The sequence below is a fragment of the Ammodytes marinus genome (genome assembly GCF_949987685.1).
Source record: "Ammodytes marinus genome assembly, chromosome: 14".
In the NCBI taxonomy this organism is placed as follows: Eukaryota; Metazoa; Chordata; class Actinopteri; order Uranoscopiformes; family Ammodytidae; genus Ammodytes; species Ammodytes marinus.
In genome coordinates, this window is record NC_137218.1 from 18,312,159 (window position 1) to 18,434,054 (window position 121,896).

At 40.5% G+C, this 121,896-nt stretch overlaps 10 protein-coding genes and 1 long non-coding RNA gene across 12 annotated transcripts in view; 5 read left to right on the forward strand and 6 right to left on the reverse strand.

The window, feature by feature from the left end:
• Nucleotides 1–1,338, forward strand: part of taf6 (TAF6 RNA polymerase II, TATA box binding protein (TBP)-associated factor) — a 5,409-nt gene extending 4,071 nt beyond the window's left edge. The window contains exons 13-15 of the mRNA XM_080041728.1: nucleotides 1–21; nucleotides 188–379; nucleotides 768–1,338. The exon at nucleotides 1–21 is cut by the window's left edge and continues 153 nt beyond it. Coding sequence (XP_079897854.1) covers nucleotides 1–21; nucleotides 188–379; nucleotides 768–1,058 — 504 coding nt within the window. The 3' untranslated portion in view covers nucleotides 1,059–1,338. The remainder of the gene's footprint in view (nucleotides 22–187; nucleotides 380–767) is intronic.
• Nucleotides 1,339–2,045: 707 nt separating this feature from the next.
• sat2b (spermidine/spermine N1-acetyltransferase family member 2b) lies at nucleotides 2,046–4,869 on the forward strand. The gene is made up of 6 exons (XM_080040494.1): nucleotides 2,046–2,192; nucleotides 2,372–2,423; nucleotides 3,637–3,720; nucleotides 3,940–4,041; nucleotides 4,140–4,180; nucleotides 4,401–4,869. Exons 1-6 carry the CDS (start codon nucleotides 2,130–2,132, stop codon nucleotides 4,578–4,580), a joined length of 522 nt encoding a protein of 173 aa, XP_079896620.1. The 5' UTR covers nucleotides 2,046–2,129; the 3' UTR covers nucleotides 4,581–4,869.
• A 1,223-nt stretch (nucleotides 4,870–6,092) lies between these two features.
• LOC307261158 (claudin-15-like) lies at nucleotides 6,093–9,232 on the reverse strand (the record flags this gene model as incomplete). The annotated part of the gene is made up of 5 exons (XM_080041621.1): nucleotides 6,093–6,192; nucleotides 6,293–6,403; nucleotides 6,566–6,647; nucleotides 7,687–7,851; nucleotides 9,016–9,232. 5 exons carry the CDS (start codon nucleotides 9,230–9,232, stop codon nucleotides 6,093–6,095), a joined length of 675 nt encoding a protein of 224 aa, XP_079897747.1.
• A 20,197-nt stretch (nucleotides 9,233–29,429) lies between these two features.
• On the reverse strand, nucleotides 29,430–32,733 carry grk1b (G protein-coupled receptor kinase 1 b; the record flags this gene model as incomplete). Its single annotated transcript, XM_080040489.1, has 7 exons — nucleotides 29,430–29,716; nucleotides 29,997–30,198; nucleotides 30,324–30,448; nucleotides 30,610–30,693; nucleotides 30,844–31,001; nucleotides 31,313–31,440; nucleotides 32,035–32,733. The coding sequence occupies 7 exons, from the start codon at nucleotides 32,731–32,733 to the stop codon at nucleotides 29,430–29,432; spliced, it is 1,683 nt and encodes a 560-aa protein (XP_079896615.1).
• Nucleotides 32,734–47,665: 14,932 nt separating this feature from the next.
• slc25a35 (solute carrier family 25 member 35) lies at nucleotides 47,666–53,948 on the forward strand. The gene is made up of 5 exons (XM_080041089.1): nucleotides 47,666–48,226; nucleotides 48,400–48,465; nucleotides 48,562–48,714; nucleotides 50,040–50,174; nucleotides 51,341–53,948. Exons 1-5 carry the CDS (start codon nucleotides 47,855–47,857, stop codon nucleotides 51,509–51,511), a joined length of 897 nt encoding a protein of 298 aa, XP_079897215.1. The 5' UTR covers nucleotides 47,666–47,854; the 3' UTR covers nucleotides 51,512–53,948.
• A 178-nt stretch (nucleotides 53,949–54,126) lies between these two features.
• On the reverse strand, nucleotides 54,127–60,853 carry LOC307260775 (mannose-P-dolichol utilization defect 1 protein-like). The gene is made up of 7 exons (XM_080041090.1): nucleotides 60,740–60,853; nucleotides 60,388–60,453; nucleotides 59,191–59,323; nucleotides 58,498–58,583; nucleotides 56,965–57,080; nucleotides 56,697–56,807; nucleotides 54,127–56,235 (listed from the first exon to the last, which is right to left on the reverse strand). Exons 1-7 carry the CDS (start codon nucleotides 60,828–60,830, stop codon nucleotides 56,113–56,115), a joined length of 726 nt encoding a protein of 241 aa, XP_079897216.1. The 5' UTR covers nucleotides 60,831–60,853; the 3' UTR covers nucleotides 54,127–56,112.
• A 1,722-nt stretch (nucleotides 60,854–62,575) lies between these two features.
• Nucleotides 62,576–70,402, forward strand: LOC307261021 (uncharacterized protein; the record flags this gene model as incomplete). Its single annotated transcript, XM_080041458.1, has 9 exons — nucleotides 62,576–62,752; nucleotides 64,016–64,081; nucleotides 64,623–64,759; nucleotides 64,851–65,023; nucleotides 66,044–66,109; nucleotides 68,241–68,488; nucleotides 68,867–68,932; nucleotides 69,673–69,806; nucleotides 69,891–70,402. 9 exons carry the CDS (start codon nucleotides 62,576–62,578, stop codon nucleotides 70,084–70,086), a joined length of 1,263 nt encoding a protein of 420 aa, XP_079897584.1. The 3' UTR covers nucleotides 70,087–70,402.
• A 265-nt stretch (nucleotides 70,403–70,667) lies between these two features.
• On the reverse strand, nucleotides 70,668–76,350 carry slc25a15b (solute carrier family 25 member 15b). Of its 2 annotated transcripts, none has more exons than XM_080041088.1 (7): nucleotides 76,099–76,350; nucleotides 74,881–74,982; nucleotides 74,361–74,619; nucleotides 73,954–74,091; nucleotides 73,027–73,202; nucleotides 72,748–72,906; nucleotides 70,668–71,791 (listed from the first exon to the last, which is right to left on the reverse strand). In XM_080041088.1, exons 2-7 carry the CDS (start codon nucleotides 74,933–74,935, stop codon nucleotides 71,673–71,675), a joined length of 906 nt encoding a protein of 301 aa, XP_079897214.1. In that variant the 5' UTR covers nucleotides 74,936–74,982; nucleotides 76,099–76,350; the 3' UTR covers nucleotides 70,668–71,672. The 2 variants fall into 2 exon arrangements, with proteins under 2 accessions (XP_079897214.1, XP_079897213.1); XM_080041087.1 differs by having other exon boundaries at nucleotides 76,094–76,350.
• Nucleotides 76,351–86,201: 9,851 nt separating this feature from the next.
• On the reverse strand, nucleotides 86,202–91,386 carry LOC307261022 (insulin receptor substrate 1-B; the record flags this gene model as incomplete). Its single annotated transcript, XM_080041459.1, has 2 exons — nucleotides 86,202–89,362; nucleotides 91,038–91,386. The coding sequence occupies 2 exons, from the start codon at nucleotides 91,384–91,386 to the stop codon at nucleotides 86,202–86,204; spliced, it is 3,510 nt and encodes a 1,169-aa protein (XP_079897585.1).
• An 8,995-nt stretch (nucleotides 91,387–100,381) lies between these two features.
• On the reverse strand, nucleotides 100,382–118,905 carry gucy2d (guanylate cyclase 2D, retinal; the record flags this gene model as incomplete). Its single annotated transcript, XM_080041460.1, has 18 exons — nucleotides 100,382–100,469; nucleotides 100,624–100,706; nucleotides 100,811–100,905; nucleotides 101,565–101,663; nucleotides 104,439–104,613; nucleotides 105,430–105,622; nucleotides 114,143–114,306; nucleotides 114,434–114,582; nucleotides 114,987–115,136; nucleotides 115,238–115,394; nucleotides 115,487–115,663; nucleotides 116,263–116,343; nucleotides 116,458–116,577; nucleotides 116,711–116,828; nucleotides 116,941–117,025; nucleotides 117,133–117,508; nucleotides 117,612–117,913; nucleotides 118,047–118,905. The coding sequence occupies 18 exons, from the start codon at nucleotides 118,903–118,905 to the stop codon at nucleotides 100,382–100,384; spliced, it is 3,471 nt and encodes a 1,156-aa protein (XP_079897586.1).
• On the forward strand, nucleotides 107,934–113,015 carry LOC307260514. The gene is made up of 5 exons (XR_013845187.1): nucleotides 107,934–107,996; nucleotides 109,015–109,045; nucleotides 109,546–109,663; nucleotides 110,795–110,887; nucleotides 111,585–113,015. It is a non-coding gene; the product is annotated as an uncharacterized lncRNA (long non-coding RNA).
• Nucleotides 118,906–121,896: the final 2,991 nt, after the last annotated feature.

The window sequence follows — 121,896 nt, forward strand, 5'->3', positions numbered from 1 at the left end:
ACCACATTAACAATCACCCAGGTACAGTACAACCTGATGAAAATATAACTGATGTATAAATGCCATTCAAAATGTATCTCTTATGTATCATTTAGACGTCACTCTTACAGTCCAGAGGTAAACACTGCAGGATGACATGTAGGTGAACAAGCTGTGTAATAATGATCAATGACTCTTGTCCCTGCAGCCTCGTCCCACCCTCACAGTCTCACAAAGTGGGTTAAGTGGGTCGGGAGGGCCTCGCACTCCCAGCATCATTAAGGTTCCAAGCTCCCTCACCCTGATGTCCCCTCGACCAGGGACCCCATCACAGCCGTCTCCCCCGGCAACAAAGTACATCGTTATGTCAACCAGTGCAGGCTCATCATCCACTCAGCAGGTACTTTACATTTTTCATTTTACTACTCATCATCGCGTTGCTCCACAGTGTCACCGCTAAAGGATATCCCTATTGGGCAACTTCACGTATCTAAATAAGATAAGATGATAGGATTTTATTTTTCATCTTAATAAAGCAGCTATAATAATACATAATCATTGATGACATTTTAAGGACTAATCTAATCTTGTAATTACAATATGAAAATAACAAATAAATAGTTATTTTTTTCAAACATTTCTATTATTCATTTTAAAAGATACATTTTATATTTGAGTAAAACTTCACAGATCTCAAATTGAACTTTTATGGAGTTCTCACAAACCCTTAAAAATAAAATCCACAAGTCCTTGCATTTATGTTTTAACATCTGCCTTTTTGTCTCTAGGTTATCACCATCAGCTCTTCTCAGTCTGCCTCACCAGTCACTAGCACTGTCCCCAGCGCCACTTCCACCTTGCAGCCTTTGGTCAAACTGGAGTCTGGCAGTGGACCTGGACTCACAGGTTCCCGACCAATGCAGAAATACATAGTGGTGTCTTTGCCCTCGTCTGCCTCGTCCTCTTTGGAGAACAAGAGCTCTGTGCTACCAACCTCATTTTCCTCCACCCAACTAGAATCGGGGATAAAGCTAGACCGCTCTGAATCTCCTGCAGCGAACACACAGTCGCCACACTGAGACTTTGTATAGCTAGTGGATGATTTTTTTTTACCATGTTGGTGCAGCTGAACACACAAGGAGGTTTGTTTGGGCTGAACTAAAAAGGGGGTAAACTCTGAAGTGGTATGAAGGGGAGGATCTGAACTCTTGACTGATAAAGAGCAAATGTGACCAGACAATGTAAATATGTTAATGCCCAATGAAAACTGAGGTCCATCTGTGAGATTTGCTATGTTTCAGCTTATATTCTAATTGATTTCATGTTCTTTTTTACTCAAAAAATAAATCAGATTTTGTATGAAAATTCTTTATCTGAATGTGGTGTTTTTTATATTTCTTTATCATTTTAAAGGGAAAGAAAAGTATTATTCTGTACCACATGCTAATTAAAACTGCACGAGTGATGTAAAAGCCACAACAATTGTGAATAAAAACACAATTACTAACTTCCTGAATGTAGTGGAAGAAATACCCATAACATTTACTTTCGACAATTATTCAAAGCAGTAGGCTACTATAGTGTACAAGTCCTGAATGCAAGAGTTTACTGAAGGAAACATATAAAGTAGGCCTACTGTCATAAGTTTCAATTATTGTGTGTACGGAGAGGACTTGTGAATTCAAAGTAACAATTAAATTACTCTTTCACTCTCAATACAATTCTACACAACAAATACTGCTACCCCTGAACATTGTGGTCAGAAACGGAAGTATGCGACTCGAGTTCCAAAATGTATCACGTGCTGTTCTAGTCTCCTCTTTTAAAATAGGTCCATGCTGCTCAGTCCTTATAATGGGCTAGTACTTCCGTTTGTAAGTCTTTAACACAATGCATACGGTTAAATCAATATCAGGGCAATAGTGTAATATATTTACACACTTGCAGGTTGTAATTGAATTATCTTTTATTTTGAAGACTTAATTTCAGTACATTGTGACAACACCGGAACCACTTCTAGTCTTCGTCTTCAGCACGGTTCTGATTTGTAGTCATTTTACGTGGATGTGGATGGAACAGAAGGCAGGCAGTGTTCATTGTGTAGTACTGTCGTAGGTAGGTGAAACCCTGTTTCTGTTGCTGCCGTAGACATGAATTTCAAAATACGGGCTGGAAAAAGAGAAGACTGCAAGGAAATATCGAGAATGATATTGGTGAGTTGTTGCAATGAACCTGCCTGGCTGCCCTCCAAACATGGTGATCTGCTTTACAAAGCGGAATGTTATACACACTTGACCTTAATGTTGTTTGTTGATAGATTGTTACAAGTGTATCCTGTATTGATTGATAGGCCTACTTTTGTAAAATATCATAACGTTATATTTTTTCTCAGGAGCTGGCGGTTTATGAAAAAATGCCCGACCAAGTGAAGATATCTCATGAAGGTACTTTCTGCACTCCATAAGCGAAAGAAAAGCAAATTGCAAGAATTAAAAATAAAGAGTTGCCTTTATAATTCCAATGTGTATTAGTTGTATGACTTGGCATCAGGCAGTGTGAACAATACCCAAGTGTCCCAGAAAGTCATAGCCTACTAAAAAGTTAACATGCACATAAACAGCTAACTAGGCTATATAATAGGTTGACGCCATTAATAAAGCTGACCATGATTAACCTGTGTTTCCTGCTGCTGTGGCAAAGGTCTGTTTGCACCAGGGCCACCACAGAGATGGAGCTGGATGTGCATGATTGGGACTCTCTGAAGCATGCAATGTTCAGTCAGTGTGAGATGAGTTATTATATAGCAGACTTTACTTTGCAGGTAAATAATCAAATGAGTGCCCTTAACTGTGACTGGAAGAAGATCACGGTCAGTTTTAATAAGAGGAGTGTGACTTCAGCTGGGTTGATTCTTCTTTAGGAGAGGGTCAGATCACCTTTTGATAAAATGTTTAAAAGTGTGATTTTGTGAGTGAGCAGGTGCAATGTCAGTTTTCTCCCAGCTCTTTTCTTTACAATTTGTCATACCTTGTTTACTTAACTCAATTCCCAACCTCAGGGTTTAACCACACTAACCACATTTAAGCTAAATTTAAGCCTCTCCTCGATCTGCGAGCTGCAGTCAGGGCTTACTCACACGACAGAGCAATGTTCTCACACGACAATTGTTGGCATCTCGTTATCTACCAGCACACATGTATGCCACACACGGATGGAATAGCCTACTTATGCACGAATAACGTGGTAGACATTTCTGCTGACTGAAGAAAATACTATATCAACAAGTGGTGGTCGTGTAGTACAATATACTTTAGATAGTAGATTGCAAGCCGATGCAGTTTTAAAACATTCACTACGTGATGAATTGTTTCGCGTTCAACATGTTTACAAGTAATCAGATCATTCAGGAATATAAAAAAATCTGATTTAGACCTTTTTGTTTTTGTATCCACAGCTGGATTAATATCAGTCTTGTACCACCTGTTGCCTGCCAATGCATTTTTAGATTTCAACTGTTATACTTTAAATAAGTTCAAATTGACAAAGTATTTATGTTTTTGATGTGTCTCTTGAGTGCTGCTTAATACTAATATTACCTCCTTTTGCAAAGATGAAATCTTTCTATTTGGTTAAACGATCTGTCTTGTTTTAATGAAGAGCTCGAGCGTGATGGTTTCAGCCAGAATCCTTTCTTTGAATGCCTCGTTGCAGAAGTACCAGAGGAGCATAAATCTAAAGAAGGTAACGTGTTCATCAAGGCCTTTTAGATACGATTTCTAAAAATGAAGGGGGACTACCAAAGTGCCACTTTAACCAGGCCCCACTGATCCAAACAGGCTTAAAGTCAATTCACCATTTTCTAATGCACGACAGTACTACTTATTCATCTGTATTTGTCGTGATTTGTATTCTTTTGGTGCTCTTTCTGCCTGTCCCTTTGATTGCTTGTTGTCCACACAGGATTCACAATTGTCGGATACGCCCTTTACTTTTACACGTACAGCACATGGAAGGGGCCAACAGTGTTTTTGGAGGACCTGTATGTGATGCCAGAATTCAGAGGTAAATACTGTATGTGTTGAGAATGTATTGTATCTATGAATTGTATGTACCTTTTTTTATTGCCTCTATTTGTATGTAAACATATTTTCCCTTGACAGGAAATGGCCTTGGCAAGGGTTTACTGAGCAAAGTGGCTGAGGTGAGAATGATCTGTTTGTTGACCACCAGAGCTTTGTTTTCCAAGATATAATGTAGCCTATGTTTAATATAATTTGTGGAAGTGTTGGAATCTTCGAGATAAAAAAATAAAAAGATGGCAGATATAGGCCTACACAGTTTGAATGTATTGTTGATCTTTGTGAGAGACCAGCTGATGAAGAAGAGAGAGAGTGTGATTTAAGAGTAATTGCTTTGCTCAGGTGGGGAAGGAGAAGCAGTGTGTGCGGCTGCAGCTGTCCGTGTTGGACTGGAATACTCCCTCTCGAGACTTCTATGCTGCTAAAGGAGCTCAGGACCTCACCGCCAGTGAAGGCTGGCACTTTATACGATTTGATGGACAAAGCCTGGACAATTTAGCAAACGAGGCACCCAAAGATTAGAAGTTTGGAAAATGTAATCTTGTTGTGAAATAAATGTTTTTTCGATTTTTTTTAAAATATAGGCTATATGAAATAATTGGAAAAAAAATCTTTCAAATCAGGGGACTTTTTCTCACATTTTGAACAGTGTCATAATACATTATTTTCATAAAACGGCACTAATAAACCTTGTTCCAGTTTTGAATCATTAGTTCTACCTTCACTGCAGTGATGGCTTGTGGTGCATACCTACTTTTTGGGAACATGAGTACTGGTAGGATTTTTTTTAAATAAATGATAGTCAAATTGCTCAAAAGGTCTTAAATTCATTGGTATTCTCTTGGTTTGGTGCAATCTGTCATATTTATTTATGTATAAAATGTAAAAACAAAATGTACAGGAATACATGCAGAATCCCCCAGAAGAAAAACAATGTGACATTACATTTAAAATATGCACACGCCAGAGATGCACTGCAAATGCTGTTTTCATTGGTTTCAACGGTGTTCCTCAAGTGTTCTGGTTAAGAGGTGAGTGTAAAAAAATTAATCATTGGGTCAAGGCATCAGACATCAATGGTTTCAGTTGCTAAAATGACAAATTTCCTTCATGATTTATGCACAAATCCAAAAGTCACAATATTAGATGTACATGGAGTGCCAGGATTATTGAGCATATAAAGTACAGCCACAAGACATTGTGTTTTCATGGATGGGGTAAACTTTCATCTTTTCAACCAGCAGTTTGAGGATACATAGGTATAACAAATGATTACATAAACATTTTCTTAAACAAACTGCATAAACCAGAACTTTTAAAGTAATCTAATGATTAAATATGTCTGATTATCATGTAATCTTAGTCAGATTTGAGTTAAAGAAAGTCATAAGAAAGATTAACCTTTTAATTTTAGATTTAAAACAATGTTGTCAAAGTAGTGCATCCCTCAAAGCCAGAGGATCAGATTTTTCATGGCATATTAATATGCTCATGTTGTATTTTTGCAATCAGTACAATAAAGTAAAGGCAAAGTAATACACTGAAAATATTTGTCTGGATAGAAATGGTCCCTATATTGGGATTGCCACCAAATTCTGGACTCGTTAAATGTGAGCATGCAATTTTATTTGTAAGCATGCAATATGTTCAATGTAATCTTCAGACTAATTATAAATGATAGCAGTGATCACCAATCCTTACACTGCTACCAATCCTTACATTTCTACTGTTGTGGTTTTCACTGTGGTGTCTCTTAAGCCCAGAGCAGGTATACAGTATGCTGGAATGGTGACAAGAATGTCACAGTACATAAACATTACAAAGTAATGTACAGCAGTTAGGCCTAACACAAAAAGCTTCACATTGGATGAAGCCAATAAATCCCCAAATCAAATCAGCTATTATTCTACAAATACTATGCAGGGATTTGGAGCCTTTAGATGTTTTCCACTGTGAATGCTGCCTTCTCACAGTGCATAAAGAATAATAAACTGACTCCAGCCCAGCTGGCTTTCCCTCCCACAAAATCCGCTCTCAGACATACGCATTTCTTCCATAGTTGCTTGGGGCAGTCTGAGACGGTGCCACAGTTGACAGCACATATCCTCTGGCATGTGGTTGGTGTGGATATTGCCTGAAACACATAAAAAAGTTTGTGTTCAGTCAGGAGAACATGCTCATGTTCCACTACACCAAGTGAATTAATGTCAAATGTGTTAGCAGCAGACACTTACATTTTTTCACTGTCCGTTTGGAGCTTGCATGCACACAACAGGCAAGCACCTCCACACATGGAAAGTACGGCTGAAGACCAGCCGATGTACAAGCCCTCCCCAATCTCATACCTGTAATACAATTAAACAATAGTTCACAACAGGCTGTGGAATGTGCTCATTATACCACAGTTAAAGGGCGTTGTTCGGCCCTTTAACTGTGGTACAACCTCACATTGTGCCAATTTGCTATTTCCCCGCTTCTTTAAATTAATGCAGAAAGTTATGACTTACTTAGTCCCTGGATAAAACTGGTCAAAGAACTCCCGTGTGATGTTGGCTGCATACCAAGATATAGCGATCATGGTGCAAATCCCTGAAAGAAACCATGTTTACTTTAGACAAGGGGTATGTTCCTTCTCAGTGCAAACAGTGCAGGAAGACAACAGATAACATGAACAAGATCTAAACCAGCGACTGGAATAAAGCTTTTAGACAGTAAACTGATAACCACGTTGGAGGGGAAAACTGATTGTCCTTATGGGGTCATCCAATATCATAAGATGATTTATGAGGTATTATGAATGCAAAGATACCTGCAAACAGTTGCATACATGGGCTTGTTTCAAGTGACTTCCCCTTTACAACCACCCTGTAAGTTCTTAAAGGGGCTACAAGGAACTTTTAAATATTTCTGAAACAGTCTAGTTTTTCCTCTGATGATCATACATTACATGTAACTGCTAACGAGACCATCAGTGCAAAGAATTCTAATTTCATATAGTTTTTCTTAATGCCTTTGTCATGGGTACTCACCCAGGAACAACAGCTGGCAAAGTTAAAACACTACCACTTTTGTCCAAAGGGAGTGCAAGAATGAACACATTTAAAATATATATATATATATGTATAGTCGGAGCATTTATTTAATTCTGCTCAATTTGACCTATTCCAAATAGTCCAAATACCTTTGGCTTTTGTGCATCAGATGGTTTGTTATCGTATTGACAGCCGTTTGAACTGCTGACCCATTTTCTGATAGCTTGTCTTCTGTACACAGAGAATAGTACTCTCTGTGTACAAAAGAAAACCTATCAGAAAGGTAAACAATGTCCGGTACTCTCAGAGTACCAGACATGGTTTACCTTTCTGGCTCTTTTGTGTTAAGAGGAGGTTAGGCTCTTAATCTTAAATCAATTCCTTGTAACTCTTAATACAGAGACTGTATCTCCTATAAACAAGCCTTATCAACAAGCCTCCAACAAGGCACTGGATATTTTCCAAAGTCATTATAAAGTATTATAAGCGCAGGGACCTTTCTTCATTGAGCATGACACATTTGAAGAAACCTCTGACCAAAGACCAGTATGCTTCTCTTTTTGATATATCCATTCCATCCATCACCAAGTCATTACCCTGAAGTAAAAAGAACACTCCTCCGATTGCGGCGATCCTTCCCTTCAGGACGTAATTTTCTCCTCCTATTTTGGAGCACTGCATTCCTACGAGGGTCGCCACGATCCCAAACGTTCCAAACACAATGGCAGCGATCATGAGTGCCCGGGAGGCCTGGATGTACCCTGTGTGCAAAGATGCAGAAATATGCCTATCTTTATTTCTTAAAACATATTCAATGTACACGTAAACAAATGTAATTGCAGTATAAGCATTTAAACATAGTCTGCATCACATTTACTTATTGTGTTAAAAACATTTAACAGAGATACATTCAGCTTCAAAACAAGTCCAGACCTTGGTTCGATGCAGGTGTGAGCCCCCTAGAGAATCACTAATAGTAAACCTGGTTCAAACGTATTATGACATGGTGAGATGGACTACCACAGGCCAGGTCCACCAAGTTGAATACTTTTTGTATTTCTCTCAGTTGAAGTGGAAAGATTTGAGCCGCAATATTTTCTTCAATCCATCCCAAATAGCCAGCAGATAAAATAAAGCCATGATTGTAGATACCTCCTTAGTGTTAGTGAGAACATTCCCTGTTATCAGAAGGAGAGTCCACACTCCACAGGTTTGATTTGTGACACACCCACCATTAACAAAAACAACAAAACAGAGATGTGTATGTGTGAACTGGAGAGTTTCGGCCTGAGGTGAAACAAGGGCCTGACAGAAACTTCTCCTCAGGGCACAAGACTATAGGTGTGATTCACGCCTTACACAGCCCTTTTCTAGTGAAAACCTTGGGTAAATGTTTACATTTCTGTATATCTTAACTTAAGTATTTAGCAGGCTCCAGTACATTGGTATATTGTGGATAAATTCGTTCATAGAAATACGTTTAAAAATTGTTTCTATTCAGAGTATTGTTTGTCTGGGTTCACTGTGGTTGTTCTTGTTTATCCTTCCACATATCACCATATCTTATATTGCCCCTAATTACAACAGCTTTTAGCCAGTACAGTAGAAGTTCCTGATAGGCTTTAAAAGGTACAGTAAGATCGATATCTAGATCACGCAGCCCAATTCAATGTGCATCTCTTAGGTTCCAACAGTTTTATTCTAAACCAACGATATCACTCCTGGAAGTGAACTTAAACTTTTTCTTTGTAAAGTGGTCCTTTAAAAAAGCTATCTTTCTGCTATACCGAGTTGTTCAAAAATTAAAGTCTGTCTTGTTTTCTAAGTCACAGTGGTTAGGATTCCTTTAACCGTCAGATTTGTACTGAAGCCGGAGAAGAAGTCCATAACCCGTAAAAAAAACTATTTTTGTCTTGGCCACATACCACTTAGTGCGAGCAATGATGGAAAATCCCGACAGTTGTGAACCCCAGTAGAGTCAGTTGCACAGGACATCCATAGGTTTTCATAGATGGTTGATGTGGTTATAACGTTACCGTCCACGCTGGAGACCTTCCAGTATCGATTTGGAAGGGCGACCCCAACCATTAGCCAGCCCAGAAAGCCCAGGAAGAAGGCCATCGCTTCCACTATCGCATTCATATTTCCCTGTGTTGTCCGTCTGACCCGTGTAGAGTTATCCAGAGAGAGAACCACTTTATTACAAATGTTGACTGTCCAAGCTATCTTCTTGCACCAGCGTGTGGATTTGTCGGCCCCAAAGTCTCTGTGTGTCAGACCAGCTCCCAACAACCCCCAGAGCTAAGATGCTATACAGAAAAGTACAGATCAATGATTAATTCCAAATAGCCACTTATGATTTCTCCTATTATTCCCAACTCTTTTGAACCCATTCAAAGACTCCAAATATTTACCAAACTTAGCGGACAACAGAGAGGCGAAATCCCAACTTCAAACATGATCGCCAACATCTATAGACTTAAAGCTATTTGTCACCTTTTGACGTTGACTTCGAACACTGTGTCAATAAAATCAACCCGTTATTGATGGGCTTCAAGTCGGATCGTGGCTCATCACTTCGCAGTTTTTGCAAGGGATCATGGGAGAGTTTGCAAGCAGTGACGGTTGAGGGTGCATCACCACATGCCAACGCTAAGATGAGTGGGCTGCTGACCTTCAGATAACCATGTTTGTTTGTTTGACAACTCAGCCCAAAAGGCCCATCTTTGTTGGTTCAACAAATGTAGCGCTGTTCGCTATCAGGCCTTTATCAACCACGCAGTTAAGGGCCACCGCAGCCCTTTTGTTCACACGTGAAAGAAACATTTCACTTAATATTTCATTCTATTCCAAATGATTTACACCTAAACACTAAGAACTGCTCCTCTGAGGATGCCTTCAGCCACAACACTGCACACAGTTCTCTCACACCTGGACAATAGCAACACTTACACCATAATCCTGTACATTGACTTCAGTTCAGCGTTCAATACAGTCATCCTTGTCTGGGAACACCACTAGGATGGTGAATCGGGCCCAGCAGAGACTGTTCTTTCTGAGGAAACTTATGTGAACATCACAAGTATCCTAAAAATATTTGTGTGATTACTGATTGAGACTGCCCTGACTTTCTGTATCACCACCTTCCAATGTACCAGATACTTTGACACTTTTACAGTTGTTCTGATTTACTTTTTACAGCGCTGTATGTCACTGTCAGAATTGCACTGCCCTGGAGAAACGCTATCTCATTCCGCACTGTACAGTCAATTTGGACTTCACTTTACTGCTTATTAAATACAGTATGCAAATACCACATATGCACTGGCAGTGTCTCAGTAAGGCCCAACATTCTGCATTGTATTTATTAAAAATTTTACAAATACAGATTCAGTTTAAAAAAGGGCATGTACAATTTAACTGTGATCTTAGAGCAATGTAATAATGTTACAGTAGTGGGATATGAGGTTATTACTTTTTATTGAGAAAATGTACACCTAATAATATAACATTATTCAGTATCACATTTGTCTTTAGAAATGTACATTAAATGGATTTGAACTCCTCATACAACTTTATCAAGAATAAACAGACTTTACCAGTGTACTGGATTGCACCCCTGCTGCTTTTTGTCACTTGTGGCTTACATCAATGGCATTGAATTACATTTATATAAGTAAAATGTTGTTATTTTTTATAGGAAATGGCTGATTCTGTATGAATAGTGCATTATAATTATTACTAAGAGAAAAAGTAAATGCCTCAATCATTTAAAGGCTGTAAATCCGTATTTCACTCAGTATGACATTGTAGATTAGAAAATGCATGGTCAGCTAATAGATAAAGCTGAATCATCAGGAAAAAAATAAGCATAAATGATAATGTGAAAAATATTCAAAGGAGCCCAAGCAAATTGTTATTATTTGCCAGTAAAAGTAAAATTTTTAACCACAATTAAATGCATTGAGCTAATAGATTTCTAACCACAGTTAGTGACTTTCTGGGATCTTTCAATGTGCACCTTCATGATTATATATAAGCTATAAGGCAATAACTAATTCTACTTTTACTTACCTGGGAGAGCAAAAAGGGATGGAAAGTCACGACAGTTGTAGATCCCTGTTGAATCACTTGCACAAGACATCCAGAGGTTCTCATAAATTGTGGAGGTTGTAATCACGCTGCCTTCTGTTGTGGATTCTTTCCAATACTGATCTTGTAGTGATATGGAAATCGATATCCAGCCAACAAAACCTAGGAAAAGTGCTGTAACCTCGATGATCTCCTTCATCATGAAAGTTATTTTCTATTAATAATTAGCATAGATATTGCCTCTCTGCGAGGAGCTCTATTCGCAGCATCTGTATCTCATAAACATTTTGGGAGTGTGAGAACTGACTCAGGACTGTTTTTTATCATGCCCTCAAACCTGGACTAATTGTAACATTGATCTGTCAGCTGTAGCCACATTATAACTTTGCTATTCCCGCCCAAAACATTGATGACATTTTACGTGCCTGGCACGTTACCATAGAAATGTAGGTATACAATGGGTTTTTTCCTCTCTCTCTCTCTCTCTCTCTCTCTCTTTCTCCCTCTCCTTTGATTGGCACTGGAGGTTAAGATAATGTCTTGTAAAACAGTTATCACAGCTTTGTAATCACCAGCCAAGAGTTTAATAGACTAGGATCACTTGGCCCTGATTAATTGTTTTGAAGCTTTTTTAGTAATTTACATTCACTTTGTGGAAATCTTTTATTTTTTTAATTGTTTGATTGCTCACATTATCTTGTCCTCCTGCTTGTCAATTGGAATTGGTAGCTTGTGATTTTAGGGAGGTCATTTCAAGTTCCATAAGCAAATATTAATACTGAATCGAGGGCAGAGCAAGCACTGAATGCTGGATAAGGTAGGTGATTTATTGATGGCAGAAAGTCTCTATTTTAGTACTGGTTAAGCATTAACGAGTCTGCTGCAGGACAAAAGATGGGTTGAAGTTCTTGCTCTTTGTAATTGCTTTTTTCTTTTTTTTTTTGCTGTGGAGCAAGCATATACATTCAACACTGCTTGACTGTCTAGTTCTTTTGAAATGTTGTGTTGACAAAGTACAGAGCTGTCACCTGAAGGAAGTTGGCAAAAGACCAGATTTATGATGAATTGCTTGTCTTTATACGTACATTAAGTATATGGAGATGTGCAAAAAAAATTAAATAATTTAGAAGCACTGGTGTTCACACCTGTACTGTGCTGCAAACGTTTCCCCTAAACTTCTCTGGTAAAAAAACAAAACAAGAATCTTTATCCTTTCTTTAAGTCAAGAAATTCCTTGTTCATGAGAAAATGAACACTCACCATTAACAGTCAGTATCTTATCAAATGTAATTTCTCATTTGATGACTCACTAATCATAAGCGGAGTTCAAAGTACTATCATACACTTACAGTATTGAATAGTGCCTAAGGCTTAAACTCATAATCTTATGTGTGTTAATATTTTATTTCCCTGCCCTTCCCTTTCAGTCGACTGACATATTTATTCAGTTGTGTCCGCGTTGACCTCGCTTAAAGGGAGAGTTCACTTTAAAAAGGGTATTTTTTCTCCCCCTGGTTCCTCTGACACCAGCTGTGACCTAGATGTCAGCACTGACACTAAGGTCACGTCAACTTCTTAACAAAGAGCAAATGTTTCAATCCCAAAAATTTCAATTTTTTGAGTAAACTTTTAAAGCTATAGTGCGTAACTTCGGTCAACCCCCATGAGGTATTCTGAGTAATTACTTTGCCCCTGATATCCAGATTGTCCAATCACAGTGCAGCATATCGCAGTGTTGGGAATAACGCCGTTCTTTTTTCAGTAACGGGGTAATCTAACTAATTACTTTTTCCGTCATTACAACGCCGTTATCGTTACTGAACGTTAAATGCGGTGCGTTACTATGAATTGATTGAATAAACTATGTAATCCGAACGCACCCCTGGCTCCATACTACACAAACTGCTAGTGAGGAGACCGGTGTGTTTTAAGTTGTGTTTTATTCATTGTGGATGACATTATAACTGTCAGTTAGCGCCATCACGTCAGTCAGCCGGAGCGCCTGTTTCTTTTTCTTTCTCTCTCTGTTGTGTGAGCGTGCACGTTGCCGCAGTAACCACCTATCAATCCACGGTTGAAACGTGCTTTCCCTGAGTTTGTTTGCATCGCTCTTGTGAGTTAGTGCATGGAGTTTCCCGATCTCTATAAATTATAATTTATGCACGTTATTAAACGGCCGCGATTCGCCGGTTGCAACAGTTGTTTTGCGTGTCATCACAAGCCAAATATTGCTATTGTACTTTTCCTGGGAATGGGATCTGTATGCTGCTGTGCATGTTAAAGAAGGAAATAAACATAGGATAAATCCTTACTCCTCCTCTCATCGTCTCATGCTTCATAGTCTGACGTTTTTGGCCTTAAGTGGTGTTTTAGCCGGAACCCCTGAAGTGAATCCAGTGATATAGCAGATCAACACGGTAGGCTATATTCAGCAGTTTCCTCTACTACTTTTGTTGAGAACAAAATACTTGAAGTGCAGGATAAACCTCTTGCTGTCTCTTGATGTGCAATAAATATTGAAGGTTATGTAGCCTACAAGTAGGCCTACCTGTGTTCTACTCATTTCAACTGACTTGTGAAAAATCCAAATTTGTTGACATAGGCTATAGCAACTTTTTTTTTACAGTAGGCTAACGCAAATAGTTACTTCTACTATAAAGTAATTCAGTTACTAACTCAGTTACTTTTTGGAACAAGTAGTGCGTAACTATAACTAATTACTTTTTAAAGTAACGTTCCCAACACTGAGCATATGACTCTGATAGAATTCGTAGACTTTCTTGGCGACGCTTCATTGAATCCTTTGTTTCTTACTTTTCTGGCTTTTTTTGTTGACTTATTGGTACTGTACAAGGGTTCAAACGCTGTGCATTGAGCACTTGTTTTAGTGACATTCTTTACCCGGAGAGGTTGGAAGGAGTTTTATTCATTTTCCCCTGACCAAAACTTAAGTCAAACCCTGAGAAATGTAGGATTTTTATAAAGTTAACTTATGTGGACATCCTCATACCCAATTGAACCACACAAAAATCGACAGGCACAGCTTTGTCTGCTCCAAGGTAAATTATTACTTTTAGTAACTATAAAGTGTGATAATGCTTTTTTTAGCAGATGTTAGCTGGTTAAAGGTTCAGTAAGCAGAATTGTCAGTTTAGCTAACTTCCTGTCAGTTACTGCAGTTAGCAGTCCCCTCCCTCGTCCCCACGTCACCACATTAATGCACTGCGGCCTTCAAGCAGCGAGTGATCTAGCATCATCTCAGATCCATAAGTGTGATAAAACATGATAAAAACCATCAAAACAGACATTGGGAAGGATTTTTACCTGCTCCGCCATTGTAGGCGCATATACATTCACCCATCTGTCGCTCTGCACGTCACGTGCACCGTCAGTGAGACGGGTTCCGGTTTGTAGCGTTTTCTCTTCTGATTAGTTATTAGTAATGCGATCCCCGAAAAGTTTATTTGCCGATTACATGCAGAATGAGTGACTGAGAGATCGGCTTTATAAAACGTGCACACTATATAAGTGATCACTATACGAATAAAGAGCAATTTAACACTTATATTAAAGGTGCTGTTTAAGCGGAATGGTTCTTTTAGCTAACTTCCTGTCAGTTACTGCAGTTAGCAGTCATTGGGAAGGATTTTTACCTGCTCCGCCATTGTAGGCGCACACACATTCACCCATCTGTTGCTCTGGCGTGCACCGGCAGTGAGACCATGGAGTGTATAGTATATATGAGTGAGACGAGTGTCGGTTTGTAGCAATCTCTCTTCTGATTGGATAAACATTTCGGGATACTACAATAAGTTTATTTGCCGATTACATGCAAAGCAGCTGACTGAGAGATCGGCTTTATGAAACGCGCACATTATGTAAGTGATCACTGTATGAATAAAGAGCGATTTTACACTTATATTAACATAAATAAACCGCTTACTTCACCTTTAACACAAATAAATCGCTTACTTCACCTTTAACCTAAATTACCATTAGCTCCGCCAGCTAAGCTAATGTGGCTACGGTCTGGATAAACAGCTCCAGGTTTAAACGGTTGCAACGTTGATGAAGTAAGAATTCATGTTAAATTTGACATTTGTGATCCAGCCAGCATGTTAACGTTAAGATTGTACTGTCATGCTCCTGCAAACAAAGTGGATTGAGTAATCTTGATGTGACCACTATCAGGTAATGCGGTGGATATTATTTTGTTGCTGAGTTAGTTCGATATTCTGATTATACCCTTCAAATGCAGATTGTAAACCCTTCTGTCTGAAATTGCGTTTTAGTTTTTCCAAAAATGTGGCAAATTCTCTCCAGGGAGAAGAAGTTCAGGTTTTTCTTAGCAGTAGAATCAACCACTGAAACATTTTGTGGTTGCTTAATAGGTTCCTGCGCCAGTCTCTTTTCTTGCTTTTTGAGTTTGATTGTGTGTCAGGCAGAGACAGAGAACACACACATTTTAGCCAAGCACAGAAACACATGGCTGTTCTTGAACACTGCGCTACATGTCAGCGACAATAACCGCAGCAGTCAGACAGAACATGATGCCGATCAGTAAATTAATCTTCCTTATCCATTAAAATTACTTTTATCATTTAAAATGTAACCGGGTGGTACAGTTAACATCTTTATGAATATAACACTTTCAGTTGCAGTACTTGGGAATGGAATTGCGGGTGGTTTGCAATGGGTAGTGTGGCCGTCTGGTCACAGGGTGGCAGTATTGAGTCTTACTATATAGTGCTGCGCCCAATGCATCCTGGTCCCTTCTTCCGTTGTTTACCTCTGGACAGCGTTGGTCTTTTCCGTGAAGACGAGGTATCTCCATTGTTTGCGTTTATAGAGTGGCTTATGGACATATGCTGCCGGTTGTTGCTGTATGGAACAGTTTTATAGCGATACCAAGATAACGACTCAAGAAATAAGTCCGCTGGAAACTTCGGGAAGGGCTTGTCTTAGTTCAAGTTGCTGAAATTCATGCCACTGCCGTATTTTATAGGCTAGTATTTTATAAGCTAGTCTTTAGCTGTATTTTTCTATTGAAGCCTTTTTCTATATTAGTATTTACTTTATTCATTTCTTTTATGATTCGGTCTCCTTGTGTTAAATTGAAGTGCAACTGTTGAGCACTGAAGAATAAATAAAGTATTTTAAATTGAATCATTACACTCTTGTCACCATAATTGAAATGTGTTCTATAATAAATTAATGCTACAAAAACCCGAATTCATTGTGTCCTGTGTGGCAACCAATTCCACGGGCTACATAATTTGGTACCAGGAGTGGGGTGTAGCAAGAACAAATCTATTTTTTTAATTGGCAACAGAGTGATTTAGTTTTAGTTTTAGTTTAGAAAATACGGTAGTGGTGAAGATTCCAGGGGCCTCATTTATCAACAGTGCGTAGAAAAGGTTCTAAATTCACTCTTACGAATGAAATTTAGTATGTGCTTAAGTACAAAAAAATCGGTATTTATCAAACGTGCGCTGGCCTATCGTACGCACACCAGTAAGTCATCAATCTTGATAAATCCCACATGTTCTTAAGTGTCATGCTCGTTCACGCTCAGCCCATTTGCATTCAGAAACGCCTCCAATTAACCATATATGGTCACAACACATCCCTTTATCAACCATCTGAATGTGTTTTACCCCTCTCCGCCACAATGGTAAAGAGCCGAGGGTAACGAAAAGAAACTTCTCCAACACAGAAATGGAAACCCTTGTAAACGAGGTTGAATCGAAGCAAAACATATTTTGTTGGCGCACTTAGTGCAGGCATTAAAACAAAAGAAAGCTTGCTGCATGGGAAAATGTGATATTTTCGAGCAAGTTGTAAGGCAACGGCATTGTTTGCCGCGATCTGACAACTTTACGTGCAGTCATTCATAAACTCTTTCAATAAAAAAGAGATGAAGATAAGCTCCTAACAACAATAGAGTTAGCCTACTAAGTGAAATGAGTGATTGGCGAGTCTGGCGAGTCACCGCGGCTCGTCCAGCTCACAGCTGAGTGCTGAGACGCACAGATAGGCCTTTCACACCAAAATGAACCAAGAGTCAGTTCCAGGCTGGTGTTGGGGTCAGTTCAAAACTGGTTACAGCCTTATCCCAGTTATGAACCGGTTGGTTTCACATCGACCGGAGACAGCCATGGAGAGCAACGTCATGACGTCACTGTAAACGTGTGTGTACGTCACCCGACGCCGCTGCTCTTGTGGCTAACGCTAAAGCTACCGCTAGCTTTAAGCACAACAACAGCGGCGAATACGTCTTATTTTTACACTTGTTGGCTCTCGCTTTGCTTTCTTAAGCAAACAGGACCCATACAGCGTATTCTCGTCGGTCAATTTGATCGGTACGTTCGGTAATTATGTTATGTTTACGTCTCGTAGTAGCGGTGTTTTTAAATATGGCGGGCATGAGGTTTGAGTTGCTCTGGTTGGTCAGGATAATCCCTCCCCCAACCGTTCGCGCAAGCAGTTCTTATCAAACCCTGCTCAATCCTGGGGTATGAGTTCCCCCGGTTTTTACGGCCCGGAGCAGGCTCTCTGGCGGTGTGAAACCAAAACACTGGCTCTAACTCCGAACAAGCCCAGAACTAGCTCCGATTTTGCGGCGGTGTGAAAGGCCTAACAGAGCATCGGAGGGATCCTCCGCTTCAAAACATGTAAACGTGACACATTTAATGAATAATCAATTAGAGCTTACCTAAAAATAAGTGTGCCATATAACTATTTATTGCATTTAGGATGTTAGCTCATTTGGACGCTGTTTTGACCATCTGTTTTCATTGATGTATTGGCGATATTATATCTACTTCAGTTTCATTACTGAGTCGTGATCAGTGTTCTTAAAGAAACTTAGATTATAAAACAAGAGGTCCAAAACACAGATGATGATTAAACAAACAAATGTATGACTTTATATTACCCTAGAAATGCACAGGTGGATTTGACGCGTGGCGATTATAGATATAAAGAGAACGCTGGCGGTTCTAGTGTTAATGCAGACGTTGAAACTCTTAAATGCTTTGCTTTGTGCTTGTAATATCGCTATTCTACCACTAGATTCTGTTCGTAAGCATGGTCAGAGTTGTGCTTACATTTACACACATTCATAAGTCTAAGTACATTTTGGTAAATGCCATACTTTGCGTGGCAATGTTCTTACGCCCTACTTACGCACAGATTTGTGCGTAAGTACGGTTGATAAATGAGGCCCCAGGTCCTTTGGTGATTGAGTCGGTGAGGCCAGCCTGCGGTGGAGGTGTTGAGCAGCGGGAGACGTGCTGAGGTGCTCCAAGGTTTGCTGCTTCCTGGAGAGACGACTCATCGGTACCAGAGCATCTGTGCAGAGGATTCAGGGACTCAAATTTCAGCTGCGAAGAAAAGAAACCTTCAGCAGGACATCAAGTTAAAGACTGTCTTCATAGTATCCTTAACTCACATTTTGGACTGGTGTTTCACATTGTAACTGGACTGTGCATAGACTTAAAGGTCTCATCATGAGTGATTCGGAAGATGAGGGTACTGTTATTGATAAAAATGTCCAGCCAAGCCAGGTTCCAGGTACAAGTAGCAAGGCTACAGGGGAAATGCAGGGTCATTTGCAAGAGCTCGCCAGATTGCGAGATGAGCTTTCCCGGTTAAATGCTGAAACAAGGGCTCAGAGGGAAAATAGTAACCCCGCACCAGCACGTTCATACATCTATGTTCCAAGAGAACGTCACATCACACCATTCAGTGGGGAGGGTGGTACAGATGGGAGATCAGTTGAAGAGTTTATTGAAGAGGTTGAAAGGGTCTTGAGGTCCAGAGAGCAGACACCATCAGAACAGTGTGACTACATAGTATCTCTTCTACGTGGTCCTGCCTTAGAAGAAGTTAGACTATGCATGAGGGGCCAGTCTGTGTTTCCTAGTGATTTGTTTTCCTTCTTGAGAAATGCTTTTGGGGAGAAACGCAGCGCCACACAGCTTTTGCAGACCTTTTACAACCGTAGACAAGCTGACGGGGAAGACCTCCGTGATTACTCCCATGCATTGTCCCAGCTTTTGAGCTCTGTAATGAAGCAGTCCACAGATGCAGTAGCTAATGAGGAAGCTGTTCTCAGGGATCAGTTCATTGAGGGTCTTAGAGATGCCGCGCTACGGCGTGAACTCCGGAAGATGGTAAGGGACAGACCGGGCTCCTGTCTTCTAGATGTGAGGGATGAAGCCCTCCGGTGGGATATGGAGGACAGCAGGTCCCATAAGCCCAGAGTTGTAAAGAGCAGCCATGTTAAGTCTGAAGTCTCGGAAACGCAGAGTTCCGCTACTAAAACAAACAATGTCCAATGCACAGTGTTAGACGATGTCCAAAAAACAGTAGCCCATCAGGAAAAACAACTAGCAGAGTTAGCTAAAACACTCGCTCAGCTAACTAGCGCTGTAAGTGAACTGAGTAGGCGCAGCACTCAACCGACATACCGAGAGCCTCAGCATCAAGCTAGAGCCCAGCCTAAGTTCACACCCGATGGTCAGCCGATCTGTTTCAAGTGTGAAGGCGTGGGCCACATCGCGAGAAAATGCCCACATGCTAGAAGGGGCCAAAGTGTTATGACACCTGATCTTTCTGTAGCGCAGGAAAACCCTTACCCTCGGTTGTCATGAGCCACACAACACGGGGGGAAGCAGTTGGCTCACGTAAAGACATGACAGACAGATGTAAAATCTTAGAGAACGCAGTTGGGGAATGCAAGACTGTTGAGTTGAAACTCCGGGGTGTTACAGTACCGTGCCTGCTTGACACGGGGAGCCAAGTCAGCACAATTTCTGAAGGTTTCTTTAGAGAGCACTTGGCAGTAAAGGGTGAAGATGTGCATTTGGCCTTCGAGTGGCTTAAAATCACTGCAGCAAATGGTTTAGACATACCATAGGCTATGTGGAGTTTGATGTAGAGGCAATGGGTTTGACTATCCCGGAATAAGGTTTTCTTATAGTCAAAGATTCTGCACACTCTTCCTCTGTTCCAGGTCTCGTGGGGATGAACATCGTCAAAAAATGCCAGGAGTTAGTGCACACAGAGTTTGACACCACACTACAGGGTAAACTTGACTCACACTGGAGGGAGGCTTTTCATCGTGTCCATGCTGTAAATGTAACAGACAAGCTCTCTTTCGCTAGAGTAGCTGGTAAGGGTGTAGTCCATGTGCCCGCTTCATCTGCCGCCACAGTCATGGCTAGGGGACTCAGAACTGTGAGTGAGAATGGTCCTTTGTTGTTGCTGGAGCCTGTGGGTACAGCTGTGCCTGATGATTTGGTTGTTGTTCCAACCTTGGTTTCTTCTGAGAGTCACATTTTCCCTGTGCAGGTAATGAACATGTCTGATGAAGATATCTGGCTAAGGCCAAGAACCCGGTTAGGTGTCTTGACTCATGTAGATAGTGTGAAAAGCGATGAGTCTTGTGAAGTACAGTTTCAAAGAATCTCAGCAGATACTGAACAAGTGAGTATCGACAAACGTCCTGAAGCTTCTATAGATGTACAGTCTATCTTAGCCGAGCTCAATGTAGGCGGTAGCCCAGAACAGCAAGCACAGTTGGCTTTGTTGTTGGAGAAATACTCTTTTGTGTTTGCGAAAGAAGATGAAGACTTGGGTTACACTGATAAAGTACACCATGAGGTCCATCTGACAGACGACATTCCAGTGACACAGCCATACAGACGTATCCCACCCACACCGTACAGTGAAGTCAGAGAACATATTGGCAAACTGTTAAAAAAGGGAGTCATTCAAGAAAGCTCCAGTGCTTATGCTTCACCAATAGTGCTTGTGAGGAAGGCAGATGGTAGTCTAAAGGTGCGAACACACTAGGCATTTTACACGCGTAAGATATACGTGCGTAACGCAGCTAAAATGTTGCTTGATCATATTGTGTCAAAAATGGTTATACGCGCGTAACGTGCCTAGTCTCCCTCCCGATATTGTATTTCCCTTATCAACCATGGCTGATCAGACCCGACACAACAGCGTGCATGTCCGCACAAAAACAAGAACAACACGGCCAACAACTGTGCCAAAAGACAAACTGAACAGCACAAATAGCCTAGCATTAAAACAGCATTGCATATTCACGGCAGCTACATAACAAACACAGTTACAGCAGCATCAGTGCACGGCGGCACAACATAAAGGCAAGTAGCCAAAATTACCCTACCTGGCTGTGACAAGGGACCGTGGCTGGCGTAGATCAACACCGGTGCTTCGCTCTACTTGTCGTGAAAGTCCCGCGGACAGTCGTCATGTTTGGGTTCATAATATGAGGCGCTAGCCGCCCGCACACAACAGGGTGAGTTAACTAATGCTATACGGCGCTAACTTTGTTTATCGGCTAAAGCACAGCCGCACATATTCACTGAATTAACCAGGAAGTCCATTCTCCTGGTTTACTTTCCCCACGTGTTCTAACCCCGAGCGGCTTCATACAGCACCGGCCGCCCGCAATACATTTTTCTCCTCGGTGTCTCTCATCAGCCTCTGTGTACAGTACACTGTTCTCCGACCCTGCCAATGTATGTGACGTCGCGGGTCAAGCTCAACGCTGATTGGCCAACGCGGCTAATCGTCTCGCGTAGGAGCAACAAAAGTTAAATTTTTTGAACTCCTCGCGTAGCTATACGCGCGTAATATATACGCATGTAATATATACGCGCGTAAACATGTTGCTTTAGCGCGAGTGAAAATGTTGCTTTAGCGCGAGTGACGCATTTACGCGCCATGTACGCGCGTAAACCAATGGTTCCCTATGGAAAAGGGGCGGATTTCATACGCGTCTGTACGCGTGTAAAGTGCCTAGTGTGTTCGCACCTTAAGGTTATGTGTCGATTACCGAAAACTCAACTCAAAGACAAGACGTGATGCATTTCCTCTCCCGAGGATTGACGAGAGTTTTGATACACTAAGGGGTGCACAGTTCTTTTCCACCATTGATCTAGCGAGTGGATACCACCAGGTGGCCATGCATGAGAGAGATAGGGCTAAAACTGCTTTTACTACACCATTTGGTCTCTACGAGTACGTGAGAATGCCCTTCGGTGTTTGTAACGGGCCAGCTACTTTCCAGAGACTTATGCAAGTCACAATGAATGATCTCATTTTTCAGACACTTCTGGTTTATCTTGACGACATTCTTGTTTTTTCTGAGACATTTGAACAGCACCTGCAAAGACTTGAGACAGTGTTAAAGAGACTAGCAGAGACAGGTCTTAAGGTAAAACCACAAAAGTGTGCATTTTTACAACAGTCAGTGAAGTTTTTGGGCCACCAGGTGTCAGCAGAGGGTGTGGGAACTGACTCTTCCAAGGTCTCCGCTGTTAAGAACTGGAAAGTTCCAGCCACTGTTAAAGAGTTGCAGTCGTTTATTGGGTTCTGCAGTTACTACCGGAGATTCATCAAAGGTTTCTCACAAGTTGCTGGTCCACTACATGACTTAGTAAACAAATGTTCAGGTGTGAAGAAAACAGGAAAAGTAAGTCACCAGGTTGGTACAAAGTGGTCACCTGAGTGTGAGGCTTCTTTTGAGCAGTTAAAGGAAAAACTTACGTCAGCCCCCATTTTGGGCTTTGCAGATTTCACACAGCCTTTTGTAGTTGAGACAGATGCCAGCCTAAACGGATTGGGAGCTGTGTTGTGTCAACAGCAGGGGGACAAAAAACGGGTCATAGCATACGCTAGCCGCAGACTACGTCAGGCTGAGAAAAATGACCGGAATTACAGTAGCATGAAGTTGGAGTTACTTGCACTTAAATGGGCGGTTACTGAGAAATTCCGGGGTTACTTGCTCGGTGCAAAGTTTGTTATCCTGACTGACAACAACCCGCTCTGCTACCTCCAGACGGCCAAGTTGGGTGCTATAGAGCAGAGGTGGGTAGCACAACTGTCTGTTTTTGATTTTGAGGTTAAGTATCGTCCTGGTTCTAGCAATGCAGCTGCAGATGCACTCTCTAGGCAGGAGTTTGCAGGGGAGCCTGAAACTGACCATGATGCAGAGTTTGACAATTGTGTTGCAGTTTGTAACCCTATTTGGAGAGGAACAGTTTTGGATCCTGGCCTTGCCACTAAAGGTCTTGAGTGCTTCAAAGTGAGACAGATCCGGGTTGCCGAGTCGGTTTCTGGTGAGGATAGTGTGGGGCAAGGCAACACACCCACGCTGCCGGGTTACACTAAGGACGAGCTCATAGGTTTTCAGACCAGTGATTCCACTCTAAAGGGGTTTAGAGCGTTTTGGGATCGGGGGAGGAGGCCAGGGCCTAAAGAGAGGAAAGCCCTGTCAAGTCAGGTGAAAAGACTGTTGAAACAGTGGAGTAAAATACAACAAAGGGACGGGTTGCTATACAGGGTTATTCATGACGCACGTCATGGTGAAGTGTGGCAGTTACTTGTGCCTAGTTGTTTGAAGGACCAAGTCTTACAGAATGTACACAACAACATGGGACATCAGGGCATAGAGCGCACTATAAACCTGTTAAGAGAGAGGTGTTTCTGGGTGGGGCTATGTGTCGATGTTGAAAACTGGGTTAAAAACTGTGAGAGGTGCATTCTTACCAAGATGCCGCAGCCAAAAATCCATGCACCAGTTAAAGCCTTTCTGGCCTCTCGACCACTAGAAGTAGTGGCGGTTGATTTTACAGTGTTGGAGCAAGCCTCAGACGGGCGTGAAAATGTCCTGGTTGTGACAGATGTATTCACAAAGTTTACCCAAGCATATCCTACTAAGGATCAGAAAGCTGACACAACAGCTAAAGTTTTGCTGAAGGAGTGGTTCATGAAATATGGGGTTCCAGAAAGACTTCATTCAGACCAAGGTAGAAATTTTGAGAGTGAAGTTATAGCAGAGCTTTGCAGACTCTATGGGGTTAAAAAGACACGGACAACTCCTTACAGGCCACAAGGAAACGGTCAGTGCGAAAGATATAACAGAACACTGCATGATTTGTTGAGGATGCTTCCTCCAGAGAAAAAAAGGCGTTGGCCAGAGCACCTTCCTGAACTAGTGTACGCCTACAATGTCACTCCTCATTCCTCTACGGGGTACTCGCCATATTTTCTGCTTTTTGGGGTGCAGCCACATCTCCCTGTAGATGCATTAATAGGACGTGAGTGTGTTTCAAACAGGAAACAGGACTGGTTGACTGTTCATCAGGAGAGACTTAGACAGGCACATGAGAAAGCGAGAGTGTACTCGGAGCAGAAAGCAGCAGAGAGAATCACACTGCAAAATGAAAAAGTGTATTGTCCTCCTGTCGACATTGGTCAGTTGGTTTTTCTGCGTCATCGCCCTTTAGGTAGACACAAGATTCAAGACGCATGGGGTCCAACAGTTTACAAGGTAGTTCACGTCTACGGTACCACACACACAGTTGAGCCTGTTGAGGGAGGTCCTGTTAAGAGGGTTCATAGGTCAGAGTTGCGTCCTTGTCCCAGACCAGTTCCAAAACCAAGAACTAAAGCTAGGTTGCAGACTAGAACACAGCCTGTAGCCAAGGACATGCCAGAGTCACTTGGACCTGATTTTGTTGTTGTTGAAGAAGTGTTTCCTTCTCAGCTTGTGCAACCACCAAACCTGTTTCATGTTGCAGAAAGAGAGAGAGTTGATGTATCAGTATCTTCAGATGAGAGTGACTTTGAGGAATCTAAAGAAAGTTATCCAGATGTGCAAAATGTTGACACCGAAACAGAACATGTGGATAGTGATGTGTATCCAAAGAACAGTGATGACAGTGATGGTGACAGCACCTCAATTGGGGACGACGGGTATACATTTCCAGTCAATGATTGTGCACAAAGTAAAGCCTATACACCTAGAGCTGCCGCTAGAAAAAGCAAAAGGGCAACAGCTGGGTCTCATTCTAACCCATTTCACCTTCCGAAGTCATCTTGTAATGCTGTTTCAGTCAGCGCAGACAACGAGGTTTGGACGAACGTCTGTACTTCTCTATTCACATTTCTCTTCACAGCCGTTTTGTATGGACTTTTTCGGTGAGAAATAGTGGTTGGGAGGGTACAAAGAGGAACACTTAGAACACTTCATTGTTGAGCAAATACAAGCATTGTTGGTGTTTTATGTTAGAAATGATCAGATTAAAGCTGAAGCTGGATTTGAGCTTCTTAAAGTTCTGTAGTCACCGAGGACGTTGACTTGCTGCAGGGGAGTATGTAACCGGGTGGTACAGTTAATATCTTTATGAATATAACACTTTCAGTTGCAGTACTTGGGAATGGAATTGCGGGTGGTTTGCCATGGGTAGTGTGGCCGTCTGGTCACAGGGTGGCAGTATTGAGTCTTACTATATAGTGCTGCGCCCAATGCATCCTGGTCCCTTCTTCCGTTGTTTACCTCTGGACAGCGTTGGTCTTTTCCGTGAAGACGAGGTATCTCCATTGTTTGCGTTTATAGAGTGGCTTATGGACATATGCTGCCGGTTGTTGCTGTATGGAACAGTTTTATAGCGATACCAAGATAACGACTCAAGAAATAAGTCCGCTGGAAACTTCGGGAAGGGCTTGTCTTAGTTCAAGTTGCTGAAATTCATGCCACTGCCGTATTTTATAGGCTAGTATTTTATAAGCTAGTCTTTAGCTGTATTTTTCTATTGAAGCCTTTTTCTATATTAGTATTTACTTTATTCATTTCTTTTATGATTCGGTCTCCTTGTGTTAAATTGAAGTGCAACTGTTGAGCACTGAAGAATAAATAAAGTATTTTAAATTGAATCATTACACTCTTGTCACCATAATTGAAATGTGTTCTATAATAAATGAATGCTACAAAAACCCCGAATTCATTGTGTCCTGTGTGGCAACCAATTCCACGGGCTACAAAAATGTAAAACGTGATCAAACAAAACAATTGTGCAGTTCTCCACTCGGATACATAAAATTATGATTCATGTGTAGGTTATGAAATGCTTATTCAGTAAAAGCTGTTTAAATAATGTGTCATGTGTTTACTTTTGAACAATCAGTATTTGTGTACTCTGTTACAGAGTTTCGGTGAAGTCAGTTCTTCAATAAATGGTCATATCAATCCATATGATTCATAGCTACAAGGCTAGCTAGCTAGCTCTCTGTCTTTTATGTCTCAAACACACAGACACTTATTTTAACTCTATGAAAGGCAATGTTGGTCTGTCTGTTTGTCAATCCACCGCTTTGGTTCAGAGTGAAAAAATCAACAACTATAAAATGGATTGTTGTTAAATTCCATACAGGCATTTGTGCTCCCCAGAGTTTCCCCACTTTAAAGGTTCAGTAAGCGAAATTGTCAGTTTAGCTAACTTCCTGTCAGTTACTACAGTTAGCGGTCCGCTCCCTCGTCCCTACGTCACCACATTAATGCAATGCGGTCTTCAAGCAGCGAGTTATCTAGCATCATCTCAGATCCATAAGTGTGATAACACATGATAAAAACCATTAAAACAGACATTGGGAAGGATTTTTTACCTGCTCAGCCATTGTAGGCGCATACATTAACCCATCTGTTGCTCTGCACGTGCACCGTCAGTGAGACGGGTGCCGGTTTGTAGCGTTCTCTCTTGTGATTGCATACCAGTTTTGAGATCCCCGAAAAGTTTATTTGCCGTTTACATGCAGAGTGAGTGACTGAGAGATCGGCTTTATGAAACGCGCACACTATATAAGTGATCACTGTACGAATAAAGAGCGATTTCACACTTATATTAACATACAGTAAATAAATCGCTTACTTCATCTTTAAAGCACCACCTGTCAGTTATATATGTGTGTGTGTGTGTGTGTGTGTGTGTGTGTTTTTGTGTGTGTGTGTGTGTGTGTGTGTGTGTGTTTATGGACAAATATCTGCAAAGCTAATGGCAATAACGTCATGCACTTTGTGTTTAGGGCTACATATCAATTGTAAGCATGATAACATGATAACACTAATATGGTGACCCTGGTAAATGTTATTTCCTACAGCACGTTAGCATTGTCAGTGTGCACCATGTAAATGTCAACATGCTGACATTAAGGTGCGAACACACTGCACTGGCCGCGCGGCGAGATTACATACAAAGTCAATGTACTAGCGCGTGGCCGCGCGTCCACCCAAGAATCGGCGTTCGGCGGGCTTTTCCGCGGCGCGTGGCCGCGCAACATTGAAGGCGCATGAATCGAAGGCGCGACCATTTGCAGCGCGGCGAACATATGAGGCGAACGCAGAAGATGAAAATATTGATCTTTTCGACGTCGCCGCGATAGCCAATCAGCGTTGAGATTGCCCGGTGGTCTGCAAGCCGAGGTGGGCGTGCAGGACATTGGGCTTCCAATACATTCTGCAAACGTGTATTTTGCATCTGTTTAGCTGTTGGTTGTACTTTAGCCAAGGTAGCGCCGGTTAGTATAGTGAAACTCACCCAGCTGTGTGCTGTTACGGAGGGTAATATCCCGACTAGTTTTTAGTGCTTTAGTGTTTTCTATTTTGTTACTGTACATAGGCTGTGCATTTGTACATCCGTTTTATATTTGTCTAAGTGAGTCATGCTTGTGTATTTGTTATTTATACCTGTACTCCTAGTGGGGCCTCTTGGACCAGATCAATATTGTAAATAAGAAACTGTTCTTAATGTTTTATCTGGAAAAATAAAGGTTAAATAAAAAATAAATAAAAAATATGAACCCAAATTTGACGGCAGTGTCCGTGTGGAATTCCAATATAGTACAGCGAAGCACCGGTGTTGTCCTCCGCCAGACCCGGCACACTTTCACTTTCAGGCAGTCTGCCTTTATGTTTGCCGCTGAGCACACACTGCTGTTGTTAATGTGTTTAGTATGGTTGCTGAATGCTGTTTAATGTGTGTGTATTTGCGATCGTGGTGCGTCTTATTGCTGTTTTAATGCTATTTGTGACATGACTGCCGCTGGTTACACAGTGTACCTACATCTGTCTTTTTTGGCACAGCTGGACCATGTTGTTGTTGTTGTTGCACCGCAAGTGTGACGGGTCTGATCTCAGAGACGGCGTCGGCGTCAGGCATATGTGGCCCAATATGATCAAGCGGCGAGCAATTTGCGTTCACGCGGCCAACCATCGCAGGCGGCGAGTACAGTGTGTTCGCAGCTTTAGCTTTTTGCTCAACGCACTGCTATGCCTTGTTAGGCAACATTTTCTTGTGTTTTGATAATTCACCTGAACCCTATAACCAAAAATATTAAATTTACATTAAAAGGTGTCCTGGTGATTTCAGGTATTGTTTAACCAAATAGAAAAATTGTAGTGTGACCTCCATCATGGATACAAATAAAACCAAAGGCCTTTTCATTTCTGTTTTGTTGTCCATTTACACTTATACAATTCCTTATTTTCAAGTTGGTGTGTTTATTTAATTCCTTAGAGACGGATTTTTCCCTCACTGCTATCCAATTATTTTTTAATTGCAGGTGTATCTTAGCCTGGTGCTACCAGACCATCGTACTTCATTTTTACAGAAGGTCTGTAATGGCTCAATTGACAAATGTTAACTCACTTGAAGGCGGGTGTCTGTTGAGGTTTTAAACTATTGGATCTGTCCAGTGCCACTCTGGATCTGCCAACCAATCGCATAACGTTTGGTCGAGGCTATTGACATTTGCTGCCGAATGCTATTGTGACAAATCCCTCAGGTGACAAAGGAGAAAAAAACTTTCAAAATGTTTTGTGAGTCATTATTTTATGCAACATCTTAACTTCACTAGCTCAGTGAGAACAATCCCACCTTCTGGGTCAGAGAGAAGCAGAAAAATATCATAATTAATTTTCCTTCTCCTGTCTCTATTCTTGTTTTCATTCATTTATCACAGTCACACCACATGGAAAGGCAAATCAACACACATTTGTTTGTTTTTTTCAAGATTTTATTGATTGCTTTAAACTCTTCTATTTAAGATGGTTGCCATTTTGATAACTTAAATATTTTTCTGATATAATAAATAAATAAATGACGACACTTAAACATTACAATGTCAATACAGTGTATTTCCTGTGGTCCATTTAATTTACATTATATAAACATTGCATGTGGTTAATACATTATAAATCGTATTATAAATGTTAAAATATAGGGTCATTATAAGTTTTATATGAAAATGTAAGTACACAAATAGTTATTCCCTACAGCAAATAGCAGGTTATCGTACACATTACAGAGTAAGTGGCAGCAAATGAGCACATTTTGAATTTTTGCGCTCTGTTCCTGTTTGCTGCTACTCAAAGGAGCACACATCCCCCACTACTTTGGGGTTCCACAAAGTTGGGGTCGAGGTCATTGGGTAGCTTGCCGTTCTCTCCCCAGATGTTCATCTCCCCAAACACACCTGTCTCGATCATCTCCTCCTGCCAGGGGATTGGGATGTTGCCAGAAGAGAAGTCATTGTAGAACTCGGTGTCCTTGTCATCTATAACCACACCTCTGACTCCACTGAAGACGCCCACATCGTCAATGTTTTTAGCATAGACCATCCTAGGATCAGGGACAAATGGCGGCAGCAGCATTCCTTTTGAAGGATCACAGAGAACATAAATAAAATTAAAATGTTGCCTATTGCAAATAACTATTACTTTAGTATTTTCACCCCTTTCAGTACCATCCATGCCTTGAGTTTCTTTATGCGTAGAATGATCTCTTTCATCTGTCTCTCCAATAGGAGAAAAAGACTATTGTCGATGCAGGTGAGAGCACAGTGTCCTTATGTTTAAAACTAATTCAGCTACTTACTTCAGCTAAAATGATTTATTGGTGATTCATTTTTGGAAAGTTTTGTGGTCGTGGCATACCTGCTTCCAGACGGCCCCAGTTAATCTCTTTGAAGAAAGGTTGGTTCTTTAGCTCCTGGCAGTCATTATTCTTGAACCCAAGACGTGTAGCTGGGTCCTTCTTCAGCAAGCCTTCACATATATCTATGCAATCTTTGCTGAATTTTGGTGTATACGCAACTGGATCTTTCAAGATCCGGCGGGCCACCTCGTCATTCTCCACCTGAAGGGAGAGAGAACATTTTGTGCGTCTGATTTTGCCGCAGAGTGTCGGCACTGGACAAGACCAACAGGCTAACTGAGGATATTCAAGTCACCTGATCTGCCTGTACTACACATGTTTAGTACCTGCTCTCCTCGGAATCGAAAAGGTCCTTTGGCAGCCATCATCTCATACAGGGTGACTCCCAGAGTAAAATAGTCCACTGTGTAGTCGTACATCTTCTTCTCGAGCAGCTCTGGAGCCATGAAACCTGCATTCAAAGACGGCATGATTTAAAAAAAAACAATAGTCTACATAGTGATGGTTTTTTATTTGATTTTTTATTATTTAGTTTACACATTATAGCATTTCCTCTCCTCTTGGCCAGGTTTGTTGAGCTTCATCTTTCAAATGTTGGACGCATTTACATACCTGGAGTTCCTGCATATCCATTTGTTTTGTCTTTTCCTGGAGGGAGTTCAATAGCTAGGCCCAAATCTGACAGACGGACGTGTCCTGTGGAGAAAAAGGCTTTGAATACCACAATGGCTTCGAACAGCATGTCTTTATTAATTTTTTTCTGACTTTCTTTCATATCTGATATATCTTGGACTTTGTGGAGTGGGTTGATGTGATACATGGAATGCTGCAGAGGAAATCTCGCACCTGCATCATCCAGCAGTACGTTCTCTGGTTTCAGGTCTCTGTAGATGATCCTGTGCTGGTGAAGATGCTCCAGCCCACAGATGATCTGAGCTGTGTAGAAACAGGCTCTCTTCTCATCAAAACCAGGATTTTTTTCATCCACATTATATACATGGTACCTGTGAAACATAGGGTTTAGGATGTCGTAGTATTTTCTGGTCCCAGAGCAATCAACACAAGTAGCACAGAGAGGGAAAGCTACTAAGGACTCCTTAAGTTATTCTCTGACTTACAGCTTGATACACCCAAAGGGCGCCTTGCAGTGAGGTTTATCTACCTAAGGCTGATTAGTAGAGATGAGCTGTGTGGAGTGAAACAGACTGTTCCAATGTTTTAAAGTACAGAAACCAGTATGTTCCATGTCTTTTAAAGTCATAATAGTATTTAGGTCAGCATAGTGATATCAGTATGTGGTGTTTATAGAGAGCACCTGAGGTCTCCACCATTCATGATGGTCATCACTAGACAGAGTTCCGTCTTGGTCTGGAAGGCGTAGGACAGCGTCACAATGAAACGACTGTGAACTTTTTCAAGGATGCGCTTCTCTACAATCGCTCCCTAAAAACACATATGAAACATCAGAACATGATTGGTCCAACAAAAGCAAGAATGTGCCATGTCCAATGTCAGCAACTGCAAAGAATCAAAACGCAGACACACCCACTGTCTAGCCACACAGCTAAGTTGCCTGATTTGGACCTCTTCTAAGGACTTCAAACACAGGTCCTCATTTCAAATACGTATGGTGTGACAGATCTACAGTATGGCAGCCCATGAGATTCAGGTTAGCCAAATGACACGGGATGGGTAAATTAAGTATACATATTTAATATATGATGATATGAAGTGAGGCCTACATTCCTATGGTATTCTTTTTATAATCACATACATGGATCCATTGGCTGTGCCAGGTTACTGCCATTATTCCTTTTCTAGTAAGTATGAGCTTTAGCTGTCTTTATATCCCAAAATCAAAATTGATGCCCTTGTCTTTGTGAGGTCTTTAAGGAAGCCTTTGTGCCAAAAACTAAACCTTCCTCAAAGCCTTTTCTTTCTTATTTCATCATGGGTAGTCCAATAAAATGAGTTCACTTTATGTGGGTCCTTTGAACGGCTATGGGCGAGCCCTTTGATGCTACACCAGTGCTTTACCTCGTAGCCGTTGCGTTTCTTCAGCCTCTTTTTGTCCAGCTTCTTGTTGGCGTACAATTTGCCCGTTGCCTTTGCCTGAACAGCAAACACTTCCCCAAAACCTCCTTTACCCAGAACCCTGAACTCCGTGAACCACTCCTCACCAGCAGGCTGGCTCTCCAGCCATTTGAACTGAATGAAACGCAGGAAGTACACGCTGTCCTTGAAGCCTGCAAGGGCGTTCTTCTCCAGGTGTTTGCTCAGCTGCTGCTCGCTCTCCTTGAACAGGTCACCGCGGACGTTCTTGAAGTCTTCCTTCACGCGAGAGACTGCCTTCTCCTCCAGGAAGCTGCAGGTGTTCTTGGATGTGGACTCATAGTATTTGTTGACAATTTTTTGGGCCTTTTGAACTCTGTCCTTCTCTTGGCATACATTGTAGTCTTCGATGTCTTTCCAGAGATCTCCTGCATTTTTGTGGGTCGGGTCACTCTCCAGAAACTGCTGAAACAGGCGCCTTCCGATGGGCTGTTTGACACACATGCTGTCGAAGGTTGCGTCCACAGTCGCCTTCATGTGTTCACAATCTCGGATGTGTGGGATCCTCAGCCTGGCGCGCATCTTCTTGTCACGCATGCTGGCCGCTGCGGCTCCGTCAACACTGCCACGGGCTGAAACATAGGCAGAGTTGGCCACCACCGTCTCCATGGCACCGAGGTCCATGGCTGCACCTTTGTCTGGCACACACAAAGCAAGCGAGAAACTTAACAAGAGGACAGAAAAGGCGTATATTTTGCATTGACGGTTGTTGTGACAATTGTTGCCACTTATTATTTCCTTCTCTTTCCATGTTACAGTTAGCATGATCTTATCCAACACCAGTATGGGAACTCACATTACACTCTTTAAAGGAGACTCTTCTATAATTATGTCCCCATATTACAGTCCCCAGTGATCAGTATTCATTACATTCCTTTGTTTGATCATGTACACTTCTTTTCCAGTACACAAATGGTCCACTCACATCCAAAGCCCCTTCCTCTGTTTATGTCTTTCTGCTCCAGAGAATGGTTAGTGTATCGACTTTTTCAAGGTGAGAAAATATTGAAAGTGGAGAATTTTATATTATATAATGTTGTGAAATGCTGCTCCCTGCTGTTCAAAAGACAATAGGGCTACAGTCAGGACATGAAATGAGGCTTGTGTGCACTCGCATGTGCACACTCATGCAAGGCGGGGGATTTGACGAGCCGCCTCTAGGCAGACAAAAAGGTTATTTCCTGTATTTTCAATTCTGCAGAAGACCTCATTTGAATTACAAAGTGTGCATTCCACGTGAAGACATGTTTAAACATTGGCCTGCTTTATTGGCATGCTTTTGTTGTATTCTTCTTGTTTATTTCAGTTTGAGGAGTTCTCTGCATTCTTTTGCACACTGTTGCAAAAAGGCAATTCACATGAAATAAACATTTGCCTGTTTTACCAAGAGACTGAAACCAAGAACATTCATCAAGGATCGTGTCTGTAATCGGGTGCGGATAATTAGACCTCCCCTGCAACAATATGGGACAGGACATGCTAAGTGGATTGCTGTATTAAGTACTGCTGGGTTTATATTTCATGTGCTAATGCAGTCTGACCTGGTACACGTTGTGCTGAAAGTGACATATGACATGTGACATACAGTCATATGAAAAAGTTTGGGAACCCCTCTCAGCCGGCATTATAATTGACTCTGCTTTCACAAAAAAAAGATAAAAGTGGTATGTCTTTAATTTACCAGGAACAGCTAAGTACTGGGATGTTTTCCAAACAAAGATTTTTTGAAAAGCAGTATTTGGTTGTGTGAAATAAAATAAAATGTGAAAAACTGGCTGTGCAAAAATATGGGTACCCTTGTGGTTTTGTTGATTTTAATGCCTGTAACAGCATGTAAAACTGATGACTTTAAACACAAAGTTGGTTGGATTATGTTGTTAAGCCTTGAACCTCATAGAAATGTCTGTTTAATCATGAGAAAATGTATTTTAGGTGCCTAAATGCAAGTTGCACTTCTCTTTGACTCTCTGCTGAAGTGAGACAGAATGGGACCATCAAAACTGCTCCCAAAAGATCTTAAAAACAAAGATTATTCATTATCATGGTTTAGGGGAAGGCTACAAGAAGCTTTCCCAAAGGTTTCAATTGTCAATTTCTACTGTAAGGAACGTTGTCAGGGAATGGAAGGACACAGGCACAGTTGCAGTTAAACCCAGGTCTAGCAGACCAAGAAAAGTACAAGAGCGGCATATGCGGCGGATTGTGAGAATGGTTGCACACAACCCAAAGATCACCTCCAAAGACCTGCAAGAACATCTGGCTGCAGATTGTGTATCTGTACATGGTTCAACAAATCAGTGCAATGTTGCCGGCTGAGAGGGGTTCCCAAACTTTTTCATATGACTGTATACGGCTGCAGGTGCTCTCCTGATTCTGCATAATGCAATTAACCCTGACTCTTGGAGATTAACATATGGATGATTGACCGGCTACTGCGACTTTATTAGATTAACTTCTGTTATTGGTTTAAACACTTAAACAGAAGTAATTAATGATTTTTTTTTCATCACAGATCACAAATGTTAGTGTTGGTCCATGCAGATTTAATTGCAGATTCTACTCAACCAAATGATTAAATTTGTATGAACTGTTACTACAAAGAGAATATTTCTAAAGTAGATTGAAAATGTGTCATTCTGACTTTTTTTTCAGAACAACAGTATGTTATATCAAGCGTAATGCCATCTACAATTTGTATTGATACAGCAGCACTCACCGTACTTTCTTTCTTTTGCAGGGAGTCAAATGAGGATGTGAATGCAATCAGTTAAATCCCCTCTCCTCTTTTTCACTCCTTGTTCTCCCATCAACCAAATCAAACAGAAATCATCTTTTTCCTGCCAGTGTCTTACTATATCTGTCGCTGACGCTCCTGGCTCTTGTCCATACAATGTGGTGTGTTAGAAAATGTTGGAGCATCAGGTAGAGGTTTACCCTGCTCCTAATTGGCCATCCATTAGCTGGTGGGGATTACCCCATAATGTTATTGGGGGGAGTAACTGGACAGAAGCCAAAAGTTTAACTGTGTTACTTAAAGGCCTACTTCACCGGTTGGAATATGAATGTGTATTGAACTCGGAGATTCTATGAAGTTTAAACCCTACATTTCTCTTTCTGTGATGTCACAGAAAGAGAAATGTAGGGTTAGACAGTGAGACCATAAAAGACTCTTTCTGCCTTTTCTCAGGCTAAGATGATCCGATTTCATTTTTTTTTGCACATTTATACTTCATAGGATCTCCGAGTTCAATACACCTTCATATTCCAACCGGTGAAGTAGGCCTTTAAGCAGCAGGAGTGATTACTGATGAGGGGTCAATTGTTCAACAAAGAATTCACGCTCGGTTTCAAGAATGTACATTTCCTATGTAGGGGGCACAAATTATTCTTATTCGTATGTTATTAAATCATACATGTTGAGAGATAATGGAGTTTGAGATACATAGAAATCTCAAGTAACAACCATTTTGTATACCCTTTGTCACACAATCTGTCGAGGGAGTGTCCGGCTCAGATTGAAATTGGATTGTCTTCTGTCGGTGTATAAGGGCATGGCACTGCTGTAAGCCTTTACATAATCTACAAACATCTGTTTTTTGTCTCTATGAGCCTGACTATTTGAGAGAATTATTATAAAAATATTAAAAGAAAATGTCATATCCACTGAACTTGTTTCAAAAGTGTTCATAAATGCACGTGCTGGGTAGACAGAGGATTGGCTGCATTTCAGGTGAGAGGATCAGGAGGGGGTTGAGGAAACAGAGAAGGGGGATTTAGATCATGATGCTAAAGGAGACAGAAACTGAGTCAAAGAGCATGAAGAGAACCTGTTTCCGATGAAATATTGACACACACATGCACACTTACAGTGTAAAATGTGTTGACTTGTGCATGACGGTTAAAGTAAATAATGAACTTTTGACATTTCTGTCTCAGTGTTACCTTGCGTGTTGGATGGTTAAGGTGTCCCCCACTACTAGGTTGGGTCTACCAGACCAACCATTCAGACAAAAGTTCTCAGTAACACAGTTGGCGGTTATACAGGAGGCCGGAATAAACAACGGATACTTATTAAAGAACGAATAAAATAATTCATTATTTTAAAAACTAAATATGGAAAACTTTCTTCAACTGCATTTTTTGAATCATTTATTTGAAATCACACCTTGACATTTTCAATTTTATCGACAACAACTATTCAAGATGATCAGATGTTGATGAAAAATGTAATCTGGGTCACAAGAGCTTTAAGTTTTGGCACTCTCTTAAAAATTGTTTTACATCTGACATTTATAAAACTGCTGGGAAATTTTGAAGTTCGTTATCTGATATTTATCCTCAATCTTTGGCTGAGTTTCCGTGAAATTTTTGCACTATGTGCACTTAAAATTACATATGGACTGAACTAAAGCGAGGCCTTACAAAACAAATAGGTGGCTCTTGAACCGAAGCATACCATTTAGTTTAGGCCTGTTTAACCCAATTTCCTGCTGTCCAGAGGACCCTGCGCACAAATCCAATTTAAAGAGGGTAGAGGTGAAACAGATTTTACTTTCCAGTCTAATCCAGCTCAGTGATTACAAACAAGCCCACCCAACCAGACTCAGAGACAATGTAACTACACCTTGGAAGGCATCAATATCCATGGTCTGGGTTAACACAATTCTGCCAGCATTGCACTTCAACAAGTTTATCATGCACTAATGGCTTACATGGCTGTTTTCCTGTGCTTTCAGCCAAGTAGATGAGCTTTTCCTGTTTCTGTTTTATTGAGTATAAAGTAAAAATCCTATTACATTTGCATTCACATTGGAGCTGGCAATATGTCTGTTATCCTCTAGCCCATGGGTGTCCAAACTACGGCCCGCGGGCCGCCGATTTTAAAAATATAATGTAATATGGCCCTTTGAATTTTTTATTTTTTTTGCATTTCTTAGTTGACCCACTAGTGCAGGGGTGTCAAAACTGATTGATTGGCCCGTGGCACATTTAAAAAATATAATGTAATATGGCCCTTTTAATTTTTAAATAATTTAAATGCACTCATTATATTACAGAGAAATATGTCCCATAAAAGAAAAAGAGCACCAAGCCCATCCAATATTTCATTTTAAGTTAAATTTATTATGGAAAATCCATGTGTCCTTCTCCAATAGCTTCTAATTCATCTGACAGTGTCTCCATTTTTTTTCATACAAAATTCTTCAGATTTAGCCTCATAATTTCCCTCTCAAAGTGCACAAGATTCATGCATTTCACTTTAAAAAATTAAAGTGAAATGCATACCCCCGGGGGTATGCAGGAGGGTCGGGATCTCGGTTGGATACTATTTTCACCCAGCTGGACAGTGGCCGCAAAAGCAGAAAAAACACTGGGTGTATCAATGGCATTTAACAAGAGGGGAATGTGTCTGTTGTGTCTGTTTAATATGCAAGTAAAGTGTTGCCGTGAAGAAGGATAACAATTTACGAAGACACTATGACACTAAACATCAGAGCAGCTACATGTCCTGATAAATGTGTTATTTTTGCAAAGTGGCCCGGCCCCTCGTAGATTTTTCTGTATGTGGCCCTCAGTGAAAAAAGTTTGGTTTGTTTTGACAGTTTCTCCATAAGACAATCTTTCTGTTACTGGAGAAACAACAACTTCATTGCTGACAATATACCTACATCTTTGCAAGCAGGTGACAAATTAATTGGTACCTTTCACTGCTTTGGCAAAGACAGCTGCACTGGCAACATCAACTAAGCACATCAACACTTATACACTACATGTTCAAGCATGTGCACAAATACAGATAAATACAGTCATTGGCTTGGGGTATTCAATTATATTCAATTGAATTCCATTTGCACATAGCCTACTCATCAAGAAATGGTGTGCTTGTGGGGCAGAGATCACCATGCCATGGAAAGGTTATTGTTCATCATTTGTCTTTTTGTTTGCACTCAGTCAACCAGGCTCCACGCTTTAAACAAATGGTGAAGGGTTTGTTTTTATCAGCATTTTTCTTTATTTAACAGCGTTTGTATAAATGATATGATCAGTAACAGAGGCATGTCACTCAGTGGCATGCACAGACATTTTGGGGGGCAGGTGCTCATTGCAAAAAAAAGCGCACAATATATTCTATCGATGAATGACCAAATCATTTTAAGGGCACTTGTACAAAATCCCCCCCTGGCCTAATGACTTTTAATACCCGGCCACACATAGTGTTTCTCAAAGGAATTTGGGAGACTGTGTTTGGGACCCTGGACCTTCTAGGGGGGTCAGGGTGCTCCCCCGGAAGAAAAATGTGAACCTTTTAAAGTAAAATTCATCAATCAGGTGCACTTTGAGAAGAAAGCTAAGGCTAAATCACCTGTGTCAATGTGGGCTATTTAGTACTATTTTCTGGAATAATTTGGAGACACAGAATTACCAAAAAGCAGAAAGAAAAAATGTAATTAAAAAAAAAAAAAAACAGTCAGTTTCGGATTTTTTTAAATAATCCCTTATCCCGAATTATCTCTTTGAAGTCTTCCTTAGGCCCCTGATCTCCGTACTAATAATATCCTACTAAGGTAAATACAAGATTACTGCAAGTCTGGTAACATAGAAATAACTTATGGTTGGGACAAAATAATATAATTAGCTTATATAGCTTCATGATTTAGTACCACCAACCCACTTTGAGTAGTTAAAAAAAATGTGTGGACAGCTTTTAAAGCTCACATATTATGCACTTTGCTGTCAATTTTATATGGTCTAAGTAGTCCCTAATACTTATTTTTTTAGATGTTTGCTGAAAAACCCGTTCAGATCATTTATTGTAGCAAGCCTCTATACCCTGATTGTCCTCTGGTCTCAGGATGACCTATATTTGTGCGATCTGGCTGGCCCCTCCCGCCTCTCTGCCGGGCTTTCTTTATATGTCCATGGGGCTCTCCCACCGTCTCTGCCGTGCTCTCGCGATACTAGAGAGACACTGCGTGACTGCGAACACAGTGTTTACCCGGCCGGAGCTAAGCAATACTTTGAACAGTTTGACATGACCTGACATGATTAAAACCAGTGAAAACAGTAGCTTCAAAGTTTGATTTCTTCAGGAATATCTTCCCATCCTTTGTCATGTTAAAAACGAGTCATTTTCAGACTGCTGTGGGGAATATAAACAGTGTGTTATGCGCAAAACTTGGTGCTACAACCGAAGCTACATGGGCGCTAACGCTAAAAATAAGACTCAGACGATAAAATAAACTAAAAATACCACACAAATCAGTGAAAAAAATATCTTCAAATTTGACTTCCACACTATTAAGTTCCAATCCTTTGTCCTGTTAAAAACGAGGCATTTCCAGACTGGTGTGGGTAATATAATTATGTTTTTATGAGCAAAAGCTGATTGCTTGTCTCGAAGCTAGCTCGGAAGCTACTGGCTAAAAATACCACACAAATCAGTGAAAAAAATATCTTCAAAGTTGACTTCCACACTATTAAAGGCCTACTTCACCGGTTTGAATATGAAGGTGTATTGAATTCTGAGATCCTATGTAGTATAAATGTGTGAAAAAAATTGAAATCGGTTCATCCTAGCCTGAGAAAAGGCAGAAAGAGTGTTTTTTTTAACCCTATATTTCTCTTTCTCGTGACATCACAGAAAGAGAAATATAGGGTTAAAAAAAACACTCCTTCTGCCTTTTCTCAGGCTAGGATGAACCGATTTAAAAAAAGAAATTTGCACATTTATACTACATAGGATCTCAGAATTCAATACACCTTCATATTCAAACCGGTGAAGTAGGCCTTTAAGTTCCAATCCTTTGTCCTGTTAAAAACGAGGCATTTCCAGACTGGTGTGGGTAATAGAATTATGTTTTTATGAGCAAAAGCTGAATGCTTGTCCCAAAGCTAAATAGCTATACACCAGTCAGGCAAAAATACCAATAAAAACATTTTTTTCAGTTTCACTGTTTGAAAAAACCCACAAGTAGCTTCCTATCCGTTGTGTTATTAAAAACGAGGCATAGACTGCTGTGGTTAAGATGAATTAGTGGAGTATGAGCAAAAGCATTCTGTGTTGGTGTATGTAACATTCAGGCTGTAGGCTACTATGGGCATCTTGTCGCTTAGCGGGGAAAGCAACATGGCTGTCGCTCGGAAAATTTCCTAGAGGATCTCGGGGCCGTGGACCAATAAGAAATGGGGGGGTGGGGTTATCATAGACTAGTGCACGGTGGACGTTTCTGGGGGGGAAGCATGGACATATAAAGAAAATATGGGGATGTGGCTGTGCCGACTGTGACGTAATAGTCGGCGAGAATTCTGACTGGAGTATATTGGGGGGGAGGGGTGGGGGTTTCAGAAGGGGGGAGAGTGAGAAAAGGAGAGATTGTTATTTTTTTGATATTTTGGCAGTCTCTAGGCACACCGTGGACCCATGGATATGTTGGAACACATTTAAAAAGTGCATTTAGCATAATATGTGACCTTTAAGATATTTCAATAACATTTGAGGAACAGTTCAACATTAAAATCTGAGCTTTAAAAGCCCCTGGTGGAACCGGCCCCCACCAACTGGTCTTAACTAAGCCTGGTTGTAACTGCTAAGTAGGGCGTAGTTAAGACCAGGCTTAAGAATGGGCGTAGTTAAGACCAGGCTTAAGAATGGACAGTTAACATGACTCTGGTCTTGACTCTGACCCTTCATCTTCATCTTCCTCCTTGCTGCTGGTGGATGCTTTCATCCAGGAGAGCAGAGAGCTGCTCCCCTGGGCTGCCTACTGTAGCTCCCTTTCTTTTGCCTTTTTAACCTCTCCTTTCTAGGCATTATACTGCAATTTGTAAATAAAGAGAGACCAACCATATAAAATAAGACTGCTTGGTTACATTACAACCAGGCACAAGGCTACTTTATCTGCAGGCAATTGGGAATTACCTGTTTGTCATTTAGCAAATAAATTACTGCATGTGTTAATTATATAGCCTAAAGTAAACCTAAACAACACTAAATATTCAGCATACTGATAGATTCACATGCTGTACCAGTGACAAACTCCGCCGACATTAGTTGTGTTCATCACGTCATATCTATTTTTTTTTTTTTTGGGCTAGCTTGTTAAGCAGGACAGTCGGCTAATTTATGCTCAGCTGTGTGGCGCTGCATGATAGAGGCTACTTTAAAACAGAGACAAATAAATGCAAGTTATAGCTTGGCAACTGAGGCTTAGGGGGCAAACAATACACTCTTGACTCCATTCAATGTACAGGTCCTTCTAATTTCTAATTCCATATAATTAGCATATTGTGATAAAGTTGATTATTTTCCATAATGTAATGATAATAATTGAACTTTCATATATTTTAGATTCATTGCACACCAACTGAAATATTTCAGGTCTTTTGTTGTTTTAATACTGATGATTTTGGCATACAGCTCATGAAAACCCCAAATTCCTATCTCAAAAAATTAGCATATCATGAAAAGGTACTCTAAACGAGCTCTTAACCTAATCATCTGAATCAACTAATTAACTCTAAACACCTGCAAAAGATTCCTGAGGCTTTTAAAAACTCCCAGCCTGGTTCATTACTCAAAACCGCAATCATGGGTAAGACTGCCGACCTGACTGCTGTCCAGAAGGCCATCATTGACACCCTCAAGCAAGAGGGTAAGACACAGAAAGAAATTTCTGAGCGAATAGGCTGTTCCCAGAGTGCTGTATCAAGGCAACTCAGTGGGAAGTCTGTGAGAAGGAAAAAGTGTGGCAGAAAACGCTGCACAACCAGAAGAGGTGACCGGACCCTGAGGAGGATTGTGGAGAAGGGCCGATTTCAGACCTTGGGGGACCTGCGGAAGCAGTGGACTGAGTCTGGAGTAGAAACATCCAGAGCCACCGTGCACAGGCGTGTGCAGGAAATGGGCTACAGGTGCCGCATTCCCCAGGTCAAGCCACTTTTGAACCAGAAACAGCGGCAGAAGCGCCTGACCTGGGCTACAGAGAAGCAGCACTGGACTGTTGCTCAGTGGTTCAAAGTACTTTTTTCGGATGAAAGCAAATTTTGCATGTCATTCGGAAATCAAGGTGCCAGAGTCTGGAGGAAGACTGGGGAGTAGGAAATGCCAAAATGCCTGAAGTCCAGTGTCAAGTACCCACAGTCAGTGATGGTCTGGGGTGCCATGTCAGCTGCTGGTGTTGGTCCACTGTGTTTTATCAAAGGCAGGGTCAATGCAGCTAGCTATCAGGAGATTTTGGAGCACTTCATGCTTCCATCTGCTAAAAAGCTTTATGGAGATGAAGATTTCATTTTTCAACAAGACCTGGCACCTGCTCACAGTGCCAAAACCACTGGTAAATGGTTTACTGACCATGGTATTACTGTGCTCAATTGGCCTGCCAACTCTCCTGACCTGAACCCCATAGAGAATCTGTGGGATATTGTGAAGAGGAAGTTGAGAGACACCAGACCCAACACTGTGGATGAGCTTAAGGCCGCTATCGAAGCATCCTGGGCCTCCATAACACCTCAGCAGTGCCACAGGCTGATTGCCTCCATGCCACGCCGCATTGAAGCAGTAATTTCTGCGAAAGGATTCCCGACCAAGTATTGAGTGCATAACTGAACATAATTATTTGAAGGTTGACTTTTTTGTATTAACCCTTTGGTGCTCTTGGGGACGTTTTTGTCCTTTCGCACTTTTTTTACGCTCTTTTTTGTGTATAACTTTGGCTGTGCTTATGTTAGCTGAAATATTTTTGGCCAGGGATTTTTTTTTTTAAATATTTTGTTTATTTCTACTCAGCAACTTTGTACCATCTATTATAAAGGCTGTACACTTTTTTGTTCCTCTCAGCTCCCTAAGGACGTTTTTGTCCCCTATTGACTCCCATTCAAAATGGCCTTTTTTCACCAATTTGATCCTGCTGTCATTACAGCATAAAATATTTTTTTCAATGATTTTATGCTTTCATCCAAGACACAAAGCATCAAAATTGATCATTTTCAACACCATCAAAATTTTGAGCCATTTCCCTATATTTGGCATAGGGTTGAATTACAAGCATTTTCCAGGTTGTCGGTCCTGCCCCCCACAGTGCAATAGAAAAAATAAATTCAACCTAAATGGTGTGAGTGTGATGGTAGGGATGCTAGTGTGTGGTGCATATGTGTGTATTGAGAAAATATAGTGTGTGTGTTTGTGTACACACAGCCAAACTTTACAAACTCAAACGTTTATGGAAAAAATGGCCCAATTTAAACTTTATTTTTTCAAACCATAGCCATGATGACAAACACATGTAAATGTGATGATATTAGGCAATAATCCAACACTTAAGACACCAAAATTGCTTTTTTAGCCCTATCTAGCTCAATCATTTATTTTCTCCAGTTTTTTTTGAGGATCAAATATGCTCCCTAAAACCATTTTTGTACTTTTTTGTAATTTTTTAGAGTTGCAGGCCCAAACATAAGAAATATGAGAAATTAATGGAAAGTGTGGATCCATATGGATACCTTAGGGTTGTGTCTGTGTGTGTGTTGTGAAATTACTGTGTGTGTATGTGTGTGTGTCTTTGTGCGTATGCATATGTGTGCAGCTGTAATGTGCAATTTGTGGGTTTTCAGGTGGCTGCAGGTTTACTTTGTTACTTTGTTGACATCATCAAAGAAACTGGAATTAAAAGGTCAAAAGCAACTAACAATGAATTAATATTTGATATGTATGCAAAGAGGTCAAGTGGGATAAAAGGTTTTAAAAAAAAAAGTAGAAAAAAATATTACTGTATAATGTTTTTAGGGCAGTTTATAGGGAGAGGACGAGTGTGAGTATTTATTTGCATCTGTGACTGCACAAATACTAAACATGTATCAAAAGCAGTTTTATTGCAAATCATTAACATATCCTAGAGTCTAATTATCCCACTCAAAAAAATCCACTTTGCATCTATTATATGAGAAATTTTTCAATTATTGTGTTTTTTTTAAATAAAAATGGCTCACGTCATCACATAAGCTTGCATGTAAAGGGTTAAAAGCAATTACAAATGAATGAATATTTGATATGTATGTAAAGAGGTCAAGTGGGATAAAAGGTTTGTAAAAAAAAAAGTAGAAAAAAATATTAATGTATAATGTTTTTATGGCAGTTTATAGGGAGAGGACGTTTTTGTCCTCTAAGGTCATGAGAGGGAGTATTTATTTGCATCTGTGACTGCACAAATACTAAACATATATCAAAAGCAGTTTTATTGCAAATCATTAACATATCCTAGAGTCTAATTATCCCACTCAAAAAAATCCACTTTGCATCTATTATATGAGAAATTTTTCAATTATTGTGTTTTTTAAAAATAAAAATGGCTCACGTCATCACATAAGCTTGCATGTAAAGGGTTAAAAGCAATTACAAATGAATGAATATTTGATATGTATGTGAAGAGGTCAAGTGGGATAAAAGGTTTGTAAAAAAAAAAGTAGAAAAAAATATTAATGTATAATGTTTTTATGGCAGTTTATAGGGAGAGGACGTTTTTGTCCTCTAAGGTAACCAAGGCGTAGTAAAAGTTAAGGATACCCAAGGGTTAAAAACACTTTTCTTTTATTGGTCGGATGAAATATGCTAATTTTTTGAAATAGGGATTTTTGGTTTTTCTTTACTTTTTTGCCAAAATCATCAATATTAAAACAATAAAAGGCTTGAACTACTTCAGTTGTGTGTAATGAATCTAAAATATATGAAAGTCTAATGTTTATCAGTACATTACAGAAAATATTGAACTTTATCACAATATGCTAATTATATGAGAAGGACCTGTAGGAGACCCTATTTAAGGTAAAAGATTCAAATCTAAAAATAAATCACCTATTATACACTAAATTAAACGTACTTATGGATATTATAATTACAGGGTTCTCAACCCTCACGCAATGAGAGTGAGACACACGCATTTCAGGCAATTCACACGCTCCACGCCACACCTTGCATTTCTCACGCAAATTATAACTCTGCCAAACAATTTTTTTTATATATAGCCTATAGCTTCGATAAATCCTGGCCTTCACCACCATCACCTAGTGTTGCCACCTTATTTATACTATCTATGGTTGCCACCCGTCCCGTTTTTCCCGAAATTGTTCTCTTTTTTCACCAGCTGTCCCGAGGAAAGAAAAATCTCTCCCGGGACACAATTTGTCCCGTTTTTTGGGGAAAAACTCATTCGTTTTTTTGGGGGAAAACTAATTTGATTTCCTTCGTTCAGTAGTTAAGGCCGTTTCACACGGGCCGTGGCGTTTGTTGCGCCCACTAATGCATTCTGCGAGAGCCGAGCGGGCAGAGAGAAGGCGCAGCGTTTCGTCAGGCTACACGACAAGCCTGCAGGGGCGGTCCTAACGATCTCGGGGCCCGTTTCAAGACCCTGTGTGGGGCCCCCCACATTTATTTTTTATTTTCTTCTATGAATAATGCTTGTACATGCTCCCCGCAAAAATAAAAAAGATTGTGGAAACTAGTTGGTTCATAGACGGATTATGAGATAATAGGCCCAGACTCTTAAAGCCCCCCCGCCCCCCTCCCTATCCAGTCAGTTACATTGACTTTTCCGCAAAGATACATACGTTTACTGGCATAAACATATTAAGGGAGTCAGTGTTTCCCACAGGATGTTGGGATACTGTGGGAGATATCCTGTACCTTGTTGGGGGGTCCGGGGGCATGCCCCCCTGGAAGAAAATTGGTACAGTTTTAAAGTAAAATGCATCAATCTGAAAAATCAATCTGGAAAATTTAGATTTAAATCAAATCTTGAGCTGCAGAAGGAACATTATTTTTCTTAAACAGGCAGCACTCTTTACTCTGCAACTGTAAAAACATTTCAGAAGATTGGTCTGCAGACCCATGTTATATGATGGAGGGGCCCATTGCAACAGATACAGGGTGGAAAGCTACTTTTTATGAACAGTATATAATTTACATGTAGAAAGTTTATTCCTGTATGTGTGTGGGGGCCTTAGAGGCCCCTCATGAAGCCCATAAGACATAGCTAATAATGCTTTTGTTTTGCACTTGCTTTTAGATTTTTCACCTACTAGTTGAGGGGCCAAGTTGGTTTTAGTGCTCCCACATTCAAATGCGGACGCCGAAAGAGTCTTCTCCATGGTTGGTCTTCACCAGCACCAGAAACAGACTAGCCCTAGAAGGAACATTGTCCTCCATTATGATGGTCTAAATGGCTGGTGTGGAGCCACAGTGCTTCAAGTGGGAGCCAGAAAACCCCTATCCTGAAGGCCTCAAAATCTGCCACTCGAAGCTACAACAGCGAGCATCAGTAATATCCAGTATCCATATTTGCTGAACTGAACTAAGAGTTTTACTGAAATAACTACCCCGAACAACTACCCTAGGCCCAACACCCATCTCACTAGTCTGGCATTTGGTATTAATCCAGTTATACTTTCATCATAAAATTACTACAATAGGCTATATTTTAACTAAAACAAAGAAATTATATTGAACTGAACTTGTGTTAAAAACCATTATTATGCTTTAAATTAATAAATTTACACAATAAAAATTCGCTCGCTCGCTCGCATCGCGCGCTCGCATGGGAAATCCGCTTCTGTCTCACTCTAAACAATTTCCAAAAGTTGAGAACCCTGTAATTATGTTCTACCAAGTCTGCTATGGAAAAATTCCCTAAATTCTACACACTGCAGATTTAACTGGAAACATGAGGTAGGCTATGACCTTTCTTTACAGGTCCATGGGCTTGAACATGAGTTTGACCCATAGATTTGACCTGACGTGCCAGTAACGTGACTCATGATTCGATGTGGGGGGTCTTATGTTATAATAGGTCCATGGGAGTGAGTCTGGTCGATTCTGGTGTCTGAGAGCCGTAGGCCGTATTATGACGGCCATAAAGTGTCTCTATATGCTGATAAGTGTATTTGTGGTAGTGTAATAGTGATATTTATCCACATATGGGACGATACAATTTCCCGCAGATGCAGCATAGACTGTAGGGATGCAGGCTACGAGAACTCGATGTGGGGGAAAAACCCCGTTTCTATTGGCTGAGAGGACGAGCGTCAAACCTATACGTAGACACGCAGCGTTACCTAATATCCAAGATGAGATGTTCAGGGGCCGGATAGAGTGTAGGGTAGGACTCTAGAAGTGTATACTCTGAAAAACGATTAAAATAATATTAAAAATTGATATTTCCATAATTTTCACAGTTACGCCGTAAGTGATTAACTTAATAGGCTAAGTAAAAGAAGCCCAACAAGTTTTAGTTGATGTGATTTCTTGGCAATTACCAACAGAACTGAGTAGGGATCAAATAAGTTGAAATTTCTTCAAAGGATGATAATAAAATAAAAATAAAAAAGTGAGACTTTAAATGCTCTCCGTAAATCATAGAAAAACAACTAGGCCTAATCAAAACAAAGCAAGCATGATTCTGAATCGGGCTACAACGGAAAGTTGTGGGGAAACTGGGCGGAACAGATATTTGATAATCCTGAATTAGAACGTGCCCTTGAAGAGCTCCCATGTCTGCCCAACGATGTAGCTACTTTACTGTACTGTAGTGAGCGTACGTGACTGTAATATTCTACTCTCTGTGGGAGGAGGTAGCCTAACCCCACGGCTGTAGAAAGCCCCCTGACATGAAGGACAGGTCGGACACTATACAGTCTATGGTCGGACAGTTAGCAGGACTCAGCTCCCTATACATCTTGCTTCCACCGGACGCTCGCGATGGATTTCGTGCTGAGCGGAGTGGCTGCGTGCGGCGCGTGCCTCTTCACCAACCCGCTGGAGGTGGTCAAAACGCGGATGCAGCTGCAGGGAGAGCTCAAGAGCCGGGGCTCGTACCAGGTTTACTACCGCAACGTCTTCCACGCCTTTTACACCATCGGCAAAGTGGACGGGCTGGCCGGTTTACAGAAGGGCCTGGCTCCAGGGCTGTTCTATCAGTTTTTTATGAATGGAGTCAGACTCGGCTCGTACGCGGTCATCGAGTCCTCCGGTTACATCCACACAAACGGCAGGGTCAGCGCGGCCAAGACCACGGTGGCAGGGGCGGTCGCTGGAGTGGTGGGAGCCGTGATGGGCAGCCCCATGTACTTGGTCAGTAGTTTGGCTTTGTTTTAGCCCGAGCAGGATTGACTTTTCTTAACTTTTTTGGTGCTCCTTTAAGGCTGACCAGCTGTGACACTTCAAGGTGAGCTGTCACTTGTAGCCTAACTGTGCACAATTAAATTGTATAGCAAGGCTAACCACACCATTGTCCCTGTTGACAGGTAAAGACTCACATGCAGAGCCAGTCCACCTCCTCTATTGCAGTTGGACATCAGCACCAACACCAGGTAACAGTTATAATCCACTCTGATGTTAGACATGAGAGTGAAAGGCATCAACAGTTCTCTCACTGCCCCTTCTTGTTTTCTTTTTTATTTCTCCAGGGGATGATCCATGCTCTGAAAGTGATCTATAGGAACCATGGCATTCTGGGACTGTGGAGGGGCTCCAGTGCTGCTGTGCCAAGGGTCAGCGTGGGGTCAGCTGCACAACTCTCTACCTTCTCCTCCTCCAAGGAGCTTGTGATTGACCTTGAGGTAAGAACATTTCAATGCTATCCCCAAAGTGGGCCTGCGCTCGCTAACTTAGGTTTGACAATCTAAATTCAGGTCAGATGTTTGGGATCAGGCTGTTGCGTGCATGTCTTCTGTATGACTGCACTGTCCAAGAATAAACATGGCTTTGTTTTTGGGAGTCTGGCTGAATGCACCTAAGGCTGCTAGGAGTTTCTGTTTTTCTTTGACTTATGTAGGCTTATGCTAATAGTTGGTTTAGTACTGTTGGTCCGGTAAAACAAGCAGTGTTTGAAGATATCCCATTTGGCTCTGGCAGCCTGATTTGTGCATTTGCTGACATCAAATAGTGTTTGGTTTAGATTCTGTACAAAGCGATTGATTGCTTTTATTGATAAAACCATCATCAGATTCTTTGATCATGGACACAATCATAAGTTGAAGCCCCCAAACTCAGAGATGCGAGCTTGAGAAGTGATCAGTTATGGTCAGTTAGCTATGTGCAGATTACAAAAGCACTACAGTCATTGTATCGTTTACAAAGCGCTGTGTGTTTCACTCTTCTGGAACAGAAATTTGACGCCTTTTATAGGCCCCCTCTGGTGAAAGGCACAGGGCTTGCACAACCAGTGTTCTTGCTGCTGACCCAGTTGTAGTAACAAAGCTTTATTTTTTAATATACCCCAAAAAACGTACAGTCATTAAACATTGTGGTAACACTTTACAATAAGGGTACATTAATTAACTGTGAGTTAATGCTAAGATAATGCTATTAATGGTTAGTTAATGCGTAGTAAATGCCTATTAAGCATTAAGTAAGTGTTAATGCTTAGTTATTTACAGTTAGTTAATGCTTAGTTAACTAATGCTTAGTTAAGCATAAACTAAGCGTAACAGTTAGTAAATGCTTAGTTTATGTTTATTAAGCATTTACTAACTGTTTATTAACAGTTAGGTAATGCTTAGTAAATGCTTATTAAGCCATTCACTAACAGTAAATGAATGTATCCTGACATGATTCTGTTTAGGTGGCTAGTAGCAGTTTTTTTTTATTTCCTTGACATCCAAATTTCCTCTACTATGCATATTTTTAAGTTGTCTTTATATTCCTTTGTGTTGGAAAACCACATTTTCAGGTTTGACTGTAGTTGCTGGAGAATGTGTGTGTAACATTGGTTCTAATTAGAGTATACATAGACCATTCTTCCATTTCACTGCATGTGGAATATCATGAACAGTTACATTTAGCAGTAGCTGCATACAGTACATGGTGGTAGCCTATGGTGACATCATGGTCTGGTCTCAAGGGTTGTTGCCTCACCACATTCTTTTATTTCCTTCTCCCCAAGGTGTTTCCACAGAACAGCTGGTTGGTGCCCCTGACAGCCGGCATGATCAGCAGTGTGGTGGTGGTGCTGGCCATGACACCTTTTGATGTTGTGAGCACACGCCTCTACAACCAGCCCGTGGATCATTTGGGCAAGGTTAGCGATTTTTTTTTATACATTTTGGTATTTATTTTGGCAATAGCTTTTCAATCCGCTTGCATCCTGAAATTGCATCTGTGTGGTAGTTTGCCCCTTAAATGGCAGGATCCACCATTCCTACGCTACAGAAAACCAGTGCAATGCACACGCACATTTTACAGAAATGCAGAAGAGAATGTATGATTTCTTGTAATTCCGCCATCATCCAAAGCATCTATCCAAACATAGTGATGCGATTTTTATTTGCCTGCATTCTGAAACAGTAGTTGCTCAATTTCTGAAGTCTACCCTAAATTGGTAAAATGCACTTGTCGTAACCACCTTTAACCACAGGGGCCCCCAAATTAACTATGACTAAAATGAAAAGTCTATTTAAAGGTATTTGGCAATACTACTGCATAGGTAAAAAAATGTGTATTGAAACTTAAATTTGAAAACTACTACTTTCAAAACTGAAAAATAAGGACTTGCGTTGGAAAGAAGTGAGCCTACTCTGCTTGAGGCTCACGAGCCAAGGCTACATTGGCTGCTACTAGCATGGCACACTAAATCTACGAATTAACTATCTGAGTTGAAATGTGGGTAATGTAGACGCGCTGTTTTGGGGCGACTGTGGCTCAGGTGGTTAAGCTGGTTGGCCAACGATCCTAGGGTTGGCGGTTCGATCCCCGCCCGGCCGTTCATGGTCGTTGTGTCCCTGGGCAAGACACTTCACCCACCTTGCCTCGTGAGAATGTGTATGACTGCTGTATGTTTGAGGTGGTGGTCGGAGGGGCCGATGGCACGGAATGGCAGCCTCGCTTCTGTCAGTCTGCCCCAGGGCAACTGTGGCTACTATCGTAGTTTACCACCACCGGTATGGCTTTGTGTGAACAAATTGAACCTGGAACCCAGTAAAGCGCTTTGAGTACCTTGAAAAGCGCTATATAAATCCAATCAATTATTATTTTGACAAAGAAGAACAACGGTGTCTCTGATTCTGATGCATCTACTGTATATTGATGCATCTTCACTGCCCATTGTGACCCTGCTATAAATATGTAATGCTAAACCACTGGAGTACTTTTTTAAGGATTACAAATTGTCAGTAGGGACTGATCATTACAAACACTTATCACATCCAGCTGGGACACTTTACTGACTTTAATGCTCTCATCTTCTAGGGGCAGATTTATAAAGGATTCCTCGACTGCTGTTCGAAGACGCTGAAGAAGGAGGGCGTGTTAGGACTCTACAAAGGCTTGGGAGCCTCTTATTTCAGGATCGGTCCGCACACCATCCTGTCTTTGTTTCTCTGGGATGAACTGCGCAAACTCTACCGGCCGTTCAGATAATAGCGGAGACGAGGGAAGTGGAAAATGGGTAACTCATTATGCTCTGAGTGCATAGGTTAAATGAGTCCTCATTTAATGAGTGTGTCAATATGAGGTCAAAGAAAAAGTTAGGAGGTGCTCTCCTTTCTTCATGAGAAAGAGAAAGAGCAAAGGCAACGTTAAACACTCCAATAGTAAAACACAGTGTGTATGGAATGAATGGATTGTGCCAACACTCAACAGTGATTTAAAAACTCTCAATGTGAAATGATTGGTGGAAAATTGGCCAGGTTGTAGCTGCTCTGTACTGTGCAGAAGCAGCTGTTCTTCTTAACACGGGTTATAGGCTAAAGCAGTGTATTCAAAGGGAAACATATAGTATGATGACAAAGGTAAAAGTAAGTTCTGCTTTTGGAACTATACAGATAGCATTTATGAAAATGCATTAGCGTTATATTAGTCGAAGTTGACACAGAGTATAATACAGCAACAGAAAAAACTATTCTGGAGATATATATATATATATATATACTATATATATACTGTATATATTCACATATGAGACATACACATGAGACTGTATGTAATAAATAGTTTTTTTCTGCCTTAAATGGAAAAGACTGTATATCAGCTCTTGGAAAAAGTCTTCCTTTCCTCTTCTGTTTCCAAAACAGAGCAAGTAAAAGGGAAACTCTGTAATTACGAAATAGTTTGGAACTCCAGTGATTTCCAGTAAACAGCTAAAACAGCTTGCGAACGCCTATAAAGTTTTACTAAGGTGTTTAAATAGGTTGCTTGTCTCATTTAAGGGAGTGAAATAGCGATGAGTTAGACCTTTTAAAACAGGTTCATGCTCCTAGCAACCAACTGCAGATGACTCATTCCTCAAAAATGTTCACGTGTTTAGAGAATCTTGCTTCCTTTCCCCTAGATGATTTTAATACATTCATTGCAGCCTTTAAGTATATTGAGATCATCCTGTTTTAACAGCCTTTATGTCAAATACTTAAACGAATCATCATTGACACTGATCTGATGGTACTTAGATATAAATGTAAATGAATACTCAATATCCACCAGAACACAGACTTTTTATTCAGAGGTTTGGGGGATTATAAGTTAGCATTCGCATCTTCACAAATGCTGTTTTTGCTCCAAGTTGTCATGAGCATCAGCATCTTTAACAGCAGTTTTACTTAAGCAGCGTGAAAGTAGATGAGATGATGACCCTGTTGGTAACACACTGGTATCTTAGGTAAGAGACAGATTTGGTGTTTTGTTTCTCATAAAGTGCACTAAACTTTGCAAAATAGTCATAAATATAAATTAATTAATAAAACATTATTAGTTATAAGTGATTTAGTTCAATAGTGAATGAACAGTTTCAACATAACACAATGTGTTTTTCATGACACATTTAATCAACCAACAATAGCTTTAAGAACACATTTAACTGACAGAATATAACACATGAGAATGTTACTTTAGTTAATTTTATTTTGTCATATGAAGTTGGTGGTTTGGGCTCCTAACATTGCCATTGTCATCTTTTTTCTTCTTTTTTTTAAGAAACTTTTTGTCTTCTTGATGTAAAGACACTCCTTTTTTCTATAAACAATGCATGTGCTTCATTATGGAGCATTCTTAACGTTCATTCACCTATTTTCTTTTTAAATGTATCTCAATGGGTCAAAATAATCCAAGTGGGCTAGGATTCTGTACCTTTTAGCTGTATCAGCTGTGCTGCAAATTCTGTATATTAGTGAACGTCTATCAAACAGACTACGTAGTGTTTCCCAGACCACATTATTTTTCGTTTGACCAGAGGCCAACTGTGTGCCAAACCTTGTGCCATTTGTTAGTTCACATCAAGTCAGCTGAACAATATTTTAGTGGTTCAGATACTGAAAATTACAAAATAAATGGCAAATGTTGAAAAAGTAACTGCCTAGAAAGAATGGAAACCTGTTAACAGTTGTCTATGATGACTAAAAACTGAAAAGTTACTGGTTAGTTAATAGAATTTAGGAGTCTGAGGACTTAAAAATTCAGAAATTAAAGAGGTGCTGATGAAGATGTCCAACACATGCGCCAATTTCTGAATATAGTTGTTATACTTCTTGTTTGGAAATTTGCAGACGGCTTCAGTGTAATTTATCTGGTAATTTGTGTGTCATAAAAACCTGATGACAGGCACTGGATTTATGAATGTTTAATGTAGCAGGTTTTGTTATGTCTCATGAATAAGTTACAAAATGATTTCCTTTCATGGACAGACAGTATTTCTGTACAATGGGCTTGTAAAACAATTCAACTACCACACTTTTAATTGACGGACATTTTGACTTCAATTATTTTGTTTCATGTGGGCTGAAGTAAATATGAGAAAACATGTATTTTCTGTCATACTTTTCTTGTGTTACAACTATTATCTTAGAAACCAATAATAAGTAAAACTAAGTGACTACGTTTCTAAATGTGTCTTTAAACTTTAACTTGTATATATCGAGAGAGAGAGAGAGAGAGAGAGAGAGAGAGAGAGAGAGAGAGAGAGAGTGTGGTTGTGACTGTACTTAGAAACAGTTTTGCTTTTAGCTAAATGCTAACATGAGCATACAAACATGCTGATACCTACACAGGCACATTATTTACCATGCTAACCACTTTAGTTAAGCATGTTAACATGAGCTAAATAGCACCAAACTCAAAGTGCAGCCGAGGATTATGGGAATGGCATTAAAAAAAAATCTATGAAAAGCTTTGATTTTGACCTGCATTTTGAGTAAAACCATATGCTAAAAGAAACAAGTCTATAAATCAAATCTCATTCACCTTTGGATAGCTGACAGGGTCATTTAGAATTTGAGCCAATGCAAACATGCAAACAACATACAGATACAATTAGGGGGCAGATATTTGCATGTATACACACTGTAATGTTTGACTGTTCTTTTTACATTCCTGACATAAAGGTGACTGAAAGTGACAGTTTTTTACTATATGCTCTTACTTACAAAAACATGTACAGTGTCGCAAGGTTTTTATTACTGAATGATCAGAGAGAATAATTCACATCATTGAATCAAGTTCACAGGACAGTTATACAGGTATAAAATTAAATGAACAGTAAAAAACCATAAAGAAATTGTTTATTGTAGCTGGTGAGCCATCACTAGCATTTTTGTCAGTTTGAGTGGGAGTAAACGGGTAACTACCCAGTTATGTTACTAAACAGGAAGGTTAATGTGTCATTGTCATGTGCTGCCTGCCACAATGACTTCAGTGTGTCTTGGCAGAGCTCCTGCAAATGTCTGAAGTGTTGCTAAGTAACACAGGACATTTTGTTCATGGTGACTGGCTTTGATTGAATCTCAGGTCCTTATGTACACAGCTGGTGCCTTGAAGGATATCTAAAAACACCAACAGCTTCCAGTAGCCTATATTCTAATTCCTATATGTAGTTAAAATTGATTATTTTAATAACCGTCTTTGACATGAATTAGGCTACTAGAGCTAGAGTGTATATTAGGGTCTCCCTTATTGTGACCTCCAAGTTTGAGTGAATTACAAGCAGAGAAATGATTGACTATCTAACCAAATAGACGGAGGGATACCCAATTCCTTCTTCCAGCTCTCAGGCAAAAACACCTCATTTCAAGCTGCAGCAGTGATCTACTTACAGTATTAGCTGTATTAAGGCAAAACTGTGTGTGTAAAGGCCTGTGGGAGTAAAAAACAGGGTTCAGAGTAACAATAGGCCTAGTTCAATAATGGTAAGAATGAATAAAGTGCATAGCCACGTGTAGTCACAACAAATAGTTTAAAAAGGGTTATAAGAGAATCAAGAAACATATATTGTATTGCCAAATGGAAAAACCAGGGGCTCTAGAATTCCTATCACGGGACATGAACATCTTCCCAGCCAGCAGTGCAAACAATACATTTGCCCTGCGTTCCAATACCCATACTATCTACTATTTAGTGTAGAAAAAAGATTTAGGATATCCTGATTCTTGTGGCCAGATTTAGGATGGTTAGAAAGACCCGGATGTCTACTACATCCGGCGGAGATTTTTAGTGTTGAAAACAGAATCCTATTTGGGCAATTCTGATCCATAATCCAGTGCGCACCTGAAGTGACGTCACATCAACGGAGCCGCCACATGAAAACAAACGGGGATGGGACCGATATAAAAGTAAGAGGCAAGATCAAAGCGCAATGTTATGATGAAATAAATAAGTAAAAGTATGTCCCATGCCTACTGCATCCTAACTAGATTATTTTTATCGGCAGATCTAGTATGTAGAATAGAAAAAAGAAAGAGTATGTGATTCGGAACGCAGGGTTGATGTGAGCCAAATGCATCAAGAGCAAAGTAATTCTCATACACATCACTAGAGGGCGACACCATTTAAAAAAGTATTAAATAGCATGACAATGAATGTTCTCCCGTGACCTGTACAGCACACAGTCATAAAGCCCCATGTAAACAATTCCTGGCGCTTATTAAGAGACCTACTGATATGCCAATACCTGGCACAGAGGCACAACACATTTACTTTAAATGGCAAGAGGGATTTGCATTGGATGTGACTGCTCATTTGAGACCATCCTCCACGATCTAATCGGTCTTCTTCTTAGCGGTGGCGGTGATGCTCCCGTAGGACAGGACCTGGGTCAGGAGGACACAGCTGATACAGGCAGACAGCATGTGTGACAGCGTCTCAAAAGAGCTCCCGGTCTCCTGCAAGTAAACAGTGAAGAGTTAAGTTAGTTTGTGTACACATTGTCTGTCTACGAAAAGAGACTACGAAGTTCTATGCTGTCAAAAGCAATTAGTTTTATTAAACATGACTCTTTAAAAAAAAAATTATTATGTCTTTGTTTTGATTTTCTTGATTGTTTTGCATTGTATTTTTTAAATTGTTTTTTATCTATGCATATATTGTGTTGTGTGTGTGTGTGTGTGTGTGTGTGTGTGTTTTGTATTCTAATATGCTAATTTAATTGGGTGTGGTTTCCATGTAAGCCTGTACAGGTTTCTGCCGCACCCACACATGTACTTATATGTTTTAGCACTACGTGTTTAACATTGTTTGTATGTGAAATTAAATAAAAAATAAGATAAAGACGTCGTTGGTAGATTGGAGTGGTGTGAAATGTGCAGTTGTGCAGATACTGTGTGTGTAATTTCTGACTGTATACCTGCAGAGACAAGAAGGCATTGCCCAGAGAGCCCGCCCATGTCAGTAACACAGACACAGTGGACAGGAAGCCTGTGTGGCCATTACGGTAGTTAGTTCCGGCCTGGAGACCCTGGAACCAACAAAAAAAACAGAAAGTAAATTCCCTCTCTGATATGTCTGCACTGTGCATAGTGACTTTACAGTACACAGGTCTTATTATTCACAGAGCAGCTCTGGAATGGAGCTGGATCAGATAAGATAAGCCATTGAGTTGTTATATACAGTACCTTGCTTGCAATTAAAGCTGCCAAACTGGATGTATGCATCACCGAGGCGACGGATACAGTTGCGTAGGAACCCAGAAGGAACATTGCACCACTGTAAGCCAGGAGGAGCAGCATCCCTGCCACACAAACATCAAACAAGATTATTTATACAATAGAAGAATCATGCATTAGAACAAATGCTTCACGAGAAGCATTCAAACGTTTGTTTCTGAGTATTTCAAACCAAATGGTCACTTACCAAATCAATACTTATCTGACAAAACTTAAAATGGATTATTCAAATGATTATCTCAACCAATAAAATAAAAAAAACAGCTCTCGGCCAAAGTGTTTTAATACAGGCGTTGTAATAGATCTTTTGAACATAAAGCCCCTCTGGAAAGTTTATGAGTCGAGTGGTAACACCACAAGGTGGCGCTCCAGGAGAGCACAGACCAGAAAATGAAACAGAAAAACAGTCATGTGAGAGATCCTCAGCTGAGACATTACGGTTCATTCGTCACATTCACCATAATAATTATATTTGAATGGGACGGCACACAAGCATTTAATTAACATGTTTCCAAAACCTTTAGATTGTCTACATCTGTGATCTATCAACAGTTACTCAGATGTAATATGCTCCATACAGGATATTCTGGGATGCTTAAAATTCAGTTGAACATAGAGGTGATTTATAAAACGTACATCTATAGTATGGCCAGTGTATGCTAAGTTGAATCCTTTCGTAATATCTGATCCTGGACGATTATTTCCTTCTCACAAAAGTCCCATTCTGAGCAACAAGTTGGTTTCTATTTTATGACTACAAGGTTTCTTAATTGTTTTCCTTTGTAAAACCTTGTCATAGTTCAGGCCTGTTGCAGCATATTAAGAACTCAGTGCTGACTAAATTTAATTACAGTGCTGATGACATGCAAATACATAGCCAACATGGCTGGAATCTAGCAGTCACTTTTAAGTAGTAGATTGTAAGTGTTGCCAAAAAGAAATCATTATCTGCCTGATTTATCTGAATCCACCCACCATTTAGTAATAGTGCAGAGTTGTTTGTCTAGCTTTATAGAGGACATTAAAAACTACACATGGGGACCTGACTGATTCGCAGAGATAAAAAATACGATGTGATAAATACACAAAGATAATAATGAACAATGATATTAGTCAATCCTAGAGATGCTGTTGTGCACCTATATAGAACCGAATGTGTATTAATCCGCCACTGAAAATAATCCTCAAAAGTTTACCTTTTAATGTTATTTGGGTATTGCTGATAAACACTACACTGCCCAGCTGTTTTACTACATAGTGACTGAACCTTTTTTGAAAAAGAATGTTGTTTTCTACATCCTCTGTAAAAATGAATAGGCTTGCTTGGGCTTGAGAGGTAGGGCGGGGGGAGGAACTTAAAGTATTTAGAGAGTTGGCTGTGGTATTTTAATTGGGATTTTAGGACAAAACGTTAAAATATAGAATAATACCAGACTAATCCCTGAGTGTATATACTGTACAATACGTAAAATGTGTTCTAACCTTTGATGGTGTCACTGCGATAATGCAGGATGAGGAAGACAATCGCTGCTGCCTGGGCCAACGTGAAGAGCCTCTCACCCCAGGCACTGTAAAGCATTTCAGGTAAAGCACATGTACTTTAGGCACACATATACAGTATGACTTTAGATACAAATTGCCAGCTGAAAGAAATACACTCAAGATAATAAAGGACACACATATGGGCTTGTGCAAAAGCCCCACCAAACCCACAGCTAGTGAGTCACACATTCATAAACCATGAGAAAGCACTGGGTAAGACATGCACTTCAGCCTTGAAAGTGCTATTGACAGTGGTCTATAGTCTCCACTCTCTAGCAGATAAAAAGAGTTGAGATAATTGAGTAATAAACAAAAGTAATTCAGCTGCTGCCATGAGAGAGCAAAACACTTTGCTGATAAGGGATGTCAGAGAAAAAGTGTCAAGACATCTCCCAGCAATTAGATGGATAAGTAACAGCTCGGCTGAGGTAAATACAGTAGATGGCACAGTTGTCAAAACAGTGCTTTGTTTTCGCCGTTATACATCTCGAATCAAAAGGGACTGGGAGGTTTGCCAATATCAAACAAAACCTGGAAATGTGATGGAAATGAGTCAGATTGGTCTGGATTCTATGAATCACCATAAAAGAGCTCTTTGACTTTTCAATTTATTTATTTTGTTGGAATACGTACAAGAGCGGGAAGCTGTAGGCCATGGCGTACACAACAGGACATGAGAAGGCATAGAGTTGCAGCAGGGCGGAAGACAGACTCAGGCCCTCTGCACTTCCTCTCCACAGTATCTTCAGCAGCTGAGACGGTGGTGCTGCAGGGGAGATGAGAGAGAGAGAGAGAGAGAGAGAGAGAGAGAGAGAAAGAGAGAAGAGTAGAGTAGGTACAACATCACTTAGTAGCTGTCCAGATTAGCAATCGATATGCTTCAAACAAAGAGTCAGACCTTGCAGTTAATAAAACTATTTGGATCCATGCAAATCAATTTGAAACTTAAATCAGCTATAGCTTCTTGTTCAAAAGGTATCCAAAACACACCATGTGGGAAATAATGTAGGCTATCAGTGATTCAAATATTGCATTGTATGTTACTTCATTGCACTGTGGCATAATTAAAGATGCTGTAAACGGAATGGTTCTCTTAGCTATAACTTCATGTCAGTTACTGCAGTTAGCAGTCCCCTCGCTCGTCCCTATGTCACCACATTAATGCACTGCGGTCTCCAAGCAGCAAGTTATCTAGCATCATCTCAGATCCACAAGTGTGATAAAACATGATAAAAACCATCAAAACAGATATTGGGAAGGATTTGTACCTGCTCCGCCATTGTAGGCGCATAAACATTCACCCATGTGAAGACGGGTGCGGGCGGGTGTCGGTTTGTAGCGTTCTCTCTTATGATTGGTTAAAATTTCGGGATACTACATAAAGTTTAGTTGCTTATTACATGCAGAGCAGCTGACCAAGAGATTGGCTTTATGAAACGCGCACATCATGTAGGCTAAGTGATTACTGTATGAATAAAGAGCGATTTAACACTTATATTAATATAAATAAACCGCTTACTTCACCTTTAAGTAACTTGTACAGACATTTATTTGCCTCTGATGCTGATGTTGAAGCAGTGGTTTTGTGATATCATCTTGAGGCCTAATGTTGTCATGGTTATCTGAGGTGTGGTTTGGTTAGAGCACTTAAAGGCTTATCACAAATTTCAATCCTAATCCAATTATTGTGTGAAGATGCAATCATTAATGATTAATCATTATAGTCAGAAGATCATTATTAGTTAATATTGCTTTTATTTAATCATGTCTGTCAGTCGTGCTTGTGTGTGATGTTTGCCATAGACCTGTTGAGCTGAGGAGAGGCCTTACCCAGGAAATTCTCCAGTAAGATCCAAAATCCGAACGTTTTGTTCAGTAGAAACTTCAGGCAAGGCACTGGGAGATGAAGGAGACATATTACAAACACGCATAAGCCGATGGCTACTCACAGTGACAATCCCCTTTTCTCCGAAAACATTTATTTTAAAGTAAAAGTAGGCAAAGTCAAACGGAAAAATAACATCCCACACATATAAAACTAGCCAACTTTTGGGTTACTAACTTTGAACTGTTTATTGGGACAGGCGAACCACCGCGGGCCCCGCCTCCCCGCACATCTGGCAATATTTTCCGCCCTCGCTTCACACCGAAATGTAGCCTAACCAACAACATCGAGCCTCACCGTGCAAGCGAAAGTTGACGAAAAGCTCCTCGTAGCATTTTGATGGCATCAAATAGGTAACCAGGAAGTGTTTGAGGGGAGACGTGGCCATGGCGGATCAGCTGCAGTCAGAACTAACTGACTCCTCTGGACTGGGGGAGTGGTTCAAAAGGTACCCCGGTATTTACATGGGAGGGGGACGAGGACCACACTGACCCCGGGCAGTTTTGTTGATATGACGTCATCAGAAAACAGTCGTCCACCGTCTTAATACTCTGTTGGCGAAATGAATGGAATTTTAAAGGAAATAATCCTATAGCCTACATTGATGGTTGATTAATTATATAGCCTAGAACAGGGGTGCCCACACCTTTTCAGCTTGTGAGCTACTTTAAAAAGTCAAGAAGTACCTACTGTAAAAATGGAAAACCTATATTTATTTAAACATATATTGATCATTCTTTATATGTACATGAACCCATATTGCCAGGCCCGCCTCAACCTGCCATTAGGCCCTGGGGCTGAGAGGTTTCATAGGCTCCCTGAGTGGCCGTCTTACAACAAAAAATGTGCAATATTTATTTGATTAATAAACAAATAATTTTAAGTTAATACAGTATTTCTCATAGGAATTTGGGAGACTGTGGTGGGGACTTGGGACCTTAGGTCCGGGGGCATGCCCCCCCCCCCCCCCCCCCCCCCCCCCCCCCCGGAAGAAAAATGTTAACCTGTCAAAGTAAAATGTATCAATCTGGTGCATTTTGAGAAGAAAATTAAGGCTAAATCAGCTGTGTCCTATGTGAGCTATTTAGTACTATTTTCTGGAATGATTTGGAGACACAGAATCACCAAAGATTAGGAGCCTATATTGAACCATTAAAAAAAAAATCTACATTTAAAACATTTTTTTTTTGAAAGACTGCCATGCGATCTACCCACAATGCCTTCGCGATCGACCAGTAGATCGCGATCGACGTAATGGGCACCCCTGGCCTAGAATTTGGGAAGTCCACTCTGCTGGTATTTAATATTTATATTTAAAGGTCCCATCCAGACAGGTTTCATGCAGGCTAAAAAAATAAATAGTAGGCTCAGCCAGACCTAATTCTGATACTTATTTCTTCTTCAAAGATCTTCGATTGCCTTGTTGAAGACCCTATAAATGACATCTACTCCATGTCCCTCATCGAAAAATACTGAATATGCAAACATATTTTTATTTAATAAGTTTAACTGGAGACGACAAGAGGTCTTAATATAAGGTGCACATGGATAAATGCAGCACATAGATGGTGAAGCATCCATGTCAAGTAACCATGCAAACTCAATTTTCCCAGAGGAGCCCTATCTGTGCCCTTCACAAAAATACACTTTTAAACTTTACAATTACATTTTAAAAATACACTTTTAAACTTTACAATTACATTTTATTGGGGTTGAATCCCTATACTGTAGTAATTTAAGTCAGTTGTGTTCTTCCTTAACTCCTTGCTGGTTTGATGAAATGTAAATGTAGACACCTTGGTTAGAAAGCAAGTCAATTTAAGGGTTTATGTTTTTGTAAGACAACATGATGAGGGTATATTCAAAAACAACCACCAATTATGCCTACTCTACTGTCTATGAGTTAACCGAGGTGTATTGATTTTCTCCCTACTCAACAAGTTAACCAAATAAGTGACTAAAGTACACACAATTTCACCATCACTGCCCGTACAAATATACCTTCCTTTCTTTTGATGAAGTTCAAGTGGGACGTCTCTTCTGATCTCTAGCAAACAGGAAGGCTTCATGCAAAACTACTCATGAACCAGAAGTTTTACAACAGTTAGTCCGTTTTGACGGTGAGGAGAGAACATGTGTACTGGAAAATGTTCCCGTTTTATTTCTTTTACTCTGTTCCCATTGGTGCTCCTGTCCATCATATGTAACATAGTGTTGTTCTTTCCCGGCTGGGACGTCAAGTATGCCCAAGATGGACACATTACTGAAGAGGTCAAGTACATGGGGGGACTTGTTGGAGGTGGTATATTGGTGAGTAAGAGCTGTTTTTTCTCTGGCCTGTGTAACGATTATGACTCAAGAAGAGTACAAGTTAATGTATATGGGGAACTTGGGCGGTACCCACTTTGTGTTACAGTTAAAAAAAGAATAATTGGATATTGGGGGAGACTGTTAGAAAGTAAAGAAAGTAAACTTAGTAAAATCATGTACAATCAGCTACACAGCTTGCATAGCAGCGGTGTGTATGCTTCAACCTGGGTATCACAGGTGAAACAGATACTGGATGACTGCGGGTTGTCATACATCTGGATAACACAAAAATACAACAACATTAACTGGCTGAAAAGAACTGTCGAGCAGAGGTTAAAAGATCAATTCATGCAGAGGTGGCAGAGCGAGCTTACAAGCATGACTTCCTGTGACTTATACATAGAATTTAAACAAGAGTTTAATTTAGAAAAATATCTGTTGTATGAAAATCAAAAGTCCAGACAGGCTATATGCAATTTTAGAACCAATAACACCCGAATACCTAAAGTCACAGGAAGATACAAAGGGCTGGAAAGAAATCAAAGAATATGCAACCTCTGTGATTCTAATTGTGTTGGAGATCAATACCATGTACTTTTTGAGTGTGAAAATGTGGACGTAATGTATTATAGAAAAAAGTACCTGCCAAATTATTATGTTTATTTTCCATCCATGACCAAACTGATTTTGCTTTTGAGGGCAAGTAGGCCAGGGGTTATTGTTAAAACAGGTGCCTTTTTGAGAAATGTTTTGCCATTGTTTAAATGATGTTTTTGTTTTGTTTTTCCTTGCCGTGCACCATTGTTTTGTTTTGTAATGATTTCAGTTGAATTGTGTGCTCCATGTCATGTGCTATGGCCGTGAGCCGTAATAAATAAATAAATGAATGAACTTCTTTCTGAAAATACTTTCTGGCTTTATACTATATTTACATTTTATTTTGCAGTGTTTATCTCATCCATGAGTCACTTAATCGAGGAATACCTCAAATCAACTGCAATATTCTTTAGATTCAACCCCTGTCGCCTATAGGATATACTCTCCCAAGCCACATTTGGGTCCTGACTGAAGAAAAACATTTCTAAAAAAATAATGACCAGTTTGGCACCAATTCCTCAAAACCTAACTGAGGATTGACCTCCGTAAAGTGCTGGATTGTGTTTTAACATTGTTTGTTGTTGTTGTTGTTGCTCTGTTGAATACGTTGTAAGCAAATGCTGCATCTACAGCAAGTCACTGTGGACTAATGGCTATCCCCAACAGGTGTTGATCCCCGCACTTTACATCAGCTTGACTGGAGAAGACGGATGCTGTGGCAATCGCTGTGGGGTGAGTCATAAAGAAGTAGATGGTGGCTGTGGTCAGTGAAAGATACTGGAAAAAGTAACAACGCAAGCACAAGCACAATACATTTTTATTATTTTGTCAAATGATTATTTAATGGGTTTTTGCACTCAACTAAATGCAAGTGTTTACGGGAGGTCTGTAGAGCTGAAAATTACTCAAAAGTAATATGTATTACAAAGAGAAAATGTGCTGTGTAGGCCAAGGTTTTACTGTGTTTTTACTGTGTCATATCGTTGTTGTCTACTGGTTAAGCAAAATGTAGCACAATGCCCAAGACAAATTTCCTTAACAGGACAATAAAGTTTACCCTGACCCTGACCTGACCCTGTATGATGCTGCATCACCGTTGCACAACTTGAGATCAAGATCAAGCAAAATTATCTGATAACAGCAGCTCAGTGCATTTCTCCTTTTCCGTTTCAGTGCATTTCTCCTTTTCTGTTTCAACAGACCAAACACTACTGATATATAAGTGCCATGTGAAAATAATATATTTCAACACCTTATCATTTAATTTCTGCAGATGTTCTTATCAATTGCATTCGCTGCAGTGGGCGTGGCTGGCGGCCTCTACAGTTTCGTCGTGGCAGCGCTCGGCTTGCAGAATGGGCCCCTCTGCAAAGATGCTGATGGTTTATGGACCACACCTTTCAAAGACAGGTGACAAACAGAAGTTACTTTTTCTGATGCCATTCTAAACATTATGACATTGTGGTGGTTATTTGTAAGCGTCTTCTTTTTTTTTGCACAGCAATGGAACCTACCTGAATGACCGGATGTCCTGGGCAGATTGCACAGAGCCTAAGGACGTGGTGCAGTTCAACATTGGATTGTTCTGCACTCTGTTGGCGGCCAGCTGTCTGCAGTTGTTGCTCTGTGCCGCTCAGATGATCAACGGCCTCTTCGGCTGCCTGTGTGGGATCTGCAAAGAATAGAAGGGCCAAAGACAGAAGAGGTCTTCACACTTCCCTTTTTGCATGTTGTTCAGTGTATTTGCATCCAGATAATTCTCTTCTCACATAGTTTGTGTAACTTGAGAGAACTTCAACTTCAGTTTGATGTGTTGATTGTTTTGTTGTGTGTGCTTGTGTTTTCACTTACAGCAACTAGCCTACAAGTTTCCTGATCAGCTGGTGTCCCATCATTTGGATTCGTTACACAGCTGAAGACTGAGAACATCACTTCTCACTTTAAAACTGTTGCCTCTAAAAAAACTTTTTTTTTAAAACTCGTATGTGTATGTCTTTGCACTGCTGTAATGTTTTAGGGTACATTACATATAATGCAATAATTCATGATAATTATACGGTACATTTGAAATAAATTGGATTTAAAATATAAGCTGATGATCTCCTGTGTTGTTTTGTTCCATGTTATGCAACATTTTATGATATTTACCTTTTGGCTAATTGTAGCTTTAAAACTAAATAATACCGGGTTCCCCTATGATTTTACTTTTAATTTAGTTTTTTTTCGTAACTACAATAAACATAACTATGCTGCAGAAGCATTTATCCATGCAAATGTTCTGCTGTTATCTCACATGGTAAGACATTTGGCTGAGTTTGGCTAAGTTTAATTTATTTACCAGACAATCATTTTAGACCCAATAGGCCAGGACAGAGAGAAGTATAAGTTATATTGTTGTTACAACAACGATGATCATCACTGTGTACTTCCTAATAATGGGGCCACTTGCAGGGGCAGGTGATGTCCCTGCTACAGAATGACCTGGCTTTATGATAGTAAAGTAAAAACATTTCTAAAAAAATAATGACCAGTTTGGCACCAATTCCTCAAAACCTAACTGAGGATTGACCTCCGTAAAGTGCTGGATTGTGTTTTAACATTGTTTGTTGTTGTTGTTGTTGCTCTGTTGAATACGTTGTAAGCAACTGCTGCATCTACAGCAAGTCACTGTGGACTAATGGGTATCCCCAACAGGTGTTGATCCCCGCACTTTACATCAGCTTGACTGGAGAAGACGGATGCTGTGGCAATCGCTGTGGGGTGAGTCATAAAGAAGTAGATGGTGGCTGTGGTCAGTGAAAGATACTGGAAAAAGTAACAACGCAAGCACAAGCACAATACATTTTTATTATTTTGTCAAATGATTATTTATTGGGTTTTTGCACTCAACTAAATGCAAGTGTTTACGGGAGGTCTGTAGAGCTGAAAATTACTCAAAAGTAATATGTATTACAAAGAGAAAATATGCTGTATGATGCTGCATCACCGTTGCACAACTTGAGATCAAGATCAAGCAAAATTATCTGATAACAGCAGCTCAGTGCATTTCTCCTTTTCTGTTTCAACAGACCAAACACTACTGATATATAAGTGCCATGTGAAAATAATATATTTCAACACCTTATCATTTAATTTCTGCAGATGTTCTTATCAATTGCATTCGCTGCAGTGGGCGTGGCTGGCGGCCTCTACAGTTTCGTCGTGGCAGCGCTCTGCTTGCAGAATGGGCCCCTCTGCAGAGGGGCCATTTGAGCTGAAAATTACTCAAAAGTAATATGTATTACAAAGAGGCTTTATGATAGTAAAGTAAAGAGAAAGAATGAAGAGACTAAAGTGTATAGGGCACACTTTCTCTAACGACGCAGCAGAGATCCACCAGGAAGTAACAAGAGTGAGTAAACAACTGAGGTAATACATCAATATAAAGACTAATCATTTACTATGCCAGGTCCTGCCAGTGACACATTATGATACAGGTTAATCATCAGTGAAATGATGGAAATAGTCTTGAAGTCGCCTACAGATTGATCCTTTTTCATACCGTAGTCAATATAAATTCATCCACAGCTTACATATCCTGTATTGTCTCTATCACTACATGTTTTCAATGAATGTGTAACATGGCATAAAAAAGGTATAATCTCTAAATTACAATGGTTGTGATACTTTTGTTAGTGATGGTGTATTGAATCAAATAAGGGTCCAATTCTTATTCTTCAGAAAGAGACTCCCAATTCATGAGTCATATTTACAACATGATGGCTAACAGTGCCTCTCCCTTGGGAAGAATGGCCCCTCCTCTCGTTTTCTTTCAAATCTCACATTCTTCCTTTCATTCACACAATGTGGAAAAGGCTTCCCTCAACAGCTATAGCAAGTGAAACTAGAGGGAACATAGCCTGCCAGGGGAGTGTTTCACCTTTCACCACTGCGGCCATCTATCAATGTTTTGCAGTCAATGTCAATGACACATTGTTCTTGCTATTTTGAGCATGCCGCCACAGGTCCAAAGTCCACCGTGTCATGGTCCGGCAGTTACAATGTCAATACATTACATAGATACAGTGAAGGTGGAGTTAAAACCCCATTAGGACCTTCCGGTAGCACTTTATATTAATGTATTAATAATTATAGCAACTAATAACAAATTGAGATTTAACAACAGTGTGGGTTTTTGGAGGGCTGATGACTAAACTTAAAGGTGTACCTTGCAGTTTCAGGGCGAGAGGGATTTGTTTACATTGGCAGAGCCTGCAGTTAGTTAACAAAACACATGTACTCTACATGTAATTCTTAGTATTGAATAATTATATCATCCTAAATCAAACACTGAATTATATTGGGAACCTGGAACCAAACGTAAGACTATAATATGTGTGTAGACAAATGTGTGTGCCCTGCTTATGTAAACAACAACAGTGAAACAGTAACTCTTAAGGTATTTTTCTAACTTCAAACTGTGAGCAAAGTGATTTTATTGAGTTAAAAGTGTTTACCTTAGAAAATGTTCACTTCTCTGACACACTCAACGTTACATAGTGCACATTTAACACAGGTGAGTAATAGGTGACCCTCAGTTGACTGCCTGACTCAGATGACCTGGATCAATTAATATCCTTAACCAAAAAATGTGCAACTGGACCTGCTCAAGCTCAATAATACAAACGCTGTCTCTCAAAGTAGTTACCATGGGGATGAGTCACAAGTACTTGCAGCCTATCCCTGGCTGTGTTTGCCCATCTTATCTCCATGTCACTCCACCTCCCACACCCTAACAGTACTCACAGTACATACTTCCTGGCTCCAGCGACAAAATACAGTTCCCTCTTTTGAGGCAGTTTCAAAGTGGAACTTGAAAACAAGAAAAGGAGTTGAGCTATAAAGCGTACAGAAGGAACATTTTTTTTTTCACTTATTTTCCCCTGCAGCTGTCAGTTGTTTTTTTCTCTCGGAGGGGAAAAGATGTGTACTGGAAAATGCTCCCGCTTCGTTGCCGTGACTCTGTACCCGTTAGCCCTCATATCCATCATCTGTAACATAGTGTTGTTCTTTCCCGGTGGTGAAATCAAGTATGCCCAAGATGGACATATTACGGAGGAGGTGAAGTACATGGGGGGACTCATTGGAGGAGGTTTAATGGTGAGTGGTCTTCCTCTCTTCTCTCTTTAGCCTGTGAAGGGTGTGACTCTCCCCTGCAAGCTGCTGTGAACTTTGGATTGAAGTATAGAACTGAAAAATACTGGATTTATAGGCCTACTGTATATAGTATTTTGAACACTTCCATGTTGTGCTGTATGATACTCTCATGAGACACATTTTACTCTGACACGGTTTCAAACTTCCGATAGAGTTAAATAAGGGTTAAAGAGGCACTCCACCCTCTTCTGCAATGTCGCTTTAAAAATGTTCTACAAGCTTTGAGTTATAAACATAAAAGGTGCAAATACTGAATTGCTCTGATTGAATCGAATTGAAATTAATTATTAGCCTCATGTCAACACTTCTCTCTTGCCCTAGGTTTTGCTCCCAGCACTTTGGATCCACCTAACTGGGAAAGATGGGTGCTGTGGAAACCGCTGTGGGGTGAGTCACAGTCAGAGCCACAACATTGTTTCCAGGCAGGCGCTAAGGGGAAAGATATTAGGGGCTGGCCTACATTTGAAATGATTTACAATATCAAAGTACACAGTAAATTCAACATTAACACAAACATACACTTCTCCAGCTAAAGTAAAAGTTTGAACTTTGTACATTTTTTAGAAAGTGATTTAAGAATCTGTGGAAATAGAAATGGTTAATCCATATAAAAAGATAAATATGTGGCATTGTGCTGCATCAGTAAACCCACCTTCCTCGCTTTTAGATAACACAGGACAACAGCACATCTCTCCGTCTTGATCCATAAAGAAAATCCTAAGTGTTGAAGACCATAAAGGCAAGAGGCTCATTGAAATGTGCTTAAAGCTCTCATTGCAACTCATTAAAAAGTATTGCATCACTTCAAAGAAATACTAAGGAAAACCTATTAAGGAACAGAATGGTTTCCCCTGTGGTTGTTGAGGAGTTGATGATGAGAAGTGATATCACACGTTTGTGCTGAACCACAATGACACATGTTTCAGCATGTTGAGTTTAGCCTGCAGTTCCCCTAGTCACTGTGGGGTGGGAAAAACACACAGATTTTCAGAATAAAATGTGAGGAATGCGAAAGGAGAGGCAAAGTGGACAGCTGACAGTCTGTTCCTCCATACGCATATAAATACTTCATTCATTCACTCAACTCAATTACTTCTGACCTTTGCTTTTCAATTCCCTTTCTGCAGATGTTCTTATCAATCGCATTCGCTGCAGTGGGTGTGGCCGGCGCACTCTACAGTTTGATTGTGGCGGTGCTGGGTTTGCAGAATGGGCCCCTCTGCAAAACTGTCATCTTTTGGAGCACACCTTTCAAAGACAAGTGAGTAACATTCCAAATATGCTTGTGTGGAGTTTCTGAAAAGCTGAGATCATTGATCAAATCTCCCCTTTTTTGATAATATAGTGACCATAAATACCTGACTGACGACACACTCTGGGGATTATGCACAGAGCCCAAGAACATTGTGCAGTTCAACATCGGATTGTTTGCCACTCTGCTGGCCACGAGCTGTCTGCAGGTGGTCCTCTGTGCCATTCAGATGATCAATGGGCTCTTTGGATGCCTGTGTGGAACCTGCGGCAACAAAGGGGTTATCTAAACCGAAGCCAGAGTCTGAGCTAGAAATTAAAAGAGTTAGTTGTCTTTGTTGCTGGAACATCTTTATTCAGACACTTCTCAGATAAGCTCCAGACAATATAACCTTCACATTTCCCTCCCCTTTTTTATACTCACAGTGGCTTTGAGTTCCTGACAGTTAGTTGACTGGCACCCCCTGCTGGAAGACTTAAGAGTAGCGTTCCTGGCTGCATTTGCATAAAATATTTACTTTATTATTCGACTACAGATTTTTTATTCTTTCTAATGTGTATTTCTTGATGCTTGCTACTGAATTATAATAAAAAAACATAAAAGTTTGCAAAGTTATTCAGGTATGTTGTGAAAATGGCACAGAATGCTTTTTAAATGGTTAATTTTAAGTAAATAGTTAAAAGAAAATCACAAGCTGCTGATCCATTGCTACAGCTCTGTGTTGTGTTGCTTGATATCTATTTTTTTCACCAGAATATGAACTTTTTGGTTTGTTGTTCTTTAAAAAAAATAAAATAAAAACAGGACACAGTTCTTCGTCTATGACATATTTAATGTAGGTTGTTGCATTGTTACATTGAATATAACGATATCTTTATAAAACATTTCAGTGTCATCTCAAAACGTTGTGTTCTAAAATACTAGATCGAAAACTAAAATCTATATTAAAAGGATAATGACTGCGGTTTCTGAATTGGCAACTACAAATCACAGGAAAAACCCTGCACTTGGAATGCAGCGTGCAAATCTGAGGCAGTTGAGATGGGACTTTTTTTTACTGACTTAGATATATAAAGGCAAAACGTAGAGATTTAAAAAGGCAACGGCTGGGTCCCAAAAGACAGTCAGTATGATTACAAACAATACTAAGCTCAAATTTGAAGCAACTGCTGGCTGTGTTGGATGTTTCTTTCGAGGCAGATGAAATCAGTTGAGACTTCAGTCACAGCACCTTTGGAAAGTCAACCTGCTCAATGTGAATAAGCAAGCAAATGTTTTGGCATATATATATTTTTTTAACCAGATATTTATTTATTTATTTTTTGCTGAGAATGATTCTATTATTAAAAACCAGTAATCACAACACATTTTAGGCAGTGCAATGACCAAAAGTAAAGTGTTAAAATGAACGGAGTGGTGTTCCTACCCATACCTGCATCAGGTAAAGAACGATATTGAAATGACTGGCAGAGAAATGTATTTCTGTGTGGATACAACTTTGTTGAGGTAGAGGTAAAAACTAATTAACTGGAGTGTTCACAGTTCCTTATAAAAGTCAAGTTTGCTCAATACTGTGCTTGATATATATTTTCTCATATACAGTATTATATGTTTGTCGGTTACATGTCAGCGACAGCATTTTCTGAGTGTTTAAATCTAAAAAACACATTAATATTAGGATTGAAATGATTTATACATTATCAAATGTTTTTTTTGTCATTTGAAAATAAATGGAGTGTGGCAGTTTTAAGTTAGCTTCCAAAATAACAGGAACTGACCAAAAAAAACAGAAAGATCCCACACATAATACACGTCACTGGAGGTTACATGGATATTCTACTTCACTTTCAGTCCAGCGCTCCTTCAAATCCTAGCTCAGTCAAACTGCTTCATCATGAGCTTCCGGCTGACCTCATAACCCAGGAACAGTGCTCCGTTAGCAGGGAAGGTGCGGATCATGGTGGGGGTAAGACCGGAGTAGAGTGCCCTCACACCTAAACAAAAAAACAAAGCGCTTTAATGACATTCAGATTGATTAAGAATTCTCACCCTGTAGGGAAGTGGAAGCTTCGAAATGATGACCAGGAAGCGTCATATATAGGCTGTGTTCGAAAAGCCATACTGACGTCCTCCCTCCTACATACTCAGCATGTACACTCCATACTGTCTACTTAACGATCAATTGTGTATACAGAAGCAATACATTATTAAAAAAAAAATTCCATGCCGCTTGAATAGACATTCATGCATTGTGGGGCGGTTGAGTAGGAAAAGTATCCTATCGATCCATACACAAAATCTTCACGGAAGTTAGTACTCATCCGGGCATTTCTCGTCAACACAAACTCGCATACACAACCGTCACATACTCAAATTGACATCAAAATGAGTATGAGTAGGACGTGAGTATGGCTTTTCAAACACAGCCATACTCTTTTTCAGGTCTAAGCTTGCGGCTTAACAGTGCACAACTTCCTCTGGTGCACTTTAAAAAAAAAGCACTTCTTGTTAAAAGTGGCGTAGCGGATAGAGCGCATACCGTATTGGCTCACGCCTTCGTTGCAGTGGTCGCGGGTTCAAATCCGACCCGTGGAACTTTACTGCATGTCATTCCCCCTCTCTCTCTCTGTCTCACCATTTCAACTCTGTGCTGTCTAATAAAGCTTGAAAATGCCAAAAAATTATCTTAAAAAAAAAATGATCCAGAGCAATGAATTACTGTTATCAACAAATCACGTTTTGAATACTTTAGCTTTACATTTCTCAGTAACTGATAATAATGTCAATAACAGGCTTTAAAATTAAACTTTATTTTTAAGGTCTTTTTTTATCTGCCTTTTGAAAGTTTACATAATTTCAACATGAAATGCATTATTTATATGTTTTCAACCAAACATTTTACAACACACCCCAAAACAACGCAAACATCAAACCCCCCACTATTAACTACCTTCAGTACGAGCGATGGTCATGAAGGTTTTTAAAAAGCCTTCCTGTTTGCCCATCATAGACATGACCTGGATCCGAGACTTGACACAGTCCATGGGATAGACCACCAGCCACAGGCACGCCCCCCCCAGACCTCCACTGAACATGGTTGGAGCCACACCTTCAACAAACACAGGGGAAACCCAAAACATTTGAGGTTAACAGTTTCAATAAATACAGTTAATGGGGAAAATGTTGTGCTTTGTGTCGGTGCGGGTGAAACATTTTATTTTCCCGCTACCTATATCATCTTTTTCACACTTCATGTGCTCTGCAAAGTGGGTGCGGCAGAGCTCGTAGGCGCCGAAGAAGCAGAAGTAACCGGGGAGTTCTCTGGCTATAGTGGGAGTCAGGCCCTGGAAGAAGCCCTGCGCTCCCTCATTCCTCATAATGGATTTAATGACCGACCACACTGTGCTGCAGGCGGAGGAGAGGGACGTATGGCTCAGTCAACGTTACACACGTTACATTAGCATATGCAGATTTATAGGTCAAAAACTATTTTTTTTATGCATGACTACAGTAATGAACTAGAACTACTGCGTGGTGTTTATATGCCTCCGCGAGGTTAACAATTGCTGAACAGTGAAAGTACAGTGGTGGTAAGCAGTGATTTAAAAGGCACATGAGAAGGTCACTGCAACCGGCCAGGCCGCAGTAACATTTAGATAACGTTAGATACGATAAGTAAACGTTATTGTCCACATGCAATGGAAATTTCTCTTTGGCATTCTGGGACATAAAAACACAACGAGAAAAATATAAATATATATTCCAGAATGGTTGACTACATGGGTTAGCTAAGTCACAGTGACCTTGACCTATGACCTCTAACATATAATCAGTTCATCCTTGAGTAAGAGTGGAAGTTTGTGCAAAGTACATGAGATTCAAAGATAAATATTGCGGTCATAACAATTGCGATCACAACAATGGACAAACGTACGTGCGTTCGTACATACGGACAACTCAAAAACATAATGCCTCAGGCCTTCGGCTTTGGCAAGCAACACAATATTTTATATTTCATTAACTATAGACACTGTTGCTTTGGGCTGCATGTGAAATATTAAGTGTATATGTTATATATATATATATATATATATATATATACTCTTCATATTCGTATATATAAATATCAAAGTTTGAATGTTTAATAACCACCTACTTTTGGCCCTTGCCGATCATCCCTGATGCCTCCATTTCATACATGGCTTGCAGCCGACACTTGACAAGCTCCGTAGGGCAGAGTACTAACGAGGAGAAGATGGATGCTATAGAGCCAGCGCAGGCTTTCTGCATGTCACTAAAACAGAGGACAGAGGGTAAAACAGACAGTTGGTGATCTCAAATGTATTCTCAAGGTAAAGCCTCCTTTCCACTGAGCGGTGCGGCTCGGCCCGCTTTTATTTGCGTTTCCACGGTCAAAAGTATGGTAGGGTCCCAAAACAAGAGAGCCGGAAACACAGGCCAGATCTAGCCTAACGTTGCTGACTCGAACCGTGCTGTGCCGACCAGAATTGCACCGCTCAGTGGAAAGGTGGCATAAGGACAGCCTGGTTAACATCACGCTACCTCAGCACGGCTTCATTGTGCAGTCCGGCTGTGAAGCGGATGACCTGCTGGCAGAAACCGTAGCTCATGAAGAGCACGGAGTTCTCTGCGATGTTGGCCATCAGTGCGGGCGTGGTGCCCTGGTAGAGGCCACGCAGGCCCACTTGTCTGTAGGTGGTGGTGAAGCAGTCGATGAAGCCCCGGTACAGCGTAGGAAAGGTCTGCATCTTGACCTTTGCTGTGTCTAGAGGCTGCCCGCTGAATACACATGCAGCTCCCCCTTGGAGGAAGACAGCGGGAAAAAAAAGTGTCAGCAACAGAGCATGACTGTTACTAAAAACTACGGCACAGTCAAACGATTACTCACAACATGTGTGCAGTTGAGGAGAGTGATAAGAATCACAGAGGGATTAACTCCACTGAGCAGTTTAAACAGACAATGGAAACAGAAAGAGAAACGAGCCGGAAAAACACAGGAGTCATCGAAATCTCCAGCTACGTGACGTCACACATAGCATGTAGACACATTAGCCAACATTACCGATGGCTCCTGCAGACAGGTCAATGACAGCCTGGACCGCCGGGTGGGGGGCCATGATGTCTGTCAAATTGTCGCAAGAGGTTTTCTCTTTCTCACAGTTACCTGGGTAAACAAAGAATACAAAAAATAAATGACACTAGAGCCTACTACCTTAACTCACAACATACACTGCTACACCTAACGAGAGCAGGCAGCTGGGTTTTAAAGTTCACTACAATAAAACCTGACCTAAGTTAGGTAGTTATTAATTGCAGGGAGGTCAGAATGAACTGTCATGTGTAATGAAATGCAACTGTAGAAGTAACTTTACAATAGGCATTAGACACATTTGCATCAACAGAAACTGGAACAATGTTGAATTGTCTTCTTTTCCATTTTTACCTTCATATGTATCCAGTGTATTAAAAGGTGCACTATGTAGGCCTAACTGAGGGTGTTTCAAATAAGTGAAAAACATCTAAGGCATATTCTCATTCCTGAAAAAAAAAACTTTCCTCACAGGAAAATGGGATACCTTATACCACTGTTATAAGTTAGAAAGCTGTCTGAAAAGTTTAATTTTTATGAAATTGTTGTTTACAGCAGCAGGGCCCACAGTTTTGTTCTGGTCTTGCATTTGGTTCCAGCTGCCGGAAAAATAACTAGTATTCAATACTAAGAATTATATGTAGGCCTAGAAGTGTTTTTTGTAATAACATGTTGTTATGTAAACAAATCCCCCTCCCCTGAGGCTAGTGCACCTTTAAACGTCACTCCAGTCTCACTTCATACTCTAATTATTCACAATAATTAAATGTCAGTTTTCTTTTCCAATGAGGAGCAGTATAACTTTTACTGCTGATGCAATAGTTACTTTCTTACTGTACATTTGGCTGTGGGTAACACAAGGTAAAGCCTACCAGGTGACTGACAAAAAAGTCCATTCTTTGTCAAATATTTAAAAAATAAAATGCATAAGCTTTAAAACACTGTATCTACTGAATGACACGGTTAGAGACCTACATTAACGGAAAATGGTTAAACGAAATCTCACTTTAACAGATAACGTAGCCGACCGACCATGCGACGTAGCAACATCAACCCTTGGAAACGGTCAGAGCCCTTTGACAAGTAGCGTAAGTTTAAAAAATAAAACATTTAAGTAACGTTAACGTTAAAGGTCTTAAAGCTTAATAGATAATTGGATAGTAATAATACTTTTAAGAAAACGCACCTTACAGGAGAGCTTCGACGAGTTCGGCTGGTAGCATCAGAGTGTAGCCTCCGGTGGGTCAACGCTGTCAAACATAGCGTCGTCTCAAAACTAACACAATGAGCTGATAAACGCAAGCATTCCCAGACACGGGACCTACTTGACACAATCTTGATTGGACAGTCAAAGACAATTTCAGTGTGATCACATTTGTAACCCCGCTATGTGGCTGTTGTCAATGAATGGATCGGGCCATCAGCGATAAATAGATGAGGAGTAAAAGCCAATCAAGCCAGAGGTTGTTTCATGCCAACAGAGATGAGTACAGGCACACAGAGCTCCCACTCTGCTCCAAATTCCAGGGATCCAATCCGCCTTTGCGTTACCAGTCCTCTCCATTTCACGTATTTGTTCTCTGATTAAATGTAGGCCTACGTTTACGAATACTGAAAGTCATTTTCAGGACTTTCGCCCCGGATAGAGGTTTTGTCACACACCCCACGTTGTTCACTGGGGTCATATTAGTCTATAACAGTTGAGATATTATCCGCTAAATGAAGCGCATACAAAACTTTCCCAACACCTAGACTACATTGTGTTACCTAAAATGTAACCTACAGAAACAACATGCACAGTAATGTTATACAGAAACAATCAGTAAGTAATCTTCACAATTTAAGATCTCTGATATGAGGCACGAGCGTTAAAGCTTCCGGTTCACATTATTTTTGTTTTTCAAAATAAACTCTGCTCAGAAGATAGTGTGATACAGCACCCCCTGCTGGTTTTGTACTGTCTTCCAAAAATATCTAGTTATTCAGTAGGCCCTGTAACCAACCAAGGACATTATGTTGAAAGTCAAGGCCTACTGTATGGTGGTTGACTTTAGCTGCTGCTCAATAGGCTAATGAAATAATAATAATAATAATAATAATAATAATAATAATAATAATAATAATAATAATAATAATAATAATAATAATAATAATAATAATAATAATAATAATAATAATAATAATAATAATAATAATAATAATAATATCTGGTTCTTAGTTTAGCTATGTGGATGCTCCTATATACTCAGCATGATTGGCCATCATTAGCATTGAGTTAAAAATAATATAATTAGTTCAAATTAATTATAATTTTAGAGCATTGTGTTTCTCTGCCCTTCTTTGTCTAGCAAAAGATTGCCCTGAAAACAGAACCTGAATTTTGGTTGATTCAAACTCTCAAAAGCAGCAACAACTAATTAAAAGTGAAAGTAAAAGTTTATTCCAAACGGCATGTAACAATTTAGTGCTAACCTGATTCCAAATATAAATTACATTACTGTAATGAAATGAATGGGCATATTATTTGTGTGATTATAAACTCATCTTCACAACATGAAATATGATCCAGCCCTGTAGGGATCACTCGACTTACACTATGTTCTCTCTCTCTCTCTCTCTCTCTCTCTCTCTTTATCTCTTTATTTCTCTTTCTCTCTCTCTCTCTGTCTTATTTTGATCCTCCTGTCTTAACTCCTAAGTGTGAAGTGCCGATGTGATGAAGTTACTCTTTCACAACCAGGCTAAAATATCACACCAAGCCCCTCTTTAGTATTTACAAAAACCCTGCCTGAAGCACTTCTGAAATATTTAGCCAAAAAGGTACATAAGATATAGGCCAGTAAAACATCTCATTTGCCAAATATAGAAGAACATCTCAGAATGGCCTGTTCTATATCAGAGCCGCCCTTCTGGGAGTTTTGCACTCTCATATTCACATACAGCTTAGTGCATTATTACCCAGCTATCACCAGGAGTTTCTGAAGGTACTTTCCTTTCGTTCCCTCCTGCAGAACAGCACAGACCCTCCATCAAACTCAGCACTGTGTTTTCTTAGCCGGTCAAAGTGGCGACTCTCGTTCCAAACTCTTCTGCAACAGTGCAGTATAAGCCCCCCGTAATATGAGGAGTTTCTGGAATCTTCATGCAGGAGCTCACTTTGTCATTTACTCAACAAAGAAATGTAACACAATCTAGGATGTTTTTGCATGTGATGCCAGATATCCCAGTTATTCCAGGGTGCCATAAATGACCTTGTAGCAGACATTTTGACATGTCAATATAGAAGAAACACAGGTGTTTCTAAAAACATTTACAATGGCTCTGTTCTATTCAAGTGTCCCACCACAACAAGCTATGACCTGGTGACACTGACCCGGCATGCACGACACAAGCACCTTGAAACTGAGAAGCTGCTAAATAGAATGCGGCCATCGTTCATTTTATGATCTACACCTGTGATTCTTCCTACTGTGTCATGTAAAAATGTCTGGGGCGCCCTTAGCTCAGTTGGTAGGGCATCCCCCCCCCCCCGGGCTGGGCCCAGCAGCAGACCCGGGTTCGATTCCTGCCCGCGGTCGTTCTCTGCATGTCACTCCCCTCTCTGCCCCATTTCACCTCTGTCTCTTAAACACTATCAATAAAGCATGAAAAATGCCAAAAAATATATTTAAAAAAATAATGTCTTCCATAAACAACTATTGAAGTGAACACAATTATTAAACACATTTTCATAGCTATATTCAGAAGCAGATATATTGTGTCGACCCACACTTCAAATTTGAACATGTCGTTGTTGTTTAATAATCTTATCAATTTCAGAGAGGGAACTGCTGGATTGAGAACCTTTAAAAAACAAACTTGTGTAATACGGATGATGAGCACTATACCGTAACTAAAGCCTTTTCCCTCTGTGTATACCTCTGCTGTAACTCTTTGAATCTCCCACATTATTGACATTAACAACCAATAGAGTTCTGACATGTTTATACAAACTACACATATTTGTATTTTTGACTAGTCGGCATAGTTAAATCAAATTTCGAGATTTGTAAAGTTAATACCTTTTTTGGTTTATTCGCTCTATTAACTAACTCCCAGGACAAACTTATACGTTTGAATGTGATTTCCTTATTTGACTAATTAAATTTTTTTAATCTGTAAAAATGAGAAAGCAAATGAAGCAGGGAAGACTGTCGAGCTTCAGAAAAACAGTAATTATACTCTCACATTATTGTGATTCCTTATATCAATGATGTAATGTTTAATATTTCAAGTATTACCGTCCTACGATCTTCTCTTGTACAGTATATTGTTGATTGAATTTAAAATAGGCTTGTCAGACAACAGAATACCTCACACGTTGTTGTTATTCACCTATCAAATCTGCCACAATACCATCTGTTTAAACAGAGTAGCCTGGGATTACATGCATGTGCCCTCTGTTCAGAGGTTTATCCTTAAACTCAGACCAGTGGCTTACAACAGTCTAGACTCATGTGTCCACATGTTGGAACATTTCAACTTTGGACCTTTTAACTTCAACAGACAATGCAGTCAATACAATACACACAGTACTCCTTTTTTTCATATCACTTTGCCTTTTTATAAAAAAAAAAGAAAACAAAAAAACATTGACGTTGTCTACATCACAGACAAGAATCATCAATATTCTGTTTTAAGCAGTTTTTCAATGAACAGAATGAACCCCCATGCCCGTCCCTCCCCTGGAGCAAACTCCTCTATACACAGTATACTTTACATACCTATAGATCCTGTTCAGTCTTTTTGCTTTTACATCATTATCAAAGTAGTAGCAATAGCTCTAAAATGCATACAATGCTCTTTCCATTGTAATTATAACTGCTATCCTGATTGTACATACAGTATCATTTCCCACAGTTAGAGTCTGATGAGCGATTTGTGTGCCTCGTTTTCAACCAAGTTGTTACAAAATAATCTGGAGGAGACAACACGAGTCTCCACATTTCAATCAACCAAAATATTTCTGATGATTCGTAGAGATGAGAAGCATTGTTCACACGGGCCGCTGTGAGTCATGGGAAGGGAAAACCCTGCAGGGAGCCTTACGCTGTTAAAGTAGTTTTGATGGCACAATACATCTAAAATGATATTTACCTTCAACTATTATTTATGCGCTCTTCCTATTTGACGTCAGTAATATCCCTTCTCAGACTCTCCAAAGGGGCTTTACTACCAACTGTTGCGTCTGCTCCGACTTGAGATAATGAGGTACAGTCAGAGAATCGTGGTAATCCCCAATTAGAAAAATTGCAAAGATGGAATAACAAAGAGATTAGAAGATCACTTCGACAAGAGTAATACAAGTTATAAAAGTGGAACTAGAATGGATTTTGGCAATAAAGTCCTCAGTAGTATTGAGCACCGACTGTTGGCAGTAGTGGGCTGCGCTCAATTAAAATGCTTTTTTTCCCTTCTTTTTTTACTTAATAGGATTAAAAATCAGTGTCTAATAAGTGCCTGACAAATTTGTAAAAATACCGATTTTCTATACGTTTCAGTTTGGTGCCCGAGGTCTGCATAGTCACAGCAGGTCTGTCAGTGTGAGACACAGACACAGTAATTTGCAAAGGAATTATAGGCCAGGTGTTGCGCACATCTGCAACTGAATACTAAAGAAGTGTTTGGAAGACTTTCCAGTTGCTGGTTTTTAACTTCCATCTATGCTTTGAGATAACCCCAACATATGTAACTGAATAATGGCCAGACACCAGTAATCACAGCCAGGCACTTGAGTGTCCCTTCAGATATGAATGGAGGGCTGGACTGAGCAGAATGAATAAGTGCACCCTTTTTACCTCTAGAACTAAAACACTCAATATTTGTTGTTATGCGTAACAGCGTAGTTAAGCTTATTATTATAATTTTTGCATCTGCAGCAGGGTCAAAATTATGTTGTTAGTGAGCTCAGCGAGAAAAAACAAAAAATAAAAAAAATGTATCTAAGTGTGGGAAAAGCTACCAGTGTCAAAAATACATCAAGAAAGCCTTCTTCATTTGTAGCCTACCCTGTATACACACAGCCAGAGTCCTGGGCTGAAATGTTTGGCATCACAACACCATGTCCAGTAGACAGTTTTTATATGAACACGTTCTGATTCAATGTACAGCATCACTAATGTCACATCGTGGCCAAACTCTCCAACAGCGGCACTGGATACAGTATGCAACCAGTCATACACTATGAGTCACACTACCTCATGAAAAACACTGCCTTTAAAAAAGCTTGACTCCATTTAAGTTTGAACCACTTATTAATTGTCAGGCTAAAGAATTAAACATTTTTTTGGTTTTGGTTTGTTTTTGCTTTAAAATCAAATCTATGTCTGATTGTGAGCGTATTCTCCTTTCAAATCATCTTAACAGTAGACATTTGACAATTCTTTTGGGCAAAATGTGATAGTGTGTTACAAAGTAATGAGTGTGTGCAGTAATGGCCCTGTCTTATAGTTGTGTCCCATGTTTTAGCACAGAGAGGGGAAAAAAGATATCGGCGGGTGAGAGAAAAAGCAGCACTATTCACACCTTCTAGGAACTGGATCCACGTCCAGATAATCCAGATAATAAGATCAATACACAAGTATTTTAATACCGTTTAGGCTCAGATAAGAATCCAGTCACCAGACTGCTCTGAGGAGCTACAATCACCTCTTTTCATGTTAATTCCGGGGTTCAAAGTATGCTGCAAAATTGCAAGAAAATGAGTGCACATTATTTACTTTGCACTGATTAAGATCCTGTTTCCTTATTGTATGTACAAGACTGTGTTCTTCTCCGTGGTAAAACCATAGACTGTATATGGTTAAAACAGGAAAAGTTCAAACACAGGAAGTCGTTTAAAATAGGATTTGACATTAAAATCTATACAAACGTAGAATCCTCATGTACAAGATGTATAAGTCATTTAAAAAAGTCTTTATCTGTTCCATCTGCAACAGGCCCTCAGCTCTGACTCTGAACAAATGGCTGGTTGAGAGTAAAGAAACAGTAAGAAGATTTACTGTATAGGGCCTGAAGTGGATACGTCCCAGGGTGTGAGAGAAATAGAAAGAGATTATCTTTTTTTCCCTTTCTGTCTTTCTTTTCTTTCTTTGTTTTGTTTGTGTTTCTTTTTCATTTTTTTTTATTGATTTGTTTTGTTTTTTTGGCCAACCTCAGCTTGACAGAGCCAAAACAAAAGAGCGAGGGAGTGCTTACATTGTGGCTGAAGTGTTAGGCACTGCAACAACAAAATAAATCATATAGAAAATTAGATTTCTTAATCATGTTTCTATTAAACAGAGTAAGGCAATTTGATTATGGCTGATTGATAGCAATATAAGTTTCCAGTCTGTCTTCTGTAAAGTTCAACATACTCACAATTTAGACTCAGGAGAGAAACGACACCTTCTTTTTTTCTCATTTTCACAACCCATTTTAAGATTACCTGTGTAAAAACAGCTACAATCAAAAATGAGGCACTTTATAAAAGAGTATATAGATATCTAGGCTATATAGAATGAATCATTATATGTATACTGTATATTTCATATACCATTGTAATGTGTCACTTTATATTAGAATAGTGTTGACTGAAAACAAACTTCAGTAAGTTCTATAGTTTCTTCTTGTTTACTGTAGAATACTATCGTATAATTACAGTTAGAATAGAAAAGCTCAGTTGCCAAAAACATATTTACACTTTGATTCTTTCCAAATAGCTTGTGCCCCATGTTGGTTCAAAATGCATTAATATGATATTATATATATATTTATAAAATTAAAAATTTAAATTGTAAAATTCAGCTTCCCTCTCTAACAAGTCTGTTAGTAGGTCCCCTCAGTACATCTCAGTGAGGACATTTGACGTACACACATGTACAATCTAATTATTATCCTTACTGCCTGTTAATAATTGATTAAGCTGTTTACATACACAGCAGAACAATGTTATGTTAATGTGGCCATTTATATGCAATGTTGCAAACCGTGTTTATTTAATACGTAAATGCATTGTTGTGTACTGTATATGCTCCTGCTTTTCTACAGGATCTAAGTGAAGTCCATTAGTTATCTAAATCTTTTCCTGTGGCACTTCAACTGCAGCTTAAAAACAACATACTGAATGAGTCCAATGAAATGGATTTTTGTATGTTTGTTAGCTGCAGATACTGATGGTTTGAAGTAAATGTGGTTTCTTGTATATATGGCAGTTCTCAAATCTTGAACACTACACTACCACTGAGAGCCTTTGACTACTTTCATACTGGCAGCATTTCAGAGTCAGACACAAAACATGAAGGGACATGTTTAGTTTATGCATAATCAAAGCTGGGGCTGTATAAACATGTGTTCTGTGTGAGTACACATTCGAGCTTAAGGGGTTGAAACTGAATTCTGTGTAGGAAAACACAGAAATAAACAATGACCATTTCCCAAAGGATAAAATAAGTCCATTGTTCTCATCATTAAAACTACAACCTACAGATCACCTCTGTGTAGTGATTTCAACTGCAATGTGAAAATGAAGTTCTAATCCCATATCCAATTTAATGAAGCTAACTCTCCTGTGGATTTCACAGGAATCATAATGCATAACAATTTACGGTAACATGATTTTCTTATTGAGTGATACTGAAATTTTAAAATATTGGGTATAATTTAATTTGTATAACATCATTTCATTGTCAATTTCAGAAGATGTACTTTATAACACCTCAATAATTAAGTGCATTTTGAAGCCCTACAGTAGCACAAGATAATTGGTTAAGAAGTATAAAGGCTTTTTTGGCAGCTGTATATTAAGAAATCAAATGTTTACAGTGACAGCGCGTATGAGTGTGTGAAACCTCTGCCAAGCAGTAGCTCCTTGATATTTTGACTCAGAATGACACCTGATGATCACTTAACCTTGAGGATTCTATGGGATCCAATAAATAAAAGTGTCAGCTGAGATGGTGTCAGCTCCACTCTTTAAGCCTTGATTTACGAGAGTTCGAAAAATTGCGTTTTAAATGAAGATAAATAGACAGGCATTATTTTATGATTCCCTGAACGCCTTGGTAATTTACTAATGAATTTAGCCAAATGATTTTTGAATGTCCTCTGATCAGGTGGATCAAGCTAAACGAAGACAGGGTGCGACAAAGCCACCACGATCAACATAATAGCCACCAGTCTCGTATTAAATTGTCATACTTCATCTATATTATGTTAAATGATGATCAAATGTCATTTTCATTCAAAACAAGGCAGAAAATGAAATATTTTCCTTACCCTGTATCTGTGTGTGTGTGTGTGTGTGTGTGTGTGTGTGTGTGTGTGTGTGTGTGTGTGTGTGTGTGTTTGGCACACATTTGGTTGACAGAAAATAGTAGACAGGATGGGGATGACTTTTCCAGGGGTTTTTCAGACTGCAGTGTATAGTTCTGTTTTGGCAACAGATCGGACCGCCGTCCAGACAGAGATCAACAATCTGGAAGAAAAGGAAAAGGAAAAAAGCTGTCATGAGTTTAAATCCTAAATTTTCATAGTATGCTTTTCTTTAACACGTTTTATTTTTTTGATTTTTTTTTTGGTTTACATAATTCACATTCAATCCAACTGTTGATCCCCCGTATGTACATAATGTTACAGAAGGTGAGTGGTTTAGACCAAGTGATATACTGTATCCTCCAAAGCATATTGCTTTTATTGAATCTAGAGCTTCTGCTGGCTGCTTGGGTAAATATCACATGATGCATCATATCTTTCTTAAAGGATTTTCTGATTGGACTTCCATACGCATTACACACTGTTGCAGATGTCAATATTATGTGTCTTGTCTTTGCAACAGACTTATCAGTTCCTGGAATTTTTAACCGTTTGTTCCTTTTTCAATGAGCCACATAAAGAACACAAAGAGCTCTCTGCTACTGAGATTATTACTCTCTCTCTCTCTACAGAAGAGAAGAATTACATCATAAAGTTGTTATATTTTACAATGAATACAGGTTGCACACGTGAAGGGAAGCTCAGACAAATGTGCGGATAAATCAACCTGGGGTTTGAGAAGGTCTGAGTCAATTGATCCATCCACTTTCTGGGTCAAATGATGTCTGAGCACATTCATCCCAGTGATCTTTGCACTTTTGAGATCCAAGGTTATATACACTGCAGTGCAGCCCCCATCCTCCCTATATCCAGGCTTCATATATGGAGCTCCATTATTAGAATATGGCAGCAGTTAATGACAGCAGAATAAACACTCTTTGTGGCTCACATTCAATCATTAACCGCAGTGTGAAAGATTACATTAAAAAAGTAATTTACAGAAGATTGCGGGGCCTTCCTTCCCTTGCTATGCATGTTAAATGCATACATAAACACTCTTCAATTAAAATAATTAGGCAATCATTAAGATTGTACATGTACAGGTATAGAGGTTGAATAGCATTAGATGAATCAATCATGCAAATGCTGTCCCTGCTCCGAATTCATAAGGTGCACAAGTTGTTTGTTACATTTAGTCCTCTGATTAGAACTTTTAACTGTTTACTTACATTCTCACATACTGCTTTGTGCAAACAACATGGATTATGCATTTCATAGTGCATACATACATCAAAGATGTATGTCAGCCTTTAACCATTAAATATTTTTGCAACGAATCGGTGGAATGTGAGGGAAATCTCGAGGCAGCCAATAGCACACCCACACATGAACATTTAAACAACTGGCTCCTGTTCTGTCCCCTCTACCTCCATATATGTGAAATGGCTCATTACCAGCAGACAAATCAATTGGCTCTGCTCTCTGAACACCCACTTCTGATAATAAGAGACTCTACAGACAGCCTACAGCCTGGAACCACGGTGCTAACCTCCAGCTTGATGCAAAGGTTAAAGAAAAGGATGAAAAGAGGAGGGAGAATGAGTGACTAAGACCCAGACAGAGTTTTGTCTGTGGATTATGCACATCCTTGTTTATCTAGAGTGTTAGTGCACATCACATAAAAAAGCATACATCCAGCTAGACAACTTGTTTTTACTGTTAGGGCTACAACTAACAATAGTTATTCTTATATATTCAAAAGCATATTATCTTATTGATTCAGCTAGTGATTGTTTGATCTATTAATGAAGGTTTCACTGTCCACTGCAACATTATGCATGATGTCTCAACTATATCATAAATGGGGATTTTTAAGAATACCTTTACTGAGCACAAAATGTCCCTAATCCAGATCTCAGATGTGAAGAAAATGTTCTTTACCCACTCAGTGTTCAACAGACAATTTAAGAGGGGATGGGTCCGCAGTCCCTGTAGGGCTTACCTTGACCGTCCTTTCTAATGTTCTGGTGTGTTCTCAGTTCTTCTGACTTATAGAAATCAATACTGGCATAAGTGTTGAGGCTGGAGCCAACAGTGCTGCTGCCCATAGCGCTCCCTTCAACGTTGTAGGCAGCAGACGCACACTCCACTCCGGTTTGAGGACTCTCCTTAACGGCCAAGTCAAGGTCAATATAGTTAAGGCCTGGTCCAGCAGATGAGGTGGAGGCTTGTAGTGGAGGTGTGGCAGGTAAACTAGCTGCCTGCCTGTTCTCCCACGGTAAGCAATCCAAAGAGTGCAGATGGCCCGCTGCCTGGCTGCCCTCCTGGAAGAGATAGGTGGAAGAGGGTGGTGGGTGGCGCGGTAGAGAGGGTGGTGAGCCGAAAGTCTCTGAATGGTGGCTCTGCCGTCTCTGAGGGTCCCCTCGGACCAATCGGCTGCCTCGCTCGGGAGACTGGAAGGACTTGACAGGAGAAAAGCCCAAGCCTGTCTCCTGGCTGGCAGGTCTTGCTGAAATGCCGGGATCAGAACCTTTGCGTCGGTCCATAAATGGAGTAGTAGGGGCTGTTGACATTGCCGACAACTTGACTTTTGTCCTGTACCCGGCATTGTCCTCAGCAGCCAAAGGAGAGGACGTGCTAGTGTGTTCATGTCGGGCCTTTGGGGTAACGGCTGGCAGGTTGGCCTGTGAAGTGTTGAATGTGGATCTAACAGGAGTCAGGGGAGTTGGGGACTTCCCTAAGTCCATGCTGACATATTCGGCAGAGGTGGACAACGGAGCGGAGAAGCTGCGTGGAAGGACAGCTGGATTGTCGTGGCAGAGGAGTGGTTGGTTCACGGGCCGGAGGGTCCTGTGGATCACAGGCCGTCCGTGTTTTGACCCCGTGCACTGTCCTCCGTCGAACTTATTGTCCTCCTTGTACACAATACTGACATACTCGCCAGTGTTTTGAGATACTGGCTGCAGGTTCTCCTTAACCCTGGGCAGGGTGTTTGCTTTAGTAATATCTGAAGACATGCTGAGGGGACGACCCCGCCTTTGCTGCTTTGGGCTCTTAGTACTTGACCCACGTTTTTGATGGGGATGGCCATCTTTCGTGCACGCTCCCCCACTCTTGTGCTCTGCTCCAGTTCTTAGAACACTCAACCCTCGGCCTGCCGATAGGGACTTGTCTTCAAGGCTCTCGCTGCTGGCCGAGCTAGAGGAGAAGGAGGAGGAAGACATGGAGAGCTGACAGCCGCCCGCAGAGCCCACTGCCATCTTGTTCCTCTTGCTGTATCCCAATCCCCCTGCCCTTCCAGCACCATCATGCCCGCTGTTGTCCTTTTTGCCTTCCCCGTTATTCAAATCTTCCTCAAAACGCGTATAAAGAGTGTGTTGATAGGCCCGCGGCAGGGAGAAGTAGGAATTGAACATCTTGGGTTGCAGTTGGTGCTGCTCAGGGTGGGAGGGCGGTGTGCTGCAGGCGGAGCGGCTGCAGACGGGCGAGATGTTCATGTAGTCGCTAATGCCTCTGCTCTCCATCCCTCCTCCTCTGCCGTCCCACATGCCAAGTCCATGCAAGTCTGTGGAGCTACTGCTGTTTGGAGACATGACCATGTAGCCTTCTGAACTGGGCTGGTGGATGTGCTGAGGGGGGGACACGCTGTTGTTGGGGGTCATGGCCATATACTCGTCGTCCGCCCCAGGTTTAGCGCTGGCTTCGGACATACCTATCGATAGAGAGAGCGAGGCGGGAGGAGACGTCACTCCTCCAGGCAACATTGACATGTAGCCACTATCTAGCCCTGCTCCTGAATCCATGCCTCCCCTGCTTTTATCTGCCCTCTTCCTATGTTCATCCCCACCCGCCAGAGCCCCCGGGTCATGGCGCGAACCAGCTCTCTCTATGTTAGAACTCCGCGACATGATGGCATATTCTTCATCATCCTCATCGTCTTCATCTTTCCTATGCGGGACGAGTCGCTCGTGGGCAGCTAAAGGCAGGGAAGCCCTCTTACTGAGTAGTCTGCGTTCTGCCTCGGATTCTCGGCTGGACGCGCGTCTCAGGATCCGCCTGCCTTTCGAGCGATGGTGTGATCCCAGGAGCCCCTCTCGCTGTCCCATCACTATATAGCTGGAGGAACCGTCTCCGTGTACGTAATGTCCAGACAGACTGGGCACCAGCAGAGAGTGTTCCCCAGGACTGGAGCCGTATTCATCCGAGGAGCCGTAGTCGCTGGGTGAACCCGACACAGAGACCCTCTGAGTGACGCGCGGGTAGGAGCAGACAGCCATGCCTCCCACCGCCGCCCCCACCAGACCACACTCTGAGCCATGGCCAGAGCTGGAGGACAGACTGGGCGCAGGAGAGGGGGCGGGGTTAGGCGTGTAACGTGCCAGGCTGAGGGTGATCTTAGCAGGAGTCGGGGCCCTGGTGGGCTTGGGTCTCAGCGTGGGCGTGGTTGAGCAGGATCCGTTAAGACTGGGGCTAGAGCTGGCCCATGTCCCTTTGGCACTGGCCCCGCTCTCCTCAGACCGGGCCCCGATGCTGGCGGTTCTCGCCCTGGGGAACCCGTGGCGTGACGTGGGCGAGGTGCTGGTGCTGCTGCCCCCTGTGCCGGGGGTCTCGGTGCGGGCTCGTCTGGAGAAGCCCACCTGGCTGGGCGGAAGGTTTGGATGGTGACGCCGGCTGGGGACGCTGATGGGGTTGGATGCGGTGCCGCCACCACACGACGTTCCCACAGACTGCGATTTACTGCGTTGACGGAACTCCTCGCTCAGCGCCTTCATGGCCTCTAGCAAAGTCTCGTGCATGTGCTGAGCCACCACAGAGTCGTCAACCTGCATCCAGAACTCCCCAGGGCCGGTGATGGCCGAGCGACCCACCTCGATGAAGAAGAAGTTCTCCGAATGGCCACACCTGCGGACATTCATGAGCTGCAACACCACGGCCGCCACGTCAGAGTTGAGTTTGACAAAGTTGACTGTTTTGTCCGTTAGGCACAGCCGGTAGATGCCCACTAAGTTCCTGGCATGTCCAAGACCTTTAGGCCAGACTTTGACCTGCCATACTTCCTTGAAGGTTGGAACAGGAGACGGAGAGCTACACTCTCCACTACTGCCATAGTCTTCGGGAGTTTTACCTAGGAAAACAACAGAGAATAAATAATAATAATAATAATAATAATAATAATAATAATAATAATAATAATAATAATAATAATAATAATAATAATAATAATAATAATAATAATAATAATAATAATAATAATAATAAACAGTATAATAAAAATTATAATAAAAATATAATAAAAATTATAATAATAAGGCATTTAATGATTAAACACATCTATACAGGAAATTATTCTGGAAATACACAACAAATAACCTGTTGATATAGGCTACTGATCAAAGATAAAAATGCAAACCAGTGTAACTAATAAGCAATATTTTGTTTATAATTACTAAACTGCTACATGCAATAATCAATACTGGGACTGCCAAGCAACTCTGCTGCAGCTCATTCATCACAATATCTTAAACGCAACAGCTCTACAATTAATTAAGTCTTAGGATGTATAGAGTACATCCAGCCTGCTAAACAGTGGCATGCTCGACTGTGCAATAAAGCATCATTGCTCAATTTGCCAATCACGTGACAAATTACAGTATCATAATTGTGTTTTTTCTTGCCACGCACACAGTCACGATTATCTTTCACAGAACTGACAACTGAAGGCTTGTGCTTTGCTCCCATCCTAGACAAATATTTTAATTTAGGGATGATCCCTACATACATCATTATAACCTATGTCAATATGTATTATTTTTTAATTTACATATGTGTGCATATTATGAACAGGTGCACACTAATGTTAGATTAAGAATGGCGTTTAATTGTGTCTCCGAGAAAAAAAATTCTCAACAAAATGGGGGTCTGTAGCCTACTCCAATGTGAATCTATTTAGGGTTCCGCAACAGTAGTCTTCAACATTCAAGCTGGGCATGCCCATCAGCCTATACTAACTGAATTGAAACGCAGAGGAAATAAAGGGAGGGTGGTGGTGTTCAGCTCATGGACCTATAAAGAAAGGTTCAGCTCCAGCGTTGAAGGAAAGCAACGTCAACACGAGGATAACCAACAGCAACCTATAATTCCAGTGAGAGCGCACTGACGCTGCCATCTCCTCTCTACCAGCACAGCGCCGCGTAGCAGTAAATGTAGGTTAGGCGAACGGCAGTCAGAGCAGTGCAGAAAAACAAAAACACAGGCTCCAGCGGAGAGCACCGCGATAGGCTACCACTATATGATGCATCCGTTGGATGGTTGCTATATGCCCACTGCGCCATGCAAAAACACACAGTCGTGTGAATCGGGCTACGTTTTGCTCCTACAAATCTCATATCTAGATGCTGTTGCTGCTTGGTGCATCAAATGACATTTTGCTGACATAAAATTATCCGCAGGTTATCGGCTAAGTAATAAAACCAGCGCTTATTGAGATTGTGCAGCACAGACACATGCCGCCCATAGCGTGTCGGTCCACGCCGTTCACTCGAATCCACCTGCCTCCTTGGTTAAAAAACCCCACCGTCCAAATAGCATTGATTATAGCCTACCCCCGTTTTTAAATATGTTTTATGAAATAGGTAGATTAGAACTGCAGCTAAAAATAGTAGGTAATAATCAAGCCAGATATGCAATGAGCAATAATCAGGAATGGCCAAGCCAAATAGTGTATGGAGAACAAACAGCCCTACGGCAGGAAAGGCCTGATGCAGAAACAGACAGTAGGAATCACACTTTTCACGCCTTACAGTTGCACTGGAGGTCCAGCATCGCTTGGTACCACTCGTTCTGGATCTCCTCGCTGTCTGCAGCGATGGAGAAGCTCTCGCTGCGGGTGTATAGGACTATCATGTGCTTGTTCTTGGAATCTGCCCGCTTGTTGATGTTAAAGCAAGTCTCAAGGTTCAGGACTTTCTTGGGCACAGGTGATTTACTGCGGAATTTCTTCTCGTTCTCGTAATACTCAAGTCGAGCCGGACCATGCTCCGAGTCCGCCCTCAGCACGAAGAACCGCCTGTGCATTGATTTATGCTTGCGGAGATAGCCGCTTTTCTGAACATCTTCATAGTTCTGCAGCTCGCCTGCTTGGTTCTCCATGGCCAAGGCAGGGCGATGAATATTATAAGCAAATAAATCTCAGGAAATAAACCCAGACGTCCATGTGTACTTCTCCCTAATCCATTGCGACTACATCCCTCGTCCTGCCCGTGTCCACATTTGAGTGTCCAGCATGTGTGTGAGGAGGGCTCACGATGGGTAAATCAGCCAAAGCATGTTTTGGATGTGGGATCATAGAGAGGCCACTGTGAATCCAGCCGCTCTGCAGGAGGATCCGCGCACCGCACCGAGCGAGCGTGCACAGCGCCCGCCGCCGCTCGCCCTGCAGCCCAGCCCAGTACTGCCCGATCAGGTCCAACCACGGTGCAGTTCAGCTGCTTAAGGACGTCTCCTCCACCTGTCTGAGGTTGCCCACAGTCAGTCTATCCCCACCACTATCAAGTCAGGCGGAGAGAAACCCAACTTCCGGCACGAGTTTCCAAAATAAAAGCAATAGGGATTGAATCGAGCAAGGCCTACTACTCATCTGCTTATCCATTCATTCCGGCATTTTCATCAAAAATTTCTAAGGGAAAGACAGATGTCACTAGTTCAAGCAAAATGTAGCCGATAATATACCACCAGCCTATTATGCTAATTTTCAGGTTCAAAACGGTGATTTGGGTTTATTAGAAACTGTTTCCAAAAAAAACATTCTCACAGTACCATTGCCAAATCTCCTCTTCTCACCCTCTGTCTTAAACGCTCCATTTTAGCTAAGCCCCGCCTTCCAAAAAGCCTAGTCTGCTTTGATTGGCCAGGTCCCCATGTGGGAGCACAGGCACTTCCTGTCTGCTCTTTAAGGCAGACTGTCAGATTGTAGCTATATCCCAATCCAGAGACTATCGCGGTCTATGAAGGCCATAGCCTGTGAAGGCCGATTCGAAGGCTGAACGAGCGTTGTTAAACGAGACGGTCTCCGCAGGTCTCCGTTTACGAGCATTTCCGGTTTGCGTAACAAGCCGTTACCTTGCGTGATGACTCGCCGCTCCTGTGCTGCCTAGCAACCCTGATTGCTGCCAACGGAAACAGCCTTGTCAACGGAGGAAAAAAGAAAAAGAAGTTGCCTACCAGACGAAAATAAAAAAAAATACAAGAAAAAAAGAAAGGAAGATAAAAGTTAAGAAGATGGAGCCGTTCCGCAACGGTCGCATTTATACAGCAGGGTGGAGGGCCCAAATTCCGGCATATTCCCGGCTTTCACTGGCTGTGTAAAAGGGGCTACAGTTGGAGATGGTGCTGGATTAGCTAATGAGGGGGGCGTGGCTTCAAGAGCAGTCTTTTGAGGGTTTTTGAACACAGGTTTTCAGAAAGGTGGAGCAAAAGCGAGAGGGTTGTTTTTACTCGAACTTTGGGAGCCTGTAGTTGGGGACCCATATGTTGAAAAAGCATGAAACAGTGCATTTTGCATAATAGGTGACCTTTGTGGCTGAGTCCTTGCCGCCGCGGCCCAGGTTCGACTCCGACTCAGATTGTTTGCTGCATGTCATCCTCCCATCCCTACCTATTTTCTTTTCTTCACTGATCATCTAAAAGTGAAAACTCCCAAAAATATCTTAACAAATAAACTACTAGGCCTACCTCATGTAGCTCCTCTTACTGTGCAAGAGCAACAGGTCGACTTTGTAGCCCCTACAAATGGGTTAGCGTTAGCCTACTAACTCTGTTGTAGTAAGTAAACGTCAGCAATAATATAAAAATGTTAACATAGCCTCCAACATTAACTGCAGCATTTAGTTGGTAGGACACATCTCATCATCTCTTTTGTCGTAGCTTTGTCTTGTAAGAACAGTGAACTGATCCTTTGGAATGAAACCTATTCAAATAACACTAATAGTGTGTTATTATCAGCCAAAGCTTCAATAAGGCCGTGTTTCAATAAGTTGAGTATTTCACTAATGTTTTTTTCTCAAATTGCCCGATGTGCTTTTATTGTGAAAGCCATGCTGCCGTGTTTCCGGTATCCCCCTGGCTTTCTCTGGCGGACTTGACGCAGCTTCTGCTAGACAGGCACCGGCTTGGAGGTGCCAGTCAAATGCCAGTGGGGCTTCAGGACTGATGGGGTGCGCAGGGGAACACGGTGTTCATACGAGGAAGACTCAGTTTAAGATCCTGTGGATGATCACATCGTTTATGTAGGCTAGTGTTATTTACCATTTATTCAGGATTCTTTTTTGTCTCTGCACTGACGCAGACATGAGGAAAATAACTGCAGAATATATGCTCTCTGAGAGGTCAACGCTTATGCAGCTATAGCATTTATATATTTTTGGGGTAGTATCGTTGAATGTCATGCAGCCTTTTCTTGCATATATTTTGCAGGGGAAACAGGCCCGGTTCTAGACAGTTAGATTAGGGTGGGCCAGCAGAAATTTTAGGTGGGCACACTGGGCAGAGAGACCCCAGATGCGAGCGCGCGCAGAGCGAATTTTTTTGCCCTTGTAAGATCTCTGCGTCTTTGAAAACATTGTATTCCTTTTATTGTATGATAATTTACATTTACATAATATGATGTTGATATCAAACACACAAACTAAAAAAAAAAAAAAATTGGGGGGGCCCCCCTGGCAGTCGGGACCCTAAGCAACCGCTCATTTCGCTTATGCCTCGGGCCGGCTCTGCTGACCAGTGACCACTATAAGCGGGTGGATAACTTGGAGGCAGGCTGTCCTGCCCACCCAATAATACAATTAGAAGCAATGCATGGTAATGGTAAATTCTTTAGTATTAATTAATTGTCTTAATTTTATTTGACATTTTCTTGGACAGCGAATGAACAGGTCCGTCCGATAGTGGGTCTGGACTTCCACCAAAAAATAAAATAAAAATAAAATAAAATAATTGGGCCCACCCTGGCCCCTGGCTGCCGCCGGCCCTGGGGGGGAAACAACGCGTGTAGCTCAGTTAAATATAGGCCTAAACAACAAGACACAGTGGGCAGGCATATAATGATAGCTCCCTATGGAGTCACAATTAGAGAGATAGAAATCTAACATTAATTTGTGTTAGCTAGTTTAATGTAATAACATGTTTTTAACATTATGCTGTCGACTCGATTTCATTTAAATGTAATTTATATTCAAATTCAATGTAAAGATATTTGAATAACCATTTATGCAAGTTGATTGCCTGAACCATCAGCGTCAAGCAATTACAGGCTGAAGTGAAATATGTAGCATTAATGCAATTACATTTATTGCTAATAAACACAAGTAAAATATACGTACTCATAAGTATACCATCTCCTAAAACCTATTAAGTTAATTGCTAAGACACTACTAGAAAAACAGGATTACCAAAGTAGCAACCTAGCACACAGTGTGGCAGTTTCTTTTGAAAATGTTGACTGTTAAAATATTCTGAACATTCACTGATACATTCACTTAATAATACCACATACCATAGCCGTGATGGCCGAAACTAATTAGATACCACAAACAACAAAAAACAAAACAACATAGAAGTTTAAAGGGAAATTCTGTCTTACTCCGTCCTTTGGGCAGTTAAATCACAGGGTGGTGATTGCGCCAGTTTTGGCATAGCACCCTGTCAAACTGATCAACTTGTCCTCACAGCAACCCCTGTTGTAGTGGCAGAAATAAGAATTGCTTTTGAGCTAGTCTCGCAAAGCCAGACCAAACTACAGCAAGTAGTAGGGTCTGGAAGCACTCTGTTTAGAGCCGTCTATTCGGGTGGGGAAACCGGGGGAAACTGGGCTAGCCTGTTTGTATTTGTTTAAACCAATCACAATCATCTAGGGCGGGGCTAACCCCGGGAAGCAGCAGCGGTGTTCTGCAAAATAGTGCCGGGGGGAGACTTATTTTGATGGAACGTCTTCACGTCCAGAGACTGTCAGAGAAATGGCTAAACCCGCAAACGCCACACAAAAACTATTAAAGACAAAAGGAATATACATAGTGTGTTGCTTTCTAACCAGCATGTCAAGACACCATACACTTTAGCCCCCGAGGAGCTCACGGGATAACTTAACCGGAGTTAACTAGCCACCCACGTAGTGTTATCTCTGGTAACATTATCATCGGCGGTTGAGAGGACGGCTACGGCGGTCGAGTAGAATTTTTAGCATTCGAGAACTTATGTCACCACCTCCTATCGCTGTAGTCAGAGCCGTAGTCCGTCTGTTTACAGGCAGAACAGGGTTTTGACGTTGTGAGCGCTACACCAACTGCAGCAAGTAGCCGTAGTTGCTAGGTGATAGTGGAAGCCGTTGGAATCTTTCCCCGTCGCTAAAACACCGCTGCATAGTCCCTAATTCACCAAAGAAAGGGAACGGCGGATCTTAATCTAGCCGGTTATAAGGTCCGGTGCTCAATTCAAACCCCCACGCTTCATTTTCCAGAGTTTATGAGGGTATTTCTGCCCGGGGGTAGTTGTACAATGAAGTTGGACAGCTAGGCTAAGCTAGGATGCATCCCGGACCGCCGCCGCCAATATTATTATCCCGAAGTATCGCCACACTTTATTTCTGTCTACAGTAATGTGACTTCTCACACCCTGTGTGTGTGTGTGTGTGTGTGTGAGAGAGAGAGCGCTGCTCATAAGCACACGGGTTGACTGTGAGTGAATTGTTTCCGAATTTGAGGGGGATCGCAATAGGGGAAAGCCAGCAACCGGAAAAGGAGGGGGCTGCGTCAGGGCTGCGTAGCTTTTCGACGCAGGCGAATAGACGCTGGCGGAAGTGGTCATGCCAGACTACTTTTGAGCTGACATTGTCCTCAGGGCACTGATACATTCCCTAGCAGCGTGGACGTGATATGTTCCTGTTCTGATTTTGATTTGAATCCTTTCACAAAGTCACCTTAACTTAAGTAGGTAACAAAAGAAAACTATGTAGTAAGTAACACGTATCTATGTAGTAGGTAGGGGAGAACGGGGTAAGTAGGCACACTTTTTACTCTAGTGAGAATTGCTCATCACCAAAACATCTGTCAATAGCCATTCCTACATTAAATTGAAGCTTAAGGTGTTGGCTAGAAATGTGCGTCTCTCTTTTTTTCCAACTTATTGTAATGAAGAAGTAATTTACCATCAAAGACACTCTGACACATTGTGACAACCAACCCCATCAAGGGGTCGGTTGTCACACACTATGGGGTTGTTTGTCACAATGTTATCTTAATGGGAAAAATCTTAAAAAGAAGGCAAGGAGGCAGAACCAAATTTGAATGTTTAATTGCATTGTCAAGTTGACAAATAGGCCTACATAACGTTCTGTAGCCTTGGCAGCTGGTCTAGTTTGGGATGCACTGGGTTGTTTTGATTTTGTTGCCCTTTTTTCTTTTGCTTGCTAGCTGCCTTTTCCTGCTCTATTCTTTCCTTCTCTGGGGTGTCAGTGAGGATACAGCTTGACAATTTCTTTCGTTATTGGGTTCCTTTTCTGGCTGCAGCCTTGAGATAACATGTGACAACCAACCCCCCAAAAAATTTGACGACCAACCCCAACTTGAATTTCTTGCTAGCATCAAGGCCAACAACCATCTGACAACTAATTAGCTTGCTAACCACAATCTAAACTATAGATTACCCTTCACACTTTCTGAGGGTAACAAGTGTTTTGTTATAAACCCATTGTGTAAAAGCCTAGAAGAAAAATACTGAGAAGCAAAATATTTGGAATTTGACATGAAAAACACAAAACATCCTCTCACCTGAAATGCAGCTGTCTTCCTCCAAGGAAGTCTATGTATGTGACCTCTGATCCCAATTCTGGACCTTTTTTATATCAACATTTCAGAGCTAGCGCGCTCTGGTGGCGAGATATAACGAATGTGACATCCAACCCATGTGACAAATTACCCCGTTCTCCCCTACTACAATTTTGTGTACCTTATTGTAAAGTGTTACCATGTTGTTTAGCTAACACTGAGTACCATAGTAGGAAGCACAAAAAAAAACCCTATGTAGTAGGTAACACAAAGAAAAACTGTGTTAGGTAGCACAAAAAAAACCTACAGTATGTAGTAGGAAACACACAAAAACAAACCTATGTAGTAGGTAACACAAAAAAAACACCTATGTGTTTGGTTGCACAAAAAACAACTATGTAGTAGGTAACACAAAAAAACCTATGTATTTGGGATAGCGAAACAAAAAAAATATGTAGTAGGTAACACAAAAAAAACCTATGTAGTAGGTAACACAAAAAAACCTGTGTTAGGTAGAACAAAAAAAATATGTAGTAGGTAACACAAAAAAAAACTATGTGTTAGGTAGCACAAACAAAAAAAACCTATGTAGTAGGTAACAAAAAAAAGATGTGTTCGGTTGCACACAAAAAAACATGTAGTAGTTAACACAAAAAAAATTTAGCAGGTAACACATATCTATGTAGTAGGTACTACAATTTTGTGTACCTTATTGTAAAGTTTTACCAATAAAATTATGTGATATAATTTAAGGAGTATTTTAACAATATCTCGTGACCTAAAGCAGAACACATCTTATAGGGGAGAGTGGGGTTGGTAGGCACACTTATTACTCTAGTGTGATTATCTCATCACCAAAACAACTTTCAATAGTCACTCCTACATTAAATTGAAGCTTAAGGTGTTGGCTTGGATTGTGTGTCCCTCTCAGTGTCCAACTTATTGTAATAAAGAAGAAATGAATCATCAAAGACACCCTGACACATTGTGACAACCAACCCCATCGAGGGGTCGGTTGTCAGACAGGGACAGAGACTTTGTTTGTTTGTGTATGTGCTGCATATTGCATAGAAGTTGCATTAAATAAAACCATTCTTACAATTTCATTGGATTATTCCACTGCAGAGTCACAGCTTCCCAGGAAACTAAAAATCCGACCAAAACTTGTTAGCAGCATCACTCTAACTTTCTTTGGGATTTATGGTATTATGGTTACCTCACCAGCCCTCCATTGAGTAACAGCCTATTCTAGTTTTTAATGTTGTTGAGACTTTAAGTATGTGTACCCACTTTTTGCTAAGTCCCTTGAAATGCCCTGGACATTTCCGACCCAAGCAAAGGCGAGACAAACATACGAGTACACCATCTTCACTAAAACCATAATTTATTTACAGAAACACATTAAGATCACTTTCAAAATTCCATTAAATTTTGATGAGACCTATCTATTTGGCAAATTGATTAAACATCTAGAAAAAGTAGGTCCTATACTTACTCCAATAGAATAACTGATTTTTGTTCTTTAAATACCCCTCAAAGGAACTTGACCAAAGAATCCTGTTGTCTCCTCTTCGTCAGATGTTTAATCGTGATTGGGTGTCATGGGTTTAGGAGAACCCAAGCAGAAAACTAAAAAGTCCCTTACACCCTGTAGGACACAAAGACAAACTATGTACATATTTACAGTATATACACATCCCCAGGCCAAAGAGAAATGACTAAGACTCGTTCCTCCTCTTTTTCTCAAAAATTCCACAAGGATCTCCAGTGGTTGGGCATGGGGAGGGACGTAGTGAACGTGTTGTTCTCAGAAGACCTTCAGATGCTGTTTGGGGTCCTGGAGAGCCCAAACACAAGATAATGGCTGAAGAACTCAGACACAGCCAGACATTTTCCTATAGAAGATTGTGTCGTTCATGAAAAGGCTCAGTCTGCTGAAGCACATCATTGGAGATGATCGTTTCAGTCAATTGACTCAGACATTCTGCATATCAGCGCAGAGCAGATATACTATGTCACACAGAAATCAGGTCTTCCTATTGCTGTCCTATTAAGACCCTGTTGGACACACAGCAAGTTGTGCAAGACATTCAGCCATGCTTGCGGCATGTTCCAGTAATAGGCTACAATGTTTCGTAGCTTCATGTATTATACATGAAGCTATAGTGAAGCTACAATGTTGTTAGAGTATGGGTCTTGTTTACATATTGCCTACTTCTTCCATGTTTTGGTTGAAAATGTCAGCATGATGTTAAAAGCAATATACTCATCATTACAAACAATAAATGGTGTATGTAGCATCTTAACATCTTTAGGGAAATAAACATTCTGCAGATCCACATCATAAGTCAATCTTTTAAAGAACAATATCATGTCATCTTTCTAAGGAATTATTTGTCATTAAATGTCGGAATTTTATTTTCAGTCTGTCTTTTTACAATTGCCACTGAAACAAGAAATCTAAACTACATTTTAGAGTCTTAAGATATTCTGGCCAATCACAGTAGTGGAATAAAATGTTATGAGACCCAGTAGTCAAAAAGATGCTGTTTTCTCTTTGTCTTTATTAATAATGGGTAATTATTCAACCTGCTTTGTTTGACATATTCTGACATTTTTGTATTGTAAAGTATTGTAAAGTATGGCTTTTTTTAATCAAATGTGAATATTCCCAGTAATACTGCTAGAAAATCAAAAAAAAAAATATATATGTTTTTATTGTTTTAAATGTAGTAATTGTATGATGTTGTGAAAGGCTACTGCTCTTAGAGTGAGTGTAGCATAGACTCTTATTATACCAGAGATGAATAGTTGAGCAGTAAATAATACACAAATGCACACAGTACATGAAGGTCACCAGTATTACACATGAAACTGTGATCATGTTGTTGGCACATCCATCACAGTCATTCTTGTTAGGTGATTTCTTTCCTCTAAACCTGTGAATCAACCCTTGTATGTGAAATTCGTTTTCAGTATAAAAACAACTGTCACAATTATAGTAAGAACAGTTGCTAGTTTTTTGGCTCATTTTTGCATCTTGGAGACATCATAGCACCCATCAGTGCTATAATAGACCCTTGCTCCCAAGGTTTGTTATAGTACAGATTAAACTATGAAGGAAGAGAATAATAATGTCCAAGAAATATTCTTCAAAACTGTCACTAGATGTCACTAGTTCTGGATTTTCATTGCATTTCATGTTGAGCATTAACACACATTAATTGTATAGATGGTAGCTGGATATTGCACTTTCAACTTTTCATACACACATCCCTACTAAAAATGATTGCTTTTCATTCTGGGGCATCAGTTAAGAAACATCAGGGCTAGCCCATCGTCTTCTGTCGGTCCAGGAACTTTTGTCTTCTGTCAACAGGTATCTCCTCAACAGTGATGTTATGTTTGATGGCTGACCTGTAATAGGATTTGTAGTTTTTAGAGAACAAAACACAACATGCCACTGATACATAAAGTGGTGCTGCAATGATCTGCAATTGAACAGCATCAATGTATTGCATAGATAGATTAACATTAGTAATGTAGAGGCCAAACCAAAATATTATCTTACCCTGGAAGGTCTGGAGGAATAGGCAACGCCTTGGTATAACCCTTCCTACCCACCAACCAAAATGTTTCCTCAATCCCTTTTCCCTAGAAGTAAAAAAGTGTTCATTAGTGTTCACTAGCTCTTATAACAGTAGCCCCTACTTCATTGCATATCTTCTGTATATAGTTCGAAGTCCGGTATTTTTTACCTTTAACTCTGTCATGCCTCTGGTTTGAATGTCGTATCCCATGTTCAAGGTTTTCAGGACCTCCACTGTGCTTTGGTTGACATGGATTCTGTACGCTGACATAAAAATAAAAAAAATCATTGCTTTCTATTTTTTCTCTGACATTGTTTTAATATCAGGTACAACATCTACAATCTATATGCAAACTGGGAGTTTTCTACAATTAAAAATAACTGTATCTGACCAATTTAGAAAATATGGCTGTCATTTTGGTATTAGGCCACTCGGTGGCAGTAGACTACCCATTGTTGCTTTGCTCCTCTTTGAGCAAAAGTGCGTTAGTCATGCTTATGCAAAGTTAAGAATTTTGAATTATGAATGTAGGCTGAAACTGCCACTGATTAGTTTAAAATGGAATAGTTCCACTTGTTACAGTATGATCGTCTGTGAACTCCATCAAATATTAGAGTTTTTATTTTTAAACAAGTAAAATCCACTTGGTAGTTAATACTTAGGTTTACACTACATTTTTATATAGCATGCAGAAGGTAGCTGACAGCAGGATTGGCCATTGACGACATTCACACTGAAGCTTCAAGTTGGCCTCTAATTCTGCTGAGAGTCTTAAAGGATTAGCAATGGCCACTTAAAGCCCTGTTTAGCGTAAAGCGACTTGCACACAGACTGCCCCTGCTGTCTCAACCACAATGTACAAAAGAAAAGGGAAAGAAGAGATCTGTCTGGTCTATAATGTAATGACATACGAGACACTCACGCAAAGATGTGGACTCCATTCGAGATGCTGTGTTGACAGTGTCTCCAAACAGACAGTATCGAGGCATCATAAGTCCCACCACTCCTGCTACAATTGGGCCTGCACGCGCACACACACACACACACACACACAAACACACACACACACATGGAGGGTTGGGGGGTGGGCTTTGAATAGGAATGCCTCTCTTTGGCGAAAGAAAACTTAAATTTTTCCCTTCTTTTTTAGTAGACTCATAGCATTTCAATTAAAAATACACAATTATGTTCCCAATGCATGACATAAAAGCTCTGCACTGCCACATCTGTTTGCACAAAGTAAATCATAGAATAGAGTTAGAAATCCAAAGGCAGTGTGTTAATTGGATGACAGCGCTCTAAGTGGATAGCGTTTCACTGTTCTAGGAAATTCCAGACGAGGATAAAGGAGGTTAAAAATACCTCCTTGCCTTAGCAGCTTGTGCTCCTGTAGGGGAGAATGGGGTAATGTGAGACATCGGGTAATTTGGGACACCCCCTGTATCTAGGCAACGGAACACATTTTTCGTCATGTGAGCATTATGTTTTCAAGCCTCTCCCATTTCCCCTTGCCCATAAAGGATAGGACCTCATGGTGCTATTCTAAGCATGTTTTTTTCACATGTAATGTAAAAGTAAATGTTATTGCTGTCAACCTAATATTGCTGTCAACCTAATCAACTGTTGTGCCAAAGCAAATTGATTCAGCTACCAACATATGAAACCATGTGATGATGCTATGATGCTAACTGAAGATTAGCCTGAATTGCTTAGAGAGGTAGTTTTTTCTCAAATTGTGGCGGTGGGGCAAAGTGAGACAAATGCTGTGGGGTAAAGTGAGACAGTGTCTGTGCCCTCTTTTACTGAATCCATTATATTTTAGGTAGCAACACTGTTAGAAATGTCCCTGTAAAACAACATTTATCAACTGGCAGCAGGGTTGCCATCATAATACAAGTAAATGAACATTATTTTACTGTCACTAAATTTGACAAGATTATACAGTTAATGAAAAAAAGGGATGAACCTGGACTAAATGTTTGTTATGTTGCTGTTTGCACCGTGAGCGAAGGGGATGTTATATTTCATTGGGCAGATGTGTTTCATTCCATATATAAGTTTACTATGTCCCCCTATTTGTTAAAATGCTAAACATAGAGAGCAGCTTCTGTTTGTTACTGAAAGACACTTGTTACAATATATGAAGTTCAATGGAATGATTGATTTCTATTGTTTATTGTCTCCTGAGTTGAACTAGGGATCTGTCTTAAGATGTCCATAAACCGTTATGTTACAACCAAAAAAACAACGGTTAGTTCACACAGAGATGTTTTATTTAAACAAAATGCATAGTGAGGTAATGGAATGAAACATCCTCTTTACTGAAAGTGCAAATAGCAACATAACAAACATTTAGTCCAGTGCAAGTCATTGTGGGAAAGGGGGCGTCTCTACAATACACTTTGTTGTGCTTACTTGATTTAAGGCAATCTGTTTCTACTGAGTAAACACAACTCTTCACTTCAGTAAGACTAACTTGGTTTAATTATGATAACTGCACTTTCCATTTCCAAGTAAATATAACTCAACTTTAAGTAAACTTAACCAGAGGATACAAAATAAACAATACTTATTAGTTCAGATGTGGATGGATGAGGATTAATGAAAACAATTGTGTAAGCTTTACCTGTTCAGGCAGCTCACGTCAATTGTCCCTTTTTGAAGTTTGATGGTAAATTAACAGGAAAGTTCAGTATTTTTGAAAAACATTACAGTTCCGTAAAATAACAGAAAAGGACTATAATTTAACACACTGCCTTTTATATTAACAGTTAAATGTTAATGCTGTTGAAATCCTGCTGTAGATTTACAGCAATTGTTTACAGTGAAGGAGACTAGTTTGAATAGAGACAATGCGAGCCAGAGGTGGGGATTAAATGGTTGAAGGGGTGTCAGCAATGGTTTGGCAGGCATGTATGTGGGGGACAGGAGAGTGACCTTTAACATCAATGGACTGTAAGTAATATGTCTTCTTTCAATGAATTATCCCAATAAAAAAATGCAGAAAAATATTAGTTAAGAGACTCAAAAGATGGAAAATGGCAGGTGGATCTAGTCCTGTGTTCTGAGTCCCAGGCTGTTCTAGCTGGTTCTGATTGTCCTTTTCACTGATCCCCAGCCACTAGCTGGCTCTAAGGGTCGTGTGTTCAGACTGTGTTTTAATCTAACTGGTTCTTTCTGTCATTTGAATGTTAATTAACATTATGAATTATTTGTTGTATTTGATCACAGTTACTTTCAAGTGTTTTAAAAAAAAATTGCTTAATTGACCAAACCCCATGATTCTGTTACTAGTACGACATTAGTTCTGGAATATGTGGTTTTCAAGCTAGCTGTCAGGATTCTAACTGTTACAACATGTGTTGTTATGGTAGTTAAATATTGGAAAAAGCGAGTGGATCCGTTTACCTCCTTGATTTCTCTGGTTTGTCTCAGTTTACCCCTAAGCTGGGGTAAAGTGAGACACAAGACAACTTTTTTTTAAAACAGTCATATTTTCACTGCCCTTCATCCTGAATACATTCTGATACTTTCCATTGCTAACAAAACAGCCTGAATTAATTGGAAATGTGTATATTTTACTGATAAATCATTTCAGCTTGCTTAGAGGGGAGCACATACCTATTCTCCCCTATTTTTATTCCTCTGCGAAAGATGAACACTGGCTCTCTCTGAAATGCATTTTGTTTCATATCATACGACTCAATAGAATTGTATGTGACTCTTAAAGTGCAACAGTATTACTGAATAGGGCATGGCTTATCACAGCACAGAAAGGATAAAAAATATTGCTCACCGGAATGCAGGCCAACACGGATCCTGACTTTCAGGTCAGGCATGTGCCTCATTTTGAAGGAACCAATGATATGGAGGATGTCAAGAGACATGTTGGCCATCTCTGCTGCATGGCGGTTTTCGTTCCTGTTTGGGACTCCCGAGGCTACCATGTAGGCATCTCCGATTGTTTCCACCTGATGACCATAAAAACAAGAGTTCAACACACACACACACACACACACACACACACACACACACACACACACACACACACACACACACACACACACACACACACACACACACACACACACACAATAAGAAAAAAAGTTTAATAAAAGACATAATGTATTAGACAAGGTGGGAAATGGTTCCTGGAAAGGCTTCAGATCCGATTCAAGAACAATACAAACAATGTATTAGCATTTTTAACAATATAGAGAGAATCCTAGGTAAAACAAAATTAGGGGTGAGGGTATTTGACTGTAATATACATTAAAAATAGACAACATTTTTGAATTAAGTTCTGTTAAGAACACACATTAACTTTAAAATTAATATTGTATTTGTGAAACCATTTTTCATTAGCAAAATCAAAGCATGATAAAGTTTGATGAACTTATTTTACTAAAACTTTTTTTTTAACCTTTATTTATACAGGTATATCCCATTGAGTCCGAAGACTCTTTTTCAAGGGAAACCTGTTCCCATTCCCACGTTACCATTCACACACCGATAGCAGGCTAACTATCGACATTCACACGAGGCAAGGTGGGTGAAGTGTCTTGCCCAAAGACACAACAACTATGACACAGGTGGCAGGGCGGGGATCGAACCTCCAACCCTTTGATCATCGGCCAACCCGCTCTACCAACTGAGCCACAGTCGCCCCAATTTGTATAGCCTAAATAGCCAACAAAAGATTTTGCCTGTAGGTCGTAAATGACTTCAAGTAATACAAAATGCAGCCTTTCATCATTGATACCATAGCAAGAACCCTAGACACTCACCTTATAAACATCATGTAGTTCAATGATGCCATCAAAGAGTGAGTAGAGGTCATTAAGTAGGTCCACCACCTCTATGGGATCACTGAGAGCTGAGATGGTGGTGAAGCCCACGATGTCACTGAAGTACAGCGTGATCTTTTGGAAATGCTCGGGTTTGACCGGTGTGCCTGTCTTCAGCGCCTGGGCCACCGACCTGATGATGAGTGGGGGCAATCACACAGACTTTGACACAGACTTAATATACGTGTCAATTCTCTCTATATTCATACAGCAATCACTTAAACAGTATGTGCACATCATTGCTCGCTTAACTCCAAATATATGGAAGTAAATGAGTGTCATCGGATTTTGAAAATAAAAAGCCATTGAATTTTAAGCACTGAATATTTATGCATTGAAATAACGTATGTGAATTTTTTGCCGCATTGAAATAATGTATCTGAATTTTTTGCCTCTGAATTTAACTCATTACATTTTAAACAACAAATGTTCACCTTTATTTTACAATGTTCTCAAATTCAAAATCAAATATTCAACGTTAAAAAATTCAACGTGCCGAATTCAACTGCAAAATCCCATGTATGAAATTCAGAGTAAAACTTTGGGGACCCAAGGAAGAGCAATCGATCATAGATGCTAGATCGCGTTCAAACAAAGAGAGCAAGTGGGAATATTAGCTCGTTGCCTTGGATACCCCTGACTGATGCAGGAAGGCAAATCAGGTTTTAGCCATATCAAACGGCAACGCAAGTAACGATGGTGCTTCGGTGAGTACAAACATGTTTCTATATAGGGAAGAATATAATGGCTAGCATATCTAGCGATCTAGCATCTATGATCGATTGCTCTTCCTTGGGTCCCCAAAGTTTTACTCTGAATTTCATACATGGGATTTTGCAGTTGAATTTGGCACGTTGAATTTTTTAACGTTGAATATTTGATTTACAATTTGAGAACATTGTAAAATAAAGGTGAAAATTTGTTGTTTAAAATGTAATGTAATGAATTAAATTCAGGGGCAAAAAATTCAGATACATTATTTCAATGCGGCAAAAAATTCAGATACATTATTTCAATGCGGCAAAAAATTCAGATACATTATTTCAATGCTGCAAAAAATTCAGATACGTTATTTCAATGCATAAATATTCAGTGCTTAAAATTCGATGGCTTTTTATTTTCATAATCCGATGACACTCATTTACTTCCATACAAATAGCCACACAGTTGTTGAACGCAACAAAACTACAGTGCTTATGTGGTGACATTGTCTCTACAGCTTCCGAGAACTTTTGTTACATCCCTTCAAAATAACTTTAACCACAGCTGTGTGTCAGCAGGGATCAATTCAATGGTTCACTACCTTGTACTCTACAAGGCAAGGCAAGGCAAGGCAAGGCAAGGCAAGGCAAGGCAAGGCAAGGCAAGGCAAGGCAAGGCAAGGCAAGTTTATTTATATAGCACAATTCAGACACAAGGCCACTCAAAGTGCTTTACAGGGGCAAGATTAGAATACATAAAACACATTATAAAACATTTAAAAGCGATTAAAAGAAGCAAATAAAAAATAAAAAAAATAAAAACATGAAAACTGGATTTAATAAAAGAAGCAAATAGAATGAAAATTGCAGGTTAAAATGGAAACAAAAAAGTCTTCAGACTCGATTTAAAAGAACTGAGAGTTGCAGCACACCTCAAGTTCTCTGGGAGTTTGTTCCAGATTGTTGGTGCATAAAAACTAAAAGCTGCTTCTCCTCGTTTAGTCCTAACTCTAGGGACTGTAAGTAGACCTGTCCCAGACGACCTAAGGGCTCTGGACGGTTCATAACTTATCAGCATATCAGTAATGTATTTTGGCCCTAAACCATTTAGTGCTTTATAAACCAACATCAGTATTTTGAAATCAATTCTTTGAGTGACTGGAAGCCAGTGTAAAGACCTCAGAACTGGGGTAATGTGATCCACTTTTTTGGTCCTAGTGAGGACTCGAGCAGCAGCGTTCTGAATTAGCTGAAGCTGTCTGATAGATTTTTTTGGAAGGCCAGCAAGGACACTGTTACAGTAGTCAAGTCTACTAAAGATAAATGCATGGACAAGTTTTTCTAAGTCTTGCTGAGACATAAGCCCTTTAATTCTTGATATGTTTTTTAGGTGGTAGTAGGCTGATTTATTAATTGATTTTATGTGTTTCTTGAAATTCAAGTCGGAGTCTACAACAACACCAAGATTTCTGGCTTGGGGTGTGGCTTCTAACACACTCTAAAAAGTATATTTTTGAAAAGTTGAAGTAACGCACTGTTTTGAATAAGTCTGACTCGGTTTTCTGCTTTAGCGATGGCAACGTACTTTTGTGGATTACATCAAATTGAAATTGTACTGTACTACATAGACCTGACATTGACTTGCTTTTCTTATGCAAATGAAAGCGCTTCAATTAGGTTTTCCTGTCTAACGTCATGACGTGGACGTTTACGTCAACGTCTTTTTCAGCTAAAATTTTCCTGTGAAGCCGCCATGTTTTCTCCTCGCACTCGTCTCGCACACGGTCACGGCGCCCCAACAAAACGGTAAGTCTAATACAGACAAAGTAATGTTTTACAAATGTTAATTGTCAGATAATACATTTTCTGCCTGTAATGGTTACAGTTTTTCGTCTTAAGGTTAACGTCAGTAAGCTAAACTGAGCCGGACCAGCAAAGTCATGCTGTGTCCTTCAGGTTAGCTTATAATTTTCGATTAATTTATCTGATTCTGTGAGAAATTGTTGGCCATTTGTTCAAACCATTTGTGTGTAAAACTTCCTGTGGCATTTAAAGGTGATAGTTTGGCTGTTAACTGGTCAGTAATTAATTGCATTTTGCCAGCGGACACATGTAGAGTGAACGGTTAGTAATTTGCGCGCGGTGCTGAGTGCTCTGCTCTCCGGGTTAGCATGCTGTGTAGGCTACTGGTAAGGCCAGATACATTTACATTTCTTTACCACCGAGCTGCGTGCGCCTGTTGTTCAGTACACCGTGTGTGTGTGTGTGTGTGTGTGTGTGTGTGTGTTTGTGTGTTTGTGTGTTACTGCCGTCACCGCATCCGTTGCTATCAACGTTTTTAGTATGAATACTCAGGCAGCACCAATGAGAGTCGCATGCCGTTCTGATGAAAGCACGGAGGTGAGTCCGGCTGCTAAATAAACAACACCACTACTATTATATTAGTTTGCTAGCGGACAGGTAGAATAAACTGAACTGCGCCCGCGTGTCTGTTTGGGCCATTCGTTCCTACGTGTGTGTGTGTCATGTAGTTCTCGTGACAACCAAACACTCAACCTAGCTGTGAAACGCAGTGATAACTGCCTCTGTGGCTTGTTTGACATGGAGGCAGCAGCGGTGAAACCCCATAGTTATACGTTTCTCGGTGGTTAAAGCATTCACCAGTCCAGCTCATATTAGTTTGCTATATCGCAGCAGACTGTTTTCTCCTTCTTTACCACATTTGGCTTAACATTGAAATGAAACGCCACTCCCTTAGTTAATATTAATGCATGTTTAATTTTCTTTTCATGATTCTTTCCCTGATTGGTGGTGGTTACTTCAGGCCTGGACACAAATAATTGAACTACCCAAAGGTAAGTTAAACTGCAGTATTGAGTGCTAATGACAGTGCTATTTATAAGGCTTCAATGTGGCTGTGTAGCCACATTCAGTTTACCATGCAGGGTTAGAGTACAAGTTACTGCACCCTGCCAATGGCATGTATTTCTATACGTCAGGCAAATTGTTTTTCCAGTTCAGCCACAGTCCTTTTTAAAGCCATTTGTAGCCCTCATTATAAAAGTGTGCGAAGGATTCTCCTCAAAAGGATTAAACAGTGTGAAAATTAAAACTCATGTTGGGGAGGTGACGATAAGAAAAATGTAGTCAGGTGACGCAGCTTTGTTGTGACAAATGGCCATAAAAAGCTTATAGCCACTTTCAAAACAGTGGCAAAGTGCTATAGAGCATAATAACAAATTTAATACTGAGATTATATGATTTTTTTATTCAGGACACATGAAGATCCATAGTAAGATTGTATACAGAGTGAAGTAATTTGCATTTTCTTTTATTAATTCACTATTTGTTTTAGATCCATTCTGAGTTCCTGTGGTTCATGGCTGTTCCTGGGTCCATGGCCCAGTTACAGTCACTCAAGTCAGCCGATCAAAGGTGGATCAACAGGCCAAATGACGGACACTTTGGACCAGGTACATTTGGAGCATCAAACAAAACAAGTTTCCTTGGTAGCTTAGAGGGTGTCAGAGTTTCCCTATCTTTTACAGATACATAACAAGGGCAGACCATTATAGTGTCTTTAATATATGCAGCTCATGTTTCACCATCACACCATTGAGCTTACATTTATTTTCTAATGAAACTCTGGCATTACAAATTAGGGATGTGAACAATGTGTCGATTCTCGGCTCGATTTTCGACTCGTGCCCAAGGCGACTCTAAAAATAGAAATCGGTAAATCGGGTGTTTTACTTTATTAGATGTTTTGGGGACATGTGAGACGTCTGTGATGCGAGTTCACGTGTGGTCACGAGCGCGCTGCAGGCGCTTCATTTCTGCAATGTGCGCGCATTAAATGTCCTGTGTGGGCCAACAGTGCAGTGCAACATATGCAGCATAAAGTTATAGCATTCATCTATGGCCGTGATGTTAAATCACCTTCACACAAAGCCTCCGCCCGGGCAAAGCAGCGAGTAGCGCTGTGACGGTGACGATCACCAGGAGACCTCGCAAGTAGCCTATGAGTGAATGAGCCGCCGTGCAGAAAAACTCTGTGGTTTGTTGAATAAAATGATAACCGGGGCTATCCTGCCCTTTAACGTTGTCTACGGGAACGGCTTCCGCGATCTGTTTGTATGTCTCAAGTACACAGAGCCATTTCGGCAAGCTGACAGTGCGACTGAAGGGACTGTTGTTTCTGTTTTCAGCCGAGTTCACCTCCGACGCATGGACAGCGTTTTTAAAATTAAAGACTCTCATTTTATTATCAAAAAGGCTTTGATGCAGATGAAGTCTGAACACACACAGCGTGCGGCACCAGTGTTGTTTAAAGGAAAGCGCAGTTTATCAGCACCACAACTACGCTCTGCTGCCGCAAAAAAATGCACATTGCCTTTTTTTTTCTCTTTTCTAATGGCATAGTAAATCGATCGATTTGTCGATTCATGCCTCCGACACGTCGACACGCAAATAATGAATCGTTTAACATCCCTATTACAAATGTCCATTTATTTTTAAATAAATTGTAGGATTTAAGTTTTAAGAGTGTCTTCGATTATGAAACTGATTTGAATTGAAAATTAATCAATATCATGTTGTCCTAGACTGACGACATTCTTCTTCGGAGGGAGTGTGTACCGAAAGCCTTCATCATCTGCCTCGCAGAGGATACAGATGACCTGATCAAGGAATATCCGGTAAGCTTCAACAGTTACACTTTTATGCAGGTTGAACAGGTGTTATAAAGTTCGGTCTACTTACGAGCGTAGTTCACGTCAACCGGGTAACTTTAATCTTTCATCACTCGTCCATGGCTGTGACTCATGCCCGACGGTGACTCTGCGCGCGTGTGTTAGTGTGCGCGCGCATGTGTGTCTGCAGTGCCGATACACACACACACACACACACACACAGAGGGACAGACAGATTTGGCAGACTAGCTTTTATCATCCCCAAATAGTTTGTAAAATTAATAAATGCGTGTCTCCAGAACATATTTAAAAACTGTATTAGCGGGGGAGAGAGAAAGGTTTTCGTTTATTGATTTTACCTAAATGGTTATGATTTACTAACCGGTTACATACGTGCACACCCCTACTCTAGATTGCAACAAATATGCAAAATATGACTAGAAATTATTTGATTTACTGTTGTACATTCATACGATAGAGGTACTAGTATAGTGGAAAAGTAAGTCAAGGGCCCTGAAAAAAATACAGATAAAATCAAGACACAAAGTATACTTGAATTACTCATTAGAATAATTAGTGCATGTTCACAAAATTGGACTCAAGACTAATGCCAGTGATATTATTGTACCATACAAGGTTCATAGTTAGTTACTGCATACAAGTGCAAAGTGATGACAGTGATGTTTTGTGTCATGTACTGTAGGACTCTGGAGCAGCTCGCCATTGCAGTGTTTGTCTTTTGAAAGGATGGGGAAGGACTGCAGGAGCCACCTGAAAACATGGGCCTCTTCATCGAGAGTGTGGAGGTTTTGCATGGACTGACCTGAACCTAGCTTTTCCAACACCCCTTTCTTTCACTTTTGAGGTGCTCCAGAAAATCATCATGCATCTCAAGCAACATAAGATGTCCCCCAAATCCTAAAATCTGTATGGCAGACTTGAAAACAGTGACTACACATGAGAGACAAATATTCTTCAAACCACAAGGTGATATACACAAATTTTGTCACACGTTTTTGGAAGAGCAGGTGAAAGGTTCCATTTTTGTTTCGATATGGTCCAAAAAGAACAAAACACACTGGCTGTAGAGCAGAATCTATGTTTAGCACGCACAAGAATACATAACTTTGGTGTTTTTGATGGTTTTATGCATTACTATGCACACAGTTTGTCAGATTTAAAACTGTAAAAGAAGTTCCTTTTTATATTTACAGACACTATCTCAATATGTATTATCACTTATAAGTAAAACCATTTTTGGAATAATTTTTTAAAACTTATTTTTAAATAAAAGGTGAAATGTTGAGATGGTATCATATTGACTTGGAGGATTTTTATAACTTTAACTGGCGGCTGCCAGAAACAAGGAAAAAAGGACAACTTGCATTACACACCGTGTTTGTCTGATTTAAAACTGTAAAAAAAGAAAAAAACCTGTGAGTCATTACATTGAGAAACTATCAATATTTCAGCTTAGTATAAACATATTTGGACTTACTTTTTCAAACATATTTCAAAATTAAAGGTGAAATGGTGATAGTATATTTATAATGACTTACAAGATCTTTTTATTTTTATTTTTTTTAAGGTGAAGTCACCGATTCCTGAGACTGCTTGTAGTCCTAATCACTTTCTCAAAAATCTGTAAATATATCCTCACGATTTTGCGCTGAAAACCAATTCAGTGTCTTCCATTACAATGCCTATGCTCTGTAAACGGGCATGTGGTTCTCCGGTGGGCCCCTTTTGTTAACATACCCTTTGTTTACATACCAGTTTGCTGAGCCTAGGCTGTGTTTTTTTCCCCACACAATTTAAAACTATGTAAAAAAAAATACCAAAAGTGATTTGACAACAAGCGGTCTCCAGAATCCCTGACTCCACCTTAAACTGACGGCTGCCAGAAACATGGAAAAGGCTTACCTGCATTACACTGGTTGTCTGGTTTAAAACTGTAAAATATTTTTTCCTTTCCCATGTTAAATTACACTGTGACTATACTGGCTATAGCTGGTTATAATGGATTCTATATTGGAAAGATATGGGAAATATGTTGCTTGCCCGACTGTTATACACTGAAATGTGTTCGAAGGTATTGGCACTTTGTTTTCTACTTTTATTCAATAAAGTATATTAAAACAAACTGATTTGAAAATGTGATTTTATTTTAGAAGCAATTTTAAGTTGAATAAACTTAATTCAATCCTGTGTTACCGGTTGCCTTAATTCAATTAAGTTGGTCCAACTGTTTTCTTTTAGGTTCTACGGAAGCAATATTTTACTTTAGGATTAAACAAGAAATTGAGTCAGAAAACACTGACATTTTAAGTTGTTGTCCCTTAATTTTAAGTTGGATTAATGCAAACTTTTGATTTGAAAACAAACAAACTATTAAGTTGATCTGACTTAAAACAATTGTTTAAGTGTAACTTACATTCTTTAGTTCAATAAACTTAATTCAATCCTGTGTTACCGGTTGCCCTAATTCAATTAAGTTGGTTCAACTTTTTTCTTTTTAGAGTGCATAACGGATGTAAGCTGTGCGCTGACTTTTAATTGTTCATCTTTGGCACCAAAGACAATTACTTCAGTTTTATCGTTGTTTAATTGAAGGAAATTTTGGCACATCCAATCGATGTTATCAGGCATCGAGGTTATCAGTAAACGTTGGCGGACACTGCTCAATGGTGTTTTGTCCCCCCAACGGAGCCTCGGAGGCAGCTAGAAGGCCCTAACCCTAACCATAACCTTGACCCTAACCTTAAACTTGCTGACATCTTGGGTATATTGTATATATGTTTTTTTTATTGCAAAGGTTCACAGTTTTTAGTAATTATATTAATTTCCTATTAATTTAAATAATATAGATATTCAATTGTGTATTTTAAATATCATTTTATGGAGTACCCAATGATGTCTCATACCCCCCCTCCCCCCTTTTATCCAGGGGAGTAATTGTGCAGGAGGGGAGGTGTTTTTCTACATATCTCCTTCTGATCGTCCTGTGCAGTGGTACCCTATATCTCTTTTTAATCACAATTTTATCATTTATAAATAATCTTTTAAATAACCGATCAAGGTTTTTTAAGACGGTTTTTAAAGTGTTTCATTAACACACAGAGAGTCCCCTTGTTCCCGTGCCCCCCATAGAGCCCACCTTGGGCACAGCGTTTTACGCCAAACCTAACCCTAACTGTTGTCTCCCCAACGGAGCCTTCCAGGCAGCGCTGTGACAAAACACCAAACACCGCTGACACTCACCTGGGCAACATCTGAGACACCAGTTTGTCAGTCTTCAGTCTCTCCACCTCCAGCTCCTCTGTCCTCTCTCTGATCAAATCCTCCAAGTTGGTGGAGTACTGCTCCAACATGCGCAGCATAGAGTCGATAATGTTGGTCTTCTTTCCCTTGGTGATGCTCTTGAACTGTCACATGAAAACAAAGGGAACAGGAGGGTCATCCCACCGGCTTGCAACTTTTGTACAGAATAACATATAGGGATGAAAAGATGCTGATAAATGTGTTTTTTTTAAACGTATTCTATGGTTGAACCTGTTTGAAGATGGCCTCAAAGCTGGGCCTCTTGTTCGGCTCTTCACTCCAAGCCTGTTTCACAAGTTGGATTATGTCCAATGGGGCCTTTTCCAATGAGACTTCAGGCCGACACAGCGGAGGAGGATTTTTGACCTTGCTGATTATCTCTGTGAACAAAGTCACAAGGGTGAGAACACACAGATTTGAGGCAGTGCACACACAATGAATGCACAAAAACAATGCCAGAATTGTTGCCATGCAAATACAAAGCGATTTTCTTTGAATGTGATTGTATGCACCCAATTGGGTTTAACAATTATGAATGTTGATGCAGCATTTTCAGCCAAATTCTAAAAATATCATTGTCAATGTAATTTTTCTGCTTAGTCCGAATCGATAAAATGTGACTGAAGAGCTACAAAAAATTTACTACATTTCAAACCCGCGATTTCCAAGAAAGTTTTAAAATAAGAGAAATCGTTTGCACATGGGCTACAATACCTTCTGCTACATCATTGTATCTTTCCATGTTTCAGTGCTTTGGTTTCACTAATGCACTAATGCCACTCACCATTGGGAGGCATATCTAGACTGGCGAAAGGTGCAGAGCGAGTGGTGACCTCTTGTGAAATGATGGAGAAGCTGTAGACATCCCCCTCGAAGGTGCCCCTCTTTCTCTTGCTGGGATTTCGCAGCAGCTCAGGAGCCGTCCAAAGCAATTCTTTATTGAAAAAAAATATACACAATGATGAATGAACAAAGAAAATTTGCATGCACAAGCAGAGCCACTAAATTAGTCTGCAAGATGCAAAATTAACTTACCTTCGGGCGTTTCTTCGTCAGACGAAATGCTTTGGACAACCAAAATTTGATTGTACCCATAATCTGTCACCTTCAACACAAAGCGTCCGTCTACCACACAGTTACGGGACTTGAGCCGTCCATGGATGATGTCACGATTGTGCAAGTACTTCATTCCCTGATGACAGTTTGAAGAAATTTGTGTGAGTGACGGAACAAAAACGAGATTAGGAAAAGAAACACAAGTAGGTCATTCTGTCTCTCTCTTACCTTAACCAGATCCATTAACAGGGAAGACTTGAACATCCAGTCCAGTCGCACTTCCTCATTCTGGAGCAGATCCTCCAAGCTGCCCCTGGTGCAGTGCTCAGTCACCACGCCAAAGATCCCAGAGTCGAAGAACATTCCCAGGAACAGATTGAGGTTCTCATGCCTCATCTCTCTGAGCTGATGGGAAAACAATGTAAACATTTAGGCTGTGAACTCTCAATTTTCTTTTGCCGGAGGATTATTAAACACTTTGATTTTATTTATTTGTTGCCAAGGACATTCTGTACTTTTGCAACATCTGTTTCTTTATATTCAAATTCGGTAATACTTAACAATAAGGTTACATTAATTCACTTTTAATTAATGTTAAGTGTATGCTTAATATGCATTAACCAAGCATTGACTTAGAATTGATAACTGCTTAGTTAATTCCTAATTAGAATTAACTAAGCATGAACTAATAATGTATGCTTAGAAAATACTTCACTAAGCATTAATTAACTAAGCATAGTTCATGGTTAACCAACCATTGACTAACCGTTAATAACTAAACATTAACAGTTAGTAAATGATCAACAAGCATTAACTATGCATTAACTAACCATTAATATCATTAAGTAAGAATTAACTATCAGTTAATTAATTTACCCCTATTGTTACCTCAAATTCACTATCTATGGGTTATCACAGAACCAAACCTGTCAGCATTTTGTATTTGTTGGCACCAGTAGAGAGTTAGTTGTGCTAATGAGTCACATGCCCACCTAATCTCTTACCTTGACAAAGACTGACTCAGTGCTGCTGTTCAGAGATGATACTGTTCCCTTGGGGCATTTCTTCAACCAGACCCAGTCACCCTGGGATGTACACAAAACCACAACGTCTTTAGTGATACCAGAAACATCCAAAGTCACGGAGCACCTCATAGTAAACTGGAGGCTATTGAATATAAGACTAAAGACTGGCCTCACCTCAAACACAGCAATGTTGGTGCTGTCAGGTGTGGTGGCCATGTAGCTTCGGCCAGATGCTGAGTGCTGAGGCGTCTTCATATCCAGCAGGCTTTTCATCATGCTTTCCTCAGTGAGTTTCTGCTCAAACAGAAAGCTTAAAGGATGATCGGGTCGGCTCAGGGGTTGATAATCACATATTTTCAAAACAGAGAGAAGCAAAACCACAGCAAAATAACAGCTGGTATCGTCAGAGATTGGTCACAGAACTGACCCGTTTGCTGAGTTGAGTGCTGATGAAGACCAGGTCATCCAAGGTCAGGACTACCTTAGTTGATCCAGAGCTACCACCACCACCTCCATCGCTGTAACCCATACCCCCGCCGCTTCTCCTGTACAGACAAAAAAGATGTATAGAGTATAGAGTATATCTTAATATTTTTAATGGGATCACACCGACTGCATTGGTAGAGTTACCATTGTTTTATATTCTGCTGTACATACTTGTTTTGAATAAACAGTCTTGCTCCAATTCCGGCCAGTGTAACAGCCACAAGGAAAAGACAGAGGAGAGTGAATGTATCCATGCCTTTTGGAAAAGAAGAGGAGAAAGAAAAAACACAAAGAAAAATTTGAATGCACTGAATTCGTACCGTACCAGCTTATATTGGTTTCCTACAAGACCAGTGCACTCACCTCCAGTACAGGCAAAGTATGGGCTAAACCAGCAGCCTGAGTCTGTGTAGGGTGTGCTGCCTGCAAAATGGATTGAACGGCCCAGGTATTTCAGGCCCCCGATCAACCCTCCATCTGTTTCAGAAGCCTTCAGAGTATGCGTGGAGTATAGGGTGTTGCCTATGCCACTGTAGTCCAGCACTACATAGCGAGCCTGCATGCCTTCACCGTTCCTGCCGGCCTGCAAGGGCTGATTGAAGCCTTCAAATGTAAATCCGCCCCTAGTATCAGCCAGGATCTCACCAGTTACCCAGCGGCCCTGACTTTCACGGGCCTGCTCCGCAGCCATAGCTATGAAGTACATCATGTTGTAGATGGTGCCAAAGAATGGAGAAACCTGACAGAGGAGAGAGTGAGGAGACAGTTTCAGTAAATGCCTTTGTTTTTTCCCTTTTTTTCCAGATTTACACAGAACGATTGCAATTTACAGTAAGGCTCACCTGCTCTGGTGGGGTGTGGCTGCGGATTTCATAGCTATCCTGAGCATTCCTGAAGGCCTCATGGAAATTCTGCTCTCCAGAGTCCATGGTGATGGTGACGACCCCGTCAAAGGCTTTCCGCAGCTTGGTGTCATTGCCTAACACATAGTAGGGTGTATCTTTGTAAGGTAGTGAGTAGAGGAGGGCGTCATAGGGGATAAACACGTAGCCCCGGCCAATCATGCGCATCTCCAAGGCTGTTGTCAGAAGATGGTACTGGGCTTGGCCACCGATCAGGACAGAGGGCATGCACATAATGATCACTGTGAAGAGCGGAAGGATAAGGAACTGATATACTTGCACGTTGAATCAAACAGCATGGATGTTGTTTTCCATGTCGTTATACATTCATTGTTTTTCGGTATTATTTCAATCATGTTTACATCTACGACTCACCTCTGACCCGATCTGATTCCCTCACTTTTTCCAGGGCTCTGGCAGGCCCTGCTCTGTCACCCTGCATGGTGACCACAGGGTTGACAGGCAGACCGAGGGCCCTCAGTGACGAGGCCAGCTCCTGTCCTGTGGCTTCCCACAGGTCCGTCTCATCTGAGATGATGGCCACATGGGCCCAACGAAAGTACCGCAGAACTGCGAAAAGAACATGGGAGGATAGTGGCAGCGGCCGCAGGAAGGTCGGGTACGTCTCCTTATTTTTCATGTTGGGTTTGAGGCAAGCCCAGGAAGAAATCCCAACATCCCATTCTTTTGCGTACAGAGCAGCTGAGGAGCAGTAACCTGGGTTGGCCGGGCCCAGAAAAGCAGCACCATAATCTTCCAGCTCAGCAAAGCGAGCAAAGTCAAAGGATGACTTGCAATTCTCGTTAATCAGCGTGTAGTCATACCAGTAGCCTTTATTGAGGTAAGGGTTCTTGTTTATGCGGGCGGTGGCGAGGCTAGCTGCCAGGTCAGGCAGGGCTTTGGAGTATAGGAGGTCACACTTCCAGGGTCCAACCAGGGCAATCGTGAAAGTGGTCGCCCCAGCTTGACAGGGCAGAAGTGTGAGAATGAGTAAGGGCAGAAGGAACCAGTTCCACCACCAGCTATTCAAGCATTTTACAGGGGATGATGGCAACTGTGGTTTCGATGACATTGATGATGACACAGCTAATGATTTAAAGAGACAATATCCACTGCAACTGTTTGCAAACACTGTCCGTATATGTCTTTTTCTCTTCACTTGAATTGAGTCGTGCTGCCATCGTGGGTGATAGGACAGGTTGTGCAGAAAGCGAGGGTCTCTGTGACTTGCCATTTCCTCACACAGCAATTCTGGTGCTTTAGACACAGAAGAGGAGTGGAGAGTTTGCGGTGATTAGTGTGACAGTAGGTACGTCTTTGTGGACAGGACTGTCTTCCTTGGCACTCAGCAGGCGTCTAGTCCAAAGCTGGACAGGTGACCAGACGACCCAAAGCCATCACTGCATCCAGACAATAAGAAAAAGGGTGGAAAAAATTTGAAGATTTAGTTAGAATAAAATATAAAATATTCTATAATATAGTATTTAGAATGATTATAGTAGGCTCCATTGGTCTTTAAATTGTTAAATTATTATGTTTTTAGACAGGCCCCATTGATTATTAAGTTAATTAAATTAATTCTTGGTGTATGTTTGGTTATTGACTGAATTTGTGACACAGGCTTTAACAGTCTTCAACACACAAATGATTCCTGACCTGAACTGCCACCTTGCTGAGCTGTTGTGTGTAACAGAATGTGATGTTGAGTCGTATCAGCATCCATCTGTCTTACCAGGGACATAGTGCCAGTGCTTTTCGTTGGAGAATTAATGATCTGCGTGTGTCAAGCTGATAAGCTCTGCCAAGGGCCTAGGGTTCAAAAATGAAGTGCCAGGTAACATGGAGCTAAATATATTTCTGGCCGTGATGTCTTTATTTAGACTTAATATCTCTTTTTCTTTCTAGACTCAATCTCTTGAAATCTTCTTAGTCATGCATTTCTGGAAGACTCCTCCCCTTTACCCCAAGTCACCTCTCAGAATCTTTGAACCAGAAACTAAAGTTGCACTTCTGGGAAAAAAGCAAAAAATATTTCAAGATTAAATGATAGCATGATGGATCAAGTTGCTTCAGGTTATATTAGAAAACACAGTCAGCTTTAAAAAAATTAATTTAGCAGCTTTATTGCTAAATGTAAAAGACACTGAAAAACAACTGAAAAATTATGTTATGCTGTAACTGCATGCAGATACAAGTTAACTACTTTCTGTTATAAACTGGAGTATGTAGAATTTCACGTTGAAAGAAATAAAAAATATTCCATCCATACAATGAAGATGATTTAGGTTGATGAAGGAAAATACACCTTTGGGTCCACAGCTGGTACAGGTAGAAAATTGCACTTTTACTTTTGTCTATATTACAGTCTCAATGATACAATATTTTACTTGGCAGTTATCAACATTTGAGAGTTTTATTATCCGACACAACATAGTAAGTATCTTTGTTTGTTCACCAGAGAGCTCTGAAAAGTAGATTTTTTTAAACTGTAAAATGTCCCACATTCTTCATATTGATATCTGCAATAAGCTGATATTGGCCAATGAATTGGCTTGGATAATGTATCGGTCAAGCTCTAGTGTTATAAATTGCATAATCCTAAATTAGGCCTATGCATGGTTAAATCCACCTGTAGCTCTTTTATATGCATTCTACGGTGGCAGAACACAAAGGAAAAAGACCGATCCTGAAGTTTTTTCATCCTCTTCAAGCTGACACGCAGCAAGCAAGTGGAGACCAGCAAGCCTTTTAGAGTGGCTAATATTAGCTGACACTGGCTTATCAGTTGCTTAGTTTAAGAGGAGCACTACGTCATATTCTAGCCTTGTTCTAAAGTGCTAATGAAGATAAGGAAAAGGTCAAATGATGTTAATCCCTCTGAAATCGTTTTACACTTCATGTGTAGAACCATTTTCTACAAGTGTAAAACAAATGGATAAAGGAATGAGACAATCTTTGTTGTTCAGACATTCTGACCTTTATCTCTGCTGCGAAGAGATTTCAACAAAGCTAAAATGACACTGCATGATGGAAGAATTGATCACATTAGCAAAACCACACCTACAGTACCTTTAATATTAGTAAAACAATGACAGTTCAATTAAACATATAAGAGACAATTCTGACCTTGAGCAGTTTTTCTTCATGGCATGTCAGTGCCGGAGCTTGTCGTCAAATAGCACCATTCAAATTCCAGGTGGATTAAGTGTAATGACGTCTACAGCAGGCGAAGTTATCTTTGTCCTTTTGGTAGAAAAATGATACCATGAGTAATCCACATCCAAATAATCCAAATGAAAATTTAAAAACTAAACAAAAAAAGATGCAGTCAAGTTCCTTGGAGACAATACCGAAAATAAAAAAATAAATCTAAATGTTCAGTACTTAAGTCCCTCTTCAGCTCTCGCTGTCCCTGTCTTGGACTGGGACCCACCCCAAAGCAGAGAGTTAGGGACAATGCGTGAGAAAAAGGTGCCAGCCTGATCCAGTCTGGCCTGGTTAAAAAACGAAAGGGAGGCAGAAAACCAGGTATGTAACACGTAAAAGGCAGGACAGACCTGGAACGATCAACAGGCTTTGACTTCTTAGCCTTCTTTAGCTTTTAATCCAAGCTAGTGTGGGATGAGAGAGAGAGAGAGTGCGTGTGTGTGTGTGTGTGTGTGTGTGTGTGTGTGTGTGTGTGTGTGTGTGTGTGTGTGTGTGTGTGTGTGTGTGTGTGTGTGTGTATGTGTGTGTGTGTGTGTGTGGGTGTGTGTAGGACGGGGGTGGGTTGGCAAAAAGACGGGTGAAAGTACAGATGTGATGCATTAACATTAATGACATAGTCAAGATCATTTTATGTTTCATTTTCACAACTGCTATACAATAACCCAAAACAAACTTTAAGCTTTTGTATACTGATTTGGTAAATGGATTAAATTGCTATTTGACTGACGGTTACAGTAGCCTTATATGACCCTGCTGCTGCGGTTCAAATCCTTCTGAGACATTCACTTATGTGCTCTTCTAGTCTTATTACAGCAGATAAAGATGTTAAGAGAAGGGCTAGGATTGAGCGTCAATTGTCCTCAAAAAATCTCACCCCTCATAATAGGCAAGGCAAATGTATTTAAGCTATATTTTGTTTTATTTTAACACAGTATTTTCAATATTTTATGACTGACTATTTATTATTACCTATTCACGACTTTTTAGATACTATTTGGAGAGGTGCTGCAGGCAAAAT

Bases quoted from the DNA above. Each gene is read 5' to 3' on its own strand.
- sat2b (XM_080040494.1), top strand. From the start codon at position 2,130: ATGAATTTCAAAATACGGGCTGGAAAAAGAGAAGACTGCAAGGAAATA. The intron at 2,424-3,636 runs GTACTTTCTGCA...GTTTTAATGAAG, and splicing joins AGTGAAGATATCTCATGAAG to AGCTCGAGCGTGATGGTTTC. The intron at 4,181-4,400 runs GTGAGAATGATC...TGCTTTGCTCAG, and splicing joins TACTGAGCAAAGTGGCTGAG to GTGGGGAAGGAGAAGCAGTG.
- slc25a35 (XM_080041089.1), top strand. From the start codon at position 47,855: ATGGATTTCGTGCTGAGCGGAGTGGCTGCGTGCGGCGCGTGCCTCTTC. The intron at 48,466-48,561 runs GTAACAGTTATA...TTATTTCTCCAG, and splicing joins GACATCAGCACCAACACCAG to GGGATGATCCATGCTCTGAA. The intron at 48,715-50,039 runs GTAAGAACATTT...CTTCTCCCCAAG, and splicing joins AGCTTGTGATTGACCTTGAG to GTGTTTCCACAGAACAGCTG.
- LOC307260775 (XM_080041090.1), bottom strand. From the start codon at position 60,830: ATGGCCACGTCTCCCCTCAAACACTTCCTGGTTACCTATTTGATGCCA. The intron at 59,324-60,387 runs GTAAGGCCTCTC...TCTCCCCTGCAG, and splicing joins CTTACTGGAGAATTTCCTGG to CACCACCGTCTCAGCTGCTG. The intron at 57,081-58,497 runs GTTAGAACACAT...TTTGTGTGGCAG, and splicing joins TCGCAGTGACACCATCAAAG to GGATGCTGCTCCTCCTGGCT.
- slc25a15b (XM_080041088.1), bottom strand. From the start codon at position 74,935: ATGGCCCCCCACCCGGCGGTCCAGGCTGTCATTGACCTGTCTGCAGGA. The intron at 74,620-74,880 runs GTAATGTTGGCT...TCTTCCTCCAAG, and splicing joins CCTGTCTGCAGGAGCCATCG to GGGGAGCTGCATGTGTATTC. The intron at 73,203-73,953 runs GTAGGTGGTTAT...CTCCGCCTGCAG, and splicing joins ATGATCGGCAAGGGCCAAAA to CACAGTGTGGTCGGTCATTA.